This window comes from Arvicola amphibius, chromosome 4, assembly GCF_903992535.2.
Source record: "Arvicola amphibius chromosome 4, mArvAmp1.2, whole genome shotgun sequence".
NCBI classification, from domain to species: Eukaryota; Metazoa; Chordata; class Mammalia; order Rodentia; family Cricetidae; genus Arvicola; species Arvicola amphibius.
Genome location: NC_052050.1, coordinates 25474228 through 25615864, shown reverse-complemented (window position 1 = coordinate 25615864; position 141637 = coordinate 25474228). Strand labels below are relative to the sequence as shown.

Below are 141637 nucleotides of genomic sequence, written 5' to 3'. Positions count from 1 at the left end.
ATACCCTCTGGAGTCAGAGACATCAGAACTCTTTGGAGCTGTAGTTAGAGGCTGTTGTGAGCTGCCTGACTTGGGTGCTAGGGATGAAACTTGGGTCCTCTGGAAGTGTAAGAAATGCTCTTGACTGGTGTGTCATCTCCAGCCCCATGAAGAGAAGCATTGGATTTCCTGGAGCTGGAGTTACAGGCAGCTGGAAGAACTCCGACATGGGTGCCAGAAATTGAACTCTGGTCTATCCTCTACAGGAGAGCAGAGCACACTCCAACCTCTGAGTCACACATCTAACCCTTACTCTGTGTGTGTGTGTCTTTACATACGCATGCACGCATTCAGTGGGTGAGGTTCCCACAGAAATCAAAAGAGGTTTTCAGATCCCCCTAGAGCTAGAGTTACAAGCAGTTTGTGAGCTACTGGGCAGTGGATTTTGTTGTTGGGTGGTGGTTTTTGTTTTTGTTTTGGGGTTCTTTTTTTTTGTTTGTTTTTGAGATAATGTCTCACATAGTTCAGGGTTAGTCTCAAACCCACTACCTAGCTAAGAATGTCCTTGAACTTCTGATCTTCTGGCCTCTGCCCCCAAAGGGTAGGATTACAGGTGTGTGCCACCACACACAGTTTATGTATTGCTGGAGATCAAATGTGGGAGGCCTGGCTGTGGCAGTACAAGGCTTTAATGGCAGCACTCGGGAGGCAGAGGTGGTGGTTCTCTGAGTTCAAGGCCAGCCTGGTCTACAGAGCAAGTTGAGGACAGCCAGGGCTACAAAGAGTAACCCTGTTTCAAAAAACAAATAAGCAAACAAACAAACGAAGAAATAACGTTCAAATGCTGGTCTTCATTCACCCTTGACAAGCAGGTTAACTGAGCTACCTGCCCAGCCCCTGAGCTGAGTACCTAAGCTGATTCCTTACACTAGCTGGCCAGGGAAGGCTGTAGTAGTCTATGTTTTTTTCTGAAGAGCTCTCTGGAAAGGACTATTTTCATCTAAGTGAGCTGCACAATGGGATGGGGAAGCATGTTAGTGATTTTGCTGGGGGTCTTTGTGGGAATCAGGATAACCAGATGATGATGCATCAGCAGGCATTGTGTGACCTCTGGTCCCCTGCACTGCAGGAGGTGGATGAGGGATCAGAAGGGATGTGGGTTTCCTGAGTCAGCCAGGGGATCTGGAGACAAGAGAACCCAAAGCAGAGTCTAAGGCCAGGAAGGCCTGCTCTCAGTCAGAAGGCCAATGACGCAGGCTGGACCTGGAATGTCTGTGGCTTCAGTATGGGGAGGTGGTGGTGAGTCACCGCTTGGGGCTGGAAGAGCCAGCAAACACCCTGGGCGAAAACTCTGCTGTTGTTGAGACAATGTTTGACGCTGTAGCCCAGGCTAGCCTGGAACTCACTTTATGTCTAAGCTAGCCTCAAACTTGGAATTCTCCTGCCTCAGCCTTCCAAGTGCAAGCACTACAGACAGGACTCACCACACCAGCTTTTCTCTGCCTCATCTTGAAGTGCTGATTCTTCAGGCGGGGTTCCCTCTCGTGACATATCTTCCATCTTCTCTCTGCTTGGGGTGAGTCAAGGTGACCTCTTGGCTCACATTGCCTGTGTCCTTTGACCCCGCACATCCTGAACTTTTCTGCAGTGAAATAGGCAGAAGGGGACTCTGCTTCCTCCTGAACCCCCTCCTCCCAGCTGAAACCACACCAGACTGAGCACCAGGTCTCTACTCCCTTAGACTGGCATGCTGGGCTGCCACGTGGCTTGGATTTATGGACCTATTTTGCTCAAGTCCTGCAAGCCTGTGCTGAGGGAGCCAAGTGTGGCTTGTGTGCTTAGCATTTGCAAAGCCCTGTCACCACAATTAAAAGGGGAAAAAATTCTATCAGGACTCCAATCTCCAGAAACTTCTCAGGATTGTCTTCTCCACTTTCCTGCCTCCTAAGGCGCCTTTGGGGCCCATGGGTGCCTCAATTTCAATACCTGAGTTCTATCTGGAGAACATCCCCAACATTCCAGTACGTGCATGTGAGGTTGTTAGGTCCTTGGTTCCCAGGGGAGGGGGAGCACTAAGGCTGAGAGGCCTCAGAAATGGCCTCAAAGTTGTCAGAAACGGCTTCAGAGATATTCTAGAGTTTTACAATTAGTTTCTGTAATTAAGCACAGAGGAAGGTGAGGCTAGAGGATTTTTGTAGATTAGAGGCAACTATATACTTGCTTTCAGGACGGCCTAGGCTACAGGGTATGGTCCTTTCACAAAAAAGCAAACAAAACAAAAAAGACAACAAAGCCAAAAATCCTCGGTGTGGTGGTGCATACCAGTAACTAACTCTTAGGAAATGGCCGCAAGAGAATCAGAAAGCCAAAACTATTCTCAGCCATACTTGAGTTAGTTAGTCTGAGTCCAAGCTGGGCTACCTGAGACCCCTCTCAGGCCTGTCTCAAGCAAACAAATTGAACATAGTGACACACTCCTGTATTGCCAGTGCAAGAAAGGTTGAGGCAGGAGAATTACCATAAGTTTGAGGCCAACCTGAACAACAGTAACAACAAAGAAATAAGGGACAACTGGGAGACGTGGCTGCACAGGCTGGCAGAAAGGGAGCTAAAGCACAGTCTCAGAACACATTGACAGAGGACTCTGGGCTCTCGTGGTCTTGGGGACTGACCACAGGGCTTTCCTTCTCTTTGCTTTGGCGCCAGATTCTAGGGCCCAGACAATGGTGTCTACTCTTTTCAGATACCCTCCCCCTTCAGACAAGAGTACCCGGGCTTTGATGCAAACCCCACAAGCCCTTTAGCTATGTTGCTGAGCAGGATACAAGATCTCAAGCAGCCCCTGCCTCCACTCTGGAAGCTAAATCTTGCCCTGATATCTTATCACAGCCTGTTGGTAGCTGGGAGATGCCATGCAGAACTTGCTCCCAGGGAAGAAGGTGTCTAGAGGAGGGGGTGATGGCTGAGTAGGCAGGTGAGGTTTCCAGGAGGCAGAAGGAGCAGTCTTTCCAGTCCAGCAACCTCTCATCCCATAGGGGCACTTAACTCCCTACTGGATCTTCCACAGAGGCCACCAGAGTAACAGAGTGACCTAGATTAGGCCCTGGAGCTATAGGCAGCACAGCAGGTTGCTGGGTTAAGGGTTCCAAGGATGAGTGAAGAAGGAAGGGCCCCAAGAAAAAGGACATCTGGGACTGTCAAAATGGAGTCTGAGCCCTATGGCCAGAGCCAGGTTCTCAGTCCTTGTGGAAAGGCAAAGAAGTTTTTCAAGAGTTTTTGTACTGAGGGGGAGACAGCCCTGAACCTCGAGAAACCTCACTCTCCTGAGAGGACACGGTTCTGCTGTCTGGGCTCCTCCTAGAGAGCCTTCAGATGACAAAAGCTAGCAGGCCTGTGTCAGAGCTGGAAGGATGAAGTGACCTCAGAGGGCCCCGTGGAGATACAGGATGCAGAGGATGACAGGCTTTGGCCTTTGAGGAGGGGCTCAGGTTAAAACAATTTCTTTTTCAAGACAGGGCTTCTTTGTGTAATCCTGACTATCCTGAAATTCACTCTGTAGACAAGGCTGGGCCTTGAGCAGAGAGATGTGCCTGCTTCTGCCTCCTGAGTGCTGGGATCAAATGTGTGTGCCACCACACCTGGCCTTTTAAAATGCTTTTAAACTTTTTTGTTTGTTTTGCTATAGGAGACAGGGTCTTTCTGTGTAGTTCTGGCAGTCTTGGATCCAGCTCTATAGACCAGCCTGGCCTCAAACTCAGAGATCTGCCTGCTTCTGCCTCCAGAGTGCTATGCCTGGCCTCATAATTAATTAATTAATTAATTAAGCTATTTATTAATGTTTTTCTAGGCAGGGTTTCTCTGTATAGCTCTGGCCATCCTGTAACTTGCTCCGTAGACCAGGTTGGCTTTCTATTCACTTGGGATTAGTGGTATGCACCACTACCACCCAGGTCTTTTTTTAATTTCAATATGGTTTATTGTATAGCCCAGTCTGCCCCAGATTCTCAGCAACTTTCCTTCCTCAGCCTCCTGAGTACAGGCAATGCTCCTCAATGATTAGTTCATCAGTCTTTACAGGGCACTAGGGATGTAACAGCTGGGAGCATGCTTGCCTAGCATGGACGAAGCCCAGGGAGCATGCTTGCCTAGCATGGACGAAGTCCAGGGACCATGCTTGCCTAGCATGGACGAAGCCCAGGGAGCATGCTTGCCTACTAGCAAGGATGAAGCCTTAGCAATGCACAGTGTTAGTGCGTACGAGGTAGAGGGAAGAAGGTCAGGGTTCAAGGACAACATCAGCTACAAATCACATGAGACCAGCCTGGGCTATGCGTCTAAAACAACACTTTAGGGAGGGAGTTTAGATCTTTCTGGAGCCTGTAACATATTCCTATGTTACACTGCCCCAAGTAGGAAACCATGTGGCCATAAACTCCAGTTCCACCAGAATCATTAGGAATTGTCAAGACACCCACCTCTGGTAGCCTTATCTCCACAATGCCACAATTCCAAGTTAATGTCCGTATCTGGGATTCAGACCACCATGGGTCCCTCCTGTTACCCCAGAAGTCACCCATGGCTTTGTGGGGCTGCCTGCTCCGTTACAGAGCGCTGCCTCAGTTGATGCTCACCAAGGTGACTCTTTCCACCCACCAACACCCAACAGGAAGGAGGCAGAGAACAGTGGGCCCTGTGCCCAGGAAGGAAGAGGGGAGGGAAAAATGGGGTGCTCAGTCACTCTGCCCACAGGCGGGCTCCAGATAGGGCTGGAGATACCCCAAATGTTAATCACCCATTAGCACAAGCCCAGGTGGAAAGGGAAGTGTCATTAGGTTACAATGGGTTTCACCAGGCAGGAGCAGTGGGCATGAGTGCCCCGAGATAAGAGGCTTCCAGGCTAATCAGTGCCTCTGCGGTGCCTGGATATAAAGAGTCCAAAGACAGGGTCTTGAAGCAGGATCCTCGAGCCAGCAGGTAGGAGGGAGGGGACCCTATCCTGCCCTGTGGAAAAGCTGGAAGAACAGTTGGGTAAGAGAGAGGTTGGGATCGTGATGGGCTGGCCTGGGCCTGGCGAAGTGAGTGTCCTGGCTCTTTACCTGATTCCTTGTCTGTATGGGAATCTAGAAGAGAGTTCAAAGGGACTCCTAGGAAGACCAGGTGTCGCAGCCTTAGGCTAGCTCTGGCCTTCAGGGATCTGGGGGAAGGGTTTCTTCCTGCCTGCTATTTCTCCAGAAGATAGAAAAGGGCTTGAGACCACAGAAGAAGCTCAGCTCAAGCCTTTAGGAAGAACTGCGCAGCCACGTTAAGTCAAGCCCAAGAAGGTGTGTGTAAGTGTGTGGTGTGTGTGTTCAGGATGGTCTCTGTGTGGCTTTCATCTCGGGGAGGGATATGATGGCTGAATAACAGCTTAGTTGGAAGCAGGAAGGTGGCTGCTGTGAAACTTTGTTAGGGCTTTTAAGGGGATAATCTTGCCAAATCCTATCCCTGTGATGTCTGGTAATGAGCCAAGAAGGGAGTTCCCCCCACCTAGGCCTTTTGCTACTTTCTTCCCAGTCCTTCCTTCAGAATCCACAAAGCAGGACCAGCTCCATGTCCCTTCCAAACACTTCGTGTAACCCCCTGTGGTTCCTGCCCCACCCCAGCTCTCATCATTCACCCAAGTCCCAGCATCAAGTAGCCTCCTGGACCCCCCCTGACTGCAGTATTGCCTGGTTTTCCTCTCAGCTCGGACACACAACCAAGGAAGATGGTGGCTATGAAGACCTGCTCTCTGCTGATGTTGCTGCTCTTCCTGGGGGCCGCGCTGGGAGAAGAAGAAGTTCAATTCAGGTAGGATTGGGAGGTGGAGGGGGCTGGAATATAAACTGGAATGGGGTGGGGGTGGTGAAAAGAGAGGGACTCCAGGCTGAGCGGAGGAGTGGAGAGATGGAGAAGGGTCAGTCTATTAAGAGTTCCCCGGGGGAGTGAGGAAGACCGTGCTTGGCCAGGCCTGAGGGAAGGCCCTTTTGGGTGGCAGAGAGTCTGCAGTGTAGGGTCTCCCTTGGGAAAAGTAGCCATCGTTGATGCATGCATACATTCACTTGGATCTCATAGGAGCTTCCTGGGCACCAGACGCCGGGCAGACATTTGTGATCCAAGGTCCACTGATGGCTCCTGCATTCAGAGAGTACAGGGACCAAGGCAGACACGGACACGGACCACATAACCATACAGAGGACCCAAACCAAGGCAGACAGTTGTAGTGCTGAGTGTGGCAGCTCTCTCCTGCAACTCTACCCCTTGGCAGGCAGAGGCAGGGGAATTGAAGTTTGAGGCTAGCTGGGCTATATAACAAGACCAGAGTCTAGAGTTAGAGAAAGAGAAGAGGAGGAGGAGGAAGAGGAGGGGAGGAGAAAGAGGGGAAGGAGGAGGAAGAGGAGGAAGAGGGGGAGAAGGAGGACGCGGAGGGAGGAGAAGTTGGAGGGTAAGTATAGCCATGGCTCTGACTGTGTTTGGGGACCAAGGCATATAGATTTGTCAAAACAGTACCGGTTTTCCTCAGATGAAGGACAACCCATGTACCATAGGAAGCTGGCACGTGGAAAGTGTGAGGGAAAGCTGGCAGAAATACTTTCAAGGAGAGCAGACCTTGAGTTTGTTAAGAACAAAGAAAGACTCATACCGGGTAGTAATGGTCCACACCTTTAAACCCAGCACTCAGCAAGCCGAGGCAGGCAGATCTCTGAATTTCAGGTCAGCATGGTCTACAGAGCGAGTTCTAACACAGCCAGGCCTACACAGAGAAACCTTGTCTCATAAAACAAAACAAAATAAAAATGCCAACAAAAACAGCTACAACAAAAGAAAAATCACTGACAGCAATGGTAGCACACGTCTTTAGTTCCTGCTCTCTGCAGACAGAGGCAGGCCGTGAATTCCAGCCAGGGTTACAGAATGAGACCCTATCTCAAAGAGAAAACAGAGTCTCAGGAAGTCAGTATGGCGCTGCTTACATCCCAGGACAAGTGAGAGGGCGCAGCAAGATCAGGAGTTCACGAGGAACTTCAGCAAAAGGGTGAGTTTGAGGCAAGCTGGATTATAGAGACCATAGCAAACCAATCAAAAACAAAACAACAGGAACAACAAAAATCTCAGAGGGTTGGGGCTGGGGAACACTCCTCAGTCTTACCTAGCATGCAGAGACCCACAGGTTCTACTCCTAGAACTGAGACAACAGACCAGGGCCCCTCCCATGAACCTGGGTTCAAATTAACCTGGTGAATCCCGGATCTGTCATTTATACTGTGTGGCACCAAAGTGGTGGTCAGGGGACACCTCTGTAGAGTTGTTTCTCACTACCATCTCTTTGTGCATTCTGGGAATTGAAATCAGGTCCTCAGAATTGTGTCCTTGTATGGTAAGTGACTCATTTACAAAACAGGGACCCAGAAAGTAGTAAAACTGGTGGTGGTGGTGGTGGTGGTGGTTCAAGACAGGGTTTCTCTGTGTAGTCCTGGTTGTCCTTGTCCTCGAACTCACTCTGCAGACCAGGCTGGTCTTGAACTCAGAGATCTGTGTGCCTCTGCCTCCCTAGTACTAGGATTAAGGTGTGCCCACCACCCACCACGCTAAGTAGTGGTGAAACTTTTTTTCAATCTTTATGTGTGTGCATTTGTGTTTTGTCTATATGTATATTTGTGTGATGCTGTCAGGCACACTGGAACTGGAGTTACAGACAGTTGCCGCCACCACCTGGCAAGGTCCTGGGTTTGATTCCACCACCACATAAAAGGAGAGGGGAGGGCTGCAGAGATGCTCTGTAGTTAAGAGCACTGGTTGTTCTTCCAGACGACCAGGGCTCAGTGCCCAGCACCTTCATGACAAGTCAGTCTAACTGCAGTTCCTGAGGATCTGATGCCCTCACATAGACTTCCATGCAGGCAAAACACTAATGTGCATAAAATAAAAGTAAATTTTACAAATGATTAAAATATAGGTGGCACACACCTTTAATCCCAGCCCTAGGAAGGCAGAGGCAGGTGGATCTCTGTTGAGCTTGAGGCCAGCCTAGTCTACAAAGTAAGTTCTGGGTCAGCTAGGAAGGTTTCTCAGAGAAAGCTTGTCTTCAGAAACAAGAAAACAAACAACAACAAAACAAAAAAAGAGCAGCGATACAAATAGTATGTCTATAGGGGTGCGATGGAATAATTTATTTTAATATTATTTTATGGTTTTTCTATCATGTGCATCCTGTGGGTTGAAGTCAGATTATCAAGATTGATAGCAAACCCCTTTATTTTCCAAACAATCCAACTATTCCCTGACTTACTCTTGTTATTATTATTTTAAGGATATACTTAGCTCTATTTTTATGTTCTTTGCGTTTTACCTGCATGTATGTGTGAGAGTGTCAGATCTTATAGTTACAGAGTATTAGCTGACATGTGGGTGCTGGGAAGTGAATCTGGGTCCTCTAGTAGAGCAAGTGATCCTCTTAACCACTGAGCCTTCACTTGAACACCTGGTTTTTGCTTTTTTTTGAGTCAGGCTTGCTCTGTAGCTTTGGAGCCTGTCCTGGAGATAGGTCTTGTAGACCAGGCTGACCTCAAATTCACCAGATCCACCTGCCTCTGCCGCTAGTGCTGGAATTAAAGGTGTGTCACCACCACCCTGATTTATTCATATTATTGTTATTTTTTTGAGACTTGGTCTGTCTCAGTAGCTCTAACTGTCATGGAACTCACTGTGTAGACCAGGCTGTCCTTGAACTCACAGAGCTTGGTCTTTCTCTGCCTCCTGTGTGCTGACCACTATTGTCATTACTTCCTTCTTACTATTATTGAGATGATCTCTTGTTACACAGTATAGACTGGCCTTGAACTTTCAGTGATCTTCCTGCCTCTGCCTTCCAAGTACGGGGATTACAGGCATGCACTCTCATGGCCAGTTGAGTTCAGTTTGTTACTCTGAACCAACGGACTTAATCAAGCAATGTGATGTTCCCAACTTTGTCCTTTCCCTGGGATCCTGTTTTCTATCTCTCGCCTCTCAGATCCCAAGCTAAATCTGGTAGCCTCCGGCCTCGAGGCCCAAGGTATGCAGAGGGGACTTTAATCAGCGATTACAGCATCCTCATGGACAAGATCCGCCAACACGAATTTGTGAACTGGCTGCTGGCCCAGAAGGGGAAGAAGGTCAAGTAAGTAACTCTCTGCACCCCTCCTGTCTTCACACCAGACTCTGCTATGTTCACACTACCTCCTAGGAGACCATACATACCGTGAGGTGCACAACCCCACAGACACCTTTTAGTCAGTGAGGAGATAGTGACCGTGTCCTGAGACTCTGACTGGACAATAGAGCAGTCTGGTGCAGATGGGGTGTTTCCTGTCCTTTATTTCGGAGGGGAGGAACCAGAGAAGAGTGTAGAAGCCCCAGAGGGACCCCAGAGTTCTGGAGATGAAGGCAGGAGGACCTGGGTTGTCTGTTGGCTTCAGACTTTGTAAACAAATCACCATTGTGCTTCTCCCAACCTACTCCAAACCTTGTTGTGCTGCTGTTTCCCCAGCCTGGTGGATTCTGAGGAGCCCTCCGTGATGGGGGCAACTGAACAGAAGCAGTGGTGGGTTAGGGGGTTAGGGATGTGGAGGAAGAGGCACTGTTGCTCCTACTGTTGAGGTATCAAAGATGTCAGTGTCCCTGGGAGGGGGACTTCCAACTGTTCCTGCAGTCCACTCACTCCCAAATGGTCCTCATCTCACCAGCTGGAAACACAACATCACCCAGAGAGAGGCCCAGGCCTTGGAGCAGGCAGGACAATCTGAGAGAAATGAGGAGACAGAGGGACAAGAGAGGTGAGTCCACCATGAGGAGAGAGGGGGAACAGCCTCCAGCCCATTGGCTTCACTGCTCCCTGTAGCAGGTCTTTTCTTTGGACACCAACCAGCTCCCAAATCGTGAAGGGATACTTGATTTAGTTATGAGTGCTCGGCCTTAGTTTATGCTTGTACCATTTGCTCTTATAACTTAACTGTTTCTCTTCATCTACGTTTTGCTTCTAAGCTTTTTCCTTTTCCCAACCTGTGTCTGCCTGGCTGGCAGCTAGCTGGGGACTGACTGGCTGACTGGCCCTGGGTGCCTCCCCTTCTTTCTCCTTCCTTCTCTTTTTTTCTCTTCTCCATAGCCTAGATTCCTTCTACCAATTCTCTTTGCCTGACAGTTCCTGCTATCCTACTACTGACAAGCTATTGGGTTTTTTGTTTTTTTAATTTTTTGTTAAAGATTTATTTATTATGTATACAGTGTTCTGCCTACAGGCCAGAAGATGGCACCAGGTCTCATTAAAGGTGGTTGTGAGCCACCATGTCGTAACTGTGTATTAAATGCAGGACATCTGGAAGAGCAGCCAGGGCTAGTAGTTCCCTCTGAGTCATCTCTGCTTCTCTAGCGGTCAGCTTTTTATTAGACCAATCAGGTGTCTCAGACAGTCAAGGTAAAAGAGCAAAAGACTTTTCATAATTAAACAAGTGCAACACAAACAAATGTAACACACTTTTACATGGTTAAGTAATGCACAATACATGGTTAAGTAATGCACAACAGCGCCCTCTCTCAGGCTGCAGAGAAGGGCTGGGACTTCCCCATAGGAACCCCCTTCTCGCCGGGAGGTGGTGGCGCATGCCTTTAATCCCAGCACTAGGAAGGCAGAGGCAGGTGGATCTCTTTGAGTTTGAGGCCAGCCTGGTCTACAAAGTGAGTTCTGGGTCAGCTAGGACTGTTTCACAGAAAAACCCTGTCTTCAAAAAAAAGAAAACAAAGACAAAACAAAACAAAACAAACATGATCAGCGATACAAATAGTATGTCTATAGGGTTGGGACGGAATAATTTATTGTTATTATTATTATTTTTTAGTTTTTCTCTCACGTGGGTCCTTTGGGTTGAACTCAGGTTGTGAGGATTGATAGCAAACCCCTTTATTTGTCAAACAGTCCAACCACTGTTATTATAATTATTTTAATGATTTACTTTTCTCTATTTTTATGTTCTTTGTGTTTTACCTGCATGTATGTGTGAGAGTGTCAGATCTTGTAGTTACAGACAGTTGTTAGCTGATATGTGGGTGCTGGGAATTGAACCTGGGTCCTCTGGGAGAGCAGGTGGTCCTCTTAACCACTGAACCTTCACTTCAACACCTGGTTTTTGCTTTTTTGTTTTTTGTTTTTTGTTTTTTTTTTTTTTTTTGAGACAGGTTCCTCTGTAGCTTTGGAGCCTGTCCTCGAGATAGCTCTTGTAGACCAGGCTTGGCCTCAAATTCACCCAGATCCACCTGCCTCTGCCGCTGAGTGCTGGAATTGAAGATGTATGTCACCACCACCCTGATCTATTCATATTATTGTTATTTTTTTGAGACTTGGTCTGTCTCAGTAGCTCTAACTGTCCTGGAACTCACTGTGTAGACCAGGCTGGCCTTGAACTCACAGAGCTTGGTCTTTCTCTGCCTCCTGTGTGCTGACCACTATTGTCATTACTTCCTTCTTACTATTATTGAGATGATCTTTTGTTACATAGTATAGACTGGCCTTGAACTTTCAGTGATCCTCCTGCCTCTGCCTTCCAAGTACGGGGATTACAGGCATGCACTCTCATGGCCAGTTGAGTTCAGTTTGTTACTCTGAACCAACGGACTTAATCAAGCAATGTGATGTTCCCAACTTTGTCCTTTCTCTGGGATCCTGTTTTCTATCTCTCGCCTCTCAGATCCCAAGCTAAATCTGGTAGCCTCCGGCCTCGAGGCCCGAGGTATGCAGAGGGGACTTTAATCAGCGATTACAGCATCCTCATGGACAAGATCCGCCAACACGAGTTTGTGAACTGGCTGCTGGCCCAGAAGGGGAAGAAGGTCAAGTAAGTAATCCTCTGCACTCCTCCTGTCCCCACACCAGACTCTGCTATGTTCACATCACATCCTAGAAGACCGTACAGACCGTGAGGTGCACAACTCCACAGACACCTTTTAGTCAGTGAGGAGGAGATAGTGACCGTGTCCTGAGACTCTGACTGGACAATAGAGCAGTCTGGTGCAGATGAGGTGTTCTCCTGTCTTTTATTTCTGAGGGGAGGAACCAGAGAAGAGTGTAGAAGCCCCAGAGGGACCCCAGAGTTCTGGAGATGAAGGCAGGAGGAGCTGGGTTGCCTGTTTGCTTCAGACTCTGCAAATCCATCACCACTGTGCTTCTCCCAACCTACACCAAACCTTGTTGTGCTGCTGTTTCCCCAGCCTGGTGGATTCTGAGGAGCCCTCCGTGATGGGGGCAACTGAACAGAAGCAGTGGTGGGTTAGGGGGTTAGGATGTGGAGGAAGAGGCACTGTTGCTCCTACTGTTGAGGTATCAAAGATGTCAGTGTCCCTGGGAGGGGGACTTCCAACTGTTCCTGCAGTCCACTCACTCCCAAATGGTCTTCATCTCACCAGCTGGAAACACAACATCACCCAGAGAGAGGCCCAGGCCTTGGAGCAGGCAGGACAATCTGAGAGAAATGAGGAGACAGAGGGACAAGAGAGGTAAGTCCACCATGAGGAGAGAGGGGGAACAGCTCCCAGTCCATTGGCTTCACTGCTCCCTGTAGCAGGTCTTTTCTTTTGACATCAACCAGCTCCCAAATCGTGAAGGGATACTTGATTTAGTTATGAGTGCTCGGCCTTAGTTTATGCTTTTACCGTTAGCTCTCATAACTTAACTGTTTCTCTTCATCTACGTTTTGCTTTGAGGCTTTTTTCCTTTTCCTAACCTGTGTCTAGCTGCTGGTAGCTAGCTGGGGACTGACTGGCTGACTGGCCCTGGCCCTTTTTCTGGGTGCCTTCTTTCTTTCACCCTTGTTCTCTTCTTTGTCTTTTCCAGAGCCTAGATTCCTTTTGCTTTTTTTCTCTGCCCGACCGTTTCTGATATCCCTCTACTGCCAGTTATTGGGATTTTTGTTGTTTGTTTTTGTTTGTTTGTTTGTTTTTGGTAAAGATTTATTTATTATGTATACAGTGTTCTGCTTGCAGGCCAGAAGAGGGCACCAGGTCTCATTACAGATGGTTTTAAGCCACCATGTGGTTGCTGAAAATTGAATGCAGGACCTCTGGAAGTGCATCCAGGGCTCTTATTTAACCTCTGAGGCATATCACCAGCCTCTAGCGGTCAGCTTTTTATTAGACCAATCAGGTGTCTCAGACAGGCAAGGTGAAACAGCAGAAGTCTTTACATAATTAAACGAGTGTAACACAAACAAATGTAACACACTTTTATATGGTTAAGCGATCCACAACAGCGCCCTCTCTCAGGCTGCAGAGGATGTCAGGCCCTCCCCCCTATGAAACCCCTTTTCTAATCTCAAAAGAGTGAAGTCCTGGAGGATGATCTAAGGGCTTTCTAAAATCTGTGACTGAATGATATTCATGGATTCATTGTAGCGAGGGGAGCAGGGAATGAGGGAACTTAGTGTTGGCTTCTCCTTGCCAAACCTCAGGAAGGTAGTTTTGGAGACCAGGGCATTCTCCCAAAGCCAGTCCCCTGAAATCAGCCTCCCATTCTGGGAAGAAGTGATGAATGGAAGCTCAGGGACGGTGTCTCTGGGGTCACAGGGATGCATTCTGCGATGCTTTTTTTTTTTTTTTTTTTTTTTTTTTTTTTTTTTTTTTTTGTTTTTTCGAGACAGGGTTTCTCTGTAGCTTTGCAGGAGCCTGTCCTGGAACTAGCTCTTGTAGACCAGGCTGGCCTCGAACTCACAGAGATCCGCCTGCCTCTGCCTCCCGAGTGCTGGGATTAAAGGCGTGCGCCACCACCGCCCGGCCTCTGCGATGCTTTTAAAGGTGGATGGAGAAGCTATGTCACTGCAATAGTGTGGTTTATTGCACCTGTATTGAGGACCGTATATTCTGTGGTTGTGCAGAACCAGATAGGGCCCAACACAAAAAAGGCTACGGATCTGAGAGTGGAGATAGCCCAGAGGAAGCCAGCTGTGTTTGCTCCCTAGGAGGTGTTCATACAGGCTTTTATCCTAACACTCCAGAGACAGAGGCAGCCCAATTCACTTTACATAGTAAGATCTGGGCCGGTCAGGGCTACAGAGTGAGTCTCTGTCCAAAAACAAACCATCCAGTCTCCTGCAATCTGTGTCCTGTGCAGTTCCTTGCCCAAGAACCCCAGTGATGAAGATGTACTCAGGGCCTTGCTGATTCAAGAGCTGCTGGCCTGCATGGTGGACCAAAGAGAGCTCTGCCGGCTCAGGAGGGGGGCACAAAGGCTATGGGGATGTTTCAAGGTTTTAGTTAGAAGTTTAGGCTTCCAGGTAACACACAATATGTGTGTGTTTGTCTCTCATTGACTGTATGCACATGCATGTCTTGTTGGGAATTGAACCCAGGGCTCTGGAATTGCTACAGAAATGCTCTACCTTTGAGTCTTAGCCCGGGTTGGTCCAGAGCGCCCTGTGTAACCTAGATTGGTCTCAAACTCATGATCCTTGTGTCTCCTCAGCACTGGAATTGTTGGTGTGTGAACTACACACATCGTTATCCTTAGACCTCATTGAGATCTTTGTCCAAACACACACCAGCAAAGTACCCATTCAGAACCTCAGCATATTGATTAAAATCAGAGCTATAATGGGGGTGGGTCTCACACCCTTCACCTAGCACTTGGCAGAAGGATCTCAGAAAGATTGTCTACAAGCCCGAGTCCAATCTACACCAGTGATTTCTAAAACAGCCAGGGCTATGTAGTGATAACCTACCACCCACATTAAAGCTAAACAACAAACAAGAAGAAAAAGAAAACCGTATCTGGACATGGTGGCCCACCTTTGATTCTAGAACTCGGGAAGTAGAAGCAGGAGGATGTCTTAGTTTGGGGCCAGTCTGTTCCACATAGCAAGTTCCAGGGCAGCCAGAGCTGAAAAACAGAGAAACCCTGTCTCAAAACAAACAAACAAAACCAGGTTATTTGCAGGTAGGAGTGGTTCATATATGTCTGGGCACCAGGATAAATTTGCTGCGCTGACTCTTGGTAACCACCTCTCTTTCCTTGTCTCCCCTCTTCCAGGTCTGAGTGACTGACCTAGCCCAGAGCAGGACTGGACTCTACCCTTTGCTTGCTCAGCTCCTGCTTCTGCCCTGGTCCAAAGTCCAAAGTCTCCGAGAAAAGCAAACCAATAAAGTCTTGAGCTAAAGTAAATCCTGGTGTCCACTCTGAAAACTCATTTAAGTGTCCAGCTGAGCCCTCACTGGGCATGGTTGTGTGTATCCTGGGTGTGTCCATGCCTCCCGAGGAAAGCGACACATTCGTCATCCCTCTGCACGTGCTGCAAGCATACTGGAAAGTCAACGTACACAGGAGGGATTCTGACGGAATCACTGTTTGTAATCATGAAGCAGACCTTCAAGCTCACCAAGCCTGATGTTCCAAGCCTGTCAAACCAGTGCTGCAAAGGGGAAGGCAGGAGGATCAGTAGCTCAAGGACAGGCTTATTAGCTACTTAGGCTGCCTTAATGATTCAAAAGCAAGCAAGCAAACACAAAAAGGCAGGCTCTTCCATACATGTGTTTTCCAAGCAGCTGAGATAAATGCATCATTCCACAGCCAGCAAGCCTTCATGTCTTCAAACACACACACACACACACACACACACACACACACACACAACTAACCACACAGCGTTCTGAGTCATGTGAAGAAAGATAGAAAAGTCCTTTTTTTGTTACTTTGTTTGGCTGTTGTGAGAGGGTTTCTCTGAGTAGCTTTGGAGCCTGTCCTGGAACTTGATCTGTAGTCCAGGCTGGGATTTAAAAGCATGTGCCCCCCCCCTCCGCCCAACCAAAAAAATCCTTTCTAGGTGTAATGTGTTGAGAAAATGGCATTTAAGCTGAGACTGGGGGACATGCCAGGGAGCGAATGGGCTGGAGAGATTTTAGTGGTAAGGATAAGAGAACCAGGGTTCGGTTCCCATAACCCTCTTCCAGGGGCTCACGTGGTCTAAAACACTTGCTCCAGAGATCCAACATGGCCTTCTGGTCTCACCTATGCATAGCCCACCACACACACACACACACACACATACATAGAAATTACAAAATTAAGTCAGTCAATGGGAAGACAAGCAATGGGGAGAGTACACACAAGAGCTAGGTAGCAATCAGGCCTCAGGCCTCAAAGGGATGGTGCAGGCCTGAAACACAGCTCTGGGGAAGATGAGGCGGGCATTGCTGCAAGTCTGAGGCGACCTGGACTGCAGTGACAGGATGATGTAGGGAGACCTTGTTTCAAGACAAAAGTAACATGTCGGGTGTGGTGGCCCCCATCTTTAACCCTAGCAGTCTGGAGGCAGAAGCAGGCAGATCTCTGTGAGTTCAAGGCCAGCTTGTTCAACAAGAGCCAGTTACAAACACAAATAAACCCTGTGTCAAAATACCAAAGTTATATGTACTTTACAAATACAATTTGAAATTTATTTTGGTGGTGTGGTTAGAGGGTTGGTTCAGTGATAGTGAGGAGCACTGACTGTTCTTTCAAAGGACCTAGGGTTCCATTCAAAACACAGTTCACAACTGTCTAGAATTCCAGCCCCACAGGATCTGATGCCCTCCAATGGTATCTGAGAGCACTGCCCACATACAGTATACATACACATAGGCAAAATATACATACATATAAAATTTAAAAACACTTAATATTTTTAGATTTTTAAAACTATCTTCATCATCATCATCAACAACATCATCTCATCATCATTATTATTACTCTTAATTTTACAAGACAGGGTTTCTCTTGGTAGCCTTTACTATTCTAGAACTTGATCTGGTCAGACTAGTATGACTTTGAACTCAGAGATCTGCTTGCCTCTGCTTCCAAAGTGCTGGGATTAAAGGGGTGCATCACCATGTCTGGATGACTTGTAATTGTCATGCATTTTTGGTAATTTTATTTCTTCCCTTCTAAACTTCTGGAGCTTCTGAAGTCTGCACCAAGCAATTAGGGGACGATCGTTGCTCAGAGTTTTATTTTCATCCTCCCCTTTCCCTGGGCGAGAGCCCAGGACCCACCCAGAAACTAAAGGCTGAGCTGTACTTTCATCCTTATTATGTAGTTTTTACATTTATTTTTTGTGTATTGCATGCTTGTGTGAATGTGCGTGCATGTTTGCATCCATGTGTGTACATTGGAGCTTTTGTGGAGGACAGAGAACAACTTTCAAGAGTTGGTTCTCTCCTTAGACCACATGGGTTCAATGATGCCACTTCTGCTTGGTCATCAGGCTTGGCATCAAGGCAAGTATCTTTTGAAACTGAGTGCTCTTCCTATTAGTATATTTTGTGAAACATTTAGAATTTATTAAAAATAGGTTTGAGTCAGGCAGTGGTGTCACACACCTTTAATCCCAGCACTCAGGAGGCAGTGGCATGCGGATCTCCATAAGTTCGAAGCTAGCCTGGTCTACAAGAGCTAGTTCCTTGAAGGAAGATGTGACCTGCCATGCAGAAAAAGGTAATGAGCCATGTGGCTCACATATGCTAGAATAATGGGCTAGTGTAAGTTATGAGTTAATGGGTAGCCTGAGCTAATGTGCCAATCATTTTATCATTAATATAGACCTCTGTGTAATTTCTTTGGGCTTACTGGCTGTGGGAACTGGGCAGGACAGAAACCCCGACATGTTACAAATGGCGCCCTCATGGACAACTATATCCACAAAAAGCCTGACAAAGCTTGGGAAGTTATTCTAAATTAAAAAAAAAAAAGATTTAAGCATGGTTTATTGATAGCAGAGTTTTCTCAAATGGGCTCTGCTTGCGAAAGGCAAGCGCTCTCATTTAAGAGAGACTTCCCAACTCAGCATTGGCTGCAAAACCCTGCAGCTCTTTAAGAGGTCCTGCCACAAAACACTTAAATGGTGTTGATGAAAAGCTGACCACATGGTTTTTAGTTTTCAGCCATAGCAGGAAAAAAGCCACGCCATTTTAAACTTCCAGCTTTCTGGGACGTCCTGCCAGTGCAAACTCTTGACACTTTTAGACAGGTGGTCCAACTAAGGAGCATTTGAGTGTGGTTTGTGAGCATACTGCTGCAGCTTGCTTGATGGCAGGGATCTTGAAATGCCATACAGTTGTGACAATAAATGTGGCTACAGCTGGTACCTCCGCCATGAGGCTAGAATCTCAGAAAGCTAAGAAATGGGCTGGATCCAGCCATCAAAGCCATGGCTTTAATCCTCTCCATATTGCTTAGCTAATTAAAGACTCATGTGGTCAGAAAAAGAGAGCTATATAGTAAAAGAAAGATTCAAAGTTGAAGAAAACCTCTAAATGTTTTAGAGTGTGTCAAAAACATATGCAGGCTAAAGGTTAAAGTCCTTGAAATAAAAAAGACAGAGAATAGTTGGTGTGAAGGTACACACCTTTAATCCCAACACTTGGTAGACAGACTGGCAGACCTCTGTGAGTTCAAGATGTGGTTGCACTTGCCTTTAACCACAACACTTGGGAGGCAGAGGCAGGTGGATATCTGTGAGTTCAAAGACAGCTTGGTCTACAGAGGGAGTTCCAGGACAGCCAAAGATATACAGAGAACCTGTCTCAAAAAGTAAAAGTAAAACTAAAAGAAATAGAGGTTAAAATAAAGCCACATAAAGATGGAAAATACACAGAGAATCTTTTTTTTTCTAACCCTAACCCTAACCCCTAACCCTAACTCTAACCCTAACCCTAACCACAGAGAATCTTGATACTGTATGTTATTATGCTCTTTTTGAATTGTTTGAATGCTGAGGAAGGAGCAACAGCTGCTAAAAGATATTTGCTTATAAATGCTGCTGAATTAATCCAAGATAGGTATTTTAAAAATACCTTGACTTCAAAATTGAAGTCAAAAGGTATGTTCCTTTTGAGAATGATTTTGCTTTTGTTTCCACAGGAAATGAGAGGCTGTGGATTAATTCTGAGTTATGAAAAATCAGGTTTGATCAAGGAAGACCACCTGAGAAATCTCCGGTAGGAACAGATGGCCCCGATGTCTGAGTTCTACATCCAGAACAGATTCAATACTGCTGCCTGAGATAATCAAGACTTACAGGATACTCCAGTCAGTACTTGATTATAATTCTAAATTTTCTTTAGATCTCCATAAGATTATCAGCGCCCCCCAAAGCAGGAAGTAGCCTGGAATACTATGCCCACATTCCCCAAAAATGAACTATGGATATTTTCCTTTGTTTAAAAAAAAAGAGGGGGAAGTGGTGTGGGACAATTCTGTATTCTGTCAATTACGTTTTAAATAAACACTGATTGGCCAGTAGCAGGTAGGAAGTATAGGCGAGAAAACCAGACAGGAAGTAGAGATTAGTCAACAAGAACAGGAGAATTCCGGGAAGGAGGAAGCCCATTCTTCCCTAGTCCTGTCCAGACCACGAAGAAGGAAGATGTGATCTACCCTGCTGAAAAAGGTACTGAGCCATGTGGCTAACATATACTAGAATAATGGGCTAATGTAAATTATAATAGCTAATGAGAAGCCAGAGCTAACGGGTCAATCATTTTATCATAAAAAAGAGCTAATTCTAGGATAGGCTCCAAAGCTACAGAGAAACCCTGCCTCAGGGCTAGAGAGGTGGCTCAGCAGTTAAGAGCACTTGACTGTTCTTCCACAGGTCCTGAGTTCAAGTCCCAGAAACCACATGATTGCTCACAACCATCTAGTATGCATGAAGACAGAAGACTCATACACATAAAACACATGAATAAATAAATCTTAAAAAAGAAACCCTGCCACAAAAGTAAGAAAGAAAGAAAGAAAGAAAGAAAGAAAGAAAGAAAGAAAGAAAAAAGAAAGGAAAAAAGAAGGAAAGAAAGGGTTTCTCTGTGGCTTTGGAGTGTGTCCTGGAACTATCTGTTGTAGACTAAGATGGCCTCAAACTCACAGATATCTGCCTGCCTCTGCCTCCCAAGTGCTGGGATTAAAGCGTAAACCACCACAGCCTGGCTAAGAATTTAATATCTCAGAGAGAACTTTGGTTCTACATTTGTGGGGTCTTGAATATCTTAAGGGAACAACAAAGACTCAAAGAGTTACATACTTTTTTTCTCTTTGCATAAGGTTCTTTCTACAAGCCAGCTAATGTAAAAGACTCTCTATTTAGTTTTTAATCACAGTGATCTCATCTAAAGCCTCACCAGCTCTTTAACCTGGTAAGCAGGTGTTAACTGTGCATCACACTGCCTGTGAGAGGCAGACAAGAAGTCCATGCAGTAAATCTGTCTGCCACAGGACAGAATGCTTTCCCACTTAATAAAGTTTACCTGTTGAATTCTTTTGCAGAGATTTTGAGTTAGATTAAGAATGTACAGCTAAACTGGGTGGTGGTGGAACACATCCTTCATCCTAGTACTCGGGAGACAGAGGCTGGTAGATCTCTGAGTTGAGACCAGCTTGGTCTACAGAGTGAGATTCAGGATAACCAGGGCTATTAAACAGATAAACCCTGTCTTGAAAAAACAAAAACAATAACAAAAAGAATTTACAGTTAACAGCCCAGCATGGTGGCAAACACATTTAATCTCAGCACTCAGGAGGCAACAAGAACCTGTGAGTTCCAGGGCAGCCTGGTCTACATAGTGATTTCCGGTCAGCCAGCACTATGTAAAGACCCTGATTGAAGGAGTAAATCAAACCCATAACACCAAGAATTTACAGCTAATAACTCAGACAGCCTGAGTGATGGCTAAGTCCTAAGTAATTTAAGGCAGATTCCCAGATCTCTTGTGAAATGCAATACCAACTCACAAATTTGACGGTTTTGAGAAAATATAAAACAAAGCAAGTTGGGTAGTGCATGGCACAAAACTTTCAGAGTGCTGCTGCTTCTTCTCAGAATTTTTTTTTTATTTAGGATTTTGCTTTATTGATATAAATTTAATCTCAGAATGTTTTAATATTGGCTTTTGCTCAAGGTGGCACCCTCAGTTTGGCGTGATGGCACATACATTTAATCCCAATTCGAAGTTAGGGGCAGGATATCTCAGTAAATTCGAAGTCAGCTGGTTTACAATGCGAGCTCCAGCCCAGCCAAGGATATACAGTGAGACCATGTCTGGAAAAACATGGCTCCTTCCATGGTCAACACAGACTTGGTGATGTCCCAGAAGCATCTGTTGCTCTCTAGGCGCCGGAGCCTCAGAACAGCAGGCAACCACTTTCGTGGATACATAGAGAAATACAACACAAACCAGGGTTTGGGCCTTCGACGTCGTCTGGGCTTCGTGCAACGAGGCCCCAGCAAAAAGCGAGGGAGCCCCACCTTCCGAACAGGACTTGCGGCAGGAAGTGGACGCGCGACTTCCGGCGCTCGCGGATGACGCAGGACACCGGGCTTCCGCGTTGGGAGCCGGCAATAGAACCTGGGAAGCAGAGAGCTGTTGTCCCGGCTGCGGGGCGCCCCGCCGGCCCGGGGTGGGGATGCACCGGCGCGGGGTGGGAGCTGGCGCCATCGCCAAGAAGAAACTCGCCGAGGTGAGCGGGAAGGAGGGCGGGCCGCAGCCTACTCTGCCCGCGAGACACCCAGTTCTCCCGGAGCGGAGTTCTCTTCCCCTAAATCGCCTCCTAACAATTGGTAGAAGACAGGATTCTCCGGAATGAGTGCCCTAGAGTGTCAGGAAGCCGCCGATGAAATCATTATTTAAAACAGATCCTTACTTTTACTAAAGCCGTGGCAGCACAATGGGAGCCTTAGCGCTCACTGTCTGAACTCATGCCGGGCTTTTTGTCTGACAGGCCAAGTACAAAGAGCGAGGGACCGTCTTGGCTGAGGACCAGCTGGCCCAGGTGAGTAATTGTCAGGCTCCAGGCAGAAACGGAGATCGAACAATACTGCTCAGCATACGTTTTATGGTATAGATTGTCTAGACTGAACTAAAAATTGGGTGTCACTCAAATTCAGATTTCGTTTTAGGGAGATCCGCAAATAATAGCTAAGATTTTTGAGTAATTAGACTTGTGTGTTTCCCCCGTTTCCCCTTTTATTTTACTTGATTATTGCCTTTTCATTATTTTACTTTTTTTTTTTTTTTTTTTTTTTTTTTTTTTTTTTTTTGGTTTTTCGAGACAGGGTTTCTCTGCAGCTTTTTTAGAGCCTGTCCTGGAACTAGCTCTTGTAGACCAGGCTGGCCTCGAACTCACAGAGATCCGCCTGCCTCTGCCTCCCGAGTGCTGGGATTAAAGGCGTGCGCCACCACCGCCCGGCTCATTATTTTACTTTTTAAGATGGGGTTGCACCTTGCTGCCCAGGCTGAGCTTCCAGTTTGTGGTTGGTTCCCCAGGCCCCAGTCTCCTGAGTAGCATATGCTCTCCACCACTCCCGGACCTCTGTTTTCCTTACATATGTGGTTGGTCATGTTCAAGCCTCATTACAATTCCGTGTCAACCTAGATTTCAAAAAAACAAAAAGATCAGTGGGCTGGAGATGTAGCAAGAGTTAGAGGGTTTGGCTAACATGCACAAACACTTGAGTGCCATTCTCAGCACAATAAAAATTGAAACACATTTTCTTTAAAAATCAGAATAACGTCTCCCTAAGAATGCTGATATTTATTCGCAAATACCATTGCAGTGGGACTTGCATTGCATTAGGAAAACGTAAACAAGTTGGATCCACGAAGTGTGTCGAAAGAAGTGAAACAGGGGACTGGAGAGATGGCTCAGAGGTTAAGAGCACTGGCTGTTCTTCCAGAGGTCCTGAGTTCAATTCCCAGCAACCACATGGTGGCTCACAGCCATCTATAATGAGATCTGGGGCCCTCTTCTGACATGCAAGCAAACATGGAAGGAATGTTGTATACATAATAATAAATAAATCTTTAAAAAAAAAAGAAGTGAAACAGCCGGGTGGTGGTGGCACACGCCTTTTTTTTTAAAGATGTATTTATTTATTATTATGAATACAATACTCTGCCTGCATGTGTACCTGCACCCCTGAAGAGGGCACCAGATCTCATTATAAATGGTTGTGAGCCACCATGTGGTTGCTGGGAATTGAACTCAGGACCTCTGGAAGAACAGCCAGTGCTCTTAACCTCTGAGCCATCTCTCCAGCCCACATGAGCCATTTTAAACAATCATCTTTAGTCACAATGATTAATAAGAATTGTGTTGTTCAAGGTTAAACAGTCTGTTGAACAGGTACCTTTTTTGAAATTTTGCTCTTTTTTTTTTTTTTTGAAACGCTATGTAGTCCTGGCAGTCCCAGAACTCAGTCTATAGACCAGGCTGGCCTTGAACTTACAGAGATCCTCCTGCCTCTGCCTCCCAATTGCAGGGTTAAAGTCTCTGTTCCCGGCCCTTTCTTTCCTTTATTTTTTTAAGCTAGGGTCCCCCTGTTTATCACTGCAGCGGAACTAGCTGTGTTGACCAGGCTGGCCTTTAAATCAGATATCCACCTGCCTCAGCCTCCCAGCTGCCGGGACTCAAGTATAGCACCACACTCAAATCCTTTAATTATTATTATTATTATTATTAGTCTCTGTGTCAGACCCAGGGCCTGGGATGTGCTGAGCATGTGTGCCATCACTGAGCTGTTCCTCAGCTCACGGGTTCTATTAAATATCTCACAATACTGGGAATATGCCTGACCTGCCGAACCTGACGTTTACAGCACTGGGCACGCGCAGGAGAGGGGATGAGTGACAGCTGCAGGTTCCTTCTCTGGCATCACCCTTTTGTGTGTGCACTCAGAGTGCACTTGGGTACCGTGACTCGTGAAGCTCAGCCTTAAATGCGCCCTTGATCTTACGAAAAATAGACATAACATGTCATTTTTTTGTTTTTGTTTTTCGAGACAGGGTTTCACTGTAGCCTTTGGAGCTGGTTCTGGAACTAGCTCTTGTAGACCAGGCTAGCCTCAGCTCACAGAGATCTGTCTACCTTTGCCTCCTGTGTGCTGGGACTAAGGCTGTGCTATCAACACACAGCCATTTTAAATTTTTAAAAAGACTGATTGTTGTATTTATGTGTGAACATGCTCGCAAGCATACATGCAAGTGCCTGGAGAAGCCTGAAGCATGTCAGATCCTGTAGGATGTTGGTGGCATTCGCCTTTAACTCGGGAGGCAGAGGTAGGTGAATCTCTGTGAGTTCGAGGCCAACCTGGTCTACAGAGAGAGTTCTCAGACAGCCAGGGCTATACAGAGAAACCTTGTCTCATAAAAAGAGTGCTTACTGCTCTTGCAGAGGACCCGGGTGTGATTTCCAGAACACACAAGGCAGCTCACAAGTGCCTCTAATTCCAGTACCAGGGCATCCAAAACCTTATTACTTCTTTAGGCCCTTGTCACCTGTGGTACACCTATATAGACTCAAACATGCACGCATAAAACAAATAAATATTAAAAGATAAATAAGACTGGGCGGTGGTGGTTCACGCCTTTAATCCCAGCAGAGATGGGGATCTCTGTGAATTCGAGAACAACCTGGTCTAACGAGCAAGTTTCAGAACAGCCTCCAAAGCTACACAGAGAGAGCCTGTCTTGAAAAAACAAAATCAAAAAATAAATAAATAAAATAAAACAGTTCCTGTTTCTAGGGAAGAAGGCACACGAGCATTACCTGAGAGATTATTAAGAGAACACAGACATTTGTAGTAATTTTCTGTGAAATATGAGAAGGAGATGTTGTGCCAGGAGTGATTCCTCTCAGTAGCCTAAAAGCTGTTATTTGTTAATTATGAAAGAGAGAGGTTATACAGTTCAAATAACGATCCTACATCTCCGAAGGCTTATACATGGCTTTGGGCTGCAGCATGCTCCACCATAGCAATTCTTTATCTGGAGGTGCAGGATTTAAGGGTTCAGTAACCGATACACTCACAATTCTAAGTCTTCACTCTTCCTGCCCTGCCTTTCTTCTAGGGGCTAACCATTTCTGTTTGCAGGAGCATCCTATTCTTTCATTTTTAAGAAAAAACAGATTGTTAGATGTACCTTCAGTTGAAAGAATTTCTCCAGGAAGAAGAGAAAACGCATTAGACATGCATGTTGCTCTTCAGGACAGGGATACGTGAAAACAAATACAGATTTTAGAGTGGAGGAGACAATATCATCTCCCTTCTGCCTGCAACACAACTGTGCAACGTATAGGTAGGGAGCGCACAGAGCGGAACACCACTGGACGTGCGCACGATCTCAGGACCTGGCGAGTACAGGCAGGAGGATCATCTTCCACTATGTTACAGTGAGCTCAAACCCAGATGGGCTCCATGAGACCTTGTCTCAAGAAAAGGACCCAAACAAAAAGAGAAAGCACATAATAAATAGGGTACTGATGGATCTGAAGGAAACTGCTTCCTTTTTTGTTGCATTTATTTGTGTGTATACACAAATATGGGCTCTGCCACAATACATGTGAGCTGGTCAGAGAACAATTTAAATGTACAGGAATTGATTCTCTCCTCCCACCATGTATGGTCCAGGGATAAAATTCAGAATGTCAGGCTTGATAGTGTTGATAGTAAGTACCTTTACCGCCTGAGCCATCTCACCAGCCAGACACTGGTTATTTTAAACTTTTCTCTGCCACCAGGCTAGGGACCTGTCTTTAGCCTTGATTACTCTTGGGTTGCTCTGATTTCCCCCCTTGTCTTTCTTAACAGATGTCAAAACAGTTGGACATGTTTAAGACCAACCTAGAAGAATTTGCCAGCAAGCACAAGCAAGAGATCCGCAAGAACCCTGAGTTTCGAGTCCAGTTCCAAGATATGTGTGCTACCATTGGGGTGGATCCTCTGGCCTGTAAGGGACTGTCTGTAGGGCCTGGTGTTCTCGCAAGACCCTTAAGGGAGAGAAGCTCCCCTGTTGACCTCATTTCTGTGGGCCTCTCTAGTTGCCAGCAAGGACATACGGAGCATGTGTGTTTAGGGAGCATGTAGGAGGATGGTGTGTGCCCTTCTGATGTGCAGGCTGTAGTCTGTGGGTATCGACTTTCCTTGGACAGTTTGTAGTGCACGTTTTCTCTTTTCCTGACTTTCCTCTTATTAGAAAAAGGAAAGTATTTTAAAGATGTATTTTTATTATGTTAAGGTATGTGTGCATGGGGTCTGATGTGCACGTGAGTACAGGTGCCCTCTGGAGTCGGAGACGTCAGAACTCTTTGGAGCTGTAGTTGTGAGCTGCCTGACTTGGGTGCTGGGGATGGAACTTGGGTCCTCTGGAAGAGTAAGAAATGCTCTTAACTGGTGTGTCATCTCCAGCCCCATAAAGAGAAGAATTTTTCTCACTCTTGACTAGGCTGGCCTCTAACTCAGAGCTCTGCTCCCCTCTGCCTCTGTAGTCCTGGGATTAAAGGTGTGTGCCACCACACATGGCTTTTATTATTTATTTATTTACTCATGTGTTCATTTATTTATTTCTTTATTTTGTTTATGTGTTTGGCTTTTCAAGACAGGGTTTCTTTGTAACTTTGGAGCATGTCCTGGAACTAGGTCTTGTAGACCAGGCTGACCTCTAATTTACAGAGATCCGCCTGCCTCTGCCTCCCAAGTGCTGGGATTAAAGGCGTGCGCCACCACCGCCCGGCTGGCTTTTATTTTTTATGGTGGTTTTGTCTGCTTGTGTACTATGTGTGTGCCTGGTGCTCAGGAAGTCCAGAAGAGGACTGTAGATTCCCCTGGGGCTGGAGTTATAGACAGTTGTAAACCATCATGTGGGTGCGGAAACCTCACCCTGGGTCCTGTGGAAGAGCAACCATAGCTACTGAGCTACTTCTCTAGTACTAAGAGAAAAAAATTTTTGTTACTTATTTATTTGTTTCGTTTTGATTTTTGGAGACAGGGTTTCTTGTGTAATAGTCCTGGAATTCACTCTGTAGAGCAGGATAACCTCCAACTTACTGACATCTGCCTGCCTCTGCCTCCTGAGTGCTGATTAATGGTGTGCACCACCACTGCCCTCTCCCTCCCTCTCTCTCTCTCTCTCTCTCTCTCTCTCTCTCTCTCTCTCTCTCTCTCTCTCTCTCTCTCTCTCCCTCTTCTCTCTCTCTCTCCCTCTCTCTCTCTCTCTTTGTCTCTCTCTCTCTCTCTCTCTCCTTTTCTTTTTTTTTTCTCTTTATTTTTTTTGAGACAGGGTTTCTCTGCATAACTGCCCTGGTTGTCCTAGAATTCACTCCCAAGATAATAATTTTAATGACAGCAGTGTAGGCTCAAACTGTCATTCAGTAAAGAGCTATATGAAGGAGAAAGTGTCTCTTGATTCTGTCCTACATAGAGGTCAAGCACCATTGGCAGCTTAAAGTCAAATGGGCCCTGACTCAGGGTGATTCTGCCCACGCTTAGCATTTATTTTTGTTATTGATAGTCATGTGTATGTATGTGTGTATCTATTTAAACTTATGTCGCATGTGCGCATGCCTTCAGAGTCCAGAAGAGGTTGGTGGATCCCCTCATCTGTGGTTGCAGGCGGTTGTGAGCTGCTTGACTTTTGTACATGGGTGCTGAGGACTGAACTTGGGTCTCTGGAAGAGCAGCAAGTGCTTTGGGTTTTTTTGTTTATTTGTTTTGCTTTTGGAGCCTGTCCTGGAATTCACTCTGTAGACCAGGCTGACCTTAATCTTACAGAGATCCACATCCCTCTGCCTTGTGAGTGTTGGACATAAAGGCGTGCGCCACCACTGCCTGGCTACAAGTGCTCTTAATTGCTGTGGCATCTCCAGTGGCGTGTTCCCTGCCCCCCCCTCCCCATTTCCTTTTGAAATTTTTATTGTGTAGCTCTGCTGGCCTGGAATTCACTCTGTAGCCTATGCTGGCCTTGAACTCAGCCTCTCAGCATCTCATATAGACTAGGTTGGTTTCACACTAGTGATAGCCTGTAGCTTTCAAATGTTGGATTACAGTTGTGTGCCACACTAGCTCCCTCGAATGCATTTTCAGTTCAGTGAGGGGTTTTTACTAGGACGTGATCAGGAGCTTCTGTGGGGGGGGGGGGCGGGAGGGGTGCAGGTCAAAAGACAACTTTGGCTGTTGTTTCTCAGGGCCTGGAAATCACATAATAGCTAGGCTGGCTAGGAAGTGAATCTCAGGGATGTGCTTGTCTGCTTAGCCCTTGGGTCACAGGCACATTCTCCATGCCTGGCTTTTTAAACATGGGCTCTGGGATCAAACGCAAGTCCTCCCTTTACCTACTGAGTTATTCTGCTCCTCTCCCATTCCCACTTTGAGACAGGAGCTCAGTAGCCCAGGCTGGCCTCAAACTTGCTATGAACCTGTTGGTCCTCCTGCCTCCCCATTCAGAATGCTGGGCCTTCAGGTGTGCACTCTGCATAGATGTCCCTGACTCAGAAACTCTTCAGTAGTAAGCAAGGAAGGACTTAGGGTTAGGAAGGAAGACTTCGCATAGGCTAGAAGCTTTAATCTAGTGTTAAAAGAAGGGATGAAAATGAATAATACAGCTTTTATTTTTTTGTTTTCAGCTGGAAAAGGGTTTTGGTCTGAGATGTTGGGCGTCGGCGACTTCTATTATGAGCTGGGCGTCCAGATTATTGAAGTGTGCCTGGCCCTAAAACATCGGAATGGAGGTAAGCGTGGTTGCATCTTGTGGACTGGGGTCTTCTGATTTTCTTTTCTAAAATCCTATAGCCTGAAGGCCTGCAAGGTCTTGAGACATATCTTAGCTGTTTCATGTCGTCCAATCCCTGGCTGGTCTCCACAGCCAAGGCTAAATAATAACGGAGGTAGGAGGTTAGCTCTGCCCTTCGTGTACTGTGGTCTGGGCCATGACGATCTCATTGCGACTGCAGGTGGACCTGTAGGACCGATCTGCCTTTCTGAAGTCTGTACACATCATTTTAGCGGCGATGCCTGCTAAGCCTTTGAGTTACCTGATAACCTTAAAATGAGTCATCGATGATGCATGAGCTGACTCAGCATGCAGTATGCTTGCTGTGCAAGCCTGGTTTCATGAGTTCAGTCCCCGCATTCTACATAAAGGTGGAAGAAGCAAACTAGTCCACAGCATTGCTCTCTGACCTCCGTATGCACATCATAGCATGGCTACACATATATCCCACACATAATAAAGACACACAGTATAGTAAATCAAAATTTAAAAAAAACTTAAAAAATCTTGCTGCCTAATAAGGGACACACCTGTAATTTCATTAGAAAAGTCTCAGGAAGAATCATGAATTTTGGACTAGGCTATCTGGATTGCATAGTGACCCTATCTCAATAAAACAAAGTCAGGTGTGGTATAGCACACCCATGTCCCAAGCACTCAGGAGGAAGAGGCAGACAGGTTTCAGTGAAACCCAGTTGAACCAGAGATATTTAGTGTGTGTTGTTGGAGGCCAACTATGCCTATATTGTTGGAGGCCTGTCTGGGCTACCAGGCAGAGACCTTGTTTCAAACCAAACAACAATCAAATCGGTCATCTGGTGGTGCCGTCTTTTTGTTGTTTGAGGCAGGGTCTGGCTAGCTCCGTAGCCCAGGCCTGCCTGGGACTCATGGTCCACCTCTGTCTCCTGCGTGAGGGATCCTGGGGGAAGCCACCGTGTTCATCTGTTGCCTTCATTTTCAGATTTTCCTGGGCCTTCCCTATGGAAACAAGGTCCCAGTCCTCGCTTTCATGGCCTGGCCTGTTACTTTAGAAGAGGTTGGCAAACTAGAGTGACATTTGTTGTTTGAGGTTGACTGGAGAGGGTCCATACGTCTGAAGTGGTGTTTTTGTTTTCTCTGCCCTCTCTGACAGGTCTGATAACTCTGGAGGAGCTACACCAGCAGGTGTTGAAAGGAAGGGGCAAGTTTGCCCAGGACGTCAGCCAGTAGGTCCTGCTTCCTATCCCTTGGGGTATTACAGAGTATTTTTAAGAAAAAGGGTGTTTGTGTAGCTTAGGTTGTCCTGGAATCTCACTAAGGATCCCAGAGTGGCCTTGAACTCCTGATCTCCTACTCACCTACACATTTTTCCTTATATTTTATGTGTATGTTTTTTTTTGCCTGTTTGTGTCTGTATATTATGTGTGTACAGTGCCCAAGGAGGCCATAAGGTGGTTTCAGATTCCCTTGAGTTGGAGTCAGAGATGTTTGTGGGTGCTGGGAGTTGAACCCAGGTCCTCTGGAAGAACAGCTCTTAACTGTGGAGCCATCTATCCAGCCCCACCACCTTTTGAGTGTTGAGGCTAACTTTAGAGCCATTTGCCATCTTCTGCATGATAAAAATATGTTCCTTTTTTACTGCGTTTGGTGGTATTGTGGATCAAACCTAGGTCCTTATGCTAGGCAAGGTCTCCATCACTTGAACTATATACCTAGTCCCATAAAACCTTTTTCTTTTCTTGTGTGTGGTGTTTTTTGTTTTTTTGGGTTTTTTTTTGTTGGTGTGTGTGTGTGTGTGTGTGTGTGTGTGTGTAGCCTGGGACACACTATGTAGACCAGGTTGGTCTCATACTCAGAGAACTCCACCTGCCACTGCCTTAGTAGTATTGAGGTTAAAGGTGTGTGCTACCACATCTGGTATACAGTAAACTTTTTCTTTTCTACCCAAGCCAAGGTTTCTCTGTGTCGCCCTGGATGACCTGAAACTTGCTCAGTAGACCAAGCTGACCTCAAACTCAAAGACTCACAGAGATCCACCAGCCTCTTCCTCCTTAGTGCTGGGATTAAAGGCGTATGTCACCACCCCCACCCAGCTATGTTAAATTTTTTAATGGATTGAGATTATTTGGTGTCAAGGAGACTAATACAGGCACCTAAAAAGGCTGGGGACCAGGTTGAAGCTCAGGTGATGAGGCATAAATTGACCTAGATGATCCAACTTGTGAATCCAACTAAGAAAAGGTAAATAAATGGCTGTTTTAGATGTAGCTCCCAAGAGACCTGCCTCAAATAACAATATTGAAAAAGAAAGCAGAGGCAGAAGGCGATTAGCCATGCTCCTTGCACATCAGTTTTTTCAGAGGAGGGTGAGCTGGTGTATTCAAAGAGATCTGAGTCTGCTCCTCAGGGCTCAGAAGAGCATTCAAACCGCTGATGTCCTTTTTCTGGCAAGGGACATGAACGTCCTTGTGTGCCGGCTGTGTGTGATCTGCACATGTTCTGGGAGTTTTCTTTTTCTCTTCATGAGTTTCCAACTACAATCAGAAAATGTGGCAGTAATCAGCTGCCGCCCTTTAAGAATGGACAAGCATTCTCATTTGCTGTAGTTCACACTACAGCCTGTTGGCTCTTCGGTCAGTTTCACTTATGCATCTGAGTGTCAGGCCTGATCTGCCAAGGGTCTTGAAGCTGCTCTTCCTCACTCCAGAGACGACCTGATCAGGGCCATCAAGAAGCTGAAAGCGCTGGGCACTGGCTTTGGCATCATCCCCGTGGGCGGCACTTACCTCATTCAGTCTGTTCCAGCTGAGCTCAACATGGATCACACTGTTGTGCTGCAGCTGGCAGAGGTAGGTGTGCCTTAGAAAGCACTGAGGGGCAGCCTGGGCTGGAGTCGGGAGCAGTGTGCACCTGTCCATTGCTCAGGTCTTTGGTGGAGACTGTCCTGTGAACTATTCGTGCCTGTGCTCATTCAGTAGTCCTGAGAACCACAGTGCAGAGCACCTATCCAGGCTGCAGGACAGAGAGGCTGGTACATCTCTGCCCTGAGCTTAGTCTAATCAGGCAGGCAGTCATGCAGACAAGTTCTTGGAGCAGACAGGCCCTCTGATGTCTCAAACGCTTGTGGATTCCTCACAAATTTAAAACTTGGCCAGCCCCGACTCAGTTCCTCAGCATGCCTGAAGCATAAACATTCCCATCATCCTCATCTCCATGACGTAGGAAGATATGTGTTCATTTTTTAAAGTTTACTTTTGTGCATTGGTGTTTTGTCATGTATATTGGGTCCCCTGGAACTGGAATTGCAGTTATGAGCTGCCATGTGGGTGCTAGGACTTGAACCTGGGCCCATCTGGAAGAACAACCAGTATTCTTAATCACTGAGCCATCTCTCCAGCCCTGATGTGTTCATTTTTAACTCTAATATAAAACATGAACAAGGGGCTTTCAATGTTGGAGGATGGGTAGGGTGACATGGCACAGGGGCTTCATATTTAAATATTTAGATGAAATTTATGATTATCTGTGTTCCTTCTTGGTTAGTCATCTGGAATCTTCTCTTGGCATACTCTGGAGTTCTCTATGACGGTGTATCTAGTGTGGGATCTTAGTGCCTTGGACCCGTCTTTCTCCATCCTATCTCCTGGAAGTCACCTCTCTGCTGGCAACTTTCCCATTCTCTGTGTGCTCAGGCTTGTTATCCTGCTTCTCTGCAGGTGCTAGGCCCTAGGAAATGAACACTCTGACTGATTCAATTCCTATCCCTCTTTCCTTCAGAAAAATGGGTACGTGACTGTCAGTGAAATCAAAGCCAGTCTCAAGTGGGAGACGGAGCGAGCGCGACAAGTGTTGGTACGTGACCTGAGAAGGCCTGGGTCCAGAAGAGCAGCTTTGCTTTGTTCCCTCCTACCTTGAAGCCTGCTACTTTAGCACTAGCAGGAAGCCCAGCATCTCTGTGGTAGCACTGAGAAGGCAGAGCTTTCTAAAGCTGGCCTCTTATCTTGATACGCCACCTTGCTACCAAGGAACCAGTGATACCCACTAGCTTTCCTGGACACAAGAGAGCTGGAGCTGCTGGTCAGTCATGACAGTGATCTAGTTTGTACTGGAAATAATAGCACAGAGCAAGAATTGGTAACCACTGAAGGTAATTATCTGTAATTACAAAATTCGTATTATATGGTGGATAATTTTGTATATACAAACTCATACTAGTGAAACCTAGGCTAGAATACCTTTTCCATATCCCAGCAATTCTCTGCACTTCTATCTATAAAATGGAGAGAACATAAAATATGGACACAGCTTATTTTAGGAACCTAGTCGCTTATATATAGTTCAAGTATGACCCCTCCCATTTGCTCCCTGCATAGTATCTCCAAGCCATCCAGAACCCTGATCCCTACTTTGCTCTGGGGAGCTGGAGAGGGACCGACAGCATACAGCATACGCTGCTGGAGCTGCCTTCTTCCCGCCATCTTTATCACGCTGCAGCTTTACCTTTCTGCAGCTGTTAAAATACTTGGTGCCATTTTTTTCACATCTTGGCCAAAGTGAAGCATTATTCCATTTAGGTGTGTGAACAAATGAAGGCTTATGCTAAAGTAGGTGAGGGGCTGCTTAGCTCTTCAGAGGTACCCATAATCCCTCTCCTCAATTCAGCCCTCTTCTTCTCTCCAGGAACACCTGCTGAAGGAAGGCCTAGCCTGGCTGGACCTGCAGGCTCCAGGGGAGGCCCACTACTGGCTGCCAGCTCTCTTCACAGATCTCTACTCCCAGGAGATCTCAGCTGAGGAGGCCAGAGAAGCCTTCCCTTGACTGAGTGTGGGAGGACAACAGCAGCAGGCCAGAAGGGAACCCGCCTGTGAATAAACGTGGACAGTTTTGTTTATAAAAGAACTTCATCCCAAGTTTTTCCTTGGCCCCCCCTCCCAGTATCATTTATCCAGTAAGATAACTTGAGTAACAACACATAAAAGGACACCAACAAACCCACAGCGCTGAGCCAAGAAGCAGTGTCTCACGTCTGGCCTTAATACAGCTCAAATTACTCCACTAATGCAAACTTCCTCATCCTTTCTATCCCTGTGGACCTAGGCTCTCAGTCACTGTGACTTAGCTTCAGTGTCTTCTGTGGAGCTTCTAGTTTGAGAGACCAGACTGAAGGATCTGAAGTCCGGTAGAGGAAAGCAGGCAGTGCAGTTCGTGGGCGCAGCTGATGCTGCATTTTGTTCAGATTCCTCACTGGCTCCTATAGACTCGAGGTGGGGAATTGCTAGTCCCCACTTTACGCTCTTATGTCACTGCCCATTCGGCCTTTGAGCAACCTCCAGTAAGCAGGTATGATTCACAGGGTAGTGAATGCTACCTCTGGGTCGTGGGCAAAGCTAATGTCTGGCTCTACTAGCCCCAGAGCCTACTTTCCCCTTCACTGTTCTCATGGCACAGGCTGGATGGGCATAATATGCACTGGGCATTTCCTACATTCATGATCAACCAAGAGGAAAAGCTTGCCTCAGAAAGCAAGCGAATGAGGTGGCAATGGAGGCTCAAATGTATAGTCTAGCATTTATGAAGTGCTTGATCAGCACCTAGACACTGAAATACAGTGGATTCTCTGCTGAGACATCTTTTAGCTGCCACAGTCTGGGCCCTTATCTACTTCAAACTGTCCTCAGAGGACATGCTCAGTCTTGAAAGCTGCTTTTGAATCCATTGGACACAGCACACGGAGACTCTCCACTTCCAAATCTAAAACTAGGCACCAGTACTCCTTCCCACAGAAACCTCAGTCCTCAGCATCTAGAAACAGGCATCCCACCTATAGTTCTTAGCCCACGTGAACACTGATTTCATGTTTTTACACAAACCCTCCCACACCCATAGGTGCTTCCTCCTTCTGCCAAAACAAACTTTATTGCACCAAAAAAGAAAAAAGAAAACTTCATTTATGTACAGTCAGATATAAAGACATTTCTTTGACTCCTGTGCATATATTTCCTCAACTTAAGATCAGGGCATAAAAGTCAGGCTGCTATGCCAGACATGCTCTGCCCCATGGCAGGGCCAAGGAGAAGATTGTCACTTGAAAGTGGGAACACTTAAATGGATGACAGACAACACTGGACCCACAGACCAAAGTCATTCTTCTTGGCCCTGGACTAGCTCTGGGAATGGAGGAGGGAAATTGGAAGCAGGGTCCCTTTTCAAGTCTCAACATCTGACCCAGCCTCCAGGTAGCCTAAACAAACTTCTGCTCCCCAAGTGAACTGTCCCTGTCCAGTTTTCTTCCTGCCCTCCCAAGAGGTCCCTCTTTGTGCCCTATCTTCTCCCTGTATCTTCTAGGGAGTCCCATGATCCACAAGGCAGAGACCTTTATAGCAGCGGGCAGGGCAGGTAGTTCTCTGCATTCCTCAGGGCTGGACAGTGCAGGAGGCCTGCACCACATGGATCACCAACTACCTACTAGGAGTCAGAACAGCAAACCTGAAAAGTGTGAACTGTATTCAAACCGGGAAGGATGGACTCCTCTGATCCCAAGCCACTGAAAACATGTTTTTCTGACTCAACCAGCTGAAGGATCACTGTAGCTAAATTCAAAAAAGGAGCAGAGCCAGTGACGGGAGAGGTATAAGGAGTCTCAGAGTCCCCACAACAACCCCCTTGCCATTGGCTCTCCATGCTCACAAAGCCCCAGGGGATGGGGGGGGGCTGAAGGGAGGACAGAACTACAGACTGGGATGAAAATGAAAATACAAAAGAACAGCTGAACAAAATAGGGACTAGTATCAGTCTCCCCGTGCTCTACCCCAAGAAAACCACCCTCCTTGACTAGTATTCAGGAAAATCTGCAAGAGACTATTTTATGTAGTGGCTCAAATCCCATACATGCTGCAGCTGCCTGTGCTGGGAACCTTTCAAATCAGTGATTGTGGGAACACAGTAAGCAGCTTCCTCTGACACCTGTGCAGGCTTCACAGCGACCTGGGCTCTGTCCCAGTGGGACTTCCCTTCCACCTGTAACCTAAAATGCTGAGGAAGTGGTGCGAGGGAGAAAGGTGCTCAGGTGCTAGGTAAAGCTTACTGATCAGCAGCCCAGACCAACCACTGTTCTTCTCTTTGGTCTGTCTAGAACAGTGACTATAAATTAGGAAAAACAAAGTTATGCTGGACCATGGAAAATAATGGGGGAAGGGAGGAAAAGGGTGTTGGGAAGCCCTGCTTCAAGACTGAAGACAAACATAACCAACCAGACTGCTTAAGTGTCACAGACAGCACCCCCACCCAAACTCCCAGGATCCCTATAAACCACTTGGGCATGTTCCCTCTTGAGTTCTCATTTTCTGTCTTCTCCTATCCCTAATCAGCTGGCCCTGCAGAGAGGTGTGTTGGTTGTTTAGCTTTGCCAGAGGCCACCACTCCAGGTCCTCTTGCAAACGTGCCCTGGCCCTGATCCAGGATTGACTATAGCCCCAGGTGCTCCAGCACCAAGGAGGTCAGATTGGGAACAGCCCCACTCCCACACCCTGGGATTGAGTTTGCTTGCTTCTTGCCATGTTGCGGGATGCTGACACTTTTGAAGGGAGATGCACAGTGCCTCTCCGTCCCTGGGGTGAGGGGAGGGGCTCTGCTGGGACTTTCGAGTTGGGGGAGGGACAGGGGAGCAGGGTCTAGACCCTCAGGCTCCCATGAAGGTCTGTCTCTGTCCCAGATGAGCTGCTATCAGAGTCCATTTCAGCATTCTCATTATGGAGCCTCTCCAGCACTTTCTGCCGAATCAGTCCCAGACGCATCAAGAGGGACTGGTAGTCAAAGTGGCCCCGCTTCTCTCCAAAAGGGTCCTGTGGGGGAAAAGACAGGGGATGTAAGATTCAAGTCTATTGCACAGGGGCAGAGGATGGCACAGTGCTCCACATGAAAGTATTACTGCCCCAAACAGGTCTAGCTTGGGCTCACACTAAAACATGTCTGCATTCTTTTTAATAGTGAGCCAATAGAGGATATGGGGGAAATTCTATGAAGTATCAAGGGAGACTGGAAGGTGGGTCTGTGTTTTCTTTTTAAATTTGAGATTTTATTTTTATTTTATGTGTACGAGTGCACAGCCTGAATGTCTGCATATCTGTACAGCACCTATGTGCAGTGCACAGAGTCCAGAGGATGGATTCCGATTCCCTAGAACTGGAGTTACTAGTCCTCTGGAGGGATAGTCAGTGCTTTTAACTGCTGAGTCATCCATCTCTCAAACCCCGAGAGCCTGTGCTTTCAGCTAACCTTGAAAACTCAAGAAAATAATCTCCCTCCATCTTCTGTCCTCAATGAGGACACTCTTCTTTTCTTTTTTCTTTTCTTTCTTTTGGGTTTTTCAAGATAGGGTTTCTCTGTAGCTTTGGAGCCTGTCCTGGAACTAGCTCTTGTAGACCAGGCTGGCCTTGAACTCAGAGATCCACCAGTCTTTGCCTCTTGAGTGCTAGAATTAAAGGCATGTGCCACCACCACCCAGCAACACTCTGCTTTTCAAAGGTCACAGGTAGGTCTAAACTCAGTATTGACTTCCTTAAAAGTATTCCTTTCCAGGTTTCTGGGCAATGCTCCAGGGTCACCTAGCCCTGATCTCAGTATGTGTTTTCTAGATCAAAAGTCACTTAAGTTTCTTTTGAGACTGAGTGTCACTGTGTAGTTCTGGCTGACCAGGAGCTCATTTTGTAAACCACACTGACCTTGAATTCAGAGATGGGTTGGTCTGCTTCTGCCTCCCTACTGCGGGTATTAAAGACATGAACCACCACACCCAGCCAAAGATCACTAAACATTCTATATATTTAACTGTCTTCAAAGTATCAAAAATAACTATAGTTGGAATGGAGTACATAAAAAAAAAAATAAAGTTTTTGTTTGTTTTTTTTTGGTTTTTCGAGACAGGGTTTCCCTGTGGTTTCTAGAGCCTGTCCTGGATCTAGCTCTTGTAGACCAGGTTGGCCTCGAACTCAGAGATCCGCCTGCCTCTGCCTCCCGAGTGCTGGGATTAAAGGCGTGCGCCACCACCGCCCGGCAAAAAATAAAAAGTTTTTGAAACTAAAATATATATGAGTGCGCTCCAGGCCAGCCAGGGTTACATAGTAAAACCCTGCCAAAAAAAAAAAAAAAAAAGGAGCTGGACATGGCACACACCTTTAATACCAGTACTTGGGAGGCAGATCTCTATGAGTTCAAGGCCAGCCTGGTCTACACAGTGAGTTCCAGGACAGCTAGGGCTATTACATAGAGAAACCCTTTCTCGGATTAAAAAATAAAGAAGAAAAGATATATGGGGATTTAATGGCAGCAAATTCACATGGCTAGGGTTCAAGAAAATGGGACCTCTTTTTGTATGTTTATATGGTAGATGGCAATCACATACAAACAAACACTACACTATTTCCTCATCTGTGCACTCCTCACAAAAACTTCTGCTTCTTCTCTTTTTTTTTTTTTCTCTCTCTCACTTCCCTACCCTCCTCTCAATAAACTCCACACTCAAAAACAAAAATAAAAACTCCAGGATGAAGAGACGGCTCAGTGGGTAAGAGCACTGACTGCTCTTCCAGAGGACCTGGGTTCAATTCCCAGCACCCACATGACAACTCATAAGTGTTTGTAAATCCAGTTCGAGGGCGATCTGACCCTTCACACCATTGCACATAAAGTTAAATTCATCATAAAAAAATTCTTTAAAAAAAAAAACCCAAAAACTCATTCCATGTTTATTTATCTTTTGTGGTTAGAAAGATTCATTCTCTAAATCCCATACATTCTATGCAAGTGTATTACCAATGAACTAAATCCTCAACCAACTACAACCTCAACTGAACATTATTAGTCTTAGGAGCAGCAGTAGGTGACAGTAATAGTCACTGTATCAATGGTCTACCTTTTTCATTCATGAGGGTTATAGTCTTCAAGGCAGGATTTTAGCTTTACTCTGGGACTATCAGTTCTTCAAATGTTCCTTCATCCTTGGCAACATTTCCCCCACGCCATCTCCCCAGAAACTGCTCCTCTCACTCATACTCACTGAACACTTCACAATCTGAACATTGGTAATTGCTAAAAGCTACCAGTGATGAAATCTCCTCATGGAGAACAGACTTGGGCAGGCTTCCTCTATTGTCCCCTAAAAAGTAGTTGGGGGAGGGGGCTGGAGAGATGGGCTCAGATGTTAAGAGCTCTGACGGTTCTTCCAGAGGTCCTGAGTTCAATTCCCAGCAACCATATAGTGGCTCACAACCATCTATAATGAGATCTAGTACCCTCTTCTGATGTGTAGGCAGAAAACTGTATACATAATAAATAAATCTTAAAAAGAAAAAGTAGTTCGGGAAACAAGTCCTGTTTCAGGTAAGTGGATAGAGAATCTACTAAAAAACAAACACCTACTGTAAAGGTGTTGCATAAATAGAAATAGAGCCCAAGAAGAGTTGAAGAAAGTCATGATAGCTTAGTCAACTAATTCATCCCAATCCAGTTTTACTTTGTTTTGGGGTTACGAAGTTTGAACCCAGGGTCGTCTTCATGCCAGGCAATTCTACCACTAAGCTAAACTCCTCAGTCCTTTATTTGAAGAAAGGGTCTCGTTAAACTACCCAGGTAACCACCGACCATCTCTACAGTAACTGAGATTGTAGGTATGTACTGCCACATCCATCCATGTCATCCCATTTCTAAGCAAGACCACCAGGAAAAACCCAAGTCCACTGAGTTGACACTCCAAGACAGAAGGACTGTTATCTTTTAATCAAGCAGATGAGTCTATGAGTAGGTCAGCAACACTCTGTATGCTAAAACAAAGGGAGGGATTTTCAAGACAGGTTTCTCTACATAGCCTTGGTTATCCTCGAACTCGCTTTGTAGACCAGGCTAGCTTAAAACTCAAGAGATCCACCTGCCTCTGCCTCTCTAGTAAAAACAAACCCTTCTTAAACTGGATGTGGTGGTACATGCCTTAATCCTAGCACTTGGAAAGCACAGGATTCTTTAGTATGGAACCTGGGTAAAGGGAGGATTCTTCAGGTTCTGTGTGGGGCTTCGAGAATTAGCAAGAAAATACCATAGTACCTGCATAGTCTGGCCTTGAAGATGCAGGCGATCTTTGCAGGCCACCTCATAGAAGTCATAATACTCCAGGAAGGATTTCTCCATCACTCCCCTGGGAATTGAACAGACAAGTCAGAAACATGAGGCACAAGTCCCAGTCACTTCCTAATCTTAGGGTTTTTTGTTTTTGTTTTTCCTTTTGGTTTTTTTCCCAAGACAGGGTTTCTCTGAGTATTCCCGACTATCCTGGAACTGTCTCTGTAGAACAGTTGGTCTCAAACTAACAAAGATCTACCTGCCTCTGCCTCCTGAGTGCTCGGATTAAAGACATGCACCATCACTGCCCAGCCACTTCCTAATCTTAATGCCAAATTGCACATGTCTCTGCACTTAAGAGACTCTACTCTTGCAGAAGAGCAGAGTTGGTTTCCCAGCACCCACGTCAGGTTGCTCACACTGCTTGAACTCTAGGTCAAGTGTATCTGACACCCTCTTCTAGCCTGGACACCAATTAAAATTAAAAATAAAAAAGGAGGGGGCTGGAGAGATGGCTCAGAGGTTAAGAGCATTGCCTGCTCTTCCAAAGGTCCTGAGTTCAATTCCCAGCGACCACATGGTGGCTCACAACCATCTTTAATGAGGTATGGTGCCCTCTTCTGGCCTGCAGGCATATACACAGACAGAATATTGTATACATGATAAATAAATATTAAAAAAAAAAGTCAGAATGTTTAAAAAAAAGAACTAGGAACCTGCTGGACAATGGTGGTGCACACCTTTAGCCCCAGAAAAACCAACTTACTTCCTAACCTCCCCCCACTCACCCCCAAAAGCCTCAACTTCTTAGATAACCAGTCACTTGTTCTTTAAAAGTATGAACTGGTGTGGAACAATTGTCTATATTCTGTCAATTATGTTTTGGATGGGCGCTGGTTGGCCAGTGGCCAGGCAGGGAGTGTGGGTGGGACGGGCAGACAAAAAGTGGAGACGGGTCAGTGAGAGCAGAAGAGTTCTGGGAAGGAGGAAGTCCATTCCTCCCCAGTCCTGTCCAGACACCGAGGAGGGAAGATGTGACCTGCCTCGCTGGGGAGGGTGCCAAGTCATGTGGCTAGCATGGATAAGAATGGTGGGTTAATGTAGGTTGTGGGAGTTGATGGGAGGCCTGAGCTAATGGGCCAATCAGTTTATAAAATATAGACCTCTGTGTGTGTGTGATTTCTTTGGGGCTGATTGGCTGTGGGACCTGGTGGAAGGAGAGAAACCAGGCAGGGCAGAAAACCCTGTCAACAATGAACCAGACTGGGCACAGTGGTGTCATTCTGTAATTCTAGAACTAAGGAGGCAGAGGCAAGAGGATCAGCAGTTCCAGGCTAGTCTAGGTTGAAAAGTAAAACCCTGTGCCAAAACAAAACAAGAGTGTTTGGTAGGTAGAGTATGAAGCCAGATTCCAGCACTCATGTAAAAGCTGGGTGTGGCACACATCTATAATCCTAGAGCTCTCAGGGAACAGACAGGTAGATCCTGGGGTCTTGGTGGCCAGCCAACTAAGCAGCAATGGTCAACTACAGCTTCAGTAAAAAACCATTCCAAAAATAGAAAACAAAAGCAGGTGTGGCAGGACACGCCTTTTATCTCAGCACTTGGAAGGCAGAGGCAGTCGGATCTCAGAGTTGGATGCCAGGTTGGTCAACAGACTAAGTTCCAGGACAGCCAGGGATACACAGAGAAACCCTGTCTCAAAATACCAGGAAAAAAGAAAAGGAGAGAGAAAGAATAGGAGAAGGCCCCAATGTTGACCTCCGGCCTCCACATACCCAACCACCCACAGGGAAGTGTGACAAAGCACACAAAGGTTTGGGGCTCAGTGTTAGATGTGGGTCCAGGGACACACCACCTTCAATCCCAGAACTCAGGAGGCAGAGGCATGTAGATCTCTGTGAGTTTACGACCAGTCTAGTCTAGATAGTGAGTTCCAGGATAGCCAGAGCTACCGAGTCCCTGTCTCAAAAAAATCTAAAGCAAACAAGAAAGAATTAAGGGGGCTGCAGAGATGGTTAGATGGTTAAGAGCACTGACTGCTCTTCCAGAGGACTAGGGTTCAATTCCCAGCACCCACATGGCAGCTCACAACTATCTGTAACTACAGTTTCAGGGAATCTTACAGTCTCACACAGATATGAATGTGGACAAAACACCAATGCACATAAAACTAAATAAAATCTAAAAAAAAAAAAGAAAAAAGAAAAAAAAAAAAGAAAGGAAAAAAGAGTGGCGCACGCCTCTAATCCCAGTACTCAGGAGGCAGAGGCAGGCGGATCTCAGTGAGTTCAAGGCCAGCCTGGTCTACAAAGCGAGTTCTATGAAAGCCTGTTACACAGAGAGACCCTGTCTTGAACCCCTGGCCCCATCACCACCAAGATAGATAGGTAGGTAGGTAGGTAGATAGATAGATCGACAGACAGAACGACAGACAGGCAGATAAATAAATGGATGAATAAATAAAATCCTCCCTCTTTCTACTTTTCTCTATTTATTAACGGTGGAATCTGATGCAAAGGTCCTCACAGGTACGAGACAGATGGACATCAGTGGCACATACCGCAGGGGTTCAGGGCAGGGGCACTTGCCCTCCATCATGTCACAGACGGCAACTCTGATGGTCTCATGCCGGATACATTCATTATAGTTTTTGCTGTCTCCTGGATGTCTTTCCTATAATTTGAAAGATGCCATAGTACCCATTTAGTCAAAAAGAAAGTTAGTACAAAGATACTCAGGATTAGTACAGGGTACATGACCCAAATAAACACACACAGTCCAAGAACACCTTATCCATCATAGGTCCAAAACAAATAACTAAGCCTCGGACCCTTGGCCTCTCTCTCTATAAAAACAGCCATTCTATTATAGGTTAAATGACTGTAACCAGTAAACCAGATCCATCAGATTATCCTGAGTCTCAATAAAAGACCTATTAAGTAAGGATGAAATGGGGAACAATACTGGAGGTTTCTGGTTAATTCCTTTTCATGTCTGTAGGGCTCTACCCCACCATCACTATCTACTGTAAGTTATCAAAGAAAGAACCTTTTAACTTTTCAAACAAAAAAAGAATTAAAAAATTGCCAGGTGGTGTTGGTGCATGCCTTTAATCCCAGCACTTGGGAGGCAGAGGGACACAGATCCACCAGCTGGTGCAATTTTAATCCCAGCATTCAAGAAGCAGGGATCTCTGTGAGTTTGAGGTCAGCCTGGTCTACAAGAACTAGTTTCAGGACAGGTTCCAAAGCTACACAGAGAAACCCTGTTTCAGGAAAAAAAAAAAAAAAAAGTCAAAAACTGGGGGCTAGATATATGTAAATAAGTTATACAGCACTTGGCCATAGGGTTCTACCCCAAACATGCATGTGCATAATACACACACAGGTTAAGGACTACACAGATCATCTGAAAAACAAACAAAACAAAATCCTCTATCACCTGACTTGAAAATTAGGACAATATTTACCTTATAGTTAGCACAAACATTAAACAATACACATATATAGGAATACCACAGCCTGGCATACAGCATTACCTTTGGTAAATGTGCATTTCCTATGACTTTTTTTTTGGCAATGCTAATTAGAATATTCTTGCCTTTACTAATGACTAGCCCCCCCCCCATTTTTTTTTTTTCTTTTTTCTTTTTTTGGTTTTTCGAGACAGGGTTTCTCTGCAGCTTTTTTAGAGCCTGTCCTGGAACTAGCTCTTGTAGACCAGGCTGGCCTCGAACTCACAGAGATCCGCCTGCCTCTGCCTCCCGAGTGCCGGGATTAAAGGCGTGCGCCACCACCGCCCGGCTCCCATTTTTTGTTTATTAAGACGGGGTTTCTCTGTGTAACATTCCTAGCTGTCCTGGAACTTGTTTGGTAGACCAGGCTGGCCTTGAACTCAGAGATTCGCCTGCCTGTGCCTCCTGAGTACAGGGATCAAAGGCATGCGCCACCATCACCTGACCCACGACTAGTACCTTTAACTACACAAATAATATAGTACACTTTCTATCTCCAAAATAATAGACAGCTAGAGAAAGACACAGGTCTTTTTTTGTGATTCTCAGTATTGGGAAAGACTGGAGCAAGGAAATCTAGTCTAGGGGGCTAGTTAAGAGCACTTGCTGCTCTTCCAGAAGGCCAGAGTCTGGATTCCAGCAATCATATCTAGCAACTCACAATCTCTTGCAACTTCAGCTTCAGGTGACCCTCTTCTGCCTTCCATGCCATGTGCGTATGTGCATGCATGTATACCACATAACATACATTTGATTAAAGGCTTCTTTTTTTTTTTTTAGTCAGGGTGTCACACTATACAATCTCCTGGCCTAGAAATCGCTACATAGACCTTGCTTACTTTCACTTCAGAAATCTACCTGCTTCTGCAACCTTTGTACTGGGATCAAAGGTATGCTTTACCATGCCCAGCTGTTACTGTAATTCTTGCAAATAAAGAGCATCCATGTCAGTTCCCTTTCTTTCCTACACTGGTGTTATGTGGGACTATCCTAGTAGAAAAAGAGAAAGACTTTCAAGAGGCAGCTCAGAGCACCTATAGCCTCTGATACTACAGGCCTCAGCACATAGCCTAAGAGTCCTTACCTGTTCAAAGCCTGGCTCGTTGTGGTAGGGATTTTCAGTCATCAGGGACTGGATGGAGATAAGCACAGAAGAGATGCTCTGGGCTGGGCTCCAGGCAGGGCCAGTCCATGTACTGCAAACACAACAGAGGGACGGGAAGAGGGTGATGCAGACAACAGCCAGGGAACCCTGACAGTAGCAGTATCACCATCATTAGTGACTCACCAGAAGTTTCTCTTTCACTATTAATACCTGGGAAATTCCCAGCTTCTGTCTTACTCTCATTTACCAGAACAGTCAAAGGCCTACATCCTTCTATCAACTGAGAACAGAAGAAAACAGAGAGCAAGCAAGACAACTCTGAAAAGACTTTCTTTGAGCTAGAAGAGAAACAGTAGCCAAGAAAGATTACCCTACCAAAACAAGGATCCAAGTTAATGAAAATAACTCTAAAGGTTGTCTAAATGTTAACCTGTGACTTCAAAATGCTTATTCATTTATTGGTGGTGACAGAGTTGGTGGAGGAAAAACAGCTAATCAGAGGCACAAAAGTGGCTAAAGCTGCTCTCTATGAGGCTACACGTTGAAGTTCATGGTCAGGGACTCCGCTCTGTAACAAGCCAAGCAGGATAAATTCTCTGAAGATACACAACTCTGCTAACATAGAAAGGAAGGTGGTACATTTCACAATGTGGAGATCAAGTTGAATACCAGGGAAAATACCCCACACAATCTTTTTTTAGATTGGGTCCTGGAATAGCCCTGGCTATTCTCCAACTTAAAAGCAACCCTCCTGTCTCTGCCTCAATCCCAGGGATTATAGGCACACATGACACCACTCCTAACTAAACCACATCCACATCAGGCATTACTGAAGAAGTGGGTCAGCTGGACACCAGTGTCTTTTTTTTTTTTTTTTTTTTTTGGAGGTAGGGTCTTACAATGTGCTAACTGTTTAACTGTTCTAGAACTTGGTACATAAACCATACTGGCCTTGGCCTTAACAGAGATCAGCCCTACCGTGCATGGTAGGTATTTATTTTAGATCAATTAATAAACAAGATGCCATGAGAGATAGAAGCGGAACACAACCTGAGCCAAAACTAGCTTATTTCACTGAGCACTGCCCTTTCTCTTCTACACTAGAGGAAGGCCCAAGACAGTAACTTCACAGGTTGCTCTCTCCCAGCGGTTCCCTAGCAACTTTGCCTTCTATTCCCCACTTTACATGGACAGGAATTCAAGTCAACAGGGTCAGCTCTCATTCCATTTCTTTCAGCAGCCAGTCTGCTCAATGGTTCTTTCTAGGTATGAAGAGAAGAAAGTAAGCCAATAAAGCTAATGTAGCCAACTAAAAATATTAAGAATTTTTCTACTCCATGATTCTTAACTGTAAGTTTTCTATTTCTGGATGGGTCTTTTCCATGCAACAAACTCCTGTCCCTTTCACTCCACCACCATTCTTTGCCTGCTCTTTCTATGGCTCTTAAGGATCCAAAATGGCTTCATGTTAGCTTACTGACGCTTTCAGGAACAAATTTCACACCAACCCCAAGACTCAGTTGTCATATTACCAAGGGACACACACATACACCCAATCCCACCAGCAGAGACACTTGTGTAGCCTAATAAGATGAAGGACTTATTATGGGCACTCTCCTTCAAAGGGACTTCCAGACTATCATCTATCAACAGTATAGAGTATAGTATATCATAGCCTTAGATTTGAGAATTCTAGAAAAATACGAACCATATCTCTAATATGTTTTAGCTGCCTTTCTCACACAAACCTAGAAATGTGCTAGATGGAAGAAACAAACAGGATCACCAGTTTAGGTGACTTTCTTAACATCCAGTCCGTATTTATTCTCTACCTCAAGGAACTCTGGATCACAAAAGAACAATCTAAAACATGCTACAAGACAGTCTTCATTCTGAATTTTAAACTCACAAAGGCAACTGATACAGAATGAGTAAAAACTCCACAAAGCAACATTCCAGTAGCACCCAGGGAGTATACTTGATACCTGTTTCATAACTGCTATAATTTCCAAACTCGGATTTTTTTTAAAATTCAATTATTATTTTATCATAATCATTATTAGCACCACCACCTCCAAAGGCACCCATTCAGAGACTCCAATCAGACACCCACTACATGAATACAACAGTCCTAGAGTCATTCTCGAACCTTATGGAAAAAAGCGAGACCCTAATATTCTAAGGGACTAGTTCTCAAAGGAGTGTACAGCATAATCACCTGCACAGCCCCAAAAGCAGACCACTAGCATGCCCCAAAACTTCTGGCACATCTCATAGAATGGGACCTTCAAATCTGCAGATACTGCTGTGGCAGCTCAGGGACCACACTTGTAGACCGCTTCTTAAGACATTCCTTATATATAATAATTTGATTTTACTCCTTTCCATCTAGAATGACACCAGTCAGGAACCATCCTGGGAACTGAAGAATTGGCCACTTTTATGCTATGGGTTCAGCTGAGGTACCCCAGTTGACGATGGCTGCTCTAAAGTAATTATTTGCAAATAACAACTTGGCCACTTAGAAGTCTCCTCTTACCCTAGAATACTCAAGCAGACTTTCCCATTGCGGTAGAAGTTGGGGTTAAACCTCACTGTGTTATTGCCCGTTGTCATCAGTTTGACCCGAGGTGGGTGGATGGGGTAGTCGGGTGGACACCGAAAGACGAACAGGAAGAAACCCCCTTCATAAGGAGTGTCAAATGGGCCTGTGATCAATGCATGAATCTGCAAAATAAAACCCCATCTCAAAATCTCAAAATTGTGAGGTGATGCCCCACCACAGCCCCTCCTGGCTTCCACCTGCTACCCACACCAGGAACATGCATTGCCTGGTGTTCATATTCCACGTCCTCACCACACAGAATGAACTGCCTGGGGCCCACTCCCATAAGTGGGTCTTCAAATTAAGTGAATCTCACTATAGTGGGACAGCAGCATGCCTCACACTTGGAGTTATATTCAAAACTTAAAGCCCGAGGTGAAAAATTACACTTGTCAATATTACCTTAAAGGTTGGGGTTTTGTTTTTTTCCCTATCAGACCTCGCTGATTGGTGTATGGACAATTAATAGAACCTAAACTTGTAAAATAGCATTTTCTTATGTTTAAGGAATTAATACATATGTTTACTGACAAATCCAAACATCTCAGTAAACATTTTTCATAAGCACGCATGACACAATTCTACTCATGTTTGTATGATAGGAAGGGGAAGTAAGATGAATGGAAGAAAGGGATTGGAGGTTACAGCACCAGCACCAATAACAGCGCAGAAATGGTAACTACAATGGATGCATAGGGTGTCTGCTTGCTTCCTCCAGAGGATCAAACTACCACTTCCATGTCAGAGACACAAAGAAAAATGGGAAAACTCAGGAGTACATTTACAGAAAACAAACCATCCCCCAAAACTCCCCAACACTGCTGTTTAAAAAAAAATGTATGTGTATATCTATCTATATCTATCAGTATTCCTTAAAACATAACATTAAGTTCTCTTCCTCCACAAGTTGTAATTATTGGACATAATCTCCCTTCAAGAAGAGAAGCAAACCTGAGTTGGCTCAATTCTACCTCTTTTTCAAAGGCTTCTAACGACTTAAGTATGCTCAGAATAACAGCTAAAGGGGAAAGGACCTTGCACTCCCATGCCTCAATCTATAATCCTACCTTGTCCTGGCAACACAGTAGGCTACATTCTAGTCTGCAAACTCTGAAAATAGTAAAGTTAACTGGCATCAACTCTAAGGCCTCAGGGATTGGCATTTGACTAGAGACACCATATCCCAGGAAAAAACATTTCCAAACACGTGGGGGAAAAAAAAAGGAGGGGGAAACCAATTTAAAATAAAAAGAATACAAAAGCTGAGTTTTTTACTTTAGGAAATCTGAACTCATTAGTTATTGCTTAAAACATTAGATTTAGAAAATATGATTTCTACTCAACAACAGCATATATCCAAATTCATTCCTGAGAACATTCAGTTATAGAGAAGCCTAGATATATATGCCAGAGAAATATGATCATTATGTAGGAAGTGTTCTGTGTAGAGGACAAGAGAGGACAGGTCTCTGGGGGAGGGAGATACTCCAAATCTAGGATCTAGAAAAGGATCCTTTACCACAAACCAAGATGACCACATCCCCAGCTTTCCCTGCACCTGACTTGCAGTACCATAGTAAAAATCAAGATGCTAAGATGGAACAAGAGCTTGGGGGTACAATGGATAGGGTGACCATAATTTATCACCTAGGGTAGAGCATTTGAGAGGGAAAGAGTGGCCTGTTAATATCTAAGATGGGACAAGAGGCACATCTTGTCAATCTGAGGATTCTCCAAGCCCAACAATACCTGTGTGCACCCTAACAACAGACCTACTTAAGATTCTGCTCCACTTCTCACTGCAACTTTGGGCAAGCCACTTACTTCCTTGGGCTTTTGATTTCATCTCTATTACAAGAGGAAAGCTAAATAATGTTTTAGGCTCTTTCAACTTTACGAGTCTAATTTTCCAATAATTCCCGTCCCCACCCCATCACGTTACATACCTTAGTCATGTCAACAGTGTCAGGTACAACGAACATTCCTGGAGGAGGCTCCTTATATATGGACATGATATCCCTGTGTAACATCAAGAAAAGTTGGAGGAATAAGGAGAGAAAAGGGAAAAACCCTGGAGCAGGACAGCTATTATCACTTCAGTGAGCCCAGGGGTTTCGAGAAATTGGTGCTTGGTACCACAAATGTTTGCACTGTCTTGTTGGCTGAGAAATCTCATCTGAATACTCGTCAGGCGGGCAGAGAGCAAATTATTATCAAAGGGGCATTGTTTCCTTGGAGGTGGGGGGCACTGAGCAGAAAAAAAATAAGCCAGCATCCCAATGGGATCAGAAACAGATGTCATCCTGGGAAAGCCACATCCCACTTACTTCTTCCTACATGGAAACTCTTCCCATCTATTTCCCAGATTCCAGGCACTACAACCGAGCACAGAGATTTTTAAAAAAGTAATTGGGAAGGCATCAAGTCTACTCCTAAACTTGTTCCAAAAGCCACATGGTGGGCCTCTGCTGGTAAGGAGACCACATGAAGACTGCAGGAGTAAGTCCACCATGGTCTGTGTGTCCAGGAAACTAACAGGATAGAGTTCTTCATGGTGGGGAGAAGGGAACCCTCTGAAATGACCAGAATTTCCTATCTGGAAGATGACATTTAGTAACCAGGATAAATGAAATTTCTAGGTCATTATCTAATCAACTAGAATGGATCAGCTGAGAACTGGCTCAAGGAAAAGTCAATTATGAGGAAGTCCGGAGACATGGTAGGGTAGCAGAGCGAAGACATGTTTGGGCCAAACTCAAAGGTGTTATCAGGATTGAGGGCATCAAACTGCCACGGGGTCGAACTCTGTGTTGAAGTTAGAGGTGGCAATGTCTGTGAAGTTGCTGTTCTGTGTCAGGCACCGTACCAGGTCCTTTGAACGCACGGCGTAGTTTATTTATTAGAAACTTGAAAAATATGTAGGTGGGCAAATAAATACCTGAAGGGGCTTAGGATGTTCAGGATAATGCCTATAAAGGGCATGAAGAGAGTCAAGTCTGGTCATCAGGAAGCTGTTCAACAGGGTTACCCTTTCCCATGCAATAGGTATTACACTAAGTAAGCACTTTTGCAAAAACACATTCATCTATGAAGCGATACGATCTAAGATCAGTCACCCAAGAAATAAGCACGGAAAGGCCATAGGCCTTTTGTTTCCTATATTTGAACAGAGTGCATCTGCTTCACAAAAGTAAATCAGACAGACAATAATCCAGGGGGGAGATACAGGGGGAAAAGTTCTTGAATAGGACATTACAATCCAAAGTGATACTAGCAGAGGGGAGGAACTCTGAGTTTCCGGAACAGGTGTGAGAGTGGGGCAGCTTTGGGGAGACTGGAAAAGGGGTTCAAGAGAAGATCTGGAAAGTCGGGAAGGCCATCTAGACCTGGAGAAAGGACCATATGGTGGGGATTTGAGGAAAGGTAAGGTAAAAAAAAAAGAAGGCTGGCTTGAGTCTGCAACAAGGCAATGCAGGCAGAGTATGTCCCAAGCGGGGCTCCAGAAGAGATGAGGGGGGACCTATGGGTGGGGCCTGAGGGCAGCTTCTAGGTAGGCTGGTGGGGTAAGGAAGAGAGGAGGCGCGAAGGGCGGGACCCAACGTTACCGAAGAGCAAAAGGGTCGGGTTACGGGCGAATGGGAGGGGGTAGGGAAAGGGCGTCCAGAACAGAGCCGCAAGGCTCACCGGAGGTCGCCAAGGGGCGGGGTAGGCCCGAGGGCACCGTGGCTCAGTTTGAGCGTGCAGGGCTGAGTGCTGAGGAGAGAGAGGGAGGGAGAGAGAGACGCCAAAGCCCCGTCAGCGGAGGCCGGCAGGGTTTGGGCCTGGAAGACATGAGGCGGGAGTGAGCCCCGATTGGGGGGAGGGGGAGCGGGAAAGGTCGAGTCCCGGAGCTCCCGGTTGAGGGAGGAAAAACGCCGGCTCACCGCTTGATCCGAAGTAGACACTGAGGCGCGGTCCGCTCGCCGTCCCAGTCCGAGCTGAGCGTGGGGTCCCAATGGCTAAGCAGCGCGGCCCCGTGGGCAGCGGCCGAGGGCGGGAGTCCTGGCAGCGGAGCCAGGCCGCTCCCCGGCCCCCCGGCCCCGCCCGCCGCCGCCGCCGCCGCCCACACATCCGGCAGGAAAGGCGGCCCGAAGCCGCCGCTGCTCCCGCTAACGCCGACCACACCGGCAACACCGCTTGCCCCTGGGCCTGCCGCCCCGGCGCCAGCCGTCGCCGTCGCCGCCTCCTCGGTCGGACTCTCCGCCATCGCTGCTTCGCTTCCGGGACTGCTCAGCAGCACGTCCGCCGACCAGAGCGGCCGCTGCTCCCCGCACCACCGAGAGCCGGGCCAGAGTGTCCCCACCCTCCGCTTCCCCAGCCCGGGCGGCGCTGGCTCCGCCCACCTCCTCCCGGACCAGCGAGAGAGAGGCGTGCTGCCAGAGCGTCCACCCACGGTCCTCCAGGGCTGGGGGCGGGGGTTAGCGGACTAGTCGTTCCAGGCTGGCGCTAGTTCAGCTGTCCTCCGCAGGCCCTGGCAGCCCACCTCCGTGGAAGGCTTCATGTTCAAGTGTTGATCTGGGCGGAGGAAGTTCAGAGAAGATGGAGAGAGCCACAGCTTATCCCTTTAAAGGGAGGGACCATCGGATGCTCTTCTAGGGTAGGACAGAGGTCCAGCCTCCCTGTAGAACGCTCTAAGGGAGAGCTTGACTAAGTTAGGGTCCTTCGCTTCTCCACGGTTCTGAAATGGATCATGGCTCGTCGTCTTCTCTTCCACTAAGGACTACTATTGCCCCCTGCCTGCGGCTGGACCAAGAGGGAAAACGGAATGAGAACCTGCGAATGAAACACCACCTCATTTCTGTTTACTCAGTTTTTATTTATGAAGGGCCTGCATATGGTCAGGAGCTGTTGCTAGGCATTGCCCTGGAGATAATGACAGCTTGGTAGGGAGAGTCAAACGTCAAGGTTGATTCCAAGCTCAGTATTTTTTCTCCCCGCTAATACTAGAATTAAGGGTTTGGAATTCTGAATTTCTTAGAACTATACTGAGATTTGCAATAAGAAAATTAATTTTATGACTAAGCGGAACAAGACCTTAAACCGCGTCCTCCAGACACGAATATGAGAATGTGTGTGTATATAGTCTCATAAAATTGCCTGAAAACCAGTGGTACCACACGACTGAGAATTTAGACAACCCTTCCAGCTGGACTGAGGCAACATTCATAACAAACATACTGATACTTCTACAGCAAAGTATATGAATTTTTTGTTTTGATACAAGGTCTCTATATACAGCTGCCTACCTCAGCCTCCCCAGTGCTGAGATTACCTGCATAAACCACTACAGCCAGTGAAATATTCATATTATTTTCAGTACATTTATGAATACTCATTCTAGAACAAATGCCCAGGGCCTCACTTTGGATTAGGTCTCCCCAACACCCCCAAAGAAGCCTGGCTCCTAGGATGGCACATGCCTGTAATTCCAGCACTAAGGAAGCTGAGGAGACAGGGTTGTGAGTTCCAGAATAGTTGGTCCCACAAATTGAGTTCAAGGTCAGCCTGGGCTACAAAGCGACAGACACCCTGTCTCAAAAAATAAAAACCAACAAATGAAAAGCCTGGGTTCCAAGCCAGGTAGTGGTGGTGCATGCCTTTAATGCCAGCACTGGGAGGCACAGGCAGGCAGATAGATCTCTGCGAGTTTGAGACCAGCCTTGTCTACAGAGCAAGTTCCAGGATAGCCAGGGCTACTCAGCGAAACCCTGTCTCTTAAAAACCCAAAAACCCATGTTTTCTTAATTTGTGCATTTTCTCAAATGGTCTGGGGATCTGGAAATAGCTAATATTTTATTGTGCTTTGAAGCTGCTAATCGAGTGCTTAAGGCCACACACTTTTTATCTGCTTTATCTTATTTATTCCTTTCACCAGTTCTATGATGTGAGGCCTGTTATTAGCCTTTTCTGACAGGCGGAAAGATAGCAGGCATACAAAGGTCAGGCATATACACACAGGATCACACTGAGCAGGTGGCGGCACTGCATCTGACTCCAGACAAGTTCAAATCACTTTGTGCCGCTGTTACTCCCACACTTTCTACATATTACCTTGTCATTTTACTAATTATGGTCCTTTGGGATGAGTTGCCCTGCCCTCTGCACCCTCTAACCACACACACCCGAGGCTCTGTCTTGTTATTTGTGAATTCAGCATAGGGCTTAGTATAATTTATCTTAGGAACGTAACAGTAAATAAAAGTAATCAGTAATTTTTTTGTTTTTCGAGACAGGCTTTCTCTGTGTAGCTTTGGTGTCTGTCCTGGAACTAGCTCTTGTAGACCAGGCTGGCCTTGAACTCACAGAGAGCCCACCTGCCTCTGCCTCCCGAGTGCTGGGATTAAAGTCGTGTGCCACCACCACCTGGTGAATCAGTAAAATATTTTATTGTGATTCCATGTTTTGCTGATGTATCTTTGTTTGGGCTTGATTCTTTTTAATGAGAACATTTTATTAAAACATTTTATTTTAGCCGGGCGGTGGTGGTGTGAGTTCGAGACCAGCCTGGTCTACAAGAGCTAGCTCCAGGTCAGGCTCTAAAGCCGCAGAGAAACCCTGTCTCGAAAAACCAAAAAAAAAATTTATTTTACATGTATGAGTGTTTTGCCTGAATGCATGTCTGTGTACCATCTGTGTGCCTGGTGCCCATGGAGGTCAGAAGAGGGCATTTTTAGATTTCCTGTAGCTGGAGTTGTGGATGGTTGTGGAACCCTATGTGTGTGCTGGGAACCAAACCTGCCTTTGGAATGGAGGGATTCCTCTGTGTGTCCTCGCTTCTGTACCACAGTTCTTCTCTCCCTCCATCTACCTATACAGCGAGATGAGCCTCAAACTCCCTCTGGTCTTCAGCCCCCTGAGTGCTAGGGTTATAAACTTGCACCACCATGTCTGGCTAAAACACCTTTCAAATTCAAGATCTGGAAATGGTGGGGCAATAACCAGAATATTGCCTTAGATTCAGACATAAGAAATTAGGTTTTTGAGACAGGGTTTCACACTGTAACACAGGCTGGCCTCAAATTTGAAAGAATTTTCTCTTGCCTCAGCCTCCAAGGCTGGGATACAGGCATCTGTCACCATGCTTGCCTAGTTTAGGAGATTTGACTTTTAGAGCCAGTCATGGTATCACAATCCTATAATCCTAGCACTTGGGAGGAAGAGGCAGGAGGGTGAGGAGTTTAAAGTCACCCTTGGCTATATATCTTTGAAGCCAGGCTGGGCTATGAGACCCTCTCACTAATACACCTCCCAAAAAAGATTAGGGTGATTTGTTTGAGACAGGGTCTTTGGAACTGCCTAAATGGACCAGTAATCTACTTGCCTCTGCCTCCTAAGTATTGGGATTAAAGGCATGCTTCATCACACTTGGCCAAAGATTACTTTTTAATCCCACCATCTTTAAAGTCCTGGGTTTTTTGTTTTGCATTATACAATGTTGGAGAAGATACCACCTCTTGAGGTTTTTCTGAGGATGAGAGTGATATTTGCACCAGTGGGTTTTTTGTTTCATTTTTCCACAGGGTTTCTCTGTGTGGCTCTGGCTGTCCTGAAACTCACTCTGTAGACCAGGCTGGCCTTAAATTCAGAGCAGTCTGCCTGCCTCTGCCTCCAGAGTGTAGGGACTAAAGGCGTGTGCCACTATGCCCAGCACCAGTGTTTTTAAAAGTGACAAGCACTGTAGGGATAATTGGCACCTCCCTGACTTGTCGCCTTCTCCTTTCTACCTCGTCCCCCTTTTATATAGCTCTGGTAGCCTGGAACTCATAGCAATCCACCTATCTCTGCCTCCGCGGTACTGGGCCTTTCTACACAATATTTTTTCTATTTTTTTTTTAAATATTTGTTTATTTATTATGTATACAATATTCTGTCTGTGTATATGCCTGCAGGCCAGAAGAGGGCACCAGACCCCATTACAGATGGTTGTGAGCCACCATGTGGTTGCTGGGAATTGAACTCAGGACCTTTGGAAGAGCAGGCAATGCTCTTAACCACTGAGCCATCTCTCCAGCCCCTATTTTTTCTATTTAAAATACTCTTTCCCTCTTGCTTTACCAGAAGAAATCTTACTTAGCCTCTCCAAACCTCTGCTTCTCATAGTAAAACTGGGACAATCACTGAAGATACTAAAAGCAGAAAAACGTGATAATGAACGGACACAATGACTGCCCAGGGCTAATAATAAACGCTTATTATTCTTACACATCTTTTAAAGCCGGTTGAATTCCACTTTCTCTGCCAAGCTGTAACATTTCCAGGCATATTATTATTATGAATTAGTTTTAATTACCCCCTCTTCTGGTTCTTATGGTTGGTTGTTCATCCTTTATTATTATAGCACTTGCTACTTTTTTATTTCAGTGGTTTGGTTACTCATGTCTGGTCATTGGCTAGGGCCTCCTCTAGAGCAGAGAAGCCCGGGCCCCTGTCCTTGTAGCTCTAGGGCCATTAGGTTGCTGCACAAAGGTCAGCAGGATGGGAAGGAGGCCCTGCCTTGAGGCCACAGGCCCTTCCCCCAGCCATAGATCTCCAGCATTTCACTTCTTCTCCACCCCTTCCTTAGGTATTTGTTTTTAAAGTGCTGAGCCAAACTTTCCACCAAGAACCTGCAAGTCAAGGCCTGAGGGACTGCTGAAGGTGGCAGCTACTAAAGAGTCCCCCAGAGGGACTTGGGACACTGACAGAGTGGGAGTGGGGGTGGGGGTGATATGAGGAGACACGTGATCAGAAAGGAAGCTGGCAAACTCCTTCCAGTCTCCATTGACTTTTTTTTTTTTTTTTTTTTTTTTTTTTTTTTTTTTTTTTGGTTTTTCGAGACAGGGTTTCTCTGCATCTTTAGAGCCTGTCCTGGAACTAGCTCTTGTAGACCAGGCTGGTCTCGAACTCACAGAGATCCGCCTGCCTCTGCCTCCCGAGTGCTGGGATTAAAGGCGTGCGCCATCCATTGACTTTTTCAAGGCAACATCTGGCTCCTTTCCACAGGGAACTTGGCTAGAGGGCAGTGCAGGCTTTCTGGAACTCCTTCTATGCCCTGTGGGGCTGGCTGACAGCTGAGCCAGCTTCCCATGAGTGTCCAGCTCTAGATCCCCCAACCTCTGCACTGGGTCAGTACAACTGGCTAACACCGTGCAGGTGTCATCCTCAGACAGCAGGGGTCGATAAATGTTCAGATCACTTTCTGAAAAGATGCACGACGAGGATTCTTCTCCCACTTCCCAGTGCTGTGGAGGCAGGCATTCCTTCCCCTCCAACACTCAGGGTTTTTTGTCTTGGTGCGATGTCAGGAATACATGAACATTTCCCTACTAGATCAGAAACCTGGAACTAAGGAAAAATCAGAGCTTGGACCAGATACTTGAAAGCTTTTAATAACTGAAAACACCCCCCGCCCCGTAACATGAATATATTCAGTTCTGTTGGTGGTGTTTGAAGTATAATGTCATATAAGCCTGGCTGGCTTGAACCTAGCTATCTATGTAGCAAAGGCTTGTTACTTCTACTGCCTGCATCCTCCTGGGGTACTGGGCTTACTAGCATAAGTCATCACACACATTCACAATAGCTGTTTAATAACGTAAAGGACACTCTAGTGGGGAAAGTGCTTGCTGCCCAAGAACCTGAGTTAGGATCTCCAGCACTCGTGTAAAAGCTCGGGTTTAGGGGCTGGAATGATGACTCAGCAGTTAAGAGTGCATAACTGCTCTTGCAGGGGACCCATGTTTGATTCCCAGCACTCACACTGGGCAGCTCACAAGGGGTTGAAAGTCCAACTCCAGAGGATATGACACTTCTGGCTAACTCAGGCACCTACACTCACACACACAGACACACGTACATAAACATAATTAAAAGTATCTAAGCTCCAGATTCAGTAAGACTGCCAAAAAATAAGATGGATGGGGGTAGGATGTAGCTTGGTGTAGGGGGGGTTCTTCTGTTTATGTGTTGCTTTCATTGGTTGAATAAAGAGACTGCCTTGGCCTTTTGATAGGGCAGAACTTAGGTAGGTGGAGTAGACAGAACAGAATGCTGGGAAGAAGGGAAGTGTGGCAGATGCCATGCTTCTCCTACCCAAGACAGACACTCGTTAGACTCATGCCGGTAAGTGGTGAACACAGATTTAATAGAAATGGGTTAATCAAGATGTGAGAGTTAGCCAATAAGAGGCTAGAGCTAATAGGCCAGACAGTGTTTAAATGAATAGTTTCTGTGTAATTATTTCAGGGCTAAGCTAGCCGGGCAGCGGAACACAGCCCGCCGCTCCTCCCTACTACAGTAGCTCAGTTGGCTGAATGCTTGCCCTGGTCCCCAGCAGCATGTAAAACCTGGTACACACATGCAGGAGCACACCTGTACACATACACAAAATTTTGTACATTACAAATTATATATATAATAAATATATAAATAATATTTACAAATATTACTCATAATATCTCCTTTTGCTAAACATCACCAGAAGTTCAGTCTCATTCCCACGGTAGATGAAGTCAACACTCAGAGGAGACAATAACATCTTAGCTAGGATAGGACAGGGCTGAGATCTGTGTTTCTGCTTGTCTCCCAAGCCCATTCATTTCTGATTTTCCTGCCTCTCACTGGGAATGGAACCCAGGGTTTCAAACACGCTAGCTAGGCAGGCAGTCTACCACTAAGCCACACTGTCAGACTCACGCTCAGCTCCTAAGATTGTGGTTCCTATGCTCTTCTCAGAGCAGTTTATTCACATAACCCCCCTATGATCAAAACATCTCTATCCATTTACAAGTATTTTGCACTAAGCAAAATAATCTCATGCATGCACCGACTCCTATGCCACAGATCCTAAAAAGGCTTGGAGTGGAGGTTATAATACTAACTGGCCTATAGTGGATATGAAAGCATTTTCCCCTCCAAGAGTCCATCTGCCAGATTCCTAGCCCTGCTGATCTGTTAAGTTCAATCAGTTGCAAGACTCTGTAAAGCCTGGGATGCGAGGGAAGATCCTTCTCAGTCTCCTGAAGAAAAATAGGTTCCTGGCATTTCAAAGGAAGGAAAAAGCAACTACTTTCCCTGGGGAGTGTTCTTTGATTACCTCTAAAGCAAGTGACTGGGCAAGGGTGCCAGCATCATGTCCCCAGGGGTTATGGTATTCTGTAACAGCATTGCCAGCTCATCTATTGCTCCCTTGGTGACACCTTGCCAGGCCAACCTCAGTCCTGTTCCTTGTCTTTGGCCTCAGACTGCCAGTCTGTTTTGGGACTTAGCACTGGTTGGTAACTCTGGGGGAATGTCTTTAGGAAAACCAAGTAAGAGGGCCATTGTCAATGGTAGTCAACTTGAGAACCTGTTGCTTTGATATCTAGTGGCTGTTAGGTATATTCCTACTGCCCCACTGAACAGAAACACCCTAAGCCAACCATTGAACTACCTGGTCCCTACACAACAAAGCGGAGAGATACAGGAGAAAATGTCAAATGGACTTAGGTTGGAAATGTTGGCTTGTTGCATGACCTTGGGCTAGTCACCCAACGCAGGAACTCTTAGTGAGTCAGCACAGTGATAACAGGTTCTACAGTTTTATTAACCAGCTATGCACCCTTAAGACAGGATCCCCCACCTCTGTGCCTTTTCCTTGGTTTCTTTACTTATAAAAATAACTTGTTCCTTGTGGGAGAGCTGGCTTAATGGTTAAGAGTGCATACTCTTTTTGCAGATGTGGGTTCAGGTTTTACTACTACCCACATCTGCCTGTAACTCCTGTTGCCGGGGATCTGACAGCCTTTTCTGGCCTGAGTGCCCACGTGCACAAAAATTCTCATGCCAGTGTGTATATACACACATACAAATACACACCCCAGGAGGGGGTGGCAGCAGTTTAACCACTATCTTACCTGGTTATCAGTGCCATTTTAGCCAACTGAGGGTGAGGGAAGGCCCAGGCCCAGAAGATGCTACATGAAGCTGACTAAGCAATTCATTAGTTGACACCCTCCAACAGCACCCTCCGTCTCAAGCAAAGATTACAGATTCTCTAAGAGGAAACTTGTCTGTTTATTCAAGAACATTTCAAAGCTACTTTAAATTATTAATTTATTATGAATACAGTATTCTGCCTGCATGTATCCCTGCAGGCCAGAAGAGGGCACCTAATCTCACTGCAGATGGTTGTGAGCTACCGTGTGGTTGCTGGGGATTGAACTCAGGACCTCTGGAAGAGCAGGCAAAGCTCTTAGCCACTGAGCCATCTCTCCAGCCCAAAGCTATTGATAATGAAAATGAAACTTACATTAAACTAGATATAATTAAAGTGGCTGACCCCAACCTTGATCTTTTATGGATTCCCAGAATCAAACTCAGGTCATTAGGCATTGTGGAAAGAACCTTTAATTTCAGCACTTGGAAGGCAGAGAGAGGCAGGCACATCTCTGAGTTTGAGGCCAGCCTGGTCTTCAGAGTGAGTTCTGGGACAGCCAGGGCTACATTGAGAAATCTTGCCTCAAAAAAAAAAAAAAAAAAAAAAAAAAAAGAACCTTTACCCCAGAGTCATCTCACCACCTCAACATTTTAATATGCTACCTTAAATTGTGTGGCAAATGAAGATTAGAAGATTAGAAGAGAGGGGGACAGAATGAGTAGCACTTTTAAGTGTAGGCTAATTCCACTTACCTGCTCAGTGTTTTGGACAAATTATTTTGCTTCCCTAAAGCAAAGGTCCTTCATGTACCAAACAAGTTTAATGGCTATGCTTACAATTCATAGGATTGCTGTTAAACATTTAGTAGAGTTTGCTGCGAATTAAGCTCCTCAAAAATGTTACCTGTTGCTGGGAGGTGGTGGCGCTCGCCTTTAATCCCAGCACTGGAAAGGCAGAAACAGGTGGATCTTATAATTTCAAAGCTAGTATGGTCTACATAGCAAGTTCCAGGCCAGCCAGAGCCACACAGTAAGGTCCTAAGAACTTGACAAGATAAAACAAGACCCCCCCTGCCAGCAAAAAACAAACAAACAAAAACAACAAAAACTAAAATAAAGCAAAAGCCAACAACATGGAACTTGAAAGGGATAAAGTACCAACCATGATTACCCAGGCTATTTCATAGCTGTCTGAGACACCAGGACCCTTCCATACTCTGCCCACTTCCTATCACCAAGGCTGACCCAAGTGTCACTTCTCATTCCACCAAAGCCTCTTCCAGCCCCAGAGCAGAAAGACAGGCACAGACATATGGTTTAGAGAAACGTTGTTGTTTAATGGTAAAGCTTAGCACACTCCAGCACCAGGACTGGCATGGAGTCGAAGCAGCAGGGACGGCTGGGTGATCCCATGGAGCCTCACATGGCGAAGAGGATGAGGAAGGCGACCATCAAACAGAAGAGCCCCATGGCCTCAGACAGGGCAAAGCCCAGAATGGCATAGGAGAAGAGCTGTTGCTTGAGAGACGGGTTCCTGCCAGGGACACAAAAGGGTGAGGGTCCAGGGGAGGGAAAGGGAAGGTGCTGCTATTCCAAAAGGGCCTCGCCTACACGGATAGGAAAGGAGACTAACAATTTGGCAAGTTCACATGTGGCAGGTGGGATACATACTTCAATTCTGACGTAGGTCACTGGAGAAATGGGCGGTAAATAACACCAACACAAAGGCTCCCTTCCTGCTACGTTTCTGCCCTAACGGTGTGGAACTTATACTGAAAAATACTATGGGCAGCCCCAGACTTACCTGGCATAGCCAATAATCAAGCTACCAAACACTGTTCCGATGCCAGCTCCGGATCCAGCCACACCAACTGTGGCAGCCCCAGCACCAATAAACTTGGCAGCTGTGTCAATGTCCCGGGAAACAACACTGGTCTGGAATTCCCGTCTGGCCACCTGGAGAGGGGAGCTGCTGCTGGAAGGCTAAAAGGGAGAAAAGGAGGAAGGAAGGGAGCAAGGGGCAATGAGGCACCTGGCAGGGGGCTGGCTCCACTCTCACCCCACCCACCCACCTGAGCTAAGAAACAGCTGTGAGAGCCTGAACACCCTGCTTGCAGGGTGAATGTCAGCCCTATTTTCAGGTAGGGCAAGTCCCATCTATGACTGTTATTTGAGACTTAGAACTACAAGAGCATCATAGATTCTCCAATTCTCCTAAAAGCCAGTCTTGCCTAGGGAGAGCCTGAGGAGCCTTACTTCCTTACCTGTTGAACCTGTTTAGATGGGGCCTCTGGTCTACTCAAGAGGGAGGCAGACACAGGCCTGATTAGACCCCTGGTACAGGAGCGGATCTGTAAAATCAGAAAGATGTAGCACTCCAAATCAGAAACATACAAACACCAAAACCCAACCCTGTCTTGACAACCAAAACCCAAAATACATAAAAAAAACCCCAACCAGAAAACCAAAACCAAATCTAATTGATAATGATGATTCTGTCAAAACCAGCTCAACAAATTTCAAGGTCAATTAACTTGGTCTTATTTCTCTTGAGTAGGTCTGCAGCAGACACAGTTGTCCTGAAAGTCTATAGTAGCCAGCAGTGGCAGCCAGCACCATTTGACATCACATACCAGGCTGGAGAGCACTCACAAGGCTCTGGGCTCAAGCCTCATAACCAAGCCCAAACCAAACCAGGTACCAAACTTCATTTCCAAGGGCACAGCTTTAATCAACTTCCTAGAATAAAGTAAGACTCAAACATCCAGTCAGCTTTAGGAAGCGTGCTGAGATAACAAGAGGCACCAAAAGGAGAAATTTACTAAAACGCACTCACAGCAACGTGCCCTGCATGCAGTGGGCCAGAAAGCCTGGCTTGGCTCTGGGGATAGCCATCTTAGGAGAGACCCCAGTGAAATGGATTTCTTGACACATCATTTAGTGCAGTGACTGTCAAACTTGGCAGAACATTGGAACCACCTGGGGAGTTCTAAAAAAAAAAAATAGCTTGGAGTTCCACCTCCATTCTCACAGTCTGATGCAATTGGTCTAAGGTGCAGTCTGGACCCTGGAAGTGTTAACCTTTCCAGAAGAACTGAACATACAGGCAAGGTTTAGAAAAACTGTTTTCCGGTTGTCTGGCTAAGTATCCAAACCAGCGATACAATAAAAGGTCATTTGCAGTCTGACTCTCTGAGGACACTCAGAGAGCCACGAAGCTTGGTTTACAGGCCTGAGTAAGGATAGGTTGCTTGCATCAAATCTTATGGCCTCCCCAAAGAGCCATCACCATCATGGGCGCCAGCTCCTCTTTCTCCATTCATTACACAAGCTCGCTCCCATTCCACACCCGACACTATAGGGGAACCAGGAGCCACAGCTTACCAGAACTGGAGTAACGAGCAATGCCTTGGTGGTCTGCATTTTTCAATCTGCAAGAAGAGAGGAAAAAAACCCATAATTCCTATGAAAGCCTGGTTGTCTGCTTATAGTGGCGACCTTTAGTCGTCCCCATCCACCTCCGCTTGCTTTCCCCACCCCTCTTTTCCTGTGCCCCAGCTAGGGAGGGCATTAGAGGTCAGAAGGACAGCGCCGATTCCGGGGTCAAACACTTTCTGCGGAGCGGGTCTGCAGAAGAACAGCAACTGAGATCGGAAAGAAAGGAGGCGGCTCAGGCCCCAAGAGAGAAATGTTGCGAAAAGGAATAGTCTCCCGGGAAGGCTGGAGGCAGAAACTGGCAGACATCGTGCAGGATCCTGCCCATGTTACATAGCTGTCTCCTACTCTCCCCAGCGGCCGTTTCTCGCTCATTACCGTTGGTAATTAACATTAATTGATAAAGCTTAAAAACTCCCGCAGTCTTTCCCCGTCCCTGGAGACGAATGCTGCTCCACATGGCCCAGCCCACAGCTTTTCGGAGCCTTGGCTCCCGTCCCCAAGTCACCTGCACTCCCACTCCCCTGCAGCCCCTGCTCAGCGCACGGCACTCTCGCTGCTCAAGGTGACTGACTCACCTCCCAGCTTTAGCCCTTGGTCTCAGCGCTCGGCTCCCCCACCCACGTGTCCCGGAGTCCCTCCACTCCCATTGGCCGTTATCTTCCCGCGTTCCAATTGGTTGACGTCATCAACTCCTTTCTTATTGGCCATTTTCAGTTTCTTCCTCTCTCTCCACAGGAGCTTCCTGGCGATTCCCGCCTCCTTGCGGATAAAGGCGGGTTCTTTTTCCGAGATCGGTGTTAGGATTGGTCGAACTCCGAAATGCTCCACCATAGAGTCGATGAGACTTGGAGGTTCTACAACCTTCAACATAAAATGGCGACTAAGGTGCAAGCGGAAGAAAAAGGCGTGGGAGAGACGACCGGGCGCTTAACGTAGACGGGCACGTGACACGGGCTCCGCGCTTTCATTCGGCGGCTCGGATTTAGGAGCGCGTTGCATTTTGGGCTTTGTAGTCCAGTTCGAGGGCCCAACGACCACCGAGATCCCGCGAGACGTTGCATCCCGGCAGGGAAAGCCGACGCCTTTGCGGTATATTCCACCATAGTGATTTGTAAAAATCTCCACTTCCGCCTGAGAATTAAGTCAGGTTGGAAAGTTTCCAAGTAGTGTGCGTGCTCTTGTGGGCCTCTGTCAGTGGCCAGCATACATGGACTTACAAACAGGATTTTTTTTTTTTCCCCAAAAACACAGTTAAAACCAGGGCTGGTGTTTGACATCTGTAATCCTAGTATTTAGCAGGTGGAGACAGGGAGATCAGGGTTTCAAGGCCAGACTCAGCTTCATGAGTTTAGGTGAAAAAAAAAGAAAAGAAAAGAAAAAAACAAGGTGGGAACAGAAAATTATATCGGAGGCGGATTCTAAAAGAAAACAATACTCGGTAGAATGAAGCGTACGAAGAAGTTGGATGGTGCATGCTTGTAAGTCCAGACGACAGAAGACAAAGGCAGCAAGACTACGCAGTAGCGCCCAAGCCAGTCTGGATTAAGTAGCAAAACCCCGCGAACGAAACCACACATACGTGCCACAAGCACAAAGGGAAGGGGGCAGAGAATTAGGAGCGCAGTTCCCACAGCTGGTATGAGTTAGAAAACCTTCCTGGAAAGCAGTTTGGCAATGTTTTTATTTGGAATGCTATGAATGAGCCATCCTCTTTGACCCAGTAATCCTTGAGTAACTGAGAACTTTTAAATACTGCATCCTTTTTGACCCAGTACTGTCGCTTCTAGGAACCTGTACTAAATAGTGTTATGCAAAGGTTCTCAGGAAAAAGAAAAAAAAAAAAAAAGTGCATCGCAGAGTTTTTGCTTTTGGGTTTATTGAGACAAGTCTCTTCGATGTAGCCCTGGCTGTCCTGGAGCTCACTATGTAGTCAAGGCTGGCCTTGAACCCACAGAGATTCCCCCAGTCTCTGTCTCCCAATTGCTGGATTAAAGACATTCTCCACCAAGTCCTGAACATAATTTACTAAATATGAAAAGTAAATGCTCAGTGATAGTAAATGCTTAATAAACTTTTTTTTTTTTTTTAATTTTAAGGTGTATAGGTGTTTTGCCCGGGCCTATGAATATGTAGCACATAAGGGCCTGGTGCCTTAGGAGACCAAAAGAGGGCATTGGATTCCCTGAAACTGGAGTTAGAGATATTTGTGAGTCACTATGTGAGTGCTGGGAATGAGACCCAAGTCCTCTGGAGAACAGACAGTGCTCTTAACTGATGAGCCACCTCTCCAGCCCTATTTTTTGTGCTACTGTATCTATCTATCTATCTATCTATCTATCTATCTATCTATCTATCTATCATTTATTTTTTGAGACAGGGATTCTCTGTGTAGCTTTGAAGCCTGCCTTGGAACTCACTCTGTAGACCAGACTGGCCTCTGACTCACAGAGATCTGCCTGCCTCTGCCTCCTGAGTACTGGGATTAAAGGCATGTGCCACCACCACCCTGCAAAAGCAATATTTATTTTTTAAAAGAAATATTTTAAAATATTTATGTATATGCTGGGTAGGGGTGGCACATACCCTTTTTAATTCCAGCACTTGGGAGGCAGAAACAGGTGAATCTCTGACTTCAAGGCCAGCCTGGCTACACAGAGAAACCTTGACTTGTAAAACAAAAACAAATAAAAACAAAAACAGAAGGTGAGAATACCCTGAATTGGAGTTAGGAATGGTTACTTGCTACCATATGGGCGCTAGGAATTGGAATTGAAACTGGTTCTCTGCAAGAGCAGCCAGTGTTCTTGAACATGAAGCTGTCTCTCCAGTCACAATAACAATATTATTTATTTTTATCGTATGTGTATTGGTTTGTGCTGGTAATTCCAATTCCAGAGGTGCTGGGAATTGAACCTGGGACCTCTGGAAGAACAGTCAGTGCTGTTAATTGTTGAACCATCTTTCTAAGATTTAAATTTTGTTTGTTTTGTTTAAAGATTTATTTATTTATTTATTTATTTATTTATTTAATGTGCACTGATGTTTTGCCTGTATATATTTTGCATGAGGGTGTCAGGTCCCCTGAAACTGGAGTTACAGACAGTTATGAGCTGCCATGTGGGTGCTGGGAATTGAACCCAGGTCCTCTGAAAGAACAACCAGTGCTCTTGTACACTGAGCCATCTCTCCAGCCCCTGTTTGTTTTTGAGACAGTTTCTGGCTGGCCTTCAACTCACAGAGATTTGTCTGACTCTGCCTCTGCCTTCCAAGTGCTAGGATTAAAGGCATGTGCCACCACACCTGGCCTCAAAAAACTTTTTAAAAATGTTTTATGTTTGTGTGTGAGTGAGATAAAGTGTGTGTGTGTGTGTGTGTAAGTGAATGCCACATGTGTATAGGTACTCAAGGAGGCCAGAAGAGTGTGTGGAATCCCTTAGAGTTGGAGGTACAGGTGGTTGTGAGCAGCCCAAGCTCACAATGGTTTCTTTTTTTTTTTTTTTTTTTTTTTTTTTTTTTTTTTTTTTTTTTTTTGGTTTTTCGAGACAGGGTTTCTCTGTGGCTTTAGGGCCTGTCCTGGAACTAGCTCTTGTAGACCAGGCTGGTCTCGAACTCACAGAGATCCGCCTGCCTCTGCCTCCCAAGTGCTGGGATTAAAGGCGTGCGCCACCATCGCCCGGCTTCACAATGGTTTCTTAATTTTTTTTCTTTTCTTTCTTTTTTTCTTTTTTCTATTTCTTTTTGGTGTTTCAAGACAGGGTTTCTCTGTAGCTTTGGAGCCTGTCCCGGAACTTGCTCTGCAGACCAGGCTGGCCTCGAACTCCCAGAGATCCGCCTGCCTCTGCCTCCCGAGTGCTGGGATTAAAGGTGTGTGCCATCACTTCCCGGCTATATTTCTAATGGAAACATTTAAAGTTAGGCAGGTGTGATCCTGGTGCTCAGGAAGCTGAGGCAGGAAGATTGACATAAATTTTAGGATAACTTGGGTTGCACAAGAGGATTCTGAAAGAACAAAAAAGCAAAATGACTGAAAAGTCAGAACTCTGGCCCCTTATAAAAACATTCAAATGCCTGCTCCCAGCTGTCTGTAACTCCAGTCCCAGGGGATCTGATGACCTCCTTCTTAACCCATGAAACTTTGAGTTCAGTCTCCGGAATGGCAGAAACAGTGTGATGGCAAACACCTGTTACCCAGCTCTTACGAAATGGAGGCAGGGGGATCGGAAGTTACAGCTCTTTGACGCCAGCCATCATGAGTTCGAGGCTAGCCTGAGCTACAGGGGTATCTGCATCAAGGGGAAAATGAGGGTAGGAGGAGAGAGGATGCTGGATGGGAGAGGCCAGTTTAAATGTGCACACCAGTCTGAGTTGCATGGTGAAATTTTGTACCGTCATGTCCTGTCCCTGCCTGGCCCTGGAGCAGAATCTTCCCCTTGTCTAGCTTTGCTCGATACAAGCTATCAGCAAGTCAATCACTTAATAGCTTAGCGCATCATGACCAGATCCGCAGTTATCAAAGTTCTGTCTGCTGGCTTCCAGGCATGTACTGGGGTCTTGGAGTCCACCACTACAGATAAGGTGCCAGGGAGAGTCTATGCTTTAACTTTTTTTTTTCTTCCAGGCTAACCTTGACTTTGAACTTACAGAAAGAAATCAACCTGTCTCTGCCTCCTGAGTGCTATGGTTGCATGCAGTGGTCAGAGTGGGGCTCCTCATACGATAGTCCAGGCTAGTCTTGAACTCCTGGGGGTCTAACTCAGACGGTCAGACTTGGCAACTAGTACCTTTGCCCTCCAAGTCATCTCACTGGCCCCCTAGGCATCATTATTTTAATTTGTTCAGTCTGCTATAAGGAATTTGTTCTTGCTGGCTGGTGGTGGCGCACACCTTTAATCCCAGCACTCAGGAGGCAGAGACAGGTGGATCTCCATGAGTTTGAAGCCAGCCTGGTCTACTGATTGAGTTCCAGGACAGGCTCCAAAGCTACAGACAAACCCTGTTTCAAAAAACAAACAAAAAATGTATTCTCATAACCCGAGAAGCTGGAAAGACCACCATCCCAGTGCCTACAGGTTCAGTAATCCCTCTCTGCTTTCAAGATGATCCTTCCTTGCCTGTCTTAGTCTGTTTGTTCTATTGCTGCGAAGAGATTCTATGACCAAGGCAATTTATAAAAGAAAGCACTTAATTGGAGTCTTGCTTACAGTTTCAGAGGGTCAGTCTGTAACTGTCATGGTCCTGGAGCAGTAACTGAGAGAGTTTACATCTGATCCACAAGCATCAGGCAGAGAAAAAAAAATCACTACTCATGGTGTGGGCTTTTGAAACCTCAATGCCTACCCGGAGTGACACCCAAAGACTATTGTGGGATGATCTTTTTGTATACTGCAAAGATATGTCTCTGTCCAAGGTGCTTTCTGATTGGTTTAATAAAGAGCTGAATGGCCAATAGCTAGGCAGGAAAGAATTGGCAGGATTTCTGGGGAGAGAGAGGAATTCTGGGAAGAAAATAGTCTGAGAAACTCCAACGAGATGTCGAGCAAGTCAAGCATACAGAATGGAAGAGAGGTAAAAGCCACGTGGCAGAATGTAGATTAATTGAAATAGGTTAATCTAAGTTATACGAGTTAGCTGGGAAGAAACCTAAACTAAATTAATTAATAAGTCTCTGTGTCATTATTTTGGATCTGACAACCAACAAGGAAGCCTAAGTACAAATCCTTCCAAAATAGTTCAATCAATTAGGGACCAAGCATTCAAATACGAGCCTATGGGGGCCAGTCTCATTCAAACCACCATATTCCTGAACCCTCACATGGTAGAAGGGGCAACGCAGTCTTTCAACTTATTTTTCTTCTCTTTCTTTTTAATTTTTTTTTTTTTTTGCATTTAAGATGACATTATTGGGCTGGAGAGATGGCTCAGAGGTTAAGAACACTGATTTTTCTTTCAGAGGTCCTGAGTTCAATTCCCAGCAACCACATGGTTCCTCACAACCCTCTGTAAAGAAATCTGGTGCCCTCTTCTGGCCTGCAGGCACACATGCAGACTAAACACTGTAAACAAAATAAATAAATAAATCTAAAAAAATATGACATTCTTTAATCATTTTCTTCCTTCCTCCCTATATTTTGTGAGGCAGAGCCTTACTACATACCCACTGGACTAGGGGAGGCCCTCTTGCCTTGGCACTGTGGCTGTGTGCAATTGTGTCCTAAGTTTAGATGTATTCCCACACTGCTTTTGTTCCACTTCTGGGCAGCCTCCACTTCTTACTTAGGTACCATTCACTCTTTGGTGAGGATCATGTCTGCGTGTGGCAGGGGCTTATATGTGGTCAGCCTCACCCTGTACTCCATAAGAATAGAAAACATCTTGAGCTCTTTGTTTACCTATGGGCGCTCAAGGACCTCAAGTTCAGAAGTACTCTCTGCATTGGGAAGGGCTTTGAGGCAGGGTCTCACTTCATATCTAACTGGTCTGGCTCACAGCCATCCCCCTGCCTCATCCTCTCAAGTTCTGGGGTTACAGTGAATCACTACACACAGATAACTCATTCTATTCAAATCAGAGCACAGACTTTGTATTATGCTGAGTCTTCTGAAGCTTGTTTTATGGCCCACTGTGCCTCAGTATTGATCCCTGTGTACTTGAGAAGAACCTAAGCTTTTCGTTGTCTGCTGGCTTGTTCTCTAAGTGTACTAGTTACTTTTCTCTTTCTGACACAAATGCCCAAGAAAAGCAAAGCAAGGAAAGATGAGCTTATTCCAGCTCACAGTTTGTGGGTGCTGCCATAGGAACTTGATGTGGCTGGTCACACGGTAGCCAGACAAGCAACAGAAAGCAAAAATTCTGACTCTCTCTTTCTCCTGTTTTTCTTTGTTGAGACAGGGTTTCTCCATGTAACAGCTCTGGCTATCCTGGAACTATCTGTAGACCAGACTGGCCTCGAACTCACAGAGATCTGCCTGCCTCTATGCCTCTACCTCCTGAGTAAGGGATTAAAGGCACGTACCACCACTGCCCAGCTTGATTTCTACTTTCGTATTGATTATCTACCTAGTACTAGTTCTATAGTAGGGTGCTGGTATCAACTACAGCTGGGCACGGTGGTGCACACTTCTAGTTATATCTACAAAGAGGATGAGACAGGAGGATCACATAAGTCTAAGAGTTTGTGGCCAGCCTACCCAACACAATGCGACATCATAAAAAAAAAAGAACAGCTAGATGTGGTTACACACACTATTATCGTGGCCCTTGGAAGGTAGAGACAAGAGAATCACATGTTCTTTTTATTTGTTACTTATTGTTGCGTGTGGGTGTTTTGCCAGCCTGCATATTTGTATGTATACAACATATGTGCAGTGCCTACAGAGGCCAGAAGAGGGCAGCTGATACCCTAAAACTGTATTTATAGATCTAGTGAATCACAGTGTAGGTGTTGGGAATCAAACCAGGGTCCCCTGGAAAAGAAGCTAGTACCCTTAACTGATGAGCCATTTCTCCAGCCCTGAGAACTGCACATTGGCCGACAGCCTTGGCTATACAGTTAGATCTTGTCCATACCCACCCACTACACACGCACAGAAAAAGAAAATAAGGGTCAGAGGGAGGGAGAGACAAATGAAATCAACTACAAGTTGAACAAAACTAACCCATTAACATGGGATAAAGGAGCTGGAGATGGCTCAGAGGTTCAGGCACCCACCACCTAGTTTAATGACCTGAGTTTGAACGCCAGGCCCCAATATGGCAGAAGGAGAGAGCTAACTCCTGCAAGTTGTTTGACCTCCACATATGTGCCATGGCATGCCCAACAACACCTACATGAACCCTTGCCTCAAGTCTGAATATATGCTGTGGCGCCTGTGCTCTCCCCTAAAATATGTGATTAAAAACTGAAGCCAGGCTGTGGTGGTGCGCACCTTTATCTCAACACTCAGGAGGCAGAGGCAGGCAGGTCTCTGAGTTCGAGGCCAGCCTGGTTTATAGCCCAGGACAACCAGGGCTACACCGAGAAACCCTGTCTTGAAACAAACAAACAAACAAACCAATTTAAAATTGCTAAAGTAAGAGGGAACAACTAGACAGACTCATTTATGAACAATTTAGTGTCTCTGGACATGATGACATCTGCCTTTACTCTCAGTACTCAGCCTGGTCAACATAGCAAGTTTCAGGTCAACCAGAGCTACCTAGTGAGACCGTGGGGAGGGGAGCATGTGTAGGCTAGAAATCAGAAGAAGATGTGAGCTGTCTTTATCTATGAAGGGCTCTTTAACAGGCCCAGGCATTGCAACCATGGTGCTGGCAGGTCTTACTCTCTTACTCTCTCTGCCTTGTTAAACCTTTAGATTACTTTCCTAAAGCTAGCCCCCAAGGTCCATTCCCCTATTTGGCCACACCCTCATGCCTGACTCATTCCTGAGACTGATCACCAAGGTCCAACTATCAAAACATCAAGGTCCTGCAATCAAAATTTATTCTTTGGCTACATAGGCTAATATGTCCCATCAGGACTTCCCCACTCATCCTAGCGCAGACTTGCTGTGGAAGATTCCTTTACGCTGTGTGAATATATGTCTCTGTGATTGGTTTAACAAAGAAGCTGATTGGCAAGAGCTGAAGAGAGTAAAGTTAGGCAGGAGAGCAGACTAGGAGAATGCTGGGAGGAAGAAAGGTTGAGTCTGGAGTTGCCAGCCAGACACAGAGGGAGCAGGAGATGAATGTGTCCTGTTAATAAAAGTACCACCACATGGCAAAGCATACGTAAGGAATATGGGTCTGCTTCAAATGTAAGAGCTAGTTAGTAATGAACCTTAGCTATTGGCCAAACATTTATAATTAATATAAGCCTCAGTGTGTTTATTTGAGAGTGGCTGTGGGACAGGAAACTCCACCTACAAGTGGCACTGAACATCCAGGACCATGTACATCCACATAAAACCTGAGATTCTAAACAGAAATGGAGACAGATGCAACTACCTAGTCATGTGTCTTTCATTCCTGCTGCAGTACTACAGAAAGGTGTCTCCCGGATGCACTGCATGATGGGTTTAGAGCTGTTGCTCATGCAGACAGAAAAGGTTACAGATACACAGGAAAGACAGATTCAGATGGAAAAAAGCCCTCTAAAAGTGTGTTTAAAATATACATAGGTTTGGAAGAGAAAAGAAAAAAGATAGGGAAAGTCCTTAAAAAAAGAAACATAGTCATAAAAATACAACAAATCACGTAAAGATGAAGGATACACAGAGAACCTGAATCCTGTATGTTATGGTGCTGTTTTTGAATTTTTTTGACTGATAAGAGACACTGGATTATGAAAACTGCTAGATTCAACCAACCTATATATTTTAATAATATCTTGACTTCAAAATTTAAGTCAAAAGATGTGTTACTTCATGGTAGAGGCTATGCTTTTATTTCCACAGGGAATGAGAGGTTGTGGATTCATTCTGGATTAAAGAAAATCAGGTTTGGGCTGGAGAGATGGCTCAGAGGTTAAGAACACTGACTACTCCTCCAAAGGTCCTGAGTTCAGTTCCCAGTAACTACATGGTGACTCACAACCATCTATAATGAGATCTGGTGCCCTCTTCTGGCATGCAAGCATACATGGAAGGAATGTTGTATACATAATAAATAAATAAATCTTTTTAAAAAATCAGGTTTGATAGAGAAAGACGCCCTGAAATCCTGACTGAAGTCATAAAGAAATAAACCTAAAAGAACCAAAAAAACACCTGCTCAAACACATAATAAAAAAACCATCTTTGGCTGACTTGTGTACAATGCACAGTCTATATTTGTATTGATGCAAAGATGTATATTACCTTTAAAAGTTTATACTTTTTTTTGGTTTTTTGAGACAGGGTTTCTCTGTAGCTTTGGAGTCTGTCCTGGAACTAGCTCTTGTAGACCAGGCTGGCCTCAAACTCACAAAGATCCACCTGCCTCTGCCTCCCAAGTGCTGGGGTTAAAGGCATGCACCACCACCGCCCGGCTAGTTTATTTATAAAACAAGGAGACCAAAGCCATGAAAACGATGGCCAGGCGATACAGCATTTCTGGTATGTCCTGTACCGACTCCTGAGTCCCTTTACTCTGTCATTTTTCATCTGAATTCAATTCCCATCACCCATATAGCGATTCAAAACTCTGTAATTCCAGCTCCAAGGGATCTGATACTTTCCCATGGACTTAAAAAAGCCAGCAAAACACCAAAGCCCATGAAATAAAAATAAATTTTAAAAAAGTGTGAAAAATTAAAAAAGAAAGGAAAGGAATTTGCCAAAGTCAGTTCATTCCTTCCACCGTGTCACTATCAGGGATAGCAGTGAGCACCTTTACCCACAGAGCCATCAACCCACCACTCAGATGAAGTCTTGAACTTGCTATTTAGAAAAGGCTGAGGCTGACCTTGAACTCTTGATCTTCCTGTTGCTACCACCCAAGTGTGTTTTTACATTCTACCACTTCACACTGTGTTTGCAAATTCTGTGGCTAAAGTAATCCTTAGTCAGAATCAAGGCTCTCACCCCCTCCCTCTGTCTGGTGAATTCCCTTCCACTGGGTGCTCTGCTCTGATCCTGTTTGCAACCAAGTGGCTCACTCAATAGTTTTCTTTAGGTCTTACTGAAAGCTTGCCCGATGTCCCCATTTAATATGGCAATTACCCAATCCCTACCCTGATATCTCTAATCTTTTTACTCTGCCTATCTATCTGTCTGTCTGTCTGTTTGTCTGTCTGTCTGTCATAAAAGGTAAGTTAGTTTTGGCTGGGGATGTAGTTCAGTTGGTAGAATGCTTGCTGGGCATTCATGATGGTCCTGGGTTTAATCCTCAGCACAAGTACTGTGGATGGTGACATGAACTGGAATTCAATGGAGCAGTGGAAACAGGAAGGTCAGAAGTTTAAGGTCATCCTTTGCTACTCAGTGATTTTGAGGCCATCTTGGGCTAGAGACCTTATCTTAAAAGGAAAAAGAGGGGCTGGAGAGATGGCTCAGCCGTTAAGAGTACTGGCTGCTCTTCCAAAGGACCAAGCACCCACACTGTGGCTCACTACATCTGTATTTCCAATTCTAGGGTATCTGATGCCCTCTTCTGGCCTCTGAGGGCACCGGCATGTGTGTCGTGCACAGACATGCATGCAACTAACACACTCGTATATATAAGATAAATCTAAAAATTCTTTTTGATTTAACTTACTTTCATGTATAATTTTTGTTTTTCAAGACAGGATTTCTCTGTGTATCCCAGCTGTCCTGGAACTCACTCTATAGACCAGGCTGGCCGCAAACTCAGAGATCTGCCTGCATCTGCCTCCTAAGTGCTGGGATTAAAGGTGTGCACCACCACGCCTGGCTTTATGTGTAATTATTACTTGTATGGGTGTTTTGCCTGCATAAATATCTGTGTAGCACATGCATGCCTGGTGTCTAAGGAGTTCATGAAAGGGCACTGGGTCCTCTGGGACCTGAGTGACAGCAGGTTAGGACTGTCATGTGGGTGCTGTTGTTGCCCGATGTACGCACCATGCTTAAAATAGCTTCTGGCACAGGCGAGGGCTCACTCAGCAAATACCCATTGATGAACAAATCAATGCGCTCATTCCAAGAATTAAGATTTGTAATCAGCATTCTGATATTATCCTTGAGGGCAGGAGTTTGGTCAGGAAGGTTTCCTCATCACTCGGCCCTCCCTCCCCTGCTAGATGTGTCTTGGCTACTCAGTACTATATTTATTCTGCCCTTCTATAGAGCTGTTCTTGTCACCCGGAATAGCTTCCCTCTACAGAGATGCCTGGAAATGTCTAGACACCCTTTGAGACCAGTTTGGACAGCACTAGCCCTGTAATGCCAACTCCTGTTACCTGAGACATTCAGTTTTCCCTGGTGCTCCCAGCGGGCTTGGTACACAAATGCATTCCATCAGTCATTGCAATGAACTGTATTGGCGTGTCTTTTTGTGTGTCCTAGTGAGTTTAACCTTATGTGTTCATTAAGGGTGAGTGAGGAATGAGCTCAACTCCCCACCTGCACCTTCCTGGAGCAACCTCTAGAGGGCAGTCTCATACCGCACATTCCTTTCTACCACAGCCCCTGTGGACACATGGATGCATTGATGTGTGGATGAATTAGTGGACGGGAAGTGAACAGACAAGTAAATGGAGTGGGTACAGCCTGCTTGGCCTTTAGATTTGGCAAATCCTGGGAGAGGTGTTTAGCTTAACTACTTTAGTAATGGCAGAACTATTGACCCATTCCTTAGCCTCACAGCCTTAGATCTGGAGACCATGAAAGGAACCTAGAAAAAAGTTATTCTTTCAAAATAAAATAAAAAAGAAAGTCACATTATGGAATTAAACAAAAATTAAACAGGTAAATTTAATATATTATCCGGTCAGCTGCAATTCAATTTCTATAGAGCTTGTGTATAAGCCATATATAGTCCAGGTGGGATGTGAGTGTGTATTATTTTGAGGTGTCAAGTCATGATGGGGTGCCCAGAATGGAGGAGCAGAATAGAACTGCAGACTCTCCACTAGAGGGCTTAGGAGTTCAGGACAGGCCCAGAGGCTTGAGTCTATCTCCTTTCTCCCACGAGGGCAGCCGCTAAGCCCCTAGCTTTCAGCATCTTCCGTGATCCCCAGCTAAGAAGGAGATGAGGATATTCACTCACAGGTTCTAGCACCAAGCAGACACTGAGTGGGAAGAGGCCCTGTCTCTCCTCGGGAACTCCATCTCATGGTTGGGCTGGAGAATTGTAGAGCAAGAAGGTGTCCTCCCGTGCCCTCCTGCGCCCTCTGGCTCTTCAGCACACTGTCTTGCTCCTCCGCACCCTCTTGTCCTTTGTCTTGCACATGAGAAGACGACGGTAAGTCATCAAGAACTCACCAGATGCTAAGTGTTACGTCTCCAGTCCATCAAAACTGAAACTCAAAGTGCTTTCCTCCTCCCTCCCTCCCTCCCTCCCTCGCTCCCCTCCCTCCCTCCCGCCCTCCTCCCTCCCTCCCTCCCTCCCTCTCTCTCCGTCCCTCCCTCCCTCCCTCCCTCTCTCCCTCCCTCCCGCCCTCCCTCCCTCCCTCCCTCCCTCCCTCCCTCCCTCCCCCCCTCTCTCTTTCTTTTTCTCTCAGTGCTGGGTGAACCCAGGGTCTTATGAGTGCTAGAAAACACTCAACTACTGAGTGGCTTTATTTTCTTTCAAAATAAAAACAAGAGTACCAGGGAGACAGCTCAGTGGGTGAAGTTCTTGTTGTGCAAGGGTACTGAGGTCAGGTCCCCAGCATCCACATAAAAAGCCAAAAGCAGGGTTTGGAGGGCTTGCTTGTCAACTCACTCCTCAGGGGCAGACAGCAGAATCCCGTGGACGTTCTTGCCAGCAAGTCCAGCTGGTCAGTAAACTCTAGTTTCAGTGAGCAACTTCTCTCTCAAAAATCCACTGGAACTCCATGGAAAGATTCTATTGCTGAAGACCACAGATATTGATCACAGGACATGAGGAATCAAGCTGGTTCTCACTGGGAAGCATCCTCACATTTGGCTAGCCTTCATAGTGACTGAAGGTGCTTTGTGGGCTACTGAGGAAGAAAAGATATCAACATTTGTGAACCCTGGGGGCTACAGTAATGATCAGCCTGGCAAGGTTTAAGTAACGATCACCAAAGGCAAGATATACCATTGGTGCAATAATGGTATGGGTGTCATGGGGTAACCAACAGTTTTCTACTGGAACTTAAAGCCCACTCCACAGGAGGGAATGAATGTCTGGTACTGAAAACCTGTCCAGGAACCAGTGGCTGGAGAGGTCATAGGCCCTGTTACTTTTTTTTTAAAGGACATGGTGGGGGCTGGAGAGATGGCTCAGAGGTTAAGAGCATTACCTGCTCTTCCAAAGGTCCTGAGTTCAATTCCCAGCAACCACATGGTGGCTCACAACCATCTGTAATGGGGTCTGGTGCCCTCTTCTGGCCTGCAGGCATAGACAGACAGAATATTGTATACATAATAAATAAATAAATATTTAAAAAGGGACATGGTATCAAACCACCCTTTAAATATCTGTACCTGTAGACTAGTGTAAAATCTATTTTAAAGGTGCCTCCAGATACAACCCTAGCCGGTTCCTGTCTCCAAAAATTTTTATGGCTGAGTAGGAACAGAACGATGAAACCTTCCAGAAAGGAGGAATGGAGAGGAGCAAGGGAGAAAGAGAAGGCGAGAGGTATGGTTCTGAAAGAGACAGCAGGGATGGCTTCCCAGGTATTAGGGAGGGACTGATGTCTGACCTCTCCAGGTCTCTTTAGGAAGCTATACCATAGTGAATTCCAAGCTAGTCTGGGCTACAGTGTGAGACCCTGTCTCTACAGTTACATTCCTGGCCCTAACTGCTACACAGAGAAACCATGTCTTGAAAAACAACAAGAACACAAAGTGAAAGGAAACAGAACAAAAACCTTAACACATGTGTGTGCACGAGCAAGTGCACTCACACACACGCACACACGAAGTGAGGTCCTTGTATAGCTAATTGTGAGGAGCAAAAGTCTCAATCTTGGGAAGACTATCTGCTTCTCTGTTGTATATTTTATTGCCTTTTGAAGATCTTCTAGGGTTGTAGAGATTGGTCAGTGGTTAATTCATGCACTGTTCTTGCAGAGTCCTGGAGTGTTGGCTGCAGGCTCACAAACACCTGTCAGCCCAACTCTAGGGACTCCAGTGACCTCTTCTGGCCTCCAGGGACACCTGCACCCAGTGCACATATGCACATAATAAGATAAGATATATTTTAATTTATGTATTTGTGTTATGTCTGCCACATATGTGCAGGTGCCTGTGGAGGCTGCAGGAGTGTGTCAGACTCCTTGGAGCCGGAGTTATAGACAGGGGTCAAACTCAGGTCCTGCAAGAATGAATCATGCAATATTGCTAAGATATTGCTCCAGATCCTATTTTTATCACCTTTTAATGTGGTTTATTTTATTTTTTGAGACAGGGTTTTCTTTTTTTTTTTTTTTTTTTTTTTGTTTTTCGAGACAGAGTTTCTCTGTGGCTTTGGAGCCTGTCCTGGAACTAGCTCTTGTAGACCAGGCTGGCCTCGAACTCACAGAGATCCGTCTGCCTCTGCCTCCCGAGTGCTGGGATTGAGACAGGGTTTTCTGTGTAACCTTAACTGTCCTGGAACTCACACTGTAGACCAGGAAGCCTCGAACTCACAGAGATGTGCCTGCCTCTGTCTCCTGAGTACTGAGCTCAAAGGCCTGCACCACCTCGACCTGGCTGGTTTTATGCTTTTTTTTAAATTTGTGAAAGGTTGAACTAGAGACTCGCCTGACTTAGCTTCTTAGCTGGGATTACAGATGTACACTGCCAAGCTCAGCATTTTCCTCATCTGTTTTGAGATGGTGTTTAATAAATGTGTGTCTTTGGAGCTCCACAGGCAGACAGCAGGAAGCAGGAGTCCGTACAGGGGGCAAGCAGGATGCTGCTTTAGAAGGTAGGTCCTAGAGAACCGACGTGTAATGAGTAAGCACAAGCCAAGCATGCTGGTGCAATCCTGTACTCCTGGAGTTTGGCAAGTGGAAGCAGAAGAATCAGGAGTTCAGGCCATCCTGGTGACGTGAGCACAGAGCAGGAGGGCAGGGACTATAGTTGAAGACTAGATAAGGTCACTGTATCGAGCAGAAGCCAACTTGTTCACCAGGTCCCCGTGAGCTCAAGAGTTTTGGAAGGGACTTCTAAGTGGAGGGTGGAACAGCCAATTGAAATTTGAGTGACCGGTGGTGTGGGCAGATGCTAGAGGGTTAAAAAGGAGGCTAGGAAGCAAGATGCACCAGGGTAGAGAAAGCCCTGGGAGCTTTGCATGTAGTAGTTTAGAATCAGAGGACGACCCAGGGAACAGATGCACACTATGAGATTCTGAGACTGGATGTAAAATATTGACCCAGTGAAAAGTACCTGGTGTTTGCACTGGTCAAACTGGTATAGCAGCTTCTTCCACGAGGTTACCCCACCACATAAGCTCTTCCCAGTTTCATATTCAGTCTGGAAGCTACCCTACCTCATATCTTCTCCCTGCCTGCCACCATGCTCTCTGCCATGATGATCACGGACTACTCCACTGAAGCTGTAAGCAAGTCCCTAATTAAATGCTTGTCTTGGCCATGGTGTCTCATTACAGCAATAGAGCAGTGATTAAGACAGCATCCTTGCCAGGCAGTGGTGACACACACTTTTAATCCCAGCACTTGGGAGGCAGAGACGGACGGATCCCTATGAGTTTGAGGCCAGCTTCGTCTACAGAGCTAGTTCCAGGACAGGCTCCAAAAGTTACAGAGAAACCCTGTCTTGAAAAACAAAACAAAACAGACAGAGTCCTTTGCTCTATCACTCCAGACTCTGCCTCCTGGCTCACAACGCTGCCTCCTGTCTGGTGTGTGCATTCTTTCTTCGAAGGACGCTCGTCCATGGATTTAAAAACCATTTAAGATAATCTAGCATAAGTGCTTTTCCTGATATCCTTAGCCTACTGGTGCTGTTTGACAGCAGAGGCAATGCTTTTGCCCGGAATGCGCAAGGCCCTGGGTTCAAAGCCCAGCAGCACAAAAATCATCAAAATGTTTCTTTTGGTTGCCACAGGTCTGTAATCAACACTCAGAAGGCTGAGGTCACAAGGCCCGGACAGGCAGGGCTGTATAGTGAGGATCTGTCTGGAAAAACAACTACAAAATGGCAATACCTGGGCTGCAGCGGTTGCTAAGAACCCTTGTTCTTCCAAGAGCATCCAAGTCTGATCCCAGCACCCGCACCCGGCACCTCACCACTGCCTGGAACTCCAGCTACTCCGACTCTTTGCCATCTCGTCTCTTTATCTCCTCGAAAGAACATTTCTGTACCAAGGCACTACAGCTCGGTAAACCCCTGTATTAGCTGGGCATGGAGGTCACGCTTGTAACCCCTGCTTATGGGAAGCGGAGGCAGGAGGATTGCTGTTGACTTCCAGGCAAGCCTGCTGGCCTGCATCGTTTCCAGTCTCTTACAACTATACCTTTTCAAGACGCAAACCAACCACCCCCACCCCATCTACTCCTGTATTAACCTGGTGACTCCTCAGTCCCTTTCGGCCTCAGGGACCTCTTTTCTCAGTATGTTTTCTAGGAGGCTGTCTCCTTTGCCCATTAGGTTTGGAGACCCCACCCCCATCCGATTTTCTCCCTTGGCAATGTGAGTTACCAGAGGGCACAGACAATGTCTCCACTAATTTTGTGGGTCCCTGAGGGCAAGGGCTTTTTAAATCCTGGCCCGATACAAGCTGTGCACACTGTGGGTGCTCAGTAGTGGTTGACTGACTGGCTAAACAGAGTCCTTGATCCCTGGCGCAAGCACGCCGTAGTCTTTCCATAGGGAGAAAGCAATACCATTAGGAAGAGCAGACTGAATCTCTTAATGGGATTACCTGAGACTCTTTCCCCCCATTTTATTGGGTCCATCCATCTCCACAGAATAGAAATTCCCCAACAGGAACCATGCATGCTGCTGGCCAAATGATGACCACCACTGATGATTGCCTTGATTTCTTCCCTGCTAAAGCTACTGTCACCAGTCCAAAGAAAGGGAGAACTCAGTGCAGTACTGAGAGAAGCAAAATCTACCCGAGTTATGGCGCCGAACTTTCTCTGCATTTGAAGCATTCACTGTGAGCCAATCTGGAGGCTTAGCAAGTTTTCTAACTTAAAATATGACTTGATAGGGGCTGGAGAGATGGCTCAGAGCTTAAGAGCATTGCCTGCTCTTCCAAAGGTCCTAAGTTCAATTCCCAGCAACCACATGGTGGCTTACAACCATCTGTACTGAGATCTGGCGCCCTCCTCTGGCGTGCGGGCATACATGGAGGCAGAATGTTGTATACATAATAAATAATAAATCTTTAAAAAATATGACTTGATACAATCAACACAGTGTAAAACAATTTGTTTAGTGTTATTTAGGGCTGGAGAGATGATGATGGTTCAGCGGTTAAGAGAAGAGCACTTGCTGCTCTTATAGAGGACCCAGGTTTGGTTCTCAGCCTCGGGAATCTGACACCTTCTGACCTCCTAGGGCACCAAGCCTGTGCATGGTATACAGACATACACAAAAGCAGAGCAGTCACACGCATAAATCTTCCAAGTGGAGGCCAGTGTTTCTTCTAGCTGCTTTGGAATTGTATGATCGCCTCCACAATCAATGGCTCCTCTTTCTTCCCCCTTTCTTTGGTTTCTGTAACAGGGTCTTGCTATGTAGCTCTGGCTGGCCTGGTACTCATTTTGCCCAAACTGGCCTCAAAACTGTGGCAATCTTATCCCAGCTTTCCCAAGTGCTGGGATTGTAGAAGTGTGTTACCAGGCTGGGTATAACATTTTCTTCCCCGACCTTAAGTTAGCAAGTAATCGAGCTAAGGCAGAAAGATTTCAGAGAAACGAAAGAAAACCTGTTGCCACAACTATAAAGTTATAACTATTTATAACCATACTCAGAGTTCCAGTTTAAATAAAACTACAATTTGCTCACAAAACTATCATTTTGCCGGTATCTCATAACTTTGAACTACATGGGTACACAGGGGATGGGGAAGGCAGGTAGAGGGGTTCTTTTTTTTTTTTTTTTTTTTTTTTTTTTTTTTTTTTTTTTTTTTTTTTTTGGTTTTTCGAGACAGGGTTTCCCTGTAGTTTCTAGAGCCTGTCCTGGAACTAGCTCTTGTAGACCAGGCTGACCTCGAACTCAGAGATCCGCCTGCCTCGGCCTCCCGAGTGCTGGGATTAAAGGTGTGCGTCACCACCGGCTAAGGCAGGGGGTTCTTGAAGAATGATTCTCTTTAATGACTCAGAGCTGCCTGGGGCAGAGTTTCCCCTTCTCGACCTTGGTAAGAGCAGCTGGGGATAATGAACTGTGGTTAGAGACGCTTGTTTCACCCCCAGCAGAAAAGCTCATTACCACCTCGACTGTTTTCCTGCAATGGTGGAAGGGTGCCTGCTGCCCCTGCTAATCTGGGGAACCATCAGGGCAGCAGGGGCAAAGAGGTGGGCAATTCACCAGAAAATGGTGTCTTCTGATTTCGGGTGATGCGCACCCCAGCTTCTCTCCATTCAAGTGCTCGATTAAGAGCTGACTGGAACAAAATGAAGGAAGCTGCAGTTCTTCTCTAGAACCATCTAGGGAGCCACAGCGACTCCACAGGAACCAGGAAGGCATGCTGGGAAATGTCATCTCCCCTTGCCATTTCCATGGTGGAGCAGGGCATCTGGTCCTCTGGGGGTGGGGGTGGGGGTCACGACAAAAGGCTCGAGAGTGTGAAAGTTCCCTCAGTGACACAGGAGAAAAAGTATTGTTTCATTCTCATTTTATTATAAAGCTGACATGAGGGTTGTTGGCTAGATGGCTTGTCCAACCTGGCCCACGGACCACATGAGGCTAAAGATAGCTCTGACCAGCCTAAACACAAAATCGGTCCTAATTCTTCATTCTTATTCCTTGTTTATTGCGTGGGTCTTAAGAGTGAACTCTGTAGATGACAATGAAGTCACACATTGCCAGACTGGCTGCTGCAGAGGGAGAGTCGGTCTTCTCCAGGGGAGCAGCCCCTGAGGCATCTGGTAGGTGGGCCCCACAGTCACACAAGTAGCTCTGAGGACTAAGAGCGCTTACAAACAAGAGCATGTGAAATTGCTGGTGGGGGGCAGACAGGGTAGAAAAGGAATTGGAGCGAGGGAATGGGGGATTTCATCAAAACACATCCTATGCATGAAAACAATTAAAATTAAAGGGACTGAATGAACGTTACATCAGGAGAGCCCCAGCAGGAAGAGAGTTTTTCTAGGTGTCTCTGCAGTGACCAACTGCTGATGCCCAGAAGCCATGCCAGTTTGGTCCGCCACAGGAGAAAGCAGAATTGCCTTTGCGACAGTTCAATTTGGAGAATTTGGAGAATTCTTTGAGCTGGACTTGGCGCATTCCAGGGCAGGAGTGTGAGGAACAGAATTAAGCAAAAAGCAACAGAAATAAGACATGAAACACAAAATAGCATCAGGAGGGAAACCCATTTTGATACCCCACTCCAAAAGGAGAGGGGGGAGGCGGACTTAATACTAACATGATACAAGGCATAGATCACCACCAAACTCTGGTCCAGGCAGAGCTGGATACCTCTATACTCAAGACACTAATTAACCATACTCTAGGTCAGGATCTCTCCTGCTCTGTAGCCACCTGTTGTTGTAACACTGACAAGGAACGGACTCACATCTGTGGGCCCCGACAATAAAGCATACAGAATTCACACTGTTTCAATATGCATAGAAGTCAGTAGAAGGCAGGACCAGGTACACTCTTCCACTGACTGAGATGGTAGCATTCCCATAGCCTTTTGCCTAATCCTCAAGTGTTAACATACGAGGTGATAAATGGACGGTCTCCTGTCAGGTTAAGTTTTTTTAAAAAAAAAAAAAAATACTGTTTGCTTAGTGTGTGTGTTCATATGGCGGTCAGTTCTCTCTTGCCACCATGTGGGTTCCCAGGATGGAATTCAGGTCAGGTCACCAGTTTGGCAGTGTCTTTACCCACTGAGTTATCGCACTGCCCCCCTTTAAAAATGCTAGGAATTGTTATTCATGTTTGTACCTCTGCTTACAAGCCAGAGACCAGGTGAGAGGCAGGTTCCCTGGAGCTGAGAGAGCACGGAGTGCCTCTTAACCTCTGAGCCATCTCTCTAGTTCCTTCCCCCTTTAAAAAGAAACCAAACCTAATCCCAGCACTGGAGGCAGGTTTTTCTCTGTGAGTTCGAGGCCAGTGTGGTCTACAAGAGCTAGTTCCAGGACAGGCTCCAAAGCTAGAGAAACCCTGTATCGAAAAACCAAAAATTAAGGTAGGCCATGGTGTAACACGCCTTCAATCCCAGCACTCAGGAGGCAGAGGCAGGTGGATGTCTGAGTTTGAAGTCAGCTTGGTCTGTAGAATAATTTCTAGGACAGCCATGGCTGTTACACAGAGAAATTCTGTCTTGGGGGAAAATAGGAAAAACAAAACAGAACCGATGTCCTTAAAAAGTAATGTATTTTGAATATTAAAGAGATTAATAATTGTCTCATTATTGTCTATGCAGTGTTCTGCCTGCATGTATGCCTGCACTCCTAAGTGACTTAGACTGGAAGCAATGGCTCTTGGTCTTAGTGATGTGGGATTTCCCTGTGTACTGTGATTACCATTGACAGAAGAAACTGCTTTGGACCTATAAATGAGAAGATAGGCAGGGAAGACTGAATGCTGGCAGGAAGTGGACCCAGAGCAATGCTGATGTAAAGCCTTCTCACCCCAGCCCTGGGCCCAAGGCTCAACCCTTTCTTCTTCCTAGTCTGTGTTGTTTGTGCTTTCTGGTAGCTCAAGAAGAGAAAAGCTAAGGACTCCTGTCAACAAAGGGATTAGAATTAGGATCTTAGACTGAAAAGTAGCCCCAAAGCAGACTGGCTTCAGAGGGAGGTGAGGTGTGTGTGTGGTCTCCGGGGCGGGGGGTAAGGTGGTGGGAGATGACAAGGAATGAGGAACCTCTGGGAGGAAGGACAGTGCTGGAGACTTGGCCAAATGCTGGAGAGCTTGAGCAGGCATGGTAATGCCAAGGATTTCAGTTGAACTGGCAGGGTAAGGTAGACCTTAAACTTGATGTCAGATGTAAAGAGGCCCATGAGGCCTGAGGTGCTTGGGTCTGGGTTGGGAGGACTTTCTCCTGGAGTTCCACAGAGCCTCAGCTCTTAACCTTTCCAGAATGATGGTTGTTTCAGCACTCCCCAGTCTTGGTTGTACACATACACACTTCAGCTAATCCTACTATTTGTGGTTTTTTTTTGCCTCCACATCTACCTGGCTGAGACTGGAAGGGTGAGCTGGCAAATATTCAGTTCTCAAAAACTGACCAACTATGCTGGCGGAGAGAGATGCAGCTCTAGCTAGACACTTCCAGACAGTAGGATCTTCCCTTTTCTTTCCATCCCTTCAGAAAGCAGATTTCAGGTACCTGTCAGCATCATGAGGCCTCCTTTACAACAAGCTACTTCAGGTAATTACTAGTTAATGAGGCTTTCATTACCACATGACTACTAAGAGTGATTTAACATTAATGATAATTGCCGACATCAATAACAAAATTGGCTGTCATAATTTCCCGTTGTATGACTCTTATGGTTATTAACTTGTTTGTCATAAGTCTGGAGTGAGTTCCTAAGCCAAAGATTACTATAGTGTTGTGATGCTCAATTTTCAATACTCCTTGATCATTCAGACACGTTCACCTCTCTGAAACATCTCTTAAATGGCAGATTCTCTGTCCTTTTGGATAAAAAGCAAAGCACCACAGCTGAATACTATCCAAAGATCCTAATATCTTACTGTTCCTTTCCATCTCCTGAGAACAGACACCTGCCCACACAGCCATGCAGAAAGGGAACCTGCCATATAAACCCATTTCTTCATGGCTCTCTTCTTTGCTTCTTCTTCTTCTTCAATCTTCTCAAGCTTGCTCTTCTGTTCCTTCTGCACAGAAAGAGACTTTAGTACCATGCATGGTTGGGTACACACACACACACACACACACACACACAGAGTAACCTGCTGAACTCATGAGCAAGGAGTCTAAAGCTATGCTTCTTTGATCTGGGTGTGGTGGTGTATCCAGAACCAAAGGGGCAGAGCAGGAGAAATTGAGTTCCAGGCCAGCCAAGGCTACTACACAGGGAGACCTTCCCCAGAGCCAGTAAAGAAAGCACAAAGTGGTTTTTTTTTTTTTTTTTTTTTTTTTTTTTGGTTTTTTCGAGACAGGGTTTCTCTGTAGCTTTGAAGCCTATCCTGGAACTAGCTCTTGTAGACCAGGCTGGTCTCGAACTCACAGAGATCCGCCTGCCTCTGCCTCCCGAGTGCTGGGATTAAAGGCGTGCGCCACCACCGCCCGGCTACAAAGTGTTTTTCTTGAAAATGCTTTCCTGCACGAGTCTACCTGTTCAGTTAAATGGCCATTTTCATTTCTGAGATGTTCCAGCATGTCCTTCTTTGTTTGGTCCCTCGCCAGTTGGGCCTAAAGCAAATATGGTGAGTTCTACAGTAAGATATAAAGGAAAACTACCCAGCAACAATGTTACAGCCTATGTATGTACAGGAAGGAAGACAGTCCTAACAACTCCCCGCACACCCACACAGCGACCCTGCTCACCAACTCTACCCTGTAGCTGAAGAATCTAGTCTTTGTCTTAAAAAAAAAAAAGGCTTGTCTTTCTTCTTAAATATAGAGCTGTTTACACAATAGAAACAGAAGGAACATTGCCAAACTGTTTATGAGGCTACAATTACCTTGATACCCTAACTACAGAAAGACATTACTAAGAAAGAGAATTACAGACCAATCTCACTCATGTACATTGATGCAAAAATACTAAATAAAGTACTGGCAAATCGAATCCAAGAACACATCAGAACCATCATCTACCATGACCAAGTCGGCTTCATCCCACAGATGCAGGGATGGTTCAACATATGAAAATCTGTCAATGTAATCTACCATATAAACAAGCTGAAAAATAAAAACCACATGATCATCTCATTAGATGTCGAAAAAGCTTTTGAGGGGGCTGGAGAGATGGCTCAGTGGTTAAGAGCATTGCCTGCTCTTCCAGAGGTCCTGAGTTCAATTCCCGGCAACCACATGGTGGCTTACAACCATCTGTAAAGAGGTCTGGTGCCCTCCTCTGGCCTGCACACATACACACAGAATATTGTATACATAATAAATAAATAAATATAAAAAAAGAAAAAGCTTTTGACAAAATACAACATCCCTTCATGATAAAGGTCTTGGAGATAGCAGGGATACAAGGAGCAACCTAAACATAATAAAGGCAATATACAGCAAGTAAACAGCCAGCAAACTAAATGGAGAGAAACTCCCAGCAATTCTATTGAAATCAGGAACAAGACAAGGTTGTCTACTCTCTCCACATCTATTCAATATAGTTCTTTTCTTTTTTTTTTTCTTTTTTTGGTTTTTCGAGACAGGGTCTCTCTGCAGCTTTTTTAGAGCCTGTCCTGGAACTAGCTCTTGTAGACCAGGCTGGCCTCGAACTCAGAGATCCGCCTGCCTCTGCCTCCCGAGTGCTGGGATTAAAGGCGTGCGCCACCACCGCCCGGCTTCAATATAGTTCTTGAGGTCCTAGCTAGAGCAATAAGACACCAAAGGGAGATCAAGGGGATACAAATTGGAAAAGAAGTCAAACTCCCACTGTTTGCTGATGATGATAGTTTACATAAGTGATCCACAAAATTCTACCAAGGACTTCTACAACTCATTAACACTTTCAGCAATATAGCAGGATACAAGATTAACTAAAAAAAAATCAGTGTCCCTCTTGTACACAGATGATAAAAGGGCTGGGGAAGAAATCAGAATCAACACCCTTCACAATAGCCACAAACAGCATAAAATATCTCGGAGTAACTCTAACTAAAAAGTGGAAGAGCTGTATGACAAGAACTTAATCTTTGAAGAAATTGAAGACACCAGAAAATGGAAAGATATCCCATGCTCTTGGGTAGGCAGAATTAACAGTAAAAATGGCAATCTTACCAAAAGCAATCTACAGATTCAATGCAATGCCCATCAAAATCCCAGCAAAATTCTTCAAAGACCTTGAAAAAAACCCAGGAAAGCCAAAACAATCCTGTACAATAAAAGAACTTCTGGAGGCATCACAATCCCTGAATTCAAACTCTACTACAGAGCTACAGTGCCATGCACTGCGCCCCTGTGTTTGCGCTCCATGCGCTTGAACCCAGTTACCGAGCTTCGGGCAAGGGGCTGGAGGTTAAAATACACAGACACATACAGAGAGACAGCAACATGGGTCATCCTTGAATTCCCCAAGAATGCCTCCTTTATTGTGTTCAGGGGCAGATTATATAGAGATAACCACGCCCCAGCCAAACCCACCAGAAACCACTCTCCTGCCATCAGGAACTCCTGAAGGTCTCGTGCTCAGAGCAGCTGTAGGCACTCAGATCAGGGGATTACAAGAAATTCAGGATCTGGGGTCTCACTGCTCCCAACACTACAGTACTAAGAAAAGCCTGGTACTGGCATAAGACCAGACAGGAGGACCAATACAACTAAACGCCACGGAACCACACTTAAAAGTTAAAATGGCTCCAAATGGATCAAAGACCTCAACATAAAGCCAGCCACACTGAACCTTATAGAAGAGAAAGTGGGAAGTACACTTGAACGCATTGGCACAGGGAACCACTTCCTAAATATAAACCCAGTAGCACAGATACTGAGAGAAACAATAAATGGGACCCCCTGTAAAAAGGACATGGTCAACAAGACAAAATGACAGCCTACAGAATGGGAAAAGATCTTCATTAACCCCACATCAGACAGAGGTCTGATCTCCAAAATATACAAAGAACTCAAGAAATTGGTCACCAAAAGATCACATAATCCAATAAAAAAAATGGAGTACAGACCTAAACAGAGAACTCTCAACAGAGGAATCTAAAATGGCTGAAAGACACTTAAGGAAATGTTCAACATCCTTAGTCAGAGAAATGCAAAACCTGAAGCCATTCCCTTCCACATCTTCCTTAGATTTTACTTGCCTTAGTAAACACTGACAGGACTAAAGTACTTTTTTTCCATTAAAAGACAGTTCATTTCTAGAAAGAAAATTCACTATTATTAAAAGAACTCAGCAGATAGTTAATATGGGGGTTTCTCAGAAAACTGGGGACTTACTCCAAGATACAATATGTCACTCTTGGCCAAAGGACGCTCAATCACACAAGGATACTTGTTCAACCATATGTTCATAGTAATAGCCAGAAACTAAAACAACCTAGAAGTACCCAAACTGAAGAATGGAATATTAATCAGCTCTTAAATGCGCTGCCATCAGCCAGGCAGTTTTTTGGAGGGAGGCCGCTTGTTTGTCGTGGTCACCGAGCCACAAAATACCACTAAGTGTTGTTTGCAATACTGTTTGGTCAATAGCTTAAGCATATTTCTGGCTAAATTCATATCCTAAACTAACCCATCTCTATTATTCTGTATATTGCCACATGGCTGTGGCTTACTACTCCATGGCTTTTCCTGACTCTGCCCTTCTCTCCCAGCACACAGCCTAGCTTTCCCCGCCTATTTCTGTTCTTTCTGCCATAGGCTCAAACAGATCTTTATTAACCAATAAAAGTGACACATAGATAGGACCTCCCACACAAGGCAGTGGTTGTGCACACATTTAATCCCAGTACTTGGAGGCAGACACAGAAGGATCTGTGAGTTCAAGGCCAGCCTAGTCTACTAGAGCTAGTTCCAGGAAAGGCTCCAAAGCTACCCTGTCTTAAAAACAAAATAAAAAACTAAACCCAAAAACATAAAACCAAAAACACTGATATCATGAAATTTGAAGGCATTGGCTGGAACTATATATAAATAGTATATAATATATAATAGAGTCAGGTACCCAGAAACACAAAGTCAATTATTAGGTGTAACTTAAAAAGAACCACCCCGGAGAGATGGCTCATAGGTTAAGAGCATTGCCTGCTCTTCCAAAGGTCCTGAGTTCAATTCCTAGCAACCACAAGGTGGCTCACAACCATCTGTAATCTGGTGCCCTCTTCTGGCCTGCAGGAATGCATGTAGACAAAATATTGTGTACATAATAAAGATGTCTTTGGGATAATTAAAAAAAAACCACCCCGCAGTGGTGGTTCATGCCTTTAATTTCAGCACCTGGGAGGTAGAATCAGGTGAATCTCTGTGTACAAGGCCAGCCTGGTCTGCAGAGTGAGTCCAGGACAGCCAGGACACAGCCAGAGACACTGCGATTCTCATGTACACGCTCTAAGTTCACCTCTGGCCAGCATCTGTACCTGCATCCTCTTTAGCTCGACCTGTGCATCTGCATTCAGCTGCTGGTTTTCTCGAAGAAGCCCCTCAGTGCGCTGCTCCATCTTTTCCTCCTTTTCCTGCAAGAGAGACCACAGCTACTCTCTATTCAAACCCTTCCTTCCAGCAGAAGCTTCCCACCAGCTGGGAAGGTGAGAAGCTGAGTAACTGGCACTCACTGGAGAGACCCTGGCACACGCCAGCCAGAGCAGCTATGCAGTGACGCAAAAGGCACAAAATGTTGGCATGCCTGCCAGTATAATCACGGGATTATGTCTGCCTTTGCCAGCCGAGAAAGACAAACTTTAGGCCATAAGCTATGAGGAAGAGACAGGCAGATCTGAGTTACAGGACAGGTAGGCTGCTACATAGAGAAAGGAACAAGGGTAGATAATAACCATGCTACAATCACAGCCTAGAGAGGATAGATAAAGAGGATGGCTGACGGGGGGATGCTTAGATCTCCCTGGAGCAGTAAAATATCTCAAGGGTGGACTGGGGCTGGGTGGAGGTAGGAACCAGACATGCTAGAGGACAGGTCAAAGCCACATGGCAACATGTAGATGAACAGAAATGGGATAATTTAACTTAGAGGATCCAGCGGGACAAGTTTTTATAATGTGAATAAGTCTCCGTGTTATTTTGTGAAATGGAAACCCAGAGGAAAGTCCAACAAGATGATGCCCAATGTGGGGGGCCATATGTAGCAAGTTTCACTGTCCTGCCTGTCAGCTCCCAAATAATGACACGCAGACGTCTAAGTAGCTTTTTAAAGATTTATTAAGCATGCAATTTTCCTGCCTGCATGTATGTATGTATGTATGAATACACGCTAGAAGAAGCCAGTGTTGTAATTATTCTGGTCGGGGAGTCCCGGAAACCAAAGGAAAATCTCCGATTACAATTTGGAGCCGATATCACCCCAGACACTGTGTTTCTCGTGCACATGCTCCAAGTTCACCTCTGGCCGGCATTCTGCTTCCTCTGCAGCTCTGCCTGCGCCATCTTCATCTGAGTTCGGCTTAGGGAGGCTGGCGCACCTATATTTCAGCTGCTGGTTTTCTCGAAGTAGCTTCTCGATGCGCTGCTCCATCTCTTGCACCTGTCTCTGCAAAAGAGACCACAGCGTCTTCCTTCCGCAGGAGCTTCCCACCAGCTGGGATGGTGAGCAGCTGAGTGATTCCCACTCCTGGGAGTGGCCCTGGCACACGCCAGCTAGAGCAGCTATGAGGTGTGGAGGAAGGTGCAACATTGGCATGCCTGCCTGTGCAATCACAAAATTAAGTCTACCTTGCCAAGAGAGGCCATGAAGTCAGGGGGATCGCTGTGAGTTCAAGGTCACCCTGGTCCACAGGACAGTTAAGAGTAAAAAGAATGGGGCGGGAGGGAGGCGATAACCACGCTACAACATAGAGTGGAGAGGTTAGATAACGAGGAAGGCTCAAGGGGGATGCTTGTCTGTCACTGGAAAGGGAAAAATTGAAGAGATAGATGCCGAGGGCGGACTGAGGGTTGGTGGGGGTGGGGATGTGAGGGTACAGTACTGAAAGAGGTATCTGGAAAGGGAGGACATTTGGGGGTCAGTTAGACACCCCAGCTACGACTCTAGCTACATCCTGTGGCTGCCATCTAGTAGTTTACCTTATGGGCAGCTAAACGGTGGAGGAGCTCGCCATTTTTACTTCGTTGATGTTGCATGCTATCCGACATGGCTTGGTTTTTCACAACGAGCTCCTTCTGTTCATCAAGTTGGGTCTAAAACAAACACAGTGAATTCTACAGTAAGATATAAAGGAAAACTACCCAGCAACAATGTTACAGTCTATCTATATACAGGAAGGAAGACCATCCTTGCAATTCCCCACTGCCAAGAACCCTCAGTGACCCTGCTCACCAGCTCTTCCCTGTAGCCTAAGAATCTAGTCTTTTCTTCTTTTAAACAAAAGGCTTGCCTTTCTTCCTAAACATAGAGCTGTTCTGCTTTTATAGTCTAGGCTTATTGATGCTCTGCAGTGCCTCCAATGCCTCCCGCAGGCCAGAAGAGGGCACCAGATCTCAATACAGATGGTTGTGAGCCAGAATGTGGTGGCTGGGAATTGAACTCAGGACCTCTGGGGAAGTCATCGCTTCAGCACCAAGGCAGATCGTTTTTAGTACAAGTTTTAGCATGTAAGCACTGTGGTCGTTGCATGAGAAAGGTCCTTCTCGAGCTCAGACATCTGAACACTTGGTCCCTAGCTGGTGGTGCCTTTTGGAAAGATTATGGGAAGGTGCAGACTTGCTGGAGGTCACTACAGCCTTGGCCACTTCCAGCTCTCACTGAAATAGAGGCTTGCTGAAGGGACCATAGGCCAAACTGAACCCCCTCTTCCTTATGCTGCCTAGGACATGAGGCTGTGTCATAGCAACAGGACAGCGAAGCCTCTGCTGGTACCTTCAACTCACTACTTTAAAATACAGAGCAGAGAATGATATATATTTTAGATTCCAACCATGGTTTCTCTCCCTCCTCTCATTCCCTCCCTCCATGCTCCCCCGGCACCCAGGAAGAAAGGGTACTTTTACCCAATGCTGAACCACCAAGGCTCGTGCCATTCCACCTTACAGGTTCTTCCCTTAAAATCTCCTTACCCCGAAGCCTTGGCCAATCTTCCCCACCCGTTGAGGCAGTGTGTTTGATTACAGTCCAAGTTAGTATTTGTATTGGATACCAGCTCTGTGGTGGTCTTGTTTGGGGGGCTCCATGATGCAACCCCTGAGCCACATCCCCAGGCCAGATATATGCCAGGACCCCTATGTACCACAGGCCACACACAACCATTTACTACATGGGATAGTGGTAGTTTGAATGTAATTGACATCCATAAGGTCATAGAGAAGTATCAATTTTAGATGGTGTGGTATTGTTACAGAGAAAATGTGTCACGCTGGGGCGGGCTTTGAGGTCCCCTATGCAGAAACGCAAGGCAGTACCCACTCACTCGTAATCAATATTAGGTGTAAAGAAAGAAGAACTGTCTGGTGGTGGCAGTTGAAGCCTTTAATCTCAGGACTCAGGAGGCAGAATCAGGTGAATCTCTGTACACATGGCCAGCCTGGTCTAGAGTGAGTTCCAGGACAGCCAGGACTCACTGGGTCAGAGACACCGCATCCTCATGTACATGCTGCAAGTTCACCTCTGGCCAGCATCTGTACCTGCATCTGTACTTGCATCCTCCGCACTTCTGCCTGCGCATCCGTCCTCTGCTGACGGAGGTCAGCACAGTTCTCCTTCAGGCGCTGGTTTTCTCGGAGAAGTTCCTCATTGCGCTGTTCCATATTTTCCTCCTTTCCCTGCAAGGGACAACAGACCACAGCGTTTCTATTCCAGCCCTTTCTTCCAGCAGGAGCTTCTCACCAGCTGGGAAGGCACTCACTGGAGAGGCCCTGGCACACGCCAGCAAGAGCAGCTATGCAGTGAGTCAGAAGGCGCAACATTGGCACGCCTGCCAGTGCAATCATAAAATTAAGTCTGCCTTAGTCAGCAGAGAAAGACAAACTTTAAGCCACAAGTTATGAGGAAGAGACAGGCAGGTCTCTGTACAGTTTGCCGACATCCGGTCTACAAAGAGAGTTCTAGGGCAGAAGGCCTGTCTCAAAAGAAGGTGTGGCAATATCAATGCTACAACAGAGATGGGAGAGGCTATGTAACAAAGAAGGCTCAAGCGGGAATGCATGGATTCATATGGAAAGGGTGGACTAGCTGGGTAGGGGTGGGAACTTGGGGGATCAGGTTAGGTGAGGTCAGTGGAGGGGTACAGGTGTACAGTACTGGAAACGTACAGCACATTTCAGGGTCAGGTAGACACCCCAGCTAAGACTCTAGCCAGAGTGGATGCGTAGCCTGACCTGGCTCTCTCCTGTGACCAGGTGAGACTCGCAGTGGGGCTGGGGCACGGCTGTGGAATATCCCTTACACTGCGTCACGATGCGGCACCGTCATAGTTTAATAAAAGCCTAAGTGGTCAATCGCGAGTCAGGAGCTATAGACAGGACTACTGGACAGAGAGCTCTGGGAGGAAGAGAGGGGCTTCTCCAACCAGACACAGAGGGAGCAAGACATGCTGGAGGAGAGATCACAGCCATGTGCCAACATGCAGATAAACAGAAATGGGTTCACTTAAGTTGTAGAGCCAGAGAGACAATTTCCAAGTACACTTCTGGTCAGAGGCTATATATACCTTCTTCCTCTGTAGCTCTGCCCGTGCGTCAGTGTCTGAGTTCAGCCGCTGCAAGATAGCGCAATTATCTTTGAGGTCCTGGTTTTGCAGGAGAAGCTTCTTAGTGCGCTGCTCCATCTCTTCCACTTTTCCCTGCAAGAGACACCACAGACCTTCCTTCCACAGGAGCTTCCCACAAGCGAAGGAGAACAGCAGAGTGACTGGCACTCCTTGGAGTGTCCCCGGGGCAGGCCAGCCAGAGCAGCTGTGTCTTGGATCAGGTGGTTTAACGGAAACTCCAGGAGTCCACAAGGACTGTCCCCTCTAAGCCTCTAGCAAGGGCAGATGTGTAGCCTGAACTGCTATCTCCTGTGAGCAGGCAAGACTTCCAGTGGGAGGGGCTGGGACACTGCTGTGGAATATTCCCTTACACTGTGCAAAGATGGGGCAATGGGATTGGTTTAATGAAAAGCTAAAGAGCCAATAGCGAGGCAGGAGATATAGGCAGGACTACTGAACAGAGAGGACTGAGATGAATTGAAATGTCTTAGCCAGAGGAACAGGCTAAACAATGACACTGAGATTTCTTAGTAATTATGAAAAGCATGGCCTATAGCGTAGACTTATTTCTAACTAGCCTTTTTGTTACTTATTTACTTATTTATTATGCATATAGCGTTCTGCCTGCATGTATGCCTGCACACCCTAAGAAGGCACCAGGTCCCACAGATGCCTGATACCTAAACTGTAGTTGAGAATTGAGATCAGGACTCTGGAGGAGCAGCCAGTGCTCTTTTATCCTCCTCAGCCATTTCTCCAGTCTCCTGACAACTAGCTCTTATACCTTAAATTAAGGTGTTAAACTCCATGTGGTCATGAGACTGGGATCTTTGACCTCTCCTCCAGCAGGTCTTGTTCCCTCTATTAGTGACTCCCTCTCTCTTCTTCCCAGAACTCTGGAGAGCAGCCACATTGGAACATTTTAAAAGGACATCAGACATAAAAGCCAATAATCAGGTGATGTTGGATGCCTCCCCTTTGTATGCTATGAATGTTTTTTATTTTTTTATCTTAATCATAGTTCGATAAAGAATCTTGTTTTTCCCTATAGCAGGTGGCAAAACTAAATTCAGGGAGAAAGAAGGTGGAGTCAGAGAGAACGCTTTATAGCTGGCAAAGACACCCAAACCACTCAGCCACAGGCTTGTGGAGATACAGATTGATAGAAATCAATCAATATAAGATATAAGAGCTAGGTAGGAATACGCCTAAGTCATAGGCTAAGCAGTGTTTATTAATATAGTTTTTCCATTGTAATTATTCTGACCTGAGCAGTCAGGAAACAAAGGCCCAACCAATCTCTGATTACAATCAAGTAGTGGAGCCAACAGAAAATAGCACCGTGTCAGACACCGCATCCTCATGTACATGCTCTAAGTTCACCTCTGGCCAGCATCTGTACCTGCTTCCTCTGCAGCTCTGCCTGCGCATCTGAGTTCTGCTGACGGAGGCGGGCACAGATTTCCTTCAGCTGCTGGTTTTCTCGAAGAAGCCCCTCAGTGCGCTGCTCCATCTTTTCCTCCTTTTCCTGCAAGAGAGACCACAGCTACTCTCTATTCAAACCCTTCCTTCCAGCAGAAGCTTCCCACCAGCTGGGAAGGTGAGAAGCTGAGTAACTGGCACTCACTGGAGGCCCTGGCACATGCCAGCCAGAGCAGCTATGCAGTGACGCAAAAGGCACAAAATATTGGCATGCCTGCCAGTATAATCACGGGATTATGTCTGCCTTTGCCAGCCGAGAAAGGCAAACTTTAGGCCACAAGTTATGAGGAAGAGACAGGCAGGTCTCTGTAAGATGTAGAGATTGGGTCTACAGAGAGTTCTAAGACAGAAGTGCTGTCTCAAAAAAAGGGAGTGGTGAGGGCTGGAGAGATGGCTCCGAGGTTGAGAGCACTGACTATTCTTCCAGGTCCTGAGTTCCATTCCCAGCGACCACAACCATCTGTAAACACACATGCAGACAAAACACTGTGAACATAATAAATAAGGGGTGGCGATAGCCGTGCTACAACACAGACTAGAGAGGCTATGTATGTAACAAGGAAGGCTCAAGCGGAATGCATGGATCTGTATGGAAAGGGAAGACAAAGACCTCCAGGGTGGACTCTGGCTGGGTAGGCATGGGAACTGGAGGATCAGGTTATGTGGGGTCTAGAGGGGTACAGCACTGTAAGAGATAACTGGAATGGGGGCACATCTCAGGTTTAGGTAGACACGCCAGCTAAGACTCTAGCGAGAGTGGATGCGTAGCCTGACCTGGCTCTCTCCTGTGACCAGGTGAGACTCGCAGTGGGCCTGGGGCACTGCTGTGGGATATCCTTTACACTGCATCACGATGCAGCACCGTGATAGGTTTAATAAAAAACCTAAGTGGTCAATAGTGAGTCATGGGCTATAGACAGGACTACTGGACAGAGAGCTCTAGGAAGAGAGGGGGGCATCCCCAACCAGACAGAGGGAACAAGACATGCTGGAGAAGATATCACAGCCTGTGTCCCTATGCAGATAAACAGCATTTAAGTTGTACTGCCAGAAGGATAAGCCTATAGTACAACTTCCATATGAAGAAAAGGTTTCTGTCCTGAGACTTTTTCTTCATCATGAAAGCTTGTCCTATAGCTCAGGTGGGTTCCTAATTAGTTTTTTTTGAAAGATATCTATTTATCATGTATGCAATTTCTTGCCATCATGCATGTAGAACTGCACGCCAGAAGAGGGCACCAGATCTCACTATAGATGGTTGAGAGCCACCATGTGGGTGCTGGGAACTGGAACTCATGGCCTCTGGAAGAGCAGCCAGTGATCTGAACGTCTTCAGCCATTTCTCCAGTCACCCACCTTGCTCACGTAAATTAAATTAACATCATTTGTCTTCATCTACATGTCATGTGCCTTGTGGCTCTGACCTCTCCACCAGCAGATCTTGTTCCCTGTGGTGCTGACTCCCTTTCTCTTCTTCCCAGAACTCTCAATAGCAGCCACATCAAAACATATTTAAAAAGGTACAGAATTGCTTGCTTAAGATATGATGTAAAAGGCAACATGTGATGATTTGGATCTCGCTTTGTATGCTCTGGATGTTTTTTAACCATTATTTTTTGAAAAAAAATCTGTTTTGCCCTATGGCCAGGCAGAATGTAGGTAGGTGGGAAAACTAAACTGAATACAGGGAGAAAAAGACAGGAGTCAGAGGAGACATGTAGCTGCCAAAGACACCAGAGTGTGGTGATACAAGGATTAATATAAATCGATAAACCTGAGAAATAGGAGCTAGGTAGGAATATGCCTGAATCATTATCCAGGCAGTGTTATAATTAATAGTTTCTTTATGATTATTCAGGCCTGGGCAGTCAGGAAACAAAGGAGTAATCGCTGATTATAATCAAACAGAAAAATAGCACTGGGTCAGACGCCACAATCCACATGTATATGACTATGTTCACCTCTTACCTGCATCTGTACCTGCTTCCTCTTTAACTCCTCCTGCCTGTAGGAGCTCAGCTTCTGCAGGCTGGCACAGCTGTCCCTCAGCTCCTGGTTTTCTCGGAGAAGTTCCGCAGTGCGCTGCTCCATCTCTTGTACTTTTTCCTGCAAGACAATCACAGAATTAAGTCTGCCTTTGCGCGGAGAGAAAGACAATCAAACTTCAGGCCATACATAAGAAGTTCTGAGGGAGAAGCATGGAATATGTGTGTTAGTGTGAGGCCAGCCTTGTCTACAGAGCAAGTTCCAGGACAGCTAAGGCCCCTACACAGAGAAAACCAGTCTCCCTGCCCCTTCCAAAAAAAAAAAAAAAAAAAAACGTGGGTGTGTGAAAGGGAGAATAAATAAATACAGCTTAGAGGCTGGGTAACAAGGAAGACTAATAGATCTCCCTAGAGAAGAAATAGACGAACTTGAGGGTGAATGGGGGGGGGGGGGCTTGCAGTGGGGGCTGGGGCACTGCTGTGGATTATCCTTTACACTGCACGATGCGGCACTGTGAAAGGTTTAATAAAAACCTAAGTGGTCAATAGCGAGTCGGGAGGAGCTATAGACAGGACTACTGGACAGAGGCCTCTGGGAAGAGAGGGGCGTCTCCAACCAGATACAGAGGGACAATAGATCATAGCCACGTGCCATCATGCAGATAAACAGAAATGCTAAGGTGTGGAGTCAGAGAGACAAGCCTATAGTACAGGCTGAGGTTTTAAGTCTTTAATTTGATTCTGAGCTAGAGGACCAAAGGAAAAGTCCGGCTCCATGTGACACCCAATGTGGGTGCCATAGGAAGGAGTTTCTCTCTTGCCTGTCAGCTCCCAAATAATGGCAGAGACTTCATGACAGCTCGGCCTATAGCACAGGCAGGTTCCTAATTAGTTTTTTTGAAAGAGACATGTTATTTCTTACGATCATGCATGTGCGCCTGCAAGCCAGAAGAGGGAACAGATCTCACTATACAGTAGGAGCCACCATATGGGTGCTAGGGACTGGAACTCAGGGCCTCTGGAAGAGCAGCCAGTGATCTGAACCTCCTGAGACATTTCTCTGGCCATCACTTACCTGGTCTACATGTTGCCCTGTGAATAGTGGCTTTGAAGAACCCTCCAGCATGACGTGTTCCCTCTACTACTGGCTAGCAGACTTCCTCTGCCTTTCTTCTTACCAAAACCCTCAATATCGGCCGCATTAAAAACAGATTTAAAAGGCCACAGGATTTGTCTTTGTAAGGCAGAATGTACAAAACAGGGAAATCAAAGGCAATACAAAGTAAAACTGGTTCAGGGCCGGGGCGATTCTCTTAAGTACTACATGCTCCAAGTTCACCTCTGGTACAGCATCTGTACCTTCTTCCTCTGTTGCTCTGCCTGTGCATCTGAGTTCAGCCGCTGCCACTTGGCACAATTATCTTGGAGGTCCTGGTTTTCAAGGAGAAGCTCCTTAGTGCGCTGCTCCATCTCTTCCACCTTTCCCTGCAAGCGAGATGACAGCCGCTCTATTCGAGTCCTTTCTTCCAGCAGGGAACTTCCCATAAGCAAGGAAGGTGAGCAGCTGAGTGACTGGCACTCCCTGGAGTGGCCCTGGGGCAGGCCAGCCAGAGCAGCTATGGTGGGGAAGAGGGTGCACACAAGCTGTCCTGCCTGTGCAACTACGGAATTACATCTGCCTTTGCCCGGAGAGAATTGTGAGCAAAATTTAGGCCATAGGAGGTTATGAGGGAGCGGCAGGTAATCTGTGAGGTATTTACAGGAAAGCCTGGTCTACAGAGCAAGAACCAAACTGTTAAAGCCGCTACACAGAAAAATCCAGTCTCTCTCCCCCCCCCAACCCCTCCCCAAAAGAAGTGGGTGTGTGGAATAATGGTCTAATACAGATTAGCGGCTAGGTAACAAGGAAGACTCAAGGGTCTTGGATCTCCCTGGAAACAGGAAATAGACGGGATCTCCTGGGTAGATGGGGGATGATTCGGGCTGGGAGCATGAGGGATAGGCAGGAGTGAAGAGAGCTCTACTGAAAGGCAGGGGCACTTCAGGATCAGGTGGTTCAAGGGAAACTCCAGGAGTCCACAAGGACTGTCCCCTCTAAACCTCTTGCAAGAGCAGATGTGTAGCCTGAACTGCTATCTCCTGCGAGCAGGCAAGACTTCCAGTGTTAGGGGCTGGGACACTGCTGTGGAATATTCCCTTACACTGTGCGAAGATGGGGCAATGGGATTGGTTTAATGAAAAGCTAAAGAGCCAATAGTGAGGCAGGAGATATAGGCAGGATTACTGGCCAGAGAGGACTAAGACGAATTGAAACATCTTAATTTAAGGTAGTGAAGCCAGAGGGACACGACAAAGACAAAGACCGAGTTCTGTAATTAAATACATCTCCATGTTGAGTTTCTTGAACTCGAAGCCCAAAGGAAAGTTCGTCCATGTATGAGGCTCAAAGTGGGGTGCAGTATGAAGAGTGTCTTTCTCTGCCCCGCTTGTCAACAGCTAAACAATGACACTGAGATTTCTTACTAATTATGAAAAGCATGGCCTATAGCTTAGGCTTATTTCTAACTAGCCTTTTTTTACTTATTTACTGAATTATGTATACAGTGTTCTGCCTGCATGTATGTCTGCACACCCTAAGAAGACACCAGATCCCACAGATGGCTGATACCCAAACTGTGGTTGCTGGGAATTGTGATCAGGACTCTGGAGGAGCAGCCAGTGCTCTAATCTCCTCAGCCATTTTTCCAGTCTCCCCACAACTAGCTCTGATGCATTAAATCAAGGTATTCATCTACAGGTGGTCATGTGACTCGTGGATCTGACCTCTCCTCCAGCAGGTCTTGTTCCCTCTGGTGGTGACTCCCTCTCTCTTCTTCCCTGAACTCTTAAGAGCAGCCACATTGAAAAATTTTAAAAAGGCATCAGATGTAAGAGGCAATAAATCAGGTGATGTTGAATCCCCCTTTGTATGCTATGAATGTTTTTTTTTTAACCATTTATCTATAAGGAAGCTGTTTAAAACCTATCGTAGGGCAGAACACAGGCAGGTGGGAAAACTAAACTAAATGCAGGGAGAAAGAAGGTGGAGTCAGAGAGAACTCTTGTAGCTGCCAAAGGCACCCGAGCCTTACTCATTAAGCCACAGATATAGGCTAAGCAGTGTTATATTAATATAGTTTTTTGTGATTATTCCAACCTGGGCAGTCAGGAAACAGAGGCTCCACTACTGATTGTACAGTAAATAGCACCAGGTCAGACACTGCATCCTCATGTACAACATGATCCCAAGTTTATCTCTGGCCAGCATCTGTACCTGCGTGTCTGAGTTCTGCTGATAGAGGCTGGCACAGTTCTCCTTCAGTTCCTGGTTTTCTCGTAGAAGCGCCTCGGTGTGCTGTTCCATCTCTTCCTCCTTTTCCTGCAAGAGAGACCACAGCTGCTCTCTATTCAAACCCTTCATTCCGCAGGAGCTTCCCACCAGCTGAGAAGGTTTGCCGCTGAGTGACTGGCACTCACTGGAGAGGCCCTGGCACACGCCAGCCAGAGCACCTATGCAGTGACACAGAAGGCACAAAATATTGACACGCCTGCCAGTACAATCACAGAATTATGTCTGCCTTTGCCAGCAGAGAAAGACAAACTTTAGGCCACAAGTTATGAGGAAGAGACAGGCAGGTCTCTGTAAGATGTAGAGATTGGGTCTACAGAGAGTTCTAGGACAGAAGTGCTGTCTCCAGGGGTGGTAATATCCATGGTACAACACAGACTAGAGAAGGCTCAAGCGGGAATGCATGAATCTTTTTAACCATTGTTTATTAAAAAAAATCTGTTTTGCCCTATGGCCAGGCAGAATGTAGGTAGGTGGGAAAACTAAACTGAATACAGGGAGAAAAAGACAGGAGTCAGAGGAGACATGTAGCTGCCAAAGACACCAGAGTGTGGCGATACAAGGATTAATATAAATCGATAAACCTGAGAAATAGGAGCTAGGTAGGAATATGCCTGAGTCATTGTCCAGGCACATTAATAGTTTCTTTATGATTATTCAGGTCTGGGCAGTCAGTAATAAAGGCGTAATCTCTGATTATAATCAAACAGAAAATAGCACTTAGTCAGATACCACAATCCACATGTACATGACTATGTTCACCTCTTACCTGCATCTGTACCTGCTTCCTCTTTAACTCCTCCTGCCTGCGTGAGCTCAGGTCCTGCAGGCTGGCACAGCTGTCCCTCAGCTCCTGGTTTTCTCGGAGAAGTTCCTCAGTGCGCTGCTCCATCTCTTGCACTTTTCCCTGCAAGAGAAAGTTCGTCCATGTATGAGGCCCAAAGTGGGGTGCAGTATGAAGAATGTCTTTCTCTGCCCTGCTTGTCAACAGCTAAACAATGACACTGAGCTTTCTTACTAATTATGAAAAGCACGGCCTATAGCTTAGGCTTATTTCTAGCCTTTTTTGTATAGTATTTTATTATGTATACAGCGTTCTGCCTGCATGTATGCCTGCACACCCTAAGAAGACACCAGATCCCACAGATGGCTGATACTTAATCCCAGATGGTTGCTGGGAATTGCGATCAGGACTCTGGAGGAGCAGCCAGTGCTCTAATCTCCTCAGCCATTTCTCCAGTCTCCCCACAACTAGCTCTTATAGCTTAATTCAAGGTATTCATCTACAGGTGGTCATGTGACTCGTGGATCTGACCTCTCCTCCAGCAGGTCTTGTTCTGATGCTGCTGACTCCCCCTCTCATCTTCCCTGAACTCTCAAGAGCAGCCACATTGAAGCAAATTTAAGAAGGCACCAGATTTTTAAAAGCAAATGTAAAAGGGACTAAATAGGTAATAATAGAATACCCTTTGTATGCTGTGAATGTTTTTTTCTTTTTAACCGTCGTTCACTAAAGAAGCTGTTTTCACCTATCGTAGGGCAGAATACAGGCAGGGGGGAAACTAAATTGAATCCAGGGGGAAAAAAGGTAGAGTCAGAGAGAAGCCATGTAGCTGCCAAAGACACCAGAGCCTTACTCAGTAAGCCACAGCCGTATGGTGATAGACAGATCGATAGAAATAGATATGACCTAGGTAGTTATATGCCTAAGTCATTGGCCAAACAGAGTTATATTAATAGAGTTTCTTTTTGATTATTCGGGCCTGGAGAGTCAGGAAACAAAGGCCCAATCTCTGATTATATAATCAGGAGTGAAGCCAACAGAATAGCACCGGATCAGACACCGCATCCTCATGTACATGATCCCAAGTTCCCCTCTGGCCAGCATCTGTACCTGCTCCCTCTGCAGCGCTGCCTGAGCGTCTGAGTTCTGCTGACGGAGGCTGGTGCAGATCTCCTTCAGTTCCTGGTTTTCTCGGAGAAGCTCCTCAGTGGGCTGCTCCATCTCTTCCATCTTTCCCTGAAAGAGAATCAAATAATGAAGTCTGTCTTTGCCAGGAGAGAAAGACAAACTTCAGTTCTGAAGGAGGGTCTGGAGAGATGACTCAAGAGGTTGAAGAGCACTGACCGCTCTTCCAGAGGTCCTGAGTTCAATTCCCAGTAACCACATGGTGGCTCTTAACTATCCGTAATAGGATCTGGTGCCCTCTTCTGGTCTGCAGCAGACATGCAGACAGAATATTGTATACATAATCAATAAATCCTTTTAAAAAGGGGAAAGATCACGAGGGTGGACGGGGCTGTGTGGGGCTGGGAACATGGGGTGAATTGAGCTCTCCTGAAAGAGCTGACTGAAAAACAGGGGTATTTCAGGGTCAGGTGGTGCAAGGGAAACTCCAGGAGTCTACAAGGACCATCCCCTCTAAGTCAGGAAACAAACGCATAATCTGATTATAATCAGTAGTGGAGCCAACAGAAAATAGCACTAGGTCAGACACCGCATCCTCATGTACATGATCCCAAGTTCACCTCTGGCCAGCATCTGTACCTGCTTCCTCTGCAGCTCTGCCTGTGCATCTGAGTTCTGCTGACGGAGGTCGGCACAGTTCTCCTTCAGTTGCTGGTTTTCTCGGATTAGCTCCTCAGTTCGCAGCTCCATCTCTTCCACCTTTTCCTGCAAGAGACACCACAGCTGCTGGGAATTGCGATCAGGACTCTGGAGGAGCAGCTAGTGCTCTTATCCTCTTCAGCCATTGCCCCAGTCTTCCTGAAATTAAGGTGCTAAGCTACATGTGGTCATGTGACTCATGGCTTTGACATCTCCAGCGGGTTGTTCCCTCTGATGGTGACTCCCTCTCCCTTCTTCCCAGAATTCTGATCAGCAGCCACATTGAAGCATTTTAAAAGGCACCGAATTTTTATGATTGGATGTAAAAGGCAATAAATCAAGTGATGGTGGACTCCCCTTTGCATGCTCTCAATTGCTTCTTTTCTTTTTTCATCTTTTTTCTAACCATTGTTGAATAAGGAAGCTTTTTTGCCCTATGGCAGGGGAGAATATAGGTAGGTGGGAAAACTAAACTGAATGCAGGGAGAAAGAAGGTGGGGTCAGACAGAAGCCTTATAGCTGCCAAAGACACCAGAGCCTTCATTACTCAGTAAGCCACAGACCTGTGAATGACACGGAGACTGATAAAAATAGATATATGTAAGATATAAGAGCTAGATAGGAATATGTCTAAGTCATAAAGGAAGCACTGTTATATTAATATAGTTTGTGAATATACCAGCCTGAGCAGTCAGGAAACAAAGGCCCAATCTCTGATTACAATCAGTAGTGGAGCCAACAGAAAATAGCACAGGTCAGACACCGCATCCTCATGCACATGCTCCAAATTCACCTCTGGCTAGCATCTGTACCTGCTTCCTCTGCAGCTCTGCCTGCGCGTCTGAGTTCTGCTGACGGAGGCTGGTGCAGATCTCCTTCAATTCCTGGTTTTCTCGCAGAAGCTCCTCAGTGTGCTGCTCCATCACTTCCACCTTTCCCTGAAAGAGAGACCACAGTGTCTCTATTCCAGCTCTTACTTCCACAGGGGCTTCTGGGAAGGTGAGCAGCTGAGTGACTGGCGCTCACTGGAGAGGCCCAGGCACATGCCAGCTAGAGCAGCTGTGCAGTGAGTCAGAGGCACAACATTGGCATGCCTCCCATGCAATCATAGAATAAGTCTGCCTTTGACAGCAGAGAAAGACAAACTTTAGGCTAAAAGTTCTAAGGAAGAGACAGGCAGGTCCGCTTTAAGTTTGAAGATATCCGGTCTACAGAGAGTTCTAGGACAGAAGTGCAGTCACAAAAGATGGTGTGGTGTTATCCATGCTGCAACACAGACTAGAGAGGCTATGTAACAAGGGAGGCTCAAGCGGGAATGCATGGATCCGTATGAAAAAGGAAGACAAAGATCTCAAGGGTGGACTGTAGCTGGGTAGGTGTGGGAACATGGGGGGGTCAATGGAGGGGTACAGTACTGTAAGAGATAACTGGAATGGGGGGCATGTTTCAGGGTCAGGTAGACACCCCAGCTAAGACTCTAGTAAGAGTGGGTGCATAGCCTGACCTGGCTCTCTCCTGTGACCAGCTGAGACTCGCAGTGGGGCTGGGGCACTGCTGTGGAATATCCTTTACACTGCGTCACGATGCGGCACTGTGATAGGTTTAATAAAAACCTAAGTGGTCAATAGTGAGTCAGGGGCTATAGACAGGACTACTGGACAGAGAGCTCTAGGAGGAAGAGAGGGGGCGTCCCCAACCACACACAGGGAGCAAGACATGCTGGAGGAGAGATCACAGCCGTGTTTCAACATGCAGATAAACTGAAATGGGAGTTGTAGAGCCAGAGAGACAGCCTATATATAGTACATAAGTCTTCACGTGGATTCTGAGCTAGAGGCCCAAAGGAAAAGTCAGACTGCCAATGTAGGGTGCCATAAGAAAGGGTTTCTTCTCTCCTGCCTGTCAGCACCCACATGACAGAGACTTCTTACTCCTCCATGAAAACTCAGCCTATAGCTCAGGCGGGTTCCTAATTAGCTTTTGAAAGAGATTTCTCATGTATGCAATTTCTTTTACCATCATGCATGTGCGCCGGCAGGTCAGAAGAGGGCGCAGATATCACTAGATGGTTGAGAGCCACCATGTGGGTGCTGGGGACTGGAACTCAGAGCATCTGGAAGAGCAGCCTGTGCTCTTAATCTCTTGAGCCATTACTCCAGACATCGTCCACCTGGCTCAGGGAATATAAACTCATTTCTATTTATCGACATGTTGCCCTGTGACTCGTCGCTTTGACCTCCAGCAAGACCTTTCCCCTCTGTTTTTGGCTAGTAACTCCCTCTGCCTTTCTCTTCCCCAAACTCTCAATATCGGCCGTATTGAAAACACTTTTTAAAAGGCCACATAATTTGTCTTTTTAAGACAGAATGAAAAAAAAAACAGGGAAATCAAAGGCAAATAAATATGAAATAAAAGTGGTTCAGGGCCCAGGCGATTCTTATGTAATACATGCTCCAAGTACACATCTGTCAAGCATCTGTACCTGCTCCCTCTGCAGATCTGCCTGCGCATCTGAGTTCTGCTGATGGAGGCTGGCACAGTTCTCCTTCAGTTGCTGGTTTTCTTGGAGAAGCTCCTGGGTGTGCTGTTCCATATGTTCCACCTTTCCCTGCAAGAGAGACCAGAGCTCCTCTATTCCAGCTCTTCCTTCTGCAGGAGCTTCTCACCAGCTTGGAATGTGAGCAGCTGAGTGACTGGCACTCCCCCGTGGCCCTGATTTTTCTTTCTTTTTTTCTTTTAACCATTGTTCAATAAGGAAGTTGTTTTACCCCTGGCAGGGCAGAATATAAGTAGATGGGAAAACTAAACTGAATGCAGGGAGAAAGAAGGTGGGGTCAGGCCTTATAGTTGACAAAGAAGCCAGAGCCTTTCTTTCTCAGTAAGCCACAGACTTGTGGATGATAGAGACTGATAAAAAATAGATGTTTTTAAGATATTTGGCAAGCACTGTTATCTTAATATAGCTTGTGATTTTTTGGGACTGGGCAGATGGAAACAAAGGACCAATCTCTGATTATAATCGGGAGTGAAGCCAACAGAAAATAGCACTGGGTCAGTCAGACACCGCATCCTCATGTACATGCTCCAAGTTCACCTCTGGCCAGCATCTGTACCTGCTTCCTCTGCAACTCTGCCAGCACATCTGAGTTCTGCTGACGGAGACTGGTGCAGTTCTCCTTAAGTTCCTGGTTTTCTCGCAGAAGCTCCTCAGTGCGCTGCTCCATCTCTTCCTCCTTTCCCTGCAAGAGAGACCACAGCGTCTCTACTCCAGCACTTCCTTCCGCAGGATCTTCCCACCAGCTGGGATGGTGAGCAGCTGAGTGACATTCACTGGAGTGGCCTAGGCAAACGCCAGCCAGAGCAGCTGTGCAGTGATTGAGTCAGAAGGCACAACAATGGCATGCCTGGCAGTGCAATCATAGAATTAAGTCTGCCTTTGTCAGCAGAGAAAGACAAACTTTAGGCCACAAGTTATGAGCAAGAGACAGGAAGGTCTCTGGAAGTTCGTGGACATCCGGTCTACAGAGAGAGTTCTAGGACAGAAGAGCTGTATCAACAAAGGGGGTGGCGATATCCATGCCACAACAGACTAGAGAGGCTATGTAACAAGGAAGGCTCAAGCGGGAATGCATGGATCTGTATGGAAAGGGAAGACAAAGACCTCCAGGGTAGACTGTAGCTGGGTAGGCGTGGGAACATGGGGGGTCAAGTTAGGTGGGCTCAATGGAGGGGTACAGCACTGTAAGAGATAACTGGAATAAAGGGCACGTTTCAGGGTCAGGTAGACACCCCAGCTAAGACTCTAGCGAGAGTGGGTGCATAGTCTGACCTGGCTCTCTCCTGTGACCAGGTGAGACTCGCAGTGGGGCTGGGGCACTGCTGTGGAATATCCTTTACACTGCGTCACGATGCAGCACCGTAATAGGTTTAATAAAAACCTAAGTGGTCAATAGCGAGTCAGGGGCTATAGACAAGACTACTGGACAGAGAGCTCTAGGAGGAAGAGAGGGGGCGTCCCCAACCAGACACAGAGGGAGCAAGACATGCTGGAGGAGAGATCACAGCCACGTGCCCACTATAGATACAGAAATCGGTTAATTTAAGTTGTAGGGCCAGGGGGACCCTATATAACAGGCTGAGGTTTTATAAGTAAGTATGTCTTCTCATTCATTCTGAGCTAGAGGCCCAAAGAAAAGTCAGACTCCATGTGACACCCAAGTAGAAGAAATGTGGGTGCTGGGAACTGGAACCCAGGGCCTCGGGAAGAGTAGCCAGCTCTTAAATCTGCTGAGCCATTTCTCCAGCCATGACCCACCTAGCCTGCATAAATTAACCCATTTCTCTTCATTCATTCTATTCATCTACATGTTGCCACTTCACTCATGGATTTGCCCTCCCTAGCAGGGCTTGTTCCCCGTGGTGCTGACTCTCTTCTTCCCAGTCCTATAAAAAGCAGCCACTTTGAAACATATTTTTAAAAAGGCACAATATCTAAGATAGGTTGTAAAAGGCAATAATAAACGAGGTGATGTTGGATCTTCTTTTGTATGCTCTGGATGTTTTTAACCATTGTTTAATAAATTGTTAGCCCTATGGCAGGCCAAAATATAGGTAGGTGGGAAAACTAAACTGAATACTGGGAGAAAAAAGGTCAGAGAGAAGCCATGTAGCTGCCAAAGACACCTGAGCATTACTCAGTATAAGACACCGCCTTGTGGAGATACACAGATTGATAGAAACCAATAAATTGAAGATAGATGAGCTAGGTAGGGATATGCCTAAGTCATAGACCAAGCAGTGTTATATTTATATAGTTTCTTTGTGATTATTTGGGCCTGTGCAGTCAGGAAACAAAGGTGCAATCTCTGAATAAAATCAGGAGTGAAGCCAACAGAAAATAGCACCGGGTCAGTCACCACATCCTCATGTACATGATCCCAAGTTCACCTCTGGCAGCATCTGTACCTGCATCCTCTGCAGCTCTCCCTGAGTCTCTGAGTTCTGCTGATGGAGGCTAGCACACTGCTCTGTTAGCTCCTTGTTTTCTTGGAGAAGCTCCTCGGTTCGGTGCTGGATCTCTTCCTCGGTTTCCTGCAAGAGAGATCACAGCATCTCTATTCCAGCCCTTCCTTCCACATGATCTTCCCACCAACTGGGATGGTGAGCTGGCTGAGTGACTGGTACTCCCGAGTGGCCCTGGAATTTTTTTCTTCTTTTCCTTTTAACCATTGTTAAAATCAATAAATTTAAGATAGATGACCTAGTTAGGGATATGCCTAAGTCATAGACCAAGCAGTGTTATATTTATATAGTTTCTTTGTGATTATTTGGGCCTGTGCAGTCAGGAAACAAAGGTGCAATCTCTGAATAAAATCAGGAGTGAAGCCAACAGAAAATAGCACCAGGTCAGACACCGCATCCTCATGTATATGATCTCAAGTTCACCTCTGGCCAGCATCTGTACCTGCTCCCTCTGCAGCTTTGCCTCCGCGTTCTGCTGATAGATGCTGGTGCAGATATCCTTCAGTTCCTGGTTTTCTCGCATAAGCTCGTCAGTGATCTGCTCCATCACTTCCACCTTTCTCTGCAAGAGAGACCACAGCATCTCTACTCCGGCCCTTCCTTCCGCAGGAGCTTCCCACCAGCTGGGGAGGTGAGCAGTTGAGTGACTGGCACTCACTGGAGAGGCCTGGACACACACCAGCCAGAGCAGCGGTGCCGTTGTCAGCAGAGAAAGACAAACTTTAGGCTAAAAGTTCTAAGGAAGAGACAGGCAGGTCCGGTTTAAGTTTGCAGACATCCGGTCTACAAAGAGTGGACAGAAGTGCAGTCACAAAAGATGGTGTGGTGTTATCCATGCTGCAACACAGACTAGAGAGGCTATGTAACAAGGGAGGCTCAAGCGGGAATGCATGGATCCGTATGAAAAAGGAAGACAAAGATCTCAAGGGTGGACTGTAGCTGGGTAGGTGTGGGAACATGGGGGGGTCAATGGAGGGGTACAGTACTGTAAGAGATAACTGGAATGGGGGGCATGTTTCAGGGTCAGGTAGACACCCCAGCTAAGACTCTAGTAAGAGTGGGTGCATAGCCTGACCTGGCTCTCTCCTGTGACCAGCTGAGACTCGCAGTGGGGCTGGGGCACTGCTGTGGAATATCCTTTACACTGCGTCACGATGCGGCACTGTGATAGGTTTAATAAAAACCTAAGTGGTCAATAGTGAGTCAGGGGCTATAGACAGGACTACTGGACAGAGAGCTCTAGGAGGAAGAGAGGGGGCGTCCCCAACCACACACAGGGAGCAAGACATGCTGGAGGAGAGATCACAGCCGTGTTTCAACATGCAGATAAACTGAAATGGGAGTTGTAGAGCCAGAGAGACAGCCTATATATAGTACATAAGTCTTCACGTGGATTCTGAGCTAGAGGCCCAAAGGAAAAGTCAGACTGCCAATGTAGGGTGCCATAAGAAAGGGTTTCTTCTCTCCTGCCTGTCAGCACCCACATGACAGAGACTTCTTACTCCTCCATGAAAACTCAGCCTATAGCTCAGGCGGGTTCCTAATTAGCTTTTGAAAGAGATTTCTCATGTATGCAATTTCTTTTACCATCATGCATGTGCGCCTGCAGGTCAGAAGAGGGCGCAGATATCACTAGATGGTTGAGAGCCACCATGTGGGTGCTGGGGACTGGAACTCGGGGCCTCTGGAAGATCAGCCTGTGCTCTTAATCTCTTGAGCCATTACTCCAGACATCGTCCACCTGGCTCAGGGAATTTAAACTCATTTCCATTCATCGACATGTGAGACTCGTCGCTTTGACCTCCAGCACGACCTTTTCCCTGTTTTTGGCTAGTAATTCCTTCTGCCTTTCTCCTCTCAAAACTCTCAATATCGGCCGTATTGAAAACACTTTTTAAAAGGCCACATAATTTGTCTTTTTAAGACAGAATAAAAAAAAAAACAGGGAAATCAAAGGCAAATACGAAATAAAACTGGTTCATGGCCAGGGCGATTCTCTCATGTAATACATGCTCCAAGTTCACCTCTGGCCAGCATCTGTACCTGCTCCCACTGCAGCTCCGCCTGCGCGTCCGAGTTCTGAGTCCGGAGACTGGTGCAGATCTCCTTCAGTTCTTGGTTTTCTCGAAGAAGCTCCTCAGTGCGCTGCTCCATCTCTTCCACCTTTCCCTGCAAGAGAGACCACAGCATTTCTATTCCAGCCCTTCCTTCAACAGCTTTTGGGAAGGTGAGCAGCTGAGTGACTGGCACTCACTGGTGTGGCCCTGGCACACGACAGCCAGAGCAACTATCCAGTGAGTCAGAAGGCACGAAATCTTGCCGTGTGTTCCAGTGCAATCACAGAACTAAGTCTGCCTTTGTCAGGAAAGAAAGACAAACAAACTTTAGGCCACAAGAAATGCAGAAGAGCCAGGCAAGGCAGGTCTCTGAAGTTCGCAGACATCCAGTCTACAGAGAGTTCTAGCACAGATAGTGCTCTTACAGAGAGAAGTCGTGTCTCAAAAAGGAGTGGCAATAACCATGCCACAACACAGAGTAGAGACTGTGTAACAAGGAAGGCTCAAGTGGGAATGCATGGATCTGTATGGAAAGACATCAAAGATCTCCAGGGTGGACTGTAGCTGGGTAGGGGTGGGAACAGGGAGAATCAGGTTAAGTGGGGTGAATGGGGTGTACAGTACTGTAAGAGATAACTGGAATGGGGGGCACATTTCAGGGTCAGGTAGACACCCCAGCTAAGACTCTAGCAAGCGTGGATGCGTAGCCTGACCTGGCTCTCTCCTGTGACCAGGTGAGACTTGCAGTGGGGGCTGGGGCACTGCTGTGGAATATCTTTTACACTGCGTCACGATGCGGCACTGTGATAGGTTTAATAAAAACCTAAGTGGTCACTAGCAAGTCAGGGACTATAGACGGGACTACTGGACAGAGAGCTCTAGGAGGAAGAGAGGGGGCCTCTCCAACCAGACACACAGGGAGCAAGAGATGCTGGAGGATTGATCACAGCCGTGTGCCAACATGCAGATAAACAGCATTTAAGGGGGCTGGAGAGATGGCTCAGCGGTTAAGAGCATTGCCTGCTCTTCCAAAGATCCTGAGTTCAATTCCCAGCAGCCACATGGTGGCTCACAACCATCTGAAATGAGGTTTGGTGCCTCTTCTGGCCTGCAGGCATACACACAAATAGAATACTATATACATAATAAATAAATAAATAAGTAAATAAATAAAAGCATTTAAGTTGTAGAGCCAGAGAGACAAGCCTATAGTAAAGGGTGAGTCTTCCTGTTGATTCTGAGCTAGAGGTCAAAAGGAAAAGTCAGACTCCATGTGTAGGGTGCCATAAGAACAGGTTTCTCCTGCCTGTCAGCACCAGAGACTTCTTTCTCCTTCATGAATACTCGGCCTATAGGTCAGGCAGGTTCCTAATTAGCTTTTTTGAAAGAGATCTATATTTATCATGTATGCAATTTCTTGCCATCATGCATGTGCGCCTGCAGGTCAGAAGAGGGTGCATCACTAGATGGTTGAGAACCACCATGTGGGTACTGGGCAGTGGAACTCAGGGCCTTTGGAAGAGCAGCCATTACTCTAGCCATCACCTACCCGTCTTGTGTAATTTAAATTAACCCATTTCTATTCATCTACATGTTGCCATGTGCCTCGTGGCTTTGACGTCCCCCTCCAGCAGATCATGTTCCCTCTGTTTTTGGCTAGTGACCCCCCCTGCCTTTCCTTTTCCCAAAACAGATAAATCAAAGGCAAATACAAAATAAAACTGGTTCATTGCCAGAGCAATTCTCTGATATAATACATGCCCCAAGTTCACCTCTGGCCAGCATCTGTACCTGCTCCCTCTGCAGCTCTGCCTGCGCGTCTGACTTCTGCTGAAGGAGGCCAGCGCAGTTCTTCTTCAGCCGCTCGTTTTCTTGCAGAAGCTCCTCAGTGCGCTGCTCCATCTGTTGTACCTTTTCCTGCAAGAGAGACCACAGCTGCTCTATTCCAGTCCTTGTTTTCACAGCAGCTTCCCACCTGTTGGGAAGGTGACCAGCTGAGTGACTGGTACTCCCTGGAGCATGCCAGCCAGAGCAGCTATGTGGTGTGGAGGAAGGTGCCACATTGGCATGCCTGCCCATGCAATCACAGAATTACGTCTGCCTCTGCTAGGAGAGAATAAATAGAGCAAACTTTACACCATAAGAAGTTATGAGGGAGGCATGAGTTCGACAGTGTGTTCCAGGAGAGGCTCCACAGCTACACAGAAAAAAAAAAACCTGTCTGGGGTCCAGGGGGAATTATGAGGGACACTGGAACGGTTGCACGTTCCTGAAATCTTAGAATTCCAAATGCTGAGGCTGGAAGGCTGCCCTTGAATCTTTGCCAGCCTGGGTCATAGTGTGTAGTTTTATGGGGTTTGTTGTTGTGGTGGTTGTTACTTTTGAAGATGAATAGTTTCAGAACTTTCAGAAGGGAGAAACCATGCTTTGATTTTTTTTAAAAAGTTTTATTTATTTATTATGTATACTGTGTTTTGTCTGTATGCTTGCAGGCCAGAAGATACCAGTTCTCATTACAGATGGCTGTGAGCTGTGTGGTTGCTGGGAATTGAACTCAAGACCTCTGGAAGAGCAGTCAGTGCTCTTAACCTCTGAGCCACCTCTCCAGCCCGCTTTGATTTTTTTAATTATTCTAACGTCGGCCCGGCGGTTGTGGCACATGCCTTTAATCCCAGCACTTGGGAAGCAGAGGCAGACAGATCCGCAAGTTCGAGGCCAGCCTGGTCTACAAGCCCTAGTTCCAGGACAGGCAGCAAAAACTAGAGAAACCCGCCCGGCGGTGGTGGCGCACACCTTTAATCCCAGCACTCGGGAGGCAGAGGCAGGCGGATCTCTGTGAATTCGAGACCAGCCTGGTCTACAAGAGCTAGTTCCAGGACAGGCTCTAAAGCCACAGAGAAACCCTGTCTCAAAAACCAAAAAAAAGAGAAACCCTGTCTCATAAATCAAAAAAATAATTATTCAAGTCATCCCTGAATAGGTTAGTGTACTTCATGATTTTTCCCAAAAGTATCTACCGTCAGTCCATAATGACTATTGTCTCAAAGTCCACCTAGCCTGGAACTCCTAGGCTTGAGGGGAGAAGGTTACAAACCTGAGTGGTAACAATCAGCATGTCCTCATTTACTGAGCGGAACTGGAAAGGTGTACTTGATCCCCGAACCTTCTCATCTTGATCCACGTAGCAGAACTGGTAATTCTCACCATCCTTGGGCAGATAATAAGCTGAAAGAAGTTCATGGTTTTTAATACAAAATAAGAAGTAACCCATATAAAACAAATACCAAAACTGTCCTAGAGGCCTCAAGGGGTTGTCTTAGTATTTTTCCCTACCTTTGAATAGTACCTCCTGCTGCTTGCTTAATTCCTCAGAATTGGGCATGGGAACCCACATGAAGGTGTAATACTCCTGAATGGTCTTCCACCCCACCTGTAAAGGAAAGAGGCTCTGATTCAGCACTGATGGAACTTGATGAAAAAGTCTTCTTTGGGCTAAGGTTTCTTAAAATGCACCTAAATTTCATTTATTTATACTGAATTCATTTCATTATGACCAGAACCAGGTTTTTTGACTTGTGGCTAATACAGCGGTTTTCAGCCTGAGTCTAAATCCTTTTGGCAAACCTCTAAAATACTTACATTTCATAACAGCAACAGAATAAATTTAAGTAGCATCAAAAATAAAGGTAAACAAACACCACTCAAAATTCCAGTTAAGAAGGAAAACTAATTTCTCAACTCCCATTCCATGAGCTTCAGATTTGATCCCTAAGTCACCAGCCAGATGTGGCAGCTCATGTCTGTACTTCTGATTCTTGAGTACCTAAAGCAGGAAGGTTGCTGAGGCCAGCCTGAGACTACACAGCAAGTTCCAGGCCAATGTCAAACAGTGATATATTATCCAACGTTACGCAGAGCAGGGAACTGGTAAGAATGTTTTGAGGAGCCAGTCCTAATGATGACTGGCCCATAATCACAATCACATGGAACCTTAAGGCCTGAGCTACATAGCAAAACCTTGTGTATGTGTATTCATGCATGTGTGTGTGTGTGTGTTAATGTGTATATGCTCACATATTGATTGTGGCCAGGCCCTCACTGTCTTCCTCAGTCTCTTCATCTTGTTTGTTTTGTTCAATACAGGGTCTCATGACGTCGCTCTCTGGCTGTCCTGGAATCCACTATGTAGATCAGGTTGGCCTGCCTCTGCCTCCCAGGTGTTGGGTAGAAAGGCGTGGGCTACAATGCACTCCTCCTTGATCTTGTTTTTAGTTATGAATGCATGTTGTATATGTTGGGTATCCTATTCTATCACTGCCTTATTCTTCGAAATGGTCTCCCACTGAACTTGCAGCCAGGCAGGCCCCAAGATTAAGAATGAGGTCATGCATGGCCATAGGGAGCTTTTTATGTATGTGGGGGTGGGACTTTAAGGTCAGACCCTGTGCATGCGCTCACTGGGCTATCTTCCCCTCTATCCACTTACCAGTTTGGCTCAACTGGCTGGTCAGCTGGGATTACAGCTGTGTGCCACTTCCCTAGCTGAGATGAAAGGCATGTACAATGTACAACCAGCTCAATATTTTAGTTTATAAAGCATAAGATTTTCACTTTTGGGCAGTTGCCAGTTCCTTATTGAAGGGAAAAGGAATGATGTTGCAACAACAGGAAGATATTACATACTGCCAGGTCAGGGTTAGGGATACCTTTGACCCCAGCACTAGAGAGGCAGAGGCAGGTGGAGCTGAGTTCAAGGTGAGCCTAGTGTACAGAGGTAGTCCCAGGATACCTAAGGATGTCCTAGATGGCTCAGAATGGCAAAACCTAACTGGGAAAGCCATAGAAAAGTAGACAGGAGAACCAATTTTCTCCTCTAACCTCCACACAGGGTCACCACAGACATAGGCCAGCACAGTAGTAATAAATAAAAAATAGCTCCATGAGAGGTGAAACTGCCACCTGGTCGCCCCCAGCCTGACTCCAGGCTTTGCTGCCGCCAGGGAGTGGGGGCCATAATCCAACGGAACCAGAAGAGTTGAGACTGTTTAATGGTACTCTGAGCTTTGACACCACAGATGGTAGCTTAACATTGAGAAATGGGGCCCATTTACAGACTGTGTGGTAATGAGATCCCCAAGCCAAATGTTTCAGGGGTTCTGGTTTTGTGACCTACTCTTGTGAACAGGTGGATGCTGCAGTGTGTGCTGGGCCACAGGAAGTTGATGGGCATGAGGGGGAACCAAAGAGCTGTTTCTAAAGAGGATTCTGGTGCCTATTTAACAGCAAAGGGAGTTTTTTTGATGGTTTTAAAGAAGACACAGAAGGGGGGCTGGAGAGATGGCTCAGAGGTTAAGAGCATTGCCTGCTCTCCCAAAGGTCCTGAGTTCAATTCCCAGCAACCACATGGTGGCTCACAGCCATCTGTAATGAGATCTGGTACCCTCTTCTGGCATGCAAGCATACATGGAAGGAATGTTGTATACATAATAAATAAATCTTTTTTTTTTTTAAAAAAAAAAAAAAGGGCTGGAGAGATGGCTCAGCGGTTAAGAGCATTGCCTGCTCTTCCAAAGGTCCTGAGTTCAATTCCCAGCAACCACATGGTGGCTCACAACCATCTGTAATGAGGTCTGGTGCCCTCTTCTGGCGTGCGGGCATACATGCAGAGATAATATTATATACATAATAAAGAAATAAATATTTTTTTTAAAAAAAGAAGACACAGAAGAATATGAACTGAGCGTACAGCAGGACTGAAACCATAGACACTAAAGAATCCAGGCAGGGTGGGCACAATTGTGAAGAGACAAGGGCCCTTTCTAAACAAGAGATGCAGTCTGCGGGGCCAAAGAGGTCATGGAGGTGGGAGGTAATTTTTGGTCGTGATGGAAACTTTGGAAGAGGAGGCTATGGGGGTGAGGTGGTGGCAGCAGAGTTAGTTATGGAGGTGGTGATGATGGGTGTGATGGATTTTGAGGGGATGGTGGCAACTGTGGTGGGGTCCTGGTTATGGTAGTCGAGGAGAGGAGGCCATGGTGCTAATGGGCAAGGATATAAAATCCAATGTGGTGGATACGGTGGCAGCGGAGGAGGGCGTGATGGCTTCAATGAAGGAGGAAATTTTGGAGGTTACTATGGTGATGGTGGGGAACTATAATGACTTTTTAAATTATAGTGGACAACAGCAATCCAATTATGGACCCATGAAAAGGCACAGTTTTGGAAGAAGCTCACTCAGGCAGTCCCCGTGGCGGCGGCTATAGATCTGGTGCTGGAAGATACGGTATAAGGATTTTAAAGAACAGCAGAAAAGGGCTGTAGATCTTAGCAGGAGAAAGTGCGAGGGGCTGTCAGGAAAGCTGCAGGTTCCTATGAGACAGTCGTCCTAAATGCCTTAGAGGAACTGTAAAAATCTGCCACAGAAGGATGATCCACAGTCAGAAAAGTTACCGCAGCTTGAACAGGGGGCCCTTCTTGCTCAGGACTGCCACAGCCAGTCTGCAGAAGGTGCAGCTGTTGATTAATGCAAGGCAGTGTCAACTAGATGTGCAACCCTGAGGGCTTTTATCTGCTTTTCATTGTATCAGGTATATTGCCCTGTCGATTGTGGTAGTGGTACCAGGAATAGAAAATTAAGGAATTTTTAACTTTTCAGTAAAAAAAATTAGCTACATTAACCCTGATCTATAACTTTGCTACATATAAGGAAGAAGAAAACAGCTATGGCCTCCTCTCCAATATGCAAGCACTCTGGGTCCTAGCTCTCCGTCAGAGCACACTAGTCTGATGACTCCGTACCCCAGAGGCTGCCAGTGTCCTGAAAGCCATCTACTGCCTGTTCCTCTGGTCACAAAAGCCTCAGCAATAAGCTAAGGTCTTTCAAACAAGACAGAGGACAGGCATGAGCAGGTAAAGGGCGGTGTCTGGTTTGGGGATGAACAGCACTGGTGAGCGTGTACAAGTGTGCAAGGGTAAAAGTGTGCAAGTGTCAAATCAAAGGTCACTGGTATCAGAGTCAGGGATGGAAATGCTTAGGTCTCTGTAATAGGAAGACTGAACATTATGGAGAGGGCTGTGTGTGCTAGGAGGAAGGAAAATAGAGAAAGATGGGGGGGGGCAGGGAGAGCATAAAGAAGAGAAGGGAACGTGTGGGAGGGAAGAAAAGAGGCAGAAAGCCAAGATGGGAAGAGATGAGACTCAATTTATTCCAAAGCAGTTTCTGTACTTGAACTGATAGGATGGTTAGATGTTGCAAGAGGGCACTAAGGGAGTGCTCCCACTTCTGCAGACACAGGCTTTTGGGATGCAGGATGTCAAACCAGGCCACTTGTCAACATAATAGATTATGATATTCATAGTAAAACAAATTAAACACTATATTAAGGAAGAAAAATTTAAAGTCACTGAAATTTACCAGGTATGACTGAAGCCTATAACCCCAGCAGGAAGGCCATACATGGCTTGAACATGAACCATGTGTCTTAATCCCTCCAAACAAAGCCATAAATTATAAGGGGGTGGGTCATCCATCTAAATCGAATCACACGTGCATATTTTAAAATAGGATAATAGTTTAAATTTGTTTATTAACTTGTTAATTTTACGTGAATTGAAGGAGTGTTTTGAGTGCGCATGTCTGTATGACAGGTGTGCCTGGTATTAGGTCAGAAGAGGGCATCCGATTTTCTGGAACTGGATTAACAGTTGTGGCTGCTGGGAATTGAACCCAAGTTCTCTGGAAGAGCAGTGACTCTTCTTAACTGCTGAGCCCTCTCTCCAGCCCTTGAAATAGAATAATTTGGTCTTTGAATGCATAATAAAAATTTGGGGATTGTGAAATTTTTATCTTTCAGTTTGGGACTAAAAATAAACTTGTTTTTTTGTTTGTTTGAGAAGGGCTCTCACTATGTAGTCCTGGCTGGAACTGAGGACCATGCTGCCTCCAAAGCAGAAATCCTCCCGCCTCTGCTCCTGTACTGAAAATGAGGATGTTCACCAGGCTGAAATTTAACACTGAGTCAAGACGGACTGGTGTGTGATGAGGAAGCACTAGGAACTATAGTTAGAATTTCTGATTGGGCAGACAGCCTATACAAGGTGCCTAAGACTCACCACTAGATCCTGACCCCTTGGGATGAACACTCACTTTAAAGATGCCAATCCAATCCCACTTGCGAGGGATGAACTGCCGGGTGAAGCTGTAATGGCATATGACATCTCCTCCAGGAACATAGAAGTCCTCCACCCCGTTAAACACGACCTGAGAGGAGCGGCCACACGCCGGCAGGACAGTCGATATGAAGGAATCATCCATATTTTCCATGGTGGAGTCCTGTTAGGAGATACGGAAGAAAGTACGTGAGAACCTGCCTCCATACAGAAGAAATTTAAAAATATACAGAATTATAGAATAGGGTTAAGATTCAGAAAGGGCTTGGGAGAGACTTCCAGGCTCTCACCCAAGAAATTTCTATTCATGTAAGTAAGGAAAAACAAAATCCTGACAAGAATCAAAAACAGCAGGCTGGTTTTGTTTTACTCTGCGTGGTGCGCATCCCTAGATGCTATAAGCATTTTTAATATCTGTGCTGCAGACACCGCAGCCCGCCCATAATCCCATGTTTTTTGCTCCCTGCTGTCTCTTTCCCCTAAGAAAAGAAGCCCCTCTACAGAAAACAGACTGAACTCAGAACTTTTCAATCCTAAATTCTCTTATTTTTCATCCCAGCAAACCCTATGACTTTAAAAAAGCTAAATTCTTTAGATTTCAACTTTTCATTTAATTCCATTTAGTCTGCGCTAGGCCCTTCCATATGACACTATGCTAGGAGCTGATTTAGGACAAAGACAGAGACCAGAGATCATGTGATATACAGTAATGACAGGTGTCTCCTGAAATCAGCATGGTGTCCTTCAGATGCCAGTGTCCCCCTTCCTTTTTCCTTCCCTGGATCCACCCACCGCATCCTGGCTTCCCTCCCTGCACACTGGGCAAACCCTCCACTGCTGCGCTAACTAGTTTAGGTCAACTTAAGGCAAGCTAGAGTCATTCTGAAAGAGGGAACCTCATCTGAGAAAATGCCCCCCACCAGACTGGCCCGTGGGCAAATGTATGGTGCATTTTCTTGATTGGTGACTGATTAGGGGCTGTAGGGAGGCTGAGCTCACAGTTGTTATGTGCCAACCCTGGGCCAGTGGTCCTGGGTGCTATACGAAGGTTGAACAAGGGGCTGGAGAGATGGCTCAGTGGTTTAGAGCACTGGCTATTCTTCCAGACTACCCAGGTTCAAGTCCCAGCATCCTTATGGTGGCTCACGAATGTCTGTAACTCACACCAATGGATAAAAAGGTTGGTCCTGCCTCAAGTAATGCCATGGACTTTGTTGGTTCCCTAAGAGAGGCCTCACCCTCTCCAAGTGGATGGGGGGTGCCGTGAGAGGGTGGCAGGAATGGGAGGACAGGAGGGAGAGGAACTGGGGTTGCTGTGATAAACAGCTTCCTTCCATGGCCCCTGTGTTAGCTCCTGCCTCCACTCCTGCCATGACTTCCCTCAGTGATGGAGGCCGACCTGAGAGTTGTGACCTAGAATAAAGCCTTTCTTTCCCAAGTTGATATGGCCACATTTCACCACAGCAATGGAAACCCTGACTAGGACAGCTACATCTGTGCTCCCACCTTCTAAAGGACTGGAATTGGGAAGTTGAACCAGCCGGGCCTTGTGACCATTGCTTACCTGTTAAGGAGGGCTAAACATTTCTAAGCATTTGGTTAGGAGACCTAAGTGGGATGATACAGAGAGCCCAGACCTTAAATCAGTGCCCTTCAAAGACAAGATACCTAAGTGACAGAATAAAGTAGTCACAGAGACTAAGAGTTGTTCAGCCAACATCTGTGATTATTACTGTTATGCCGACAGATTTTATTCTTGAATTTGCCAACAGATTTTATTTTTTTTTTTTTTGATTTTTCGAGACAGGGTTTCTCTGTGGCTTTGGAGCCTGTCCTGGAACTAGCTCTTGTAGACCAGGCTGGCCTCGAACTCAGAGATCCACCTGCCTCTGCCTGGATTAAAGGCGTGTGCCACCAGATTTTATTCTTGAATTTATTCCTGGCACTGACCTTGCCCTCAGAAGGGTCCCAATCCCACGGAGGATAGAAGGAGTGGCTAGCCAGTGAATTTAGAATGGGAAGTGTTCAAGGGGACAGAGCTGGGAGGTGGCTCAGTTGGCACAAGTGCTAGCCTTGAGGCCAGAAGACTCAAGTGTGATTGCTGAGGCCACTTAGAAAGCTAACAGGGCGTGCCCACCAGGGAGCCCAGTACTCTGAGTGTCACATGGCAAGCTGAGGCAGAACTGCCTGAAAACCCGTGGAAACAGGAGGGACCCAGTCTCTCCAAGGTTATGCAAGAACTGACTACAAATCTTTTTTTAAAAAAAGGGCTGGAGAGATGGCTCAGGTTAAGAGCATTGCCTGCTCTTCCAAAGGTCCTGAGTTCAATTCCCAGCAACCACATGGTGGCTCACAACCATCTGTAATGGGGTCTGGTGCCCTCTTCTGGCCTGCAGACATACATGTAGACAGAATATTGTATAAATAAAAACTGACTGCAAAACTGTTCTCAGAAGCCCAGCACTGGTGGTGCACGCCTTTAATCCCAGCAATTGGGATTAAACAAAAAGAAAATACCTTCTCAGACTTCTACACATAGTACTTTTGTTCTGTCTCTTTCTCACACACACAAACTACACACTAAATAAATAAAATGTTAAAGAGTTTATAAGAGGAGCTGGAGGGATGACTCAGTGGTTAAGAGCACTGGCTGCTCTTCCAGGTCCTGCATTCAGTTCCCAGCAAACACAAGCCGGCTCACAACCATCAATAGTGGGATCTGATGCCCTCTTCTGGCACAATGTTGTAATGCAGACAGAGCATTCATTTATACATAAATCTTTAAAAAACAAAAGCTTGTCAGACCTAGAAAACATCTTTTTTAAAGAGAACTTTCTTGCGTAGCTGGTACACAAAGTTTTAGGGAGTAGAATCTTACAGAACTCTTAAGGAAGACCAGGGCTTTTGTTTTTTGGGGGAAGGAGGTTGTTTAGTTTTTTTTTTCTTTAGTTTTTTGAGACAAGGGTTTCTCTGTAGCTTTGGGGCCTGGCCTGGAACTAGCTCTTACAGACAAGGCTGGCCTTGAACTCAAGAGATCCACCTGTATCTGCCTCCCAGTGCTGGGATTAAAGGCCTGCGCCACCACACCCAGCAACATTTTGTTTCCCAGTGGCTAAACTGGGATTAAGGGCAAGTGCCCCTGGCTATGACTGGGGTTTTTAATAAGTGGGTTTGTGCTCAGGGAATTCCAGCAGCAGAAAATGCATCACTGGGGCCTAGGAGTCTCTAGTTCAGAGCACTTTCTGCTCCTCCTGAGGACCGAAGTTTGCCAAGTGCTTCATAGCCAAATGCAACCCAATTTCAGAATATCCAGTGCCTCAGGCCTCCAAGGGCACCTACACCCAAGTGCACATACACACACGCACACACACACACCTACACAACTTAAAATGAAATACCTTTGAAAGAAAAATGCAGCTCATGCTTGGAAAACAGCTAAAAAAGTATGATCCCTTTCTATAAATGGTCTAAAATTAGTGGGAACCTGTTTGTAAAGCAAAAGCAAAGAGAGAAACAGTAGCAGAGATATGGCTCCACAGTTAAGAACACTGGCTGCTTTTCCAAAGGACCTGACCACAGGGTCAGTGTCCCTCTCAGGTCTGAAGTGCCTCTAACTAGCCCTCTTCTCCAAACTTCCCCCCAAAGTCAGGGGTTTTATTTTGTTTGGATGGTCTGATTTTCATTTGAGACAGAGTCTCTCACTATGTAGCCCTGGTTGACCTAGAACTACATAGACCAGGGTAGCCTTGAACTCAGAGATCCAACTGCTTCTGCAGGAGAGCAAGAATTAAACTAAAGGTGTGAACCACAAATGCCTGGCTTAAATATCTTCTCAGAAGTTGGTGATGTTCCCCCCTCCCCCTCCCCACAGAAGTCACGTAGGCTTTGGAGCACGAAGCAGTCCATTTGGAAGTTACAGAAGCTACAGAACCAGGACACCTCATTGATTTTTCTGGTTTCTGACAGAGTCTAGCCACATCCTGAACCTCATGCCTCAGGACAGTTTTCCAAGTGGAGTGGAAAGGGTAGGATGGGAGTTCTTCTCAGCTGGCTGACTCTTTCCCTAGAAGCCTCTAGTTCCCATAAATTCATGCTCCCTCAGTCCTAAACCGATCTATCTGAGCATATCAAATGATTGTTCGCCCTTTAGCTAGGGATCATGACTAACAGCCGGTCAGGCCCACCCCTCAATTAACTTAAGTACCCTTCTTATCTTTAGTTCTCAAGACCCAGGAGCCTCACTTTACAAGGTTAAAGTAACTGCCCAGTAGGTATTTTTTCATTAAATGAATTCCCAATATATACATACCATCCATCCAAAAGGAAAATGAAAACCAGGCAGCAGTGCACGCCTTTAATCCCAGCACTTGAGGCAGAAGCAGGCAAATCTGAGTTCAAGGCCAGCCTGGCCTACAGAGTGAGTTCCAGGACAGCCATAGCTGTTACACAGAAACCCTCTCAATAAACAAAATCCCCACATGTGCATGAACATTTTGCCTGCATGTATGTGTGTGCATGCGCTCGTACATGTACTACTTGTGCACCTTGGCCTGAGGCTTGTGGAGGCCAAAGAGTGCAACAGATCCCCTAGAACTGAAGTTACAGATGGCTGTGCGCCACCATGTGGGCCTGGGAATGAAACCCGGGTCCTCTGCAAGAGCAGCAAATGTTCTTAACCCCCAAGGTATCTCTCCAGGACCCACAAACAGGAATTTTGAAAGTACCACGCAGCTAGGCGTGTCTGGCGACAGAAGGATTCAGACAGAGGTCAGTGCCATCAGCTACCCATTGAAACCTAGATTTCCGAGAAATTTCAGGAAACAAAACACCACTACCAAAACCCATTAATCTGGGAATCGTGAAGAGATAGATTCCCTAAACTATCTGACATGGTTGTTACTCTTTTGTCTTCCCTTCCAGCAGCTTCCAAAAGGATTAGGGCCCTCTGGGGAGCTGGCAATAATAATCTATTTAAAAATGAGTTCAGGAACTGGCTCTTAGTGCCATAAGGAAACCTGACATTTTTCATCTAATGAACCTTTTAGTTTAATACACTACTCCCTAAACTGTTCCATGAAGTATAGGTCTTATCCTCTTATCCTGAAGCAAGGCAGCAACAGTCAGTTCTGCTTCTCATTTGGAGTGAATCTGCAAACTACAGGTTCTAGATTCCAAACACTTCTACCTTTCAGACTGGTAGGGATACATTTCAAGAGAATAAACACTTACTGGGCATTGTGACTCTTGCCCATAATTCCAGCTCTCGGGAGGCAGTAGGATGCCCTGCCTGGTTTATAGACTGAGTTCCAGGCCAGTAAGGCTACATACATGTGGAGACCCTGTTCAAAAGAATCTCTCCAATGGCTGGAGAGATGACTCATTGGTTAAGAAAGCACTGCTTTGCAGAGGACCATATTTCGATTTCTAGCATCCATATCAATGGCTCACAACCATTTATAACTCCAGCTCTAGGGGATCTGATGCCCTGTATCCTCCAAGGACACCTGTACATAGCTACACACACACACACACACACACACACAATCACATGCACACACACACACAAACACTTCCTATAACTAAAGCTTTGGGACTGTAGAGATGCCTCAACACTGGCTGCTCTTCCAGAGGACTGGAGTTGAGTGGGTTCCCAGTAACCAGATCGAGAGGGACTGATTTCACTATAGGTTGCTTCTCTAGTTTAGTGCTGAGAAAGAAACTGAATGCTTCCAAAAGGAAGAGACAATTTTAAATTTTGGAACCAGCGTTATAGACAGCTGTGAGCTGTGTGTGCCATGTGGGTAGTGTGAGCTGTCAGTTCTTAACCTGAACAGTAAAACGAAAACTGAGTAAAAGACAAAACTTAAAGTCAACCCCCATTCATTCTTTCATGCTTCTTTAAACACGGTAGCCATCAGCCGAATGGACGGACTGGTTTGAACAGCAGTCCTGAGCCTAGCCTAGCCCACTCTAGGGAAACACAGCATGTGTCCACAGCCTGCAGACAGGGAGAAGAGCCAAGACCACAATCTACTTCTCAGATCAGTTAGCCACTCCTGTTCGAATTTTCTTTTTCTTTTTTTCTTTTTTTTTTTTTGTTTTTGTTTTTCGAGACAGGCTTTCTTCTGTAGCTTTTGGAGACTGTTCCGGAACTAGCTCTTGTAGCCCAGGTTGGCCTCAAACTCAGAGATCCACCTGCCTCTGCCTCCCAAGTGCTGGGATTAAAGGCGTGCACCTCCACCGCCTGGCCCTGTTCGAATTTTCTAAGTGCAGTCTTGTTCCTTAGCAAACCCTCATGTCTCACACCACACCACCCCAGCAGTGCTGCCAGGGAGCCTGTCCTGGAACTAGCTCTTGTAGACCAGCTCAGAGAGTCACCTGCCTCTGCCTCCCAAGTAATGGGATTGAAGGCGTGCACCACCACCACCCAGCAAGAACACCTCCTTTGGGTGCTGGAGAGATGGCTCAGTTCCCAGAAATTCTCAGCACCCACATGGAAGCTCACAACTGACTATAACTCCAGGTCTTAGGGATCTGACACCTTCACAAACTAATGCACAGAAAATAAAGTTAAAATTGTTTTGTTGTTTTTTTCGTTTTTCGAGACAGGGTTTTTCTGTAGCTTTGGGGCCTGTCCTGGAACTAGTTAACTCTTGTAGACCAGGCTGGCCTCAAACTCACACTCACAAAGATCTGCCTGCCTCTGCCTACCGAGTGCTGGGATTAAAGGTGTGCACTACTAAAGTTAAAATTTTTTTTTTTTTTTGGTTTTTCGAGACAGGGTTTCTCTGCAGCTCTTTTAGAGCCTGTCCTGGACCTAGCTCTTGTAGACCAGGCTGGCCTCGAACTCACAGAGATCCGCCTGCCTCTGCCTCCCGAGTGCTGGGATTAAAGGCGTGCGCCACCACCGCCCGGCTTAAAGTTAAAATTTTAATAAAAAAGAACACCCCAAGGGTAAAGGAACTCTCCATAAAACCCATGGAGGAGACTGTACACGTCCTCTTTGGATCCTGTCTGGAGTCACAGATGAACCGGAAAAAAAAAAAAAAAAAAACACCCCTTGCTCTTGCTCCTGACAGGACTGGCTCACAACCATCCGTAACTCTAAAGATTCTCAAGTCCTCTTGGACCTCCTCAGGCATGCACAGACATGATGCACAGCATAGATGGTACCAAAATACCCATAAAATTTTAGTTATTTATCTATGTGTGCCGGAGCATGTGAGCAACAATGCAGGAACTAAGGTTCCAGGCTGTTGTGAGAAGCCCAGTAACCCCAAAGTCCACAACTCAGGTTCTCCTTTGGAAAAATCGGCCCGGCCCTCCTGGAGCCACTGTGGCTGACCCACGCTTCCCGGGACTGACTGAAGTGAAGCTGATGGTCCGCAGGGCCATGGCCTGCCTGTAGCCCCATCTCAGCACCCAGAGGTCCGAATTTAATAGAATCCAAGATTCTAACTGTCTCCCATCCCTTCAGGTACTCACCAGGCACAGCAGCCAGCAGCGGTGCAACAGCAATAGAGAGTCCTAAAGCCCTGCACGGGGCTAAAAGCCTAGGGAACGACTAGGCCCCGCCCACGGTGTCACAACAGTCACAAGCCCCGCCCCAGTAATGCCTAGGGTGGTCCGCTGGAAATTGCTCTATTATCTTTTTTTTGTTTTAATTTACTCAAAGCGAGCCCGGCGGTGGTGGCGCACGCCTTTAATCCCAGCACTCAGGAGGCAGAGGCAGGCGGATCTCTGAGTTCGAGGCCAGCCTGGTCTACAAGAGCTAGTTCCAGGACAGGCTCTAGAAACTACAGGGAAACCCTGTCTCGAAAAACCAAAAAAAAAAAAAAAAAAAATTACTCAAAGCTTGTATTTTTGAAAAGGCATTCAGAGTTTATTTTACTTTTCTTGCCTCTACATAAAATCTATATTCCTATAGATAGAGATTAGTCTCTGTCATGTCATGCTGCATACACACTCACACACACACACACAAATCAGGCTTGGTAGTTGACACCTGTCATTCCAGCATTTAGGAGGTCAGCTGTTGTTCAGGGCCAAATTTTCCACAAAGCAAGTTTGGAGGCCTGCCTTGGCTATCTGAAATTTTGTCTTAAAAAAAAAAAAAAAAGTCTCGCCGGGTGGCGGTGGCGCACGCCTTTAATCCCAGCACTCGGGAGGCAGAGGCCGGTGGATCTCTGTGAGTTCAAGGCCAACCTGGGCTACAAGAGCTAGTTCCGGGACAGTCTCAAAAAAAAAACCAAACAAAAACAAAAACAAAAACAAAAAAAAACCAAAAACAACAACAACAAAAATACAGGTCTCACACCAGACCTTCAAGGAAATCTATGTATCTAGAAATCTTTCTGGATCTTTTGTGACTTGATCCAAAAATTAAGTTTTTGTTTGCTTGTTTGTTTTTGTATGTATGGGTGCTTTGCCTGCATATATTTTTGTCCCCCACTTGTGTGCCTAGTGTCCCTCGGGGTGGGGGATCAGAAGAGGACGCTGGGCCCTCTGGAACTGAAGTTATGGATGATTGTGAGCTACCACATGGGTGCTGTGAACACAACGGACCCAAAGAGGAAGTGTGGAGCAAGGGGGTAGAAAGGAGGCTGACAGGACCTGAGGGTGAATAGGGATGGCTGCCCGCCAGTTTATTGAAGAATACACCTTTTATAACCTATAGTTGCACAGGGATTGGGGGGGTAGGGAAGGAGGAATGTAAGATGGGGTGTGGCTTGAGATCTGGGGTGGGGATGAGGGAGGAACCACTGACCTTGATAGGCTAATAGACACCAGTCACATGTTAATGTGAGGGTCGGGAGTTTCTCCAGAGATAAGAATGGCTCTGTTTTTAGCAGAGAGGAACTTTCTTCAGCCCCCAAGGGAATGAAGACTTTTGTCTGACTTTGGGCAAAGGCCTTTTTCTTTTTCTTTTTTTTTTCTTCTGGTGTTTTGAGACAGGGTCTCTCTGTCTCTTTGGAGCCTGTCCTGGAGCTAGCTCTTGTAGACCAGGCTGGCCTTGAACTCACAGAGATCCGCCTGCCTCTGCCTCCCGAGTGCTGGGATTAAAGGCGTGCGCCACCACCGCCCGGCTGCAGTTTTTCTAATATGGCTTAGTTTATCCAAATAGCTAAAGCTTAAGTGAGCAAAGACGACGAAGCTAGACAAATACTACTGTGAACTTGCGTAGACCTTAAGAATTCATAAATCTTGATTATTAATATCCCTTATTCATCAAGCATATGTCACTTACCTACATTTTCTAGCAACTTGGTGGTAACGTGTGTGGGAGGAGTCAGAGCCAGCACACCGGATGGTTCCACAGTGTCAGAGATTTTTTTCCAAAGAATTATTTTGCTTAAAATAATTATTTTGCCATTTTATACATTCTCATCCTTCAAAATGTGGGGGCCAGCCATGAAAGCTAAGTCTGGGCAGGTCATCTAAAGGGAGTTCTTTACTTTCAACCATCACCGGGGACTCTGGCCATCCATAGATTTAAATGGAGTCAATAGTTTACCCTGAGACGATGCCTGGTACTGAGATTACCCCTGACCCCCACCCAGGAGCAGACTATTTAAAGGAAATTCTGGCATTCCAAGCACTGTAGATAGAAACACCTGCCAGCACTTCACCAGGACACCCCTAGACAAATGTCAGCCAATCGGGGATCCTGAACCTCAGAGACCCCTCATCCCCACCTTTACTACTATAAAAACCCACTTTACCCCAATTCTAACTGAGCTCGGGGCTCTCCGGATAGTCCAATACATTGGACATGCGGAGAGACAGAGTTTGCAAACTTGATTAAAATAAAGGCTCTTTGCTTTTACATATGGGACTCGGTCTCCTTGGTTGGATTTTGTGGGGACTCCACGAATTTGGGCCTAACAAAAGCCCACACAAAATTTCCCAAAGGGAATGGTCATAAAGAAACTGTTATGCCCAGTTTGCAGGGTCCCCCCCCACCCCAAACCAACAAGGACACTAAGTCCTGTGTGTAAAAGCCAAGAGCCTTTATTTATTCAAGTTCAAACTTGGAGTCCCTGTGTGCCAATGCATTGGCGCAATCAGAGAGCCTTGAGCTCTGTTGAGGTAGGGTTTTTATAATAGCAGAAGTTGGGGTGAGGGATTTCTAAGGTTCAGGACCCCTCATTAGCTGACATTTTTCTAGGGGTGTCTTGGTGAAGGATGAAGGGTGTGCTGGGCTAAGAGATGTCAGGTGATTCCATCTACAAATCTAGGAATTTCCTTTGGATGGTCTGTTCCCGGGTGGTGCCTGGGTTGTCTCAGTTCCTGGAATCAGGTATTGCCTTAGGGCAAACTACTCAGACTCAGGCTTCTATTGAGCTTGTCATGGCTGGGCCCAACAGAAACTCCCAGAACACATAGTGAGAATCATTAAAAATGAAAGTGAAAAAGTGTTAGGAAATTGTGATCCAAAAAGTTGGAATACTGGAACTTTGTCAAGCAGCAATGGTCTCCATGCAGGTCATGCAACAACTCTTGAGCCCCTTTGTTGTGTTTTTGAGACAGGACCTCTTTTGGGCTAGCCTTATACTTGATATGTAGCCAAGATCGGCCTTGTGGTCCAGATCCCCTCACGTCCGAAGACTAAAGCACATGCCACCCACGGAATTCTTTGCTCAGCCTGTGGCTTTTAAGTCCTCACTTGGCGTTCCAGTAGTCACGAATTGAGCAGCATCTCTGCCTCCTTCAGTCTTCTTAACCTGGGTCTCACTGTGACTCTATCTTAGTGTGGCCTTGAGCTCAAGGCAGTCCTCCTGCCTCAGCCTCCCAAGTGCAATATTACAGGTGTGAACCACCACTATGACAGCTACTCTTTTTTTTTTTTTAAATTACCCAGGTGATACTAAATACATGCTGTCGCCGGGCGGTGGTGGCGCACGCCTTTAATCCCAGCACTCGGGAGGCAGAGGCAGGCGGATCTCTGTGAGTTCGAGACCAGCCTGGTCTACAAGAGCTAGTTTCAGGACAGGCACCAAAGCTACAGAGAAACCCTGTCTCGAAAAACCAAAAAAAAAAAAAAAAAAAACCCAAAAAAATACATGCTGTCTATGGAAGGTTCAAAGTGTCCCTTCTCAAAGGCATTTCGACAGTTGAATCTGGGAACCAATGCTCTGTGTCACATAACCAGGACATTTATGTTTCTGAAGCAATCTTAGATTTCAGACAGGCGGGGGAAGAAGCATTCGAATCCTGCCTTTTACAAATGTCTTGTGTGCCCTCATGCATGCTCTCTGAATACCTTCTGTGAAGTCTGAGGAAGTCAGATTGGTACAACGGCTCTGCTCCATAGGAGGATCGTTTGCTGTACAATCCTGGGAACTTGAATTCTATCCCAAAGCCCAAGTCAAGGCAAAAGGAAGAAAACGAAAACCACAAAGTAGTCGAACCGTGTGTGTGCAGCAGTATAATGCAACCCCTTTCGTGACCATGCAGGCACACAGTAACAATAAACACATTTTAATGTTTGAAAAGAAAAATTGAGAAAATAAGGACTTTCTGCCCACAGTCAGACAAATGGTTGCCAAATCTATTAAGATCAAGAAAAATACAGGAGGGCCCAGCAGTAGTGGTGCAGGCCTTTAATCCCAACACTAGGGAGGCAGAGGCAGGTGAATCCCTGTGAGTTCGAGGCCAGCCTGGTCTAGTTCCAGGACAGCTAAAGTACAGGAAAGTGGGGGAGGGAGTACGGACTGGACAGGTGGCTCAGAGGTTAAGAGCATTGAATACTCCTCTTCTGGGAGGACCTGAGTTCAATTCCCAGAAACCACATGATGGCTCACAGTCATCTATAATGAGATCTGGTAACTTCTGTCCTGCAGGCATACACACCGACAGAACGCTGTATACATAATGAGAAATGCTGAGTATGGGGGGGTCACACGGCTTTAATCTCAGCACTTGGGAGGCAAAGGCAAGCTGATGTCTGTGAGTCTGAAGCTAGCCAGGACTAGGCAGAGAAACCCTGTTCAACACACACAGCTCCTGCTGCGCCTACACACCCACAAAAAGAAAGAAAGAAAGAAAGAAAGAAAGAAAGAAAGAAAGAAAGAAAGAAAGAGAGAGAGAGAGAAAGAAAGGAAGGAAGAGAGAAAGAAAGAAAGACTTGCCAGTCATGCCTGCAATTTCAACACTAGGGAGACAGAGGCAGAGGCAGATCTTTGAAAGTTCGGGGTAACCTGAATTACATAGTGAGTTCTGGGCTAGCCAGAATTACATAGAGAGACCTTGCCTCAAAAAAAAAAAAAAAAAAAAAAAAAAAAAAAAAAAAAAAAAAAAAAAAAAAAAAAAACCACCAACAAGAAAGCACCTGCTCAAGTGCTTAGAATCTTGCATAGAATCTGGGTTTGATTCCCAGCACTCACACGATCCCTCACAACCAACTGAAACTCCAGTTCCAGGGGTGTCCTTTTCTTACTTCCTTGACACCCACTTTTGACCTCCTTGGTGACCATGCATGCATAGATAACATACCAAGTACTGCATAGATAATATACATAGGCAAAACATTCACACACAGATAAACTAAAATAGGCATGCCGGGCATGGTGGCATGCTTCTTTAGAGGCGGGGGCAAAGGCAGGCAAATATCTGTGAGTTCAAGACCAGCCTGGTCTATGAAGCAAGTTCAGGAACAGCCAAAGATACACAAAGAAAGCCTATCATGAAAAAAAAAAAAATTAAATTAAATTAAGTTAAATAATTGGTTTGAAGATTTGATTCATGTTCTTTTCTCTTTTGCCATATCTCACGTGACTCTCTCTTGGACTCTGACATGAAGAAAGGGCAGATGCACAGACTATGACCAGCGAAGCTGAGATCAGGTAGCTACACTTAGACAGAGTCTCACCAATAACCACCCAGAACCTCAGAGTGTTTGTTATGTTCGGCACAGAGGCAGGAGTTGGTCTACACAGGCGGTACCAGTGGGTTGTGAGCATCTGGGAGGGGGAAGCAGCAGTTGCTAGTTTTTTTACACCCTGATCAATCTTTCTCACTTGGGCCCCCAGGAAGCCTTTGCCATCCCTCTGAACTTGGCCAAGAGAAGGCTTTGCCACTCCCATGGGGCTTAAGCATCAGGGTCTTTAGTATAGCAATGCCCAGGTCAGCAATACACATTCACTCAGGGATTCCTCTGCTCCCTATTTAAAATACATATTTATTATGTATGATTGTGGGGGTGGCCATGGTACCACATGTGCACATGAGTACAGGTGCCCGTGGAGGCCAGAGGAGGTGTCAGATACCCGGGAGCTGGAGTAACAGGCAGTGGTAAGCCAACTGGCTGCAGGTGTTAGGAACTGAACTTGGGTCTTCTGCAAGAGCAATATGTGCCCTAAACTGCCCAGCCATTTCTGCAGCCCTTCACTCATTTTCTTTCTCATGTATAAAAACTCTATGTGACAGTTCCAGCTGGAGCCTGGGTCCTTGGCACTAGCAGCCCTGGGGTTCACATCATGCGTGGTGGTTTCCCAACAGGGAGACTTGGGAAACAGATTCTCTTTACATGGGTCAGCAGTCAGACAGCTGTAGGTCTTGGAGGTGACATAAAAGGTGGCCTTGGTGAAGTTGCCCAGGGTAGCGATGCAGTCTGGGCAGTGGTCTGTCACCTTGCATGGGACAGCATGGGACTTTCCACTCTTGTTCCCCTGATAGTTTCTCCACACAAAAACATTGGAGCCGGGCGGTGGTGGCGCACGCCTTTAATCCCAGCACTCGGGAGGCAGAGGCAGGCGGATCTCTGTGAGTTCGAGACCAGCCTGGTCTACAAGAGCTAGGTCCAGGACAGGCTCTAGAAACTACAGGGAAACCCTGTCTCGAAAAATCAAAAAAAAAAAAAAAAAAAAAAAAAACATTGGAAAGCTTTAGCAAGATGACGGGCCCTGGGATGGCCAGTGACTACCTCCTTAGAGGACTCAATGCCCAAACCAATGTGGCCATTTTAGTCCCCAGCAGTGACAAAAAAAAAAAGCAAAAAAAAAAAACCAAAAAACCAAGAAACAAACAAACAATCAAAAAACCTTGAACAAGAAAAACAAAAAAACAAACTTTGAACCTGGTTTTGTTGGACTCTAGCGTCCAAACACCGAGGAGGAGTCGCCCCCAGAGACCACCTCTCACACCACAGCCGATGCAAAAGCATGAGGATTTTATTAATTCTGTCATGACAGGGTCCCTCAGCATTCGGGAAGCCGAGAGACCCCGACTAGCTCGTACAGGCTACTTTTAAAGGAGAAGGCCATAGAAGCAAGGGGGGTTGCTCGTTGACTATTATGATTGGCTTATTTAAAAGGGCTATTACCAATAATTGGCTGGAGAGCTGTTGCCAGATCAGATAAGGTAAGAGGTCATTTTGACCCCGTTTCCCAGGGGACTGAATCAAAACATACGTATATGGGTAGTTGTTCAGGAACTGAGTACGTGCATGTGTAGCTGTTAAGTCCTTGGATCCCAGGGGAGGAGGGGAAACACTATGGCACAGAGGCTGAGAGGATTCAGAATTGTCAGAAATGGCTTCAGAATTGTCTTAAAGTCTTACAGTTTGTTCCTTCTGCACTGCCATGATTTTTCAAAACTTCAGCCTTAAGGTATACAACCCAGGAAAAGAATTTATGATCTCAGACTTCTTGATGGCAAGGACAACAGAGATCTGCCTCTCTCCTGGGAATTTGATTTGTATGTCCTTGACAGGAGGCCCAGCTTGGTGATGTGGATGCCTTCAAGGATGCTTCCCCACCTCAGCCCAAACCTGGAGCCCCGGGTCATGGTGGCTCTCCAGCAGCACTAGGGTTACCTACTATTTGGTGTTTTCCATTTATTTATTATTTATTTGTTTGTTTGTTTGTTTTAAGACAGGGTTTCTCTGTAGCTTTGGAGCCAGTCCTGGAAACTAGCTCTTGTAGACCAGGCTGGCCTTGAACTCACAGAAATCCACCGGCTTCTGCCTCCCAAGTGCTGGGATTGAAGGTGTGCGCCGCCACCACCACCCAGCGTGTTTTCCTAAAGAAGCCTTCGATAACTTTGTGGAACTGCTTCTTTGTTTTCCCTTTATTGTGGGTTCTGGGATTCAAAACCAGGTCATCAGGCCATCCTGCTAGCCCAGAGAAAATTCATTTTTATGTATTTTAAATTGAGATAGACAGAGGTAAGTGGCCATTGTCTTGGCTAGTACAGATGACTGCATCTGGGTGTTCCAGATGTGGACAACTGGAAGGAGGAGGAGCAAGAGGCCAGTGTGGGAGCACCCTTGCTAATACTAGTTGTTTGGTAGCAATTGCTACCTTCTCTCTACCTTTAGTTCTGCCCAGGCTGGCCCTTCCCATTGGAAATGACTCAGGCTTTTTGGATTTTCAGTTCCTTGGGAAAAGAGGGTGGGGAGGGACTTTTCTCCAACATTTGTATTCCTGTCTCTGGAATTACGCAGGGTTCCCTGGGTATAGACTGTTTCCGAGCCTGGGTCTGAGAAAGACAGGACTGAATGATCAGAGGGGAGAAGAGTCTGTGGATTCCACTGAGATATCACTGGGGTTTTGTTTGTTTGCTTGCTTGCTTGGTTTGGTTTTTCAAGACAGGGTTTCTCTGTGTAGCCCTGGCTGTCCTGGAATTCTCTTGGTAGACCGGGCTGGCCTCGAACTCACAGAGATTCACCTGCCTTTGCCTCTGAGTGCTGGGACTACAGGTATATGCCACCACGCCCAGCTGATATCACTGGCTTCTAATCTACACATGGGGCAAACATGCTATTTTATAAACTGCTAGCTTTAAAACTTGGGATAATCAAAATTTCCATTAAATAAACCTGAGATGTTATGGGTCATGCCAGTTACCCCAGGACATAGAAGTTTGAGGGAAGAGGATAAAAAGCACAGGGTAACCCTCAGCTACATAGCAAGTTTGAGGCCAGCCTGGGCTATGAGAAATCCTTCACCCTGCCTTACTCTATCACCTGTATTATTGAGAAATGGATGCTCAAAGCACTTTGACAAAAATATAACAAGGCAGCATCACAGAGGTGTTTTAGCCCATGTAGTAGACGGCTGTATGTGTCCCGTGGCACACAGAAGGGCTCATGGAATATATCTGGCCTGGGGATGTGATCAGTGATCTGTTGTGGCTGCATCATGGGACCCCCAAACAAGACCACCACAGAGTCAGTATCCGAGGCAAACACACGGGGGCTTATTGATTACAAGTTAGCTAACTCAGACCTTAATCCAACATACCATCTCAGAGGGTGGGGGAGATCGGCCCCGAGGCTTTAGGGTAAAGGGATTGATTTTAAGGGGAAAACCGGCAAGGTGGGGTGGTATCAGCCTTGGCTTTTTGGGATTGGGTAAAAGTGCCGCGCACCGCGCCCCTGTGTCTGCATTCGGTGCACTTAAACCCTGTTAGCGAGCTTCGGGCAAGGGGCAGGAGGTTAAAATACACAGACACACACAGACAGACAGACAGACAGACAGAGACACGAGTCATCCTTGAATTCCCCAGAATGCCCCCTTTATTGTGTTCAGGGGCAAATTATATAGAGATAACCACGCCCCAGCCAAACCCACCAGAAACCACTCTCCTGCCATCAGGAACTCCTGAAGGTCTCGTGCTCAGAGCAGCTGTAGGCACTCAGATCAGGGGATTACAAGAAATTCAGGATCTGGGGTCTCACTGCTCCCAACATAAAAGTATACATCTTTTGAATTCATTCGATTAGGGTATAAGGGAATTTCAAAACAGCAGTTAGTCAGGTGCCTACAAGGACAAAGCAAGCAGATGTAAACAGATGTTTCTTGGACACCCTTGTGGATCACTTTGATCAGGGCAGGCATAGTTCCTTGGGAATGTTTCTGACTTTGCTGGGCTGCACTCACCATCCCCACCCCCACCCCCAGTTAGGTCCTGTCTAAAATGAAGTTCTTTCTCAAAATGGAGTTTCTTCTGCTCCTTCAGCACAGTGGTTTCCTAGCATTCCTGAGGCTTTGGGTTCTATCCCCAGCTCTGGGGGAAGAAAGGGGATGCTGGGCTTGTAGCTCGTGCTTATAACAGCGGTACTTGGAGGCCTAGGACTGCCCTCGGTGTGAGGCCATCATGGACGAGACAGCAAGGCCCTGTCTCTGGAAAGCCAAAGAATAAAGGAATCTGCCCTGCCAACGATCTCCCTTGTGGAGCAGGTGCGTTTATGGAACACGTTTCTTGGTTTCAGGGAGACTTCCACACCGAGGAAGGATGCCTGGAAAGCCGCCGTGAAGAGCTCTTTCCCTGGAAGGTATAGGAGGAGAACAAGAAGACGAAGGCTGGGAGCTCACTGTGCAGACCCATTCCCAGGGCCTCTGTCTTTCAGCCCCCAGACACGGTGAAACTCAGGAACTCAGGAGAGACCGCAGTTTCTGATTCTGCTTCACGGCATTCTGAGAGAACGAGCGGAAGAGTGGGCTCTAGAGGGACTAAGGCCGTCAATGGTCATCTCCCTTTCTAGGCCTTCTCTTCCTCATCATAAAATAAGTTCGAGGGTAGGGTATGTATCTTTAAGAACTCATGCCGGGCCTGGTGGTGGTGGCACACGCCTTTAATTCCAGCACTCAGGAGGCAGAGGCAGGTGGATCTCTGTGAGTTCCAGGCCAGCCTGCTCTACAGAGTGAGTTCCAGGACGGGCTCCAAAGCTACAGAGAAATCCTGTCTCGAAAAATAAAAACGAACAAACCAAAAGAATTCTTTTGACTTAGCAAGAATCCTAAAATCCTAATTGCGTGATTACACGCATTTCTTTTTTTCTTTCTTTCTTTTTCTTTTACTTTTGTTTCTTCGAGACGGGGTGTCCCTGTGTAACAGTCCTAGCTGTCCTGGAACTAGCTCTTGTAGACCAGGCTGGCCTCAAACTCACAGGGATTCACCTGCCTCTGCCTCCTGAGTGCTAGGATTAAAGGCAGGTGCCACCACTGCCCAGCTGCATACATTTCTTTTTACGTAGTGCATGTTGTATGCATGCCATCTGTGTGCACACTTGAATGTGTACATGTGCAAGACAGAGGTGAGGTAGGTGCCTTCCCCATCACACTCCACCATATTTTCTTGCCCTTTTTTTCCTTATTATTTTTGTAAGTGTGTGTGGGGTTTATGTAAAAATGTTTTTTTCTGTGTGTGTGTGTGTGTGTGTGTGTGTGTGTGTAGGCACACTTGTGTGGATGTGTGTGCTTAACACATGTGGAGGTTCAAAGCTGATATCAAGAATTATTCACTGGGCTGGAGAGATGGCTCAGCAGTTAAGAACATGGGCTGCTCTTCCAGAGGACCTAGGTTCAATTCCCAGCAACCACATGGTGACTCACAACCATCCATAATGTGATCAGGTGTCCTCTTCTGGCCTGCAGGAATACGTGTAGGCGGGACACTGTATACATAATAAATAAATCTTTTTTAAAAAGACACAAATTACATTTTAAAAGTCACTCATAGCCGGGCGGTGGTGGCATACGCCTTTAATCCCAGCACTCAAGAGCTGGATCTCTGTGAGTTCAAGGCCAGCAAGGAATCATTCAGGAATGTTTTTCCACCCTTTTCACCGAGGCAAGGTCTCTCAGTCAAACCCAGAGTTAGCGCTTACTCTGGGTAATCCTGTGAACACCCTCTAGGGCAGGAATTACAGACAACACCCACACTTACATATTTAAGTGGGTTACTGGGGATCAGAACTCTGGTCTTCATGTTTGTACAGCCAGCACTTTAATCTCCCCAGCCCATATTTGCTTCATTACTATTTTTAATCTTTATTTATTGCCAAAGGGATGCAGTCTAGTCTCCAGATTATAGACACGGCGTCTAAGACAACTCAAGGCACATACTGGTAGCAAAGGAGACCATATTAGGCTACCTTATAGCCATTAGTGTTTCCACAATGTGATGGCTCGAATGAGATGCCCCCCCCATAGTCTCAGGCATTTAAATACTTGACTCCCAGCTGACAGCACTATGTGAAAGGTTTAGGAGATGTGGTCTTAGTGGAGGAAATCTGTCACTGGAAGCAGGCTGCTGAGAAATAATCCTTCTGTACACTGTGTAAATTATGCTGTGATTAATTTAATAAAGAAACTGACTGACTGGTCAATAGCTGGACAGGATAAGGTTAGGCAGAAAAACCAGACTAAGGACACTGGGGGGAAAAAGGGCAAAGTCTGAGAGTTTGCCAGGAGACAAAGAGGGAGTAAGATATGCTGGAGGACAGGTAAAGCCTCATGGTGATACATAGATTAATAGAAACAGGTTAATTTAAGTTGTAAGAGTTGGTTAGTAATAAGCCTGAGCTATTGGCTGAGCATTTTTTTTTTCTCCTTTTTGTTTTTTTGAGATAGATTTTCTCTGTAGCTTTGGAGCCTGTCCTGGAGCTTGCTCTGTAGCTAGGTTGGCCTCGAACTCACAGAGATCTGCCTACTTCTGCCTCCCAGGTGTTGAATTAAAGGTGTGTGCTGCCAACACCACCTGGCAAGCATTTCTAAATTATATTAAGTCTCTGTATTTGTGAACTGGTGGCCGTAAAGTCTGCCTATGGCAGGCTTTGAGAGTTTAAAAACTCACACCATTGCTAGTTTGTTTCCCTCTGCTTCGGGCTGTGGTACAAGATGTGCGCTCTTACCTGTTCCTCCAGCAGCCATGCCTACTGCCTCCACTCTGCCGTCATGGGTCCTCTTTCGATAACTGTGAGATCAAATAAACCCTTTCTCCTTCTAATTTCCTCAGTCGTGATGTTTTTATCTCAGCAACAGAAACATAACAAATATGTAAGCGCTCAGGACCAAATGGGGCAAATCTCTCTGCGAGGAGGCAACCCACATCATCATAACTTTCCATGATTTCCACCTTATTCTCTGGGGTAGGGTCTGTTGCTGAATCCGAATCTCAGCAATCAGGCAAGACTAACTACCCAGACGAGCTCCAGCGATCCTCCTGTCTCTACCTCTCCCATATTAGAATTATAGGCACATACACACTACCACGCCTGTCTTTCTAACATAGGGGCTAGGGGTCTGAATTTATGTTTGTGCTATGGGGACTTAATGGACCGAGATATTGTCCCAGCCCAGTTGTATATGTTTCTACGACATCCCCACAGGAATTATAGACTTGAAGAAAAATACATCGGTGGTACGCAAAGTTTCACCGCCTCGGTACCCCTGCCTCTTCCCCACTCTCTACCCTGAACCTGTCTTTGGCTTTATTTCGACCATCCCAGGAAGAAAGTGTTGTCGGGATGGGTTCTGATTTGGGGATCAGAATAAAGATCTTTTTTTTTTTTTTTTTTTTTGTAATTAACAACTTGAAACCCTGATCCTGGGCAAGAGACTGCATGTCGGTTGCTGAGCAAATGAAACTTCTGAGTTCTTTGTTGCTTCACTATTTACTGAGTCAGAGTCAGATGGGTGCCCTAGGAACAAAAGCAACAGTAAAAATAACAGGCTGTCCCTCTCTCTCTCTCTCTCTCTCTCTCTCACACACACACACACACACACACACACACACTTGTTGCTTATTTGGAGTGTTCAGGTGAGGACCCAATTCAAATATTTTGACAGCTGGGAAGACTCAACACTCTGCTTCAATTTCTCACACCTAGGCCTAAAAAAAAAACATGCTCCTTAATCAAAGAGGCATTTCTTCTTTGTCTCTTTGTCCTGAGACAGGGTCTCAGTATCCAGGCAGGCCTTGAACTAACAATATAGCTGAAGATGAGGTTGAATTTCTGATTCCCCTGCCTCTACTTACTGAGTGCATGTACCACAACACCCTGTTTAAGAGGTGCTGGGCAATCGAACCCAGGACTTTGAGCTTACTAGGGAAGCACTCTGACAATTGAGCTACATCTCCAGTGCTCCTTTCATGCTCCTTCATCTCCCTTCCCACTCCCCTCTTCTTTCAGTTCCCCTTCCCTGATTGATTGATTTATTTACTAATGTAGTTTTACTTTGTTCTTGGTGGGGGATGGGGGAAAAGGTGCATGCCTCGCCTCCTTCCACTCCATGCTGTCAAATTCCCCACGTTTGGGGAAATCATGGGGAACAGCGCATCTGGGAGTGCAATGGATAAACCTATCCTTTGAGACAGAGTCTCACTCTGTGATTCAGGCTGGCCTAGAACTCCCTATGCAGCCCAAGGTGTGGCCTCAAACTTTCAACATTTCTCCTGTGCTGAGACGCTTCTGAGTGCTGGGAATAGAGGTATATAAAAACCACATGGGCTCTGTTTTGGTTTTTACATTTTTGTTTTTGTTTTTGAGTCAGGGTCTCCCTTTGTCACCTTCACTGAGATAGAATTTTCTTGTAATCCAGGCTATCGGGTTGGGGTCCCAATTCTGCTTCAGCCGTCTCCAGGTTGCTTCTAGCCTTACGAATCAGTGACACACTCCACCCAGCTGGTTTCCCAGTCTCTGGAGAACACAGCTAGCGCAAAGGACTTCTCAGCTGCTGGTCTTGGGCCTGCGGGTGTGCCTGAATGTTGGAGCCTGCTTTGGCCTACTATTGGCGCGGCTCTAACGCTCACCTTGCTCGTTCCTATCACCACCCCTGAAAGGACAGCCTTGCAAGACATCAGCCTATTAGTTCCCATTGCAGCCTATTCTCCCATAAATAACTGGCCGTCAGGGGTTTCATGGAGATCCTCAGCAAACCATAAATCTTTGCTGTTCGGTCCAGTTCCTCTCCTTAATTTCCATCACAATATGGCTCCGGAGGGACGGGGTGGGGTTGGGATGCAGGGAAACCGAAACCTCAGCCCAGTAGAACAGATCTGTGAAATCCTGGGAAAGTAAAAAGATGGTGGGGGAGGGTTGGGGAGGGTGACGGAGCTGAAGCAGCTGCTGGGTGGCTGGCTAGTCGGTGGCAGTCACTTGGGCCCTTAGGGCTGGGAAGAGAGAAGGGGGGGCTGGGGTGTGGATGGTGTGGAGGTTTTTGGAAGAGTAGCAGATGGCTTTTGATTCTACCTTGATTCCTCTTTTCACTCCAGGGTGAATGTAAACAGGGCACAGGCTGCCATCGTCCTCAGGGCTAAGCTATCTTTATGGTGAATGCTTTATTTAGATAAAGAGAAATTCTGAGCGGTGGTGGCGCACGCCTTTAATCCCAGCACGCGGGAGGCAGAGACAGGCGGATCTCTGTGAGTTTGAGGTCAGCCTGGTTTACCGAGGGAGTTGCGGGACGGGCTCCAAAGCTACTGATAACCTACAGATAACCTCTATCTTGAAAACCAAAAAAAAAAAAAAAAAACAAGAGAGATTCTGATCCAGTCACCGTGCCTGTAGTGCAGTCTCGACTGCTTTCACTCTGAAATGGTTTTAGACTATGTTGGTGGGGGTTTTGTTGCTGTTCCTGACTTACTAACCTTAAGTGCTCTGAACCTTTCTTCTCTGGACAATGAGAAAGAAGCTTTTGGGGACAGAACTACAGTCACATTTGGTAATTGTCCTGTGTATGGTTACGAAAGGGAGTTGGGAGAAGGAAGCTGGGCCTCTTAGTGACCAACACATGACACTCATGGGTAAGGCCAGAGTCAGTGCAAAGCAGATGAGGTCAACATGGGACAGGGAGGTGAGCCTTCAGTGCCTCTTGGCCTCAGGTTTCATTGGTGAGTTTTTTTTTTAATTTATTTATTATGTGTACAGCATTCCTTCCATGTGTGCCCACATGCCAGAAGGGGATGCCAGGTCTCATTATAGATGGCTGTGAGCCACCATGTGGTTGCTAGGAATTGAACTCAGGACCTCTGGAAGAGCAGTAAGTGCTCTTAACCACTGAGTCATCTCTCCAGCCCTCATTGGTGAGTTTTTTGTTTTGTTTTGTTTTTGACTTTGAGACATGGGTTTATTTGTACCGTGGGATGACAGATTCGCGCCACCACTCCTACCTTGGTGCTGTCCCCTTCCCCCCTTCACCTGCATTTGCCCATTACCGCATAACTCCAGGGCACACAGTAAAGCTGCTGAGACCTGTTGCAAGTCTTTCACTGTACTGCCAGCTCCCAAATAGCAACACGGAGACTTATTATTGGCCGGTGACTGCGCCTCTCTTCTTCCTTTGAGCCTCTTTGTCCCCAGAAGTCCGGCCTAATTTCTTCCTGCCTAGCTACTGGCCATTCAGCTCTTTATTAAATCAATCACAGTTACACATCGTCGCACAGGGTAAAGGAATATTCTGCAACAACCCTGGATTAATTTAGACAGTCTCTCCATCAGACATGTGGCTCCTGCCACTTCCCTTAGTGCTTGCAGATAATGTTTCTATGTTTCTCTTGCCTGTGTTTCCTCTCAAGTGGCTTGCAAAAGTTCTCAGCAGTAAGGATTGTTCACTGTCTTACTTCTTGAGACTAAACCTTTACCAAAGGAATGGGCACATTTCAAGTGACATCAACTCAAGCACCAATAAAGAAGAAGAAGA

General features: G+C 46.2%; 5 protein-coding genes and 1 non-coding gene across 11 annotated transcripts in view; 3 read left to right on the top strand and 3 right to left on the bottom strand.

The window, feature by feature from the left end:
* Positions 1-15178, top strand: part of LOC121676936 (gastric inhibitory polypeptide-like) — a 17979-nt gene extending 2801 nt beyond the window's left edge. For 4 of the 5 annotated variants that reach the window (XM_042054934.1, XM_042054933.1, XM_042054935.1 and 1 more), the window contains 6 exons: positions 5704-5808; positions 9011-9157; positions 9723-9812; positions 11718-11864; positions 12433-12522; positions 15047-15178. In XM_042054934.1, coding sequence (XP_041910868.1) covers positions 5726-5808; positions 9011-9157; positions 9723-9812; positions 11718-11864; positions 12433-12522; positions 15047-15056 — 567 coding nt within the window. In that variant the 5' untranslated portion in view covers positions 5704-5725 and the 3' untranslated portion in view covers positions 15057-15178. Of the gene's footprint in view, positions 1-1429; positions 1556-5703; positions 5809-9010; positions 9158-9722; positions 9813-11717; positions 11865-12432; positions 12523-15046 lie in introns of all 5 variants that reach the window. The other variant, XM_042054937.1, reaches the window with a different exon arrangement.
* A 6178-nt stretch (positions 15179-21356) lies between these two features.
* Positions 21357-33465, top strand: Snf8 (SNF8 subunit of ESCRT-II). Its single transcript, XM_038326138.2, has 8 exons — positions 21357-21502; positions 21764-21814; positions 25632-25770; positions 28442-28546; positions 29720-29792; positions 31274-31415; positions 32344-32418; positions 33247-33465. Exons 1-8 carry the CDS (start codon positions 21449-21451, stop codon positions 33382-33384), a joined length of 777 nt encoding a protein of 258 aa, XP_038182066.1. The 5' UTR covers positions 21357-21448; the 3' UTR covers positions 33385-33465.
* A 998-nt stretch (positions 33466-34463) lies between these two features.
* Ube2z (ubiquitin conjugating enzyme E2 Z) lies at positions 34464-51230 on the bottom strand. The gene is made up of 7 exons (XM_038326137.2): positions 50826-51230; positions 48849-48921; positions 46837-47024; positions 44277-44388; positions 42239-42351; positions 39661-39751; positions 34464-36407 (listed from the first exon to the last, which is right to left on the bottom strand). Exons 1-7 carry the CDS (start codon positions 51146-51148, stop codon positions 36237-36239), a joined length of 1071 nt encoding a protein of 356 aa, XP_038182065.1. The 5' UTR covers positions 51149-51230; the 3' UTR covers positions 34464-36236.
* Positions 51231-60152: 8922 nt separating this feature from the next.
* On the bottom strand, positions 60153-62923 carry Atp5mc1 (ATP synthase membrane subunit c locus 1). Of its 2 annotated transcripts, none has more exons than XM_038327037.2 (5): positions 62850-62923; positions 62221-62267; positions 61101-61187; positions 60641-60819; positions 60153-60370 (listed from the first exon to the last, which is right to left on the bottom strand). In XM_038327037.2, the coding sequence occupies exons 2-5, from the start codon at positions 62257-62259 to the stop codon at positions 60256-60258; spliced, it is 420 nt and encodes a 139-aa protein (XP_038182965.1). In that variant the 5' UTR covers positions 62260-62267; positions 62850-62923; the 3' UTR covers positions 60153-60255. The 2 variants fall into 2 exon arrangements, with proteins under 2 accessions (XP_038182965.1, XP_038182964.1); XM_038327036.2 differs by having other exon boundaries at positions 62780-62887.
* A 14162-nt stretch (positions 62924-77085) lies between these two features.
* Positions 77086-102366, bottom strand: Calcoco2 (calcium binding and coiled-coil domain 2). The gene is made up of 13 exons (XM_042054869.1): positions 102247-102366; positions 101122-101259; positions 100278-100490; positions 98324-98449; positions 96948-97085; positions 94900-95025; positions 93459-93590; positions 92434-92571; positions 90880-90993; positions 90167-90346; positions 89223-89318; positions 84693-84836; positions 77086-77181 (listed from the first exon to the last, which is right to left on the bottom strand). Exons 1-13 carry the CDS (start codon positions 102364-102366, stop codon positions 77086-77088), a joined length of 1761 nt encoding a protein of 586 aa, XP_041910803.1.
* A 22749-nt stretch (positions 102367-125115) lies between these two features.
* LOC119813856 lies at positions 125116-125236 on the top strand. The gene has a single exon (XR_005285300.1). It is a non-coding gene; the product is annotated as a small nucleolar RNA SNORA26 (small nucleolar RNA).
* Positions 125237-141637: the final 16401 nt, after the last annotated feature.

Excerpts from the sequence above, each read along its gene's own strand:
- Calcoco2 (XM_042054869.1), bottom strand. The coding sequence starts at position 102,366 with ATGGAAGAGATGGAGCAGCCCACTGAGGAGCTTCTCCGAGAAAACCAG. Across the intron at positions 98,450-100,277 it reads AGCAGAACTCAGACACGCAG|GGAAAGGTGGAAGAGATGGA; the intron begins GTACAGATGCTG and ends TCTCGCTTGCAG. Across the intron at positions 90,994-92,433 it reads GGATGCAAGTACAGATGCAG|ACCCAACTTGATGAACAGAA; the intron begins GTACAGATGCTG and ends TGTTTGTTTTAG.
- Snf8 (XM_038326138.2), top strand. The coding sequence starts at position 21,449 with ATGCACCGGCGCGGGGTGGGAGCTGGCGCCATCGCCAAGAAGAAACTC. Across the intron at positions 21,815-25,631 it reads CTGAGGACCAGCTGGCCCAG|ATGTCAAAACAGTTGGACAT; the intron begins GTGAGTAATTGT and ends CTTTCTTAACAG. Across the intron at positions 31,416-32,343 it reads TTGTGCTGCAGCTGGCAGAG|AAAAATGGGTACGTGACTGT; the intron begins GTAGGTGTGCCT and ends TCTTTCCTTCAG.
- Atp5mc1 (XM_038327037.2), bottom strand. The coding sequence starts at position 62,259 with ATGCAGACCACCAAGGCATTGCTCGTTACTCCAGTTCTG. Across the intron at positions 61,188-62,220 it reads TGCTCGTTACTCCAGTTCTG|ATCCGCTCCTGTACCAGGGG; the intron begins GTAAGCTGTGGC and ends CTGATTTTACAG. Across the intron at positions 60,371-60,640 it reads TTGATTATTGGCTATGCCAG|GAACCCGTCTCTCAAGCAAC; the intron begins GTAAGTCTGGGG and ends TGTCCCTGGCAG.
- Ube2z (XM_038326137.2), bottom strand. The coding sequence starts at position 51,148 with ATGGCGGAGAGTCCGACCGAGGAGGCGGCGACGGCGACGGCTGGCGCC. Across the intron at positions 48,922-50,825 it reads TGTCTACTTCGGATCAAGCG|GGATATCATGTCCATATATA; the intron begins GTGAGCCGGCGT and ends GATGTTACACAG. Across the intron at positions 39,752-42,238 it reads CCCTGCCCTGAACCCCTGCG|GGGAGTGATGGAGAAATCCT; the intron begins GTATGTGCCACT and ends TTCAATTCCCAG.